Source organism: Balearica regulorum, chromosome 24, assembly GCF_011004875.1.
Source record: "Balearica regulorum gibbericeps isolate bBalReg1 chromosome 24, bBalReg1.pri, whole genome shotgun sequence".
NCBI classification, from domain to species: Eukaryota; Metazoa; Chordata; class Aves; order Gruiformes; family Gruidae; genus Balearica; species Balearica regulorum.
In genome coordinates, this window is record NC_046207.1 from 4,759,422 (window position 1) to 4,890,264 (window position 130,843).

Below are 130,843 nucleotides of genomic sequence, written 5' to 3' on the forward strand. Positions count from 1 at the left end.
GGAAGGGCAGAAAGTGGGTGCGCACGCCGCGCGACGGCAGAGGGCTCTTAAAGGGGCCGCGCACCCTCAGCATCGTTGCCCGTCTTTCCTCTCCACACCGCCCCCCCCCCCCACACACACACACGTTCACCGAGGGGGTTTTCCCTCTGTTGAGGGGTCACGCAAGGCCCAGGGTGGGGAAAGGGGGGGGGGGTATGGGTCCCCCATGCTGCACTGAGCTGTCCTATCCTCTTTGGGGGGGGGGGGGGCACCCAAGGAAAAAGACTTGGGGGGGGGGGGTGTCCATGGGATGCGAGGGGTAGAGCTGGACACCCCCGTGTCCCTCACACCGCACCAGGCCGCCCACCTGGAGCCCGCTGAGGGCACGTGAGGTGTTAAAGCAACTTTGCTGTGAAAAAGGGAAGAAAAAGGAGAACTGCAGCATTGGGGCAGCCCTGGCACAGCCCCACGCAGGACCCCCACGCCCCAGGGGAGGGGTCCGGACCCCCAAAGCAAAGCCCCCGTGAAAGCCCCCCCGGGGCCACCAGGACCTGGGTGAACACGGGCCGGGGCTGAGCAGACCCCCAGCTCTGCCGCTCCTCGCCCGTTAACGGGGGAAACTGAGGCAGGAGGGGAGCCGGGCCGGGCCGTCCGCTGCGGAGGGGAGGCCAGAAGCAGCCCCCAGGAGTCCCCCACCCGCTGGCAGAGCCCAGCCCCACAGCATGAGGGCTGGGGAGGGGGGACAGCGGGGCAGGAGCTGCCCTGTGAAGACACACGTGTGAGGAGTCTGGGCAGCCTCAGCACACGCCCCGTGGGGGTCCTGCTACCGCCCACACTGCCCGAGGCCCGTCAGGCCCCGCGGTGCCCAGGCCAGGAGGGCTGGGTGCCCCCCAGGCCGCTCTGAGCAGCGCTCCCGTGCCTCAGTTTCCCCCGTGTGCTCAGCAGAGCGAGGCGGGACAGCCCAGGCCAGGCGCAGGGCAGCGAGGCCTGGGCACCCGCGGCCCGGCATGGCCTCCAGCCCCCTCCCCAGCACGCCGGAGCTGCCGGCTGCGGTGAGGCCCAGCCACCGGCATGTGCTCAGCCCAGAGGAATGTGCCAAATCACTCCCAGATGTGCGCGGCGGCCAGCCCACCACCCCCTCCGTGGCCCACCGGGGCGGCCGCCGGGCACCGGGGACCCCACCGTGGGGCTGCCCTGGGGCTAAACCCACTGCCATCTGGATGCGCTGCCGTCCGGCTGCAGGGCCCGGCCTGTGCCGCGGCATCGAGGTGCCGAGGCCCGGCAGGGCACGGACAGCGGAGCGGGCAGGACAGCGGGGTGCTGGGGTGCAGACGGGCGGTGCCGGCGGGACAGGGCTGCGTCCCCGGTGTCCCCATCCCGCCGAGGCCACTCAGCCCTCACCCCGCACGGGGCCCAGTGCCGGCGCGGCGGGGTCGTGCGGGGTCCTGCCCTGCACCCCCGGCCCCGGTGCCTGGCAGGAACGCAGCTGAGCGGAAAGGGGCTGTCAGATGGAATCTGGGTGCCGGCGGTGACGGCGCGGCGGGAGGGGGCCGTGCCCGCCACGTGGCCGCTTATGTAAGGAGAGTGCAAGGGAGGACAGGGAGGCTGCCGGGGCGCCGGGGACACAGCCGAGGGGACACCGGGCCCCCACCGTGCACACGAGGGCGGGCGCGCGGCTGGACACGCACACCGCGGGCTGCTCGCGGTGCGGCCGGGCGCTGCCCAGCCCCGTGGGCACAGCACGTGTGTGCCGGAGCAAGGGGACACGGGCACATGTGTGCCGGAGCAGGGGGATGGACCCTCGCTGGCCCTTCAGCCTCCCGGTGCTGCCGCTGCACCGGCTGTCGGCCGCGGTGCCAGGTCGGGCATCCCGGGGTATCCCGAGGTGTCCTGCGGCCAGTGCAGCATCCTGGAGCCACGGTGTTCCCGCCACGGCGCTGCCAGCCCCTCACCAAACGGTGATGAACGGCTCCGGCGGGAGCTCCAGCACCCGCACGGCTGAATCCGTCTGCGCTATCGATTTTTCATCCACTGCGGCAGAGAGCGGAGCCGGGGCCGGCGTGGCCATGGGCACCCCGGAGGGCTGGCACGGCAAGGGGAGCCGCGTTCCCACACCGCGGGGCCATGTCCCCCCGTGCCACCCTGCTGTCCCCGTCCCCACTGCGCAGCCAGGCTGCCCTGGAGACACTGCCAGGACCGGGGACCCTCCGGCCTCACCGAAGGATGCCCGGCATGGCCGGTCAGACTCAGGGATGGGGGACCCCCCCGTGCCCTGCCTGCACCTGCCTGTGCAGGCAGCATCTTGCCCAGCACCACAGTGGGCATGGAGGGGGGGGTGGGTCAGGGACCGGAGCAGCGGAGGGATGTGGGGAGCAGGGGCACAACCGCGTCTGCCCGCGTCACCGCCGCGTCACTGCGGTCACACACACGCTGCCAGCCGCTTCCTTCCACCCACCGTCACCATGTGCCACGTCTCCATGCCGTGGCGCCGTGTCACAGGCGTGGGGCCGGCACAGGGCAGGATGAGGGGCGGGGGGCTGCAGGGACACCCCAGGCAGCCCGTGCCCGGCCCAGTGGGTCACAATGCCAGTTCCTGCTCAGCCCCGTGGCCCGGTGATGGGTGGCAGGGCCACGGTCCCCGCTCAGCCCCGTGGTGTGGAGAGGGGGGCAGGGACAGGGTCCCCCTCAGCCCCCCAGCACGGCGAGGGAGCAGGGACGTGGAGCGGAGCGGGCGCAGCCCGGCCTGAACCTGCCGCCCCCCCCCCGTGCCGCTGCACATGTCCGACACATGGCAGATCCGGCTATAAATAGCCCCGTGGCAGCGATCGGCTGAGCCGTGCTTGGGGCCTGGTGGGGGCCGCTGCCCGTCCCCCTGGTTTCCCCACAATGAACAGGGCTGGCCCTGTCCCCCGGGTGTCCTGGGGCAGTGCCACCACCTGCCAAAACTGGGGGTGGGCAGGTGGGGCTGCACCGGGACGCCCAGTGCGACGGTGGCATCCGGCGGCCTGGCCCGGCTCCGCTCTGGCGCTGGGTGCCCAGGGCAGGGGCACAGCCAACGTCCCCACGTCCTGCACCCCGCGGGGACCCCCCCAGCCACAGGGCCAGGGGAAACTGAGGCACGACGAGGACCCAGGCACACACCCCACACCCCATCCCCAGCTGGGAGATGCCGAGGGGGCAGCTGGGGGGCCTGGGGGTCAGGGGGCTGGAGGTGGGATGCGATGGCCGGACACGGGGCACCCACGGAGCCCCAGCCCCTCCCCGCTCCCCCGCCTGCCTGGGGCCCCCCCACCCGGGGAAGCTGCAAAATTAGGTCAAAGCGTCTATTATTTAACACAAGCTGAGGAGCAGGGGCCAGGAGCTGGGGGGGGGGAAGCTGCAGCCCAGGAGAGGAGCTGGGGGGGGGATGACAGGGGCAGACCCCCACAGGCCTGGGGGGGGGGGGGGGGGGGTGTCGGGGAGAGGCAGGAGCCAGCGCTGAACCAGAACAACTTTATTAATGCCAGGAGATAAAGGGGCCCCCCCGCCCCCCCACCAGGCACAGCCTGGAGCTGCGCATGCCATGCGCCCCCTCCTCTGCCGGCACCGGGACCCTCCTTCATGGAGCCGGGGGCTTGACGGGGACCCGGAAGGCTCCGAACAAGCCGGGAGCAAACGCGTCCGTGGCTCATTGCTGGGAGCAATGCCGGGTCCCCCCCCCTGTGCTGGGGTGGGAGCGGGGCTGGGAGCACCCACCGTCCACAGCCATTGCTGCAAAGGGGCTCTGGCAGGTGCCAGCCCCCCACCTCAGCTCAAAAAAACCCCAATAAAATAAAATAAAATTAAAATAATAAAACTGCCCCAGACGGAAGGCCCCAGGGCAGGACTCAACAAACGGCGGCAGAGGCCCCTGGGAGCATTTCCCTGCTCCCACCACGGCCTGGCCAAACCACGCACGTGCCGAAATCCCACTCGGGGCAGCGTCTGCCCGACCCGTGCCGAGGGGCCGGGGGGTGTGTGTGTGGGGGGGGGGCTAGCGCAGCCCTTGGGCCAGGATGCTGCCCACCAGTGCCGCATCCTGCAGCGCGTGCTCCACCGCCGCCTCCTCCATCTTCAGGGAGACCTAAGGGAGAGACGAGAGCAGCTCAGCACCGCGCTGCCGGATCCTGCCGCGCTGCCGGACTCTGCCGCGCTGCCGGACCTCGCGGTACCTTGGCCAGCCGGGCCTCCTTGGCCTTCTTCAGCTCGAGGATGCCGTGGGACTCGAGCAGGGCGATGAGGGACAGGCACTCAGCCTGGTCGACGGCAGGGAGCTGCTGCTGCCGGCAGACCTGGCTGTAGGTGTCGTGGAGCTGCGGAAGGCAGGGCGGGCGTTACACCGCAGCACTGCGCCCAAGGGAAACCCTGGGGACACCCGCCCGCTCCCCAAATCCACCCCCGAGAGGGTCCCACCGCCACTCACCTTCCCCAGAGTCACCTCCCGGGCGCGCAGGTGCCGGGCGAGCAGCAGCAGGGAGCAGAGCAGCACCTTCTGCTGCAGCGGGAAGGCGTCCCGGGTCCCCCGGCCCCCCGCTGCCAGCCGGTCCCCAAACACCTCCGAGATCACACGGGAGACGTGCAGGAGCCCCACGCGTTTGGGGACGGGGGATGCCGGGGAGTCACCTGTGGGACAGACAGGGCTGCAGGGGATCTTAGGAGGGGCGGGTGGCAGCACAGAGCAGGTGCCCCAGAAAGGGACCCCGGACCCCCCATCGAGGCCAGCCCGGAGGTGTCCCCCCCCCAGGATTTTGGCTTTGGTGTGGCAGCCGGCAGCAGGTACTCACCACCAGGCAGCGGCTTGAGCAGGGTCTGGCTCCGCACCTCCAGCTCCACCACCTCCACGGCACGCCTGGGGAGAGACAGCCCTGAGCGCCGGGCAGAGCGGCTGCCCCGGCACAGGGAAGCCACGTGGGGCTCGTGGGGCCCACGCTGGCCCCGGTACCGCTGGGTTTCGGGGCAGGCGCTGACCTGCAGATGTCCAGGGCCTTGCGAGCATCACCGGAGACCGCAGAGACCTTGCGGGCGCAGAACTGGAGCGCGGCAGCATCCAGGACAGGGTCACCGGCCACCTGCAGAGGCACCATGCGCCATCAGCGCTGCCACCTGCGTGAGCAGAGACACCCCCACACACCCCCCGTGTCCCCCCCATGTCCCCACCTGCCCCAGCCGCTCCTGCAGGATGGTGGTGAGCTGATCCCTGGTGTAGGGCGGGAAGTGCAGCAGCCGGGGGCTGCCGGCCGGCCGGGCACCGAGCCTGGCCAGGCTGCGGTCTGTCAGGTCCAGCGCGTTGGCCAAGCCTGCGGGCACAGCGGGGTGAGGAGCGGAGGGAGGACCAGGCTGCGCCCCAAGTAGGGAGCAGGTGGGCAGGAGGGGGGTGCAAGGGCAAACCCCCATCTGCCCCCCAAAAATAGGGAGGGTCCCCGGGGTGGGCAGTGCCACCGCACTTACCCACGAGGACAAGCCTGGAGCCGGGCAGCCGCGGCCACTCGAAGAGGGTGTAGAGCACGTCCTGCCCCTTGCTCTCCAGCTGGTCCAGCTCATCCAGCACCAGCAGGCTGCGGGGGGGCAGGGGGGAAGCCTGGGTCAGCCCTGGTGCCGGGGAAGGGGAAACCTGCCCACCACCCCCGTAGCTCACTTGTGGCACGCCGAGCAGGGAGAGCCGCTGCCGGGGCCACCTCTCCCGGCTGGCCACGCTTGGGGTGTCAAGGGGGGACCCCCATGCCGCCCCCCTGCCCCCAGACAGGGAACTCACACCATGGGCCCCCGGGCCGTCAGCTGCTTCTCCAGCCTCCGCACACCCTCCCGGCCGGCGGCTGTGGGCAGGCCCAGCTGCTGCGCCACGGCAGGGAAGACGCCCTGCGGGCTGCTCAGCGACATGCAGTTCAGGACGATGGTTTTGCTCCCGGCGAGCTCATCCTGCCGGGGATGGGAGCATTAGACCGCTGGCCACCCACTGCCATCCCCCCCCCCCGCCAAGCTTGGCTCTTGCTTCTCCTGCCAGTCCCCCCACCTTTCCCTGCCACTCTGCTCCACCAGCACCCCCAAAACGGGAGCCCTGGCTGCAGCACACCTTGCAGTCGAGCAGGACGCGGCTCACACAGGCCGTTTTCCCCGTCCCGGGGGCTCCAGAGATGTAGAGGCTGCCGGGCCGGCGCCCGCAGACATGGTCCAGCAGGAACTGCCGGATGATGCCGGTCTCCTTCTCCCTGGCATGGAGGCGGTCGGGCACAGCCGCATGCAGCACCCGCTTTGCCTGCTGGTAGTGGGTACCTGCGCCGGGGAGGGAGAGGGCTCAGGGGGGGCTGCAGAGCCGACAGGAGCCCGTCCCCCTCCCCGACCGTGCTCACCTTCCTGCCGGAAGAGCCGGGTGCGGGCAGGCTGCCCGCCAAGCCCCGAGCTCCGGGGGGTCTCCTGCCTCTCGCGCCGCAGGGACGGCCCCGGGCTGCTGGGTTTCTCAGGGGAGGCTGGGGGGTCCCCGAAGAGCAAGCGGCGCCCCTGGTTCTCCTTGCTGCGTTTGGCCGGGGAGCAGGGCTGGGTGCGGGGGACGTTGCAGAGGTTGTCGTCACCTGCGGGGCAGACGTGTCAGCGGAGCGGCCGAACGCGCGGGCCAGACCCTGGGGATCTCGCGGTCCGTTTGTATGTGAGCAAGAGGCCGTTCGTAACACGGCGTCACTCTGCCCGGGGGGAGGCTTCGCCCTTCAGCCCCCCCCCCCCAGGGACCCACGGGAGCAGCTTTTCCTCCCGAAACCGGGGGAAGCCACAAACGCAGCTGCGTGAGGGACGGGACGGAGCGGGGTCCGTCCGCCTGCCCCAGCCCCGCCAGGGTGAGGTCTCGGCCCCGCAGCAGTTTTCGGGAAAGGGATGCCCCGGCCCCCCCCCCCTTTCCCGGGGGTTCCCAGAGAGGGGGCAGCTGGGGAAGGGGAGGGGGGGGGACGCTCACCCAGGCGCTTGCGGGGACTCAGGGGCAGCACGTTGGTGGAGGCTGAGCGTGTGACGGGGGCCGCCCGGCCGGGCTCGGCGGGGCCCGAGGCCCTGGGGCAGGGTGAGAGCCGCAGGGCGGTGGGGCCGTTCTTGGCCGGGGGGGCGGCGAGGCGGCGGGCGCTCCTCCTGCGGGGGAAGCCGATGGTGGGCTGGTGCTGCGAGCTGCTGCTGGCCATGGCGGGGTGGGGGGGTGTCTGCGGATGGAGGGGGGACACCGGTCAGGAGGGGGGACACCGGTCGGGAGGGGGGACCCCCAGCCCCGCGCCTCTCGGCCGCCCCTGCCCCCCCCCCCCGCCATATCACCCCTTCTCTGCCCCCCCAGCCCACATCTCCGCTCCCATTACCCCCCAACACCCACCGGCACGGCACAGCCCGGCTCCCCCGATCCCCCCCCGCGCCCCGTGTCCCCCCCCCCCCGGCCACCGACCTTCTCGCGCCAACTCAGCCCCAGCTCCGCACTTCCCGCCACCAGGCCGAGCAGGCCCCGCCCCCGTCGTCCCATTGGCTGCTTCGCCAGCCGCCTCCACCAATCGTAAGGTCCCGCGCCAAGCTCCGTGGCCGGAGGAGGGGGCCGCTGCCGAGCAGCCAATAAACGACGCCGCGCGGGGCCCGCCGGGAGATGTAGTGCGCGGGGCATTCTGGGAGTTGTAGTCTACGCTCCCAGTGCCCCCAATCCTGCCCCCCCCCCCCCCCCCCGGTTCCTCCCAGTACCAGCCTCAATGCAGGGAGAGCACCCTGGCCCCCAAAAAGAGGGGAGGGGGCCCTGGAAGGGCACAGAGCACCCCGGGTGGGGGGGGGGGCACAGAGCACCCCTAGGGACCCCCCTCTGCTTCCCCAGCCACCCCCCAGCCAGCGCCCGTGAAGAGACATGTATCTTTATTACTTTTATTTAAACGCGATTTCAAGCTCCTTGGTTTTTATCCCATTTGTTCCCTCTGAAAACAGCCCCTCACTCCCCGGGAGGGGCAGCCAGCGCTCAGGAGAACCTTTTTTCACCTTTATTTAAACCAAAAGGCAGCGCTGGGGAGGAGTCGGGGGGGGGGGGGGGCCCTCATCTTCCAGAGAAACCCACCCCACGCCTCCCTCACCCCAACCCCCACAGGAAAAGTTTCCATCTTGTAGAAAAAAAAAACAAAACTCAAAAAACCCAAAAAAAACCCAACCAACCAACCCAAAACACCCCAAAACAAACCCCAAAACAGTTAGAGGGGAGGGTTTAGTACAGCCGCAGCGAGCCCGCTGTCCTCCTGCAGTACAAGCTTTTTACAACGTACAAAATAGATCAGTAACTACGGTTAATGTCCAGCCCACCCCGGTACTGTGAGTAAATACAGAGAAACCAGCCCGGTACCAACAGTCGGACAGGGTAGTGCGTAAGGCAAAAACGTCAGGCGGAAGCGGGCGGTGCGGGGGACGCAGCCCCAGGTCCCTGCCCACGCTCCCCCCCTTCTGCAAGAAACAGAAGGCCCCCCCCCCCCCCGGTAACAACATTCCCCAGCTTCCTCCACGGATAATTAGTGTTTAAAATGGTCTAGTTTGGTAATTTAGCGTTAAAACCCAGGCTGCCACCACCGGGCACCTCCTCACCCCATCAAAACCCAGCGGTGTGAAAAGCTGTGGGCTGCAGTGATTTTGGGGTGCCATGGGGGATGAGGGCCCCCCCCGCTGCTGGGGTCCCCCTGGATGGTCCCGCTCACCTCCCCCTTCCCGCTCCTCCACTGGCTCCTGTGCAAAAAAAGCAAATCGGCTGTGCAGGGGTAACGAGGCTCTGCCGGCCCATCGCTGCTCCCCCTCGCTCCGCCGCCGGCACAGCCGGTGATGACGCAGCGTGTCCATCTCCCGCCGTACCCCAGCTCCTCTCCGAGTCCTCGTTCCACCCCGGCCCCCAGAAATCGGGCACTGAACCACCTCCGGTCCCCACAACCGGCCACACACGGCTCGGCATCCGCCCCAAGTCTTCGTGCCCAGCTCCCAAGGCTGCGGCTGGACGTGCGGTTCCCGGCCCGACCCGGGATTTACGACGAGCGAGGAGGAAAGGATCCATCCGGGTTTGCCAGCGAGGTCGGCGAGTCCCGGGGGAAGATGCATAGATGAGGGTGGGCTGGTGGACAGAGCTGGGCTGGGGGGGAATCTGCTCGTCCTGGTGCAGCTGGGAAAACCAAAGACGGTGGGAGATTCTCATGCAGGATCCTGGGGGGCAGGGAAGCAGGGAGGGTCCGTCTGAGGGAGGGGAAGGTCCGTGTCTCTGCTCAGGAACAATCTGCCTGCGCAGCCCGCTTTCACCTGGGGATGGGGGGCAGAGGGGGGGCCCCACGTGTAGCTGCAAGATAAGAAAGTCCATTGAAACCAGAACCCACGGGGAGACGGCTGACATGGCATGCCCCGTGCTGCTGGCACAGACCAGATCGGCTGCTTCCCGGCCACCAGCACCAGTTCAGAGGATCGCTGTACCGGTGCTCCGCAGAGCGGGATCCGGCACGGCAGCTTTCCCTCCTCTGTACCCCCACACCAGCTCCCGCTCCCCCCCCCCCGCCTCATATCCCTGCAGAGATCTGGAGCCTGGGATTTGCGACTCGAACCACCCGCTGCAGCACGCATGGAAAGCTCAGGGCTTTTCAAATCCACATTAAACATTCATTGCTCTAAAAATAAACGAGCATCCCATTCTCCCCGGAGTCTCCTCTGGGATCCGCAGGGCTGACGCGCAGCAGCGGTGCAGCAAGGGCACTTTGTGCTGTGCCAGCAGCGTCGGGTCCAAGTGCCGCCGCTCGGGGCCCCGCGGTTTGGCCCATCCCAGGACATGTGGGGGCTCTTTACTCCCCCCTGCCCAACACCAGCGTCAGCTGCAGGGCCGGCTGCTGCGGTCCTTTTGTAACTGCTCCAGCGCCAAAGGCCCCGAGCCGGGCAGGAACAAGCCCCGCGGCGTTTCTCTGCACGAGCTCAGCAGGCAAAAAGAGGGGACAGGCGGGATGGGGCACCCGCACAGCCCCAATCCTGAGGGCTGGAGGCCTTCGGCACACCAGAGAGTGCGTGCAGGCCCCGGGGCAACGCTGCTGCCCAGAGGAGGACATGGATCACAGCCTAGAGTGACTCACGCCAGCCCCTGCACACTCCACCCTGAGCCCCAGAGCTGCCCCGCTGCGACCTCCTGCCACCCTCGAGAGCGCAGGAGGGGGAGCCAGGCCATGCAGGGCCGCGGGACACCTCCTCCTCCTCCTCCCTTACCTCTGTTTGTTTTGCTGGGGTAGATCCTCTGGAAGTATTTATATTCTTCTGGGGCTGGGAAGTCTTCAACAGGATGAAAGGAGTATTTGGATTCAAAGTCATCTGCAGAGAAGAGGGAAAACCGGGCAGGTCAGGGAGGGTGGCTCTGGGCGAGCACAGCTAAAGCCGAAGGGCTCGGCTCCACACCGGGGCTCCCCCCCAGCTCCAGCCTCGCCCGGGGCCCCACTCACCCAGGAATGCTCTGACAGTGGAGATGGAGTCCCGGTGCCCGTTCCGCACCGGCGGGGGTGGCGGTGGTGGCCCAGCTGGCGTCCTTGTGGGCGGTGGCGGTGGTTTCCCTCTGCTCGGGGGCTCGGCGGAACCGTGCAGTCTGTAGGGGGGCGGAGGCGGAGGGGCATCGCGCCCCCCGTTTCGCAGCATCGGTGGAGGGGGCGGCGGGGCTGCAAGGAGAGCTGGGTCAGCACCGGCGCGGCCCACCGCAGCCTGCCAAGGCACGGCATCCCCAGGGCAAACCCTCCCTCCAGCAGCAGCGCCAAGGACATCCTCTGAAGTAGCTTTCCAGGCCAGCTGCTGAGCCAGACCGCGCCAGCGGCCAGCACGGCTGGCCCAGGGATGCTCCTACGCGCGCCCAGAGGAGATTTCCTGCTCGCTCCCGACATCTGCTTTTCTCCTGTAAGTCACGGCGGAGGGGACCGGCCAGCCCGCTCCCTCCCCAGCCCGGTGGGGCTGCTCTGCCCCCCCCATGCTCCCAGCCTGCGGCCAGACCCAGGCCACTCTCTGCACAAGAGGGGATTCGAGGGGCAGCTACGAGCACACACGTGTGAGGGTTTGAGGGCAGCGGCTCTACATGGAGGCAAGGTGCTGCCTGTTGGGGCTGGGAAGCCACGTCTGCACTGCCACCAAGGTGGTGACAGGACCCACAGCCCCTCCAATCCACCTCTGGTTCCTGCCCAGCCTCCCACGGATGCACACCGGCAGTTCGTGCCCCTCATTAGGCTAATTACACACAGACTAACAGAGCAGATCCCCAGCCATAACTGAAAGGAGAGATTCTGGCAGGGCCAGAAGGACAGAGCGGCTTGGCAAGAGACCAGGCAGGAGCTGCGGTCTGGATGCGGAGCCCAGGAGCACACGGAAGGGGGCACAGGGACAAAGCCATCACCGCTCCCGACAGCAGGGACACACTCGTGCCCGGCTGTGTGCACAGGGGGAACAGCAAGCGGTTTTCACCGAGCCACCCTTTTGAAGGGTGGCTGACATCAAAACCCCCGCACCAGCAGCAACAGAGCCTTTACCGCCAGCTGTGCTCTGAACCACGCAGCACCAAAACCAGCCCAGAGAGGGGCAGGATGGTTCCCGGGGGCTGAGCGAGCGTGTCCGGCTGCACCGCCGAGGGAAAGGCTGCTCCCTGCTCTGCTGCAGCTTTTTGTCACCACCCCAGTGACATTTAGGAAGCTCAGGGGAGCAGCTGCAGCGTACGCGGCTCTGGCTCTGCCACGTTCTCACCTCCCCCCCCCCAGGAGGACACACCAACCTCACGGGCAGGAGCTGCCCAGCCGCAACCCACCGGCAACATCAGGCGTGAAGGGAGGTGGGTAAAGAGAAGACAGGACCAGGGACATGCATTGGACGTGACAGTCCAGCTACCGCCCCTGGCTCAACCTCTACGCCAACTGCCACGTGCAGGAGAAGCCTCGCTGTGCCCTGGTGCTGACTCTTCCCCCGGCATCTCCCACCAGCCCCCAAACACCCCGCGGGCAGGTGGCCGCGGCCTGACCCACCACGGCTGCGCCCCGGCATGAAGGAGCCAGGCCTGGCAGAACAAACGGTTCTTACCTGCTCCCCGGCTGGGGGGGTCTCTGGCCGGCGGAGGGGGGCGACTGCTCTGGAGAGATGGGGAGGCTGAAGCGGGCGGTGGCGGTGCCAGACCCCGCAAAGGGCCCGGGGTCTTCCTGTGTAAGGAGTTGTGTCTCTGTGGCAGCTCCGGGGCGGACTCGTTGATGGGGCTGGAAGGGCCGTTGGGGACACCGGGGGGTTGCCGATAAGGGGGAGGCGGGGGTGCGAGAGACTGGCCTTGAGCCCCTGACCCCGTTCGGATACTGACTGGGGAGGGAGGGGGTTTGATGGGTGGTGGGGCGGGGGGTCCGTCCCTGCTCACGGGCAGTCGCTGTCCTGGGGTGGGCGGCAGGGGCTTCTCCCGGTTGTAGGAAGACACCTTGGCACCGTGTGCCGGAGGGGGGGCGGGAGGCGCGGTGGCGCGGCGTCCCGGTGGGGGAGGCGGCGGGGCAGATGAGCTGTGCTTCATGCCAGTGCTGCCAGCAGTGTTGGGCCGGGAGAGGTCCGGCAGGGAGGGCCTCTGCGTGCGCGGCAGCTCCGGCGGCGAAGCCCGGCTGTTGTCGGCATCATCTTGAGGTCGGCTGTTGCTGGCTGGCACCGGGGGCCTGGGGGCCGCTGCTCTGGAGCCGGGGACTTGCAGGGTTTGCTTACCGGAGCTGTCTGCGGTGAAGGAAAGCAGAGTGACTAGCCAGGCACAGCGCAGGCTGGGAGTCGGCGAGAGCGACGTGCGGTGCTTCATCCCCGTGCCTGCGCTGAGCGCGGGGCAGCCTGCCCGCTCGGCCGAGGAGGGCCAGACCACGGGGAGCGCTGTCTGGCACAGGCAGGGAGCTGGCACCGCGCTCAGCCACACACGGCTCCTCTCTCACCACTGCTATTCGCTCTCTGGCTTGCTGGAAGGCAGGTTGCCACAGAAAATAGCAGAGAGAAATGTTCGGCAACACGTGACTACCAGGCCCTCCAAGGAGGTTTGTGTTGTGGGACGCTGTGGCACGGTAAGAGCACAGTTTGACCACGGCCACACGTGGGGTGCTGATTTGGGGTCCCTCTGCCTCTAACCAGTTGAAATCCCCAGGGAAACACGGCAAGATCCTCAACTCCCCTCCTGCTCAGGGACCTTCCTGGGGAAACCCCACGCAAACCGCAGTCAGATGGCCATTACCTGAGCTCTCCTTTGTTCCCACGGGTCTGAGCTTGGGCACACCGCCTTGGAAGAGGCCGCCCTTCGGCTGGATCACAGCTGAGCTAGAGCCGTAGCTGCCACCACCGCTGCCCTTGGGCTCTGAAAGGAGAGAAGCAGAGAGATTAAGCCTGGTATTATCAGCTCCTCCAACGAGGAGCCACTGGAAACCAGACGGGTGAGAGCCCAGGAGCCATCCTGAAGGGCACAGCAGCACCCAGGGCGGGGCTGAGCACCTCCTGGGTACTCACTCTCTAGTATTGGTGCGCTCCGGTCATTGATTTGTGTGACCTTCTTTAGCTTGGTCCCTTTGCAGATGTCCTGCAGGAGGGCCCCACGGCCCCGCTGCTCCTCTCGGCTCAGTTTCGGTGGCTCCGTGTTCGCCTGGAGACAAGAAGCAGCTCAGCAGGAGCTCACCTGTGCGCAGGGACATCCCACAGAGCAGGCACAGCCTGACTCCACCTTCCCACCCCTCTGCTGAGCCCAGAGGCACCCCCACCCCTGCAGCAGCCTTCTCCAGGGGGTCTCCTCCAGAGGGAACAGAGGGGCTGCCCCAGGGCGTTACATTGCTGTTCTACAGGGCGAGGTTGAGACCCTGTCCTACCCAAGGCACAGCTCAGTTACAGCCACGTGCGAGATCCCCTGCTCTCCCCCTCAGCCATCGTGGAGCAGAAGACACTAACGCAAAGAAAAGCCACATGGCAGCCCCTTCCATGTACAAATTCTGCTGCGAGGGAAACTGAGGCACAGCCCATGGGTCGCTCAAGGCTCTCGTAGGTCCAGAGACAGCACAGGGACCCCTGGCAAGTAGCACCACATGGAGACAGGCCCCCTCCCCACCCCACAGCCAGCCAGGCCAGAGAGAAGACCTCTACCTGACTGAAGGTGGGAGGTGGCGGGGGGCCAGGCGGCGGCGGCGGGGGAGGAGGGATCGGCATCCTGGCCCGGTTCCCAGCGGCTCCGGCTGCTCAGTGCTGGGGGCAAGCCTGGTCACTCATGCCTGCGGGAAGGGAGGAAGCGGTCAGAGACAGGAGGGGAAAGGCAGCGAGCTGGCCGTGGAGAAACATGGCCCTGGGCTAGTGTGCTAGTGCCCTGCGCCTGGAGGTCCCGTACGGGGCAGAGGCTGGGGCTGTTCTCTCCCAGCTGGCTCTAAAGGGCCACCTGGTTCTCCCAACAAGCTGGGGCAGCCAGCATGACCCCCCCCACTCCAAATCGCCAGGGTCCCCACCCCAGTGCAGAGCCCGCAGCTGAAACCCAGGACATTTTTCACGCAACCGCCTTGCTCGGCAGAGAAAACCCGGCCAAGCTAATCCTGCACCAACAATCCAGCTCCTTTATCTGCAGCCGGAGGCTGCTCACGTGGAAGTGTGACAGGAGCCCAAAGCCTACAGCCCATCAGCAGGCACTGCGGCCAGCCCTGGCACGCATCCCCAGCAGGCCCCTCCAGCCACGAACGCCGTTAAATCTGCTAGACGGATCACCGAGCAGAAGGCAGACGAAGCGGCGCAGTGCTGTCCTGTGGCTCGCACAAGGAGAGACACTCCCATCCCTGAACAGCCCTGACAGATAAAGCAGATTTTTCCAAACCGCTCGGATCCTACATCAATAACCTCCCAACACTCCAAAAGCTGTCCGTGTCCCGCACCCCACGCCATTTCCACAACTCCAAAGCCTTCCTTGAAGCTGTCCAAGCAGGCAGCAAAACAAGCCTTCCCAGCATTATCTGATTACACTTCGATCCAGCTCATCACAAGCCCGAAACGAATCCATCCTTGCACCGCAGCTTACCCAGAATGGCTCCCAGCCCACGGAGTGCTTCGCCGGCAGAGCTCCGCAAAGCCCAGCGGCTCCGGTTGGCACCGAAGACTGAGCATGGAGGAAACGGGACAGGAAGAGGAGCCTGAATCACTGGGAGATCACAGGACAGGCCTCTGGTGAGCTCGTACCTCCGACAGCGGCGCATAGGTAGGGCTGTGCCGGCAGCACCGGCTCAGGGAATAGGAATGTGATGACTGGAGGCCTCACTCGCCACCCCGGGAGTTTCGGGTGCTCAGGGCAGACCGAGAGGCAGGGGATAAATGCCCCTCTCCAGGCCGCAGATGTCTTTGCCCCAGGAAAACCTGTTCCTTAACCACTGAAGGAGACCACAATGCCAACGCCAGGTAAGAACAGGAGTGTTTCACACCTGAAGTTTCCAACTTCTGATCCCTGACCTCCAGAGAGGTCACAGATAGATCCACCACAACAATGAAAGTTTCTTTACAACCCAGGTGCCCACGACCTTTGAAATGGTTTGTATCAGGTACTAAAACCCATCTCCCTTGAGACTCACCTTCGACTAGATAAACTACAATTTACTGATGTCACGGAGGCCAGAGTAAGACCAGGTCCATCCTCACGTGTCAGACATTCCCACTCCCTGTCACGGCAGAGGTCTGAGAACAGGAAAAACGGTCCAGCAGCATCGCTGCAATGCCAGCGGCTCCCCTGCCCTTGAGCAAACCACCAGCTCCCTGCGGTTCAGGAAAATAAATAAATAAACTGCCTTTTAATTAAAAGCAGCTCTTCTACCAAGTGAGAAACTCCCCGAGTCCAGACACCCTTCATTGGGAAGATGTTCCTTCCTCCATCTTCTGGTGTTTTCTAAGTCATTCGAGATCTCAAGTTCTCTGGCGGCACCGGCCACACCTCTGCAGAGCCGGAAACGGTGCGAGCTCGAACGTGCTGTGACTCAGTGGGTCCTCGTCCACCTCAACAGGGCAGCTGCCTTGCTCCTGACCCTCGGAAACGCACCTTCCCCTGACACGTACGGAGCTATTTTTCCTCCGGACAGAGCTCGAGACCTCGCAGAGAAGAGCCAACATCTGGCGATTCCTCCTTCAGCCTCACCAGTCCCACCAAGCCGGGACATTCAGCAGACTGGAACGAATCCCAGCAAACCCATTCGGCCTGCACCTTTCCCACCAAAGCAAGATCAGAGACGGCTCATAACGCGCTCGTCTGGGACCTGCCGGTGCTGCCAGGACGTGTTGCAACAGGAGCGCTTTTCCCCCGTGCTCCTTCCCACCCCGAAGCAGGATCGCAGGGCCGGGACGGCGCAAACTGCTGCCAGGGCAGAGCGTGACATCAGCGGGGGGACGGTGGGACGGTGTCGCGGCACGACCGGTGGGAGGGGACAGGCAGGAGAGCCCCGGCCTTGTTTGAACACCAGCAGCTGGAGGTAATTAGCAGAGATACAGCCGAGAAACGTGCCAGGTAATGAGACTCCTGACTCGGTCTCATGTGTCACAGGCCTGAGCCAGCACAGGAGCAGTGCCAGCACTGCGGGCCGTCACCTCCGCTCCCGACCCACGGGAACAGAAACACCCACATCACCTCCCCATTACACTCCTGCTCCAGCTGGTTACTCACAGTGTGACGTTTCCCACCCAGCTCTGCGCTTCGGGTCACAGGAGACCCTTCAGACGCCACCACAACAGGGACACACTGCCTCTCCGCAGGCGGACGGACGGACAGGGGTTTGTCGGCCGTCAGAAAACGAGTCAGCGCTACGTCTGCGAGGGAAGCACACCACTCCGGTCCCCCGCCGTTTGCCCTGCTGCCCACCACGTAAGCTCTGCATCAGGCAGAGCGACTAGGGACAATCCCACAGTGACATTACCTACCGTAAGCACAGCCGGGGAGGAGAGGGGTATTTCTACAAAGAAAACCATGAGTCATTATCTCCCCATATCTAATGTGCCCTTAAAACTAGCGTTGCACCGAAACCCGTGTTCAGATAAAGGCTCTGACCTAGAAGAGCGAGAGAGGAGGGGAGAGAAGAGTTTAAGCTAAAGCAGCTTGAGGATAAACTGGAGCTGAATTCCTGAGAAACAGGTCATTTTGTTTCAGCACACGGCCCCGTTCGGGTTGTGGATTAACAGCAAAGGTCACATTGAAAAACCAAAATCAAGAGGCATCGAACTCAGCACACGGCGGCTGCTGATCATTTCATACCATGAGAAAAGCCGAAATCTCTGGGTGGGAACACTGGAGCAATGTGTGTCTGTCTTTAAAAGAAAACCTAGATCTTTAATGTTCGTGAAGATAGACACAGCTGATAAAAGATTAGGGAGACACAAATTAAATCCTCCAGGGAAAAAAAGGGGGGGGGGGTTCTCCCAGCAATGCTTACCACCCCTTAATGTCTGGCGTATGCCTTACGGAAACCATGCCCTTTAAACAATGCCGCTCCGACAGCCGACTTCTCTGCATTTCTTCTCCTTTGTTCTTCGTTACCAGGGATCCTTTCACCAAGCCAGATCTGAGCCTTTGAGAGCTCCATATGCCACGGCGGCAGCTCACTGCGCTTGCAGGGAAAGTGGTTTGAAAGACCTGAATCGGGGCAGCGAGAGAGACACCCACTAGATCAAAGCGCAGAGGAGAGCTCATCTTCGGTTAAGCCAGGAGGGGCAGGTTTGCACGTTAGCTTTCCTTTTAAAATAAAAAACAAAAACCGAGAAAGCTGTGAGAAAACCAGGAGGAAGACGACGTGTGAAAAGCTGTCACTTTGGAGGAGAGAGAGTTCACCCAAATCGAGGTGACCCCATGGAAAGCAGCTTCCAGAGCTGCGGCTCGGCAGCCACGCTGGACCCCACCATCACCGCAGCACTGACGTCGGGGCAGTCCTCCGACGTTTCAAATCAGGCTTCCCCTGCCAACCTTGGGTTCAAAACACTATTAAAAACCAAGAATGTTACACTCGGTGGTGTCCCTCTCCTGTAAAACGGCCAAATTAGCCAGATCTGGCCTGGACAGGACTACATGCCGTGTTTTTCAGACATTTTTCAAGTCCCCATTTGCCATGAAGGGAAATGAAATGCCTTCTCCAGCAAGCAGCCCTGGATTCTGCTCATCCCTTGGGGGGGGGGGGGTGTTTGCTTTTTTAGCAGGACAGGCAGCAGTGACCTTCAGACGCCGTAAGCGCGTTTCCTCACTTTTCAGGGGGATTTGGGCGCCGTGGTGGATTTGTATTTCACAGCTAGGCTTGCTGCCGCGGCGAGCCTGCATTTGCAAACCCGAGATGAAGCGCTTCATCCTCAGGGAGGCACTGGCTTTGAACTGCAGATCAAGAGGAATTTCCAGCCCTCTGATGTCGGCTGCAGAATGCGGCTGCACCGGTTTGGGGACGATTTCCAAGGCTGGACCTCTCAAACACCCTCCCTCCCGCCCCCGCCTTGCAGGGAGCCTTTATCTTCCACCTCTTCCCATCCAAACCCTCAGTTCCTCATTAGCCTGAGCGCAGCCCTTCCAAATTCAGAGCTTGTCCTCCGAAGCCTGACATTTCTGCCCGTTCCTGAGGAGTGAGGGCTTCGGCAGCACTGAAGATGCGACATAAATAATTTATCCTGAAAGACAGCCATCACAGGATTTAAGGTCATTCAGGCTTTTAAAATCGTATCAGCATGCTTTAAGAGAGCGAGCTGCCATCTCGATTTGGAGCGTCTCAAAGAGCCGGTGCATCTCTGCGTGCAGACAGACAGACACACTCCAGCCCCGCGGGACTCAGACGTTCACTGTGAATTATTAACAACCCACGGTCACTGACAATGCATTTTTAACAAAACCCTGAACACAAAAAGTTTCTAATGCCTTGGGGCCAAATTCCGCAGACCTCGGTGGAGCCGCGGTGGCTTCCCCATCCCCAACCACGGGACCCCAGAGTCTGGCCGTCCTTTAGCAGCTTTCCACTGAGCTCAACTTGGTTCACTTGGCAGAGGAAACCTTTAATCAGGAGCAAGGAATTGTGTCCCGACATTGGGCTGCAGCAAAGGGAAGAGCAGGAAAAGCCCGTCCCAGGAGGGCCTGGAGACTTCCCTGCCTCTCCCCGTCCCATGTGCCAGGCGAGAAGGGAAAGGAAGCCGGGGAGGGAAAGGTGGCACATGAGGGGACCAGGCAGGAACCGCTCTGAACCGCTGCTCTCTCCGACGGACATCTCCGATTGTTCCAGGGGGAGGAAGCGGTGGGAGACACAGGGACTTCCCGACTGCTTTGACGGTGACCCGCGGCTGGGAATAGCGTGCTGCACAGCCCACACCTCACAGAGAACAATACACCACTGAATGGAAAGCAGCTCCTGAGCCTGCTGGTGTTAAGTGTTCAGATAAAAACACCTTTTTATCAACTGCCAACGATACACCGTCCCCTTCACCGTGGGTTCCAACACCGCCTGCGCATTTAGAGCAAACGAAGCCTGCATGCTGGAGCCAACAGAGCTGGGAGCTCCTCGAGGCACAAGAGGAAAAAGGAAAACATTGGTGGCCTCGGGAGCAGGACAGGGAGCAGAGAAGGGCTCCAGCCACCTCTGAGAGCCTTTAAAGCCCCCAGGCAGCACCAGGGCCCACTCAGGCCAGGCTCATTTAGAGGCAGACACTAACGAGCTCTATCTAAGGCTCTGCATGGCAGACCCGGCGCAGCATCAGTCTTTGGTCTCCACAGGCTGCAGCTGACACGCTACCAGCAAAGAGCAAGGAACGCCGAATGAACCCGCGGATCTTCCGACCATCACTCAAAATCGACAGCGTGCAAAGTTATCTGTAAAACAGCACCAGACGCTCCGCAGCGCAGAGCTTACGGCACCGGCAGCCTTACACGGGAGCAGGCAACAGTCTCCAGCTCCAGCCTGCCACCCTGAGTTGATGCCGTCAGCTGCCGCATTGTCTGCCGACGCAGGTCTGAGTCATGAGGCAGGGACAACAAAATGCCCAGATGAAACTCTGCCAAAAAAAGAACATTAATTGGACAGGACCCCGCTGAAGGCCACGCTTTCAAACCAAACCCCTGCACCAAGCTTTTCTCCCAGACTCACCCCAATATCTGAGCAGTTGGCAACAAGCCGACCCACCCTCTCGGCAGAAGCGATGCCAGGCTGACGTGAAGGTCTGACATTTCTGGGTCTTACTCCTCTGCTCCCCGAGAGAGGTGGCCCTGTCCCGGCACATGGGCCCAACGGGCAGCGTCCTCACAAGAGGTCACAGTGCCATGAGAGCGAACGGGCTGTGCTGGTGTTTTAGAGAAAAGCCAGTGGTCTGCCCAGTCCCCCAGCCCCTACCCGGAGAGTTCGGTTACAACCGTGGAAAAAAAAAAAAAAAATCCTGGTGAAAACCTGCGAGCTTTAAAATACCGTAGGACTGGCTCCAGCTTAAACCCCTGTACCAGCCTCCATCTGTGTTTAAATACTCAGCTTAAACACGCCTGAGACCCTGCAGCGGCCGCTCTCCCGCTCTCCCTGCAGTCCTTCGGCCCCTTCACTCAGCAACACAGCGCCCAGGGTGGGTTGGTCTCCCCTGGCCAGGGGCCTCCAGGACAGAAAGCCCCCCGTGCACCCCACCAGGGTCTCTCCCACCTCCCACCAGGCTTTGGGGAGGCTGAGGACAGAGATCTCCAGCTCTGGTGCCTTTTGCCACCCCTCTCCTGCAGGCCAGAGGCGCTGGGGCTCTGCCTGCTCACCAGCCTCCCGTGCCGACTCTTTTGCAAGAGCTGCTCCGAGCTCGGCTGTGGGAAGGAGCCCTGAAGGAGACGAGCTAGAGCCGGGCTGGATCGCGAGGTCTCCTGCTGTTCCACGAAACCTGGCCAAGTATTCTCAAGGTTTTCCTAGGCAAAGGCCAAGCAGAGATGCGCCGCTTCGCAATCCAGAATACATAGGGCAAGTAACCGAGGCAGAGTGCAAGTCGCTGGGTGCCGTCGGGAGGTGCCTGCTAGAAGGGCGCAGTCACTGCCGCAGAATAAAGTCACTCCGAACCACCCTAAAGCCGCAACGACTGTGCAGAAAGGAAGCAGCCACTTGGAAAACCATCACCGACTGCTTCTAAAAAATTTAATTGGCTAAAGAAATGCATCTTTCCTCTAACCAGGTTTGCACTCAGAGTCATTAGGAGAAAATTTACAAGCTACCATAGAATACCCAGCACTTAAGTGTTATTTTGGGACACGCGTATACACTTAATGTTTGTGCAAGACCCTAAAGCTACAGAAACCTTATAAACGGGGCTGATCCACGCTGCAGGATCGATAGGATGGCTTACGGCAAGCGGAGCCCTTGCTGGGACACGAGGCTGAAGGTGGCAAGGGCCCGGTGACAGCCGCAGCTGCGGGAGGTGTAAGAGCACGAAGGAAGCGCCTGTGTCAATGCCAAGGGGAAACCGAGCCAAGCCCCGTCAGAGCGAGTTCTCCGCGCAGTCAGATCCACACTCGGCCGCTTTTCAGGTCGGTAGGTGCCAAGAACACGCTGCAAATTTACAGCCGGCGCAGAGGGAGAAGAGGGCTTGGTTTGAGATGTGATCTAGTAACGGGGTGTGACAGACGGAGAGACTCAACGACGGGGTCAGATGGTCCTTGCAGGCGCAACCCCGTCACTCCCAGCTCCGGGCAAAGTCATCAGCACCCCCACGCCTGCAGGAGGAAACACCACTGGCCACACACAGAAGGTGCCCAGCTGCTTTGGCAAAAGCAGAGACAGGCCCTGGGCACAAGCAAGCGCCGTGTGCATTGCTGCGGGAGCACCATGGCAGCGGGTCAGACCTGACAAGGACACCGGAGTGCAGCAGCAGCACCGAATCCCAGCAGGCAGCATCCCGGGACGCAGGGCCCGGCACGACGCCCACATCTCCCCGTGGCCCAGACTGCCCGGGGGCCACGCTGTGAGCGAGCCCTGCCGAGCAGCATCTGCAACTTGCCTCACCTGCTCCCACTGGAAAGGGGAAAGTGGAGCTTCCTGCAAACCTCCGCACCCACTCGGCAGCTTCTCCCCTTTCCCCGTGAGCATCCCTCCAGAGCTGCCTCCGCCCCGGGGCTGCCAGAGGGAGAGTCTGCGCCCAGGGCACGGTGCTGCCGCGGCTCCAGCTGGTGCAGCCAGTCCTGTATAGCAGCAGGAATTTCTATGGTTGTGGTATTGCATGTGGGAGACACCAGAGGAAGGGAGTGGGGACAGGCCAAAGGAAACAAAGAGACGCCCAAGCCCCAGCACCACGCCAGGGCATGGAGCTCCATGGTGCTGCAAGAGACCCTGCAGCCGGTTTCAGCTCCCTGTACCGCAGCCCCCCGCCACCCTGAGGCCGGTGATGAAGAAGCCGGCGCAGCTCTAGAATAGACCGTTTTAATTTTTGAACCAACCTCATAACACCAAAGTGAGGGGCAAGCCCTGAGAGCAGTGCTCATTCCAGAGCTGCCCTGGCAAAGGCAGTGGGAGAAACCCAACACGCTCAGCCCCTCGTTAGAAGGGCACTTTCCGCCCCGCTCCCTCCTCCCACCTTTGCTTCCCAGCAGAAAGCTACTTCTTTGGCAGAGCAAACCTGCCTTCCTTCCAAGCAGCCAGATGTAAGTAAGTAGGTCAGACAAGGACCAGAGTGCCTCGACAACAGCACTTGAAAGCAAAGCAAAGCGGGAAGCGAGCCCTGACCTGGAACATGCCCCGTCACCTTGGCGCTGGCGGAGAGGGGGGGCCGGCCACGGAGGTAACACGTTAGGCAAGAGCAGAAAATCCCACAGCAGCAGAGCGGCACTCTGCACAGCGACTTTCGCGTCAGGGTCCAACACCCTGCGGCCGCAGCAGCTGAAAGCCTTGCACATCTGTGGCACCAGCCGGCCTGCCACGGTGCAGAACTGCAGACCTACATTTAGTGACAGAAACTAACTCAAACAGATCCAGTTCACTGGGAAGGGAGGGCAGCGGTGGTAAAGGTGGCACCGGTCAACTGCACTCCCTCTGTGCCACACTGACGTCTCGGCACCGGGCACGACGCGCGCTCCAGATGGCACCGGCTTGACACGGCAGGGCCAACAGTTCCCGTTTGTTCACGGCGGGACGAAGCCAAGCCCTCCCTCGCCACCCACGGCACAAAGAGGGGTCTGTGCTCCCACAGCCCCGGAGCGGCCATGGGAAACAGGCTCTGCCTTTGCATTCCAGCAACAGCGCGCAGCTGCAAGCAGCAGAGCTGCCATGCCGCTGCCTGGCAGCCCCCACCGGCGGGGAGCATGGCCACCGTCACATGAGGTGCAAAGAGGGGACGTCTCCCCAGGGGGGCTCAGCCGACGCAGCGGCGCCGAAACACTTTGGGGACATGACACACTCGATAAGCCGAGACAGGCTGGAATGAAGGCAGGCAGCCGAGCTGTGAAAAGCAGAGGACACGCTCGCCAGGTAGCTCTGCCCCGGCCAGCACGTCTGAGCCGGAGCCGGGCAGATTCACACCTCGTCTGCAAACCAAGCTGACTCCTTCGACAGCAGAGACAAGAGTCAGGTCAGAATAGATCCCCTCTGGCAGCCGACAGCAGGGCAGCGACACTCCACACAAGAGATCAGGCCAGAGCAACCCAGGCGGACACCCATCCGCAGCCAAGTCTGCCAAAGGTAAAACGAGGCCGATTTGGGATCACGGCACCTCTCCAAGGGCTCCTGCTCAGCCCAGCGTGCAGGCTGCGGTTCACTGAAATGACTTTCATGCAAAACCTCTGCCTCCACCTGGCCTGAGGACGCCGCTGCACCAGCTCCATTCCGCCTTCCCACTGGTCGGGGAGGGGCAGCAGCCCCCAGTCCATGTTTCGCCTGGACAGTAGGGTGGGGAAACCCAGAGCAGGGCAGTCACCGAGCGTTCAGTGCCCCACATCCACCCATTGGCCGAGGGTCAGGAGGCAGTTGGCATCTCCTCCCTCGACATCCCACCCCACAGGCCCCGGAAACACTGCCCAAGTCCAGGCAGGCGTGGGGGAGGACAGAGCCTGACCCCCTGCCCTTTCTCTACAGGGAGCAGCTGGAGCAGAGCCATGGTTAACAGCAACAGGGACTCAAGGTGAACCCCCCCAAAAAAAAATCCATCTCTGAGCAGTGCTTGGAGAATAAGTTGTTTCAGAGCACGCTGCGCAGCGGCGGGCTTGCTGGGCCTCTGCCCTGCACTGCCCCAAACGTACCCTGGCTGCTGCCTCCCCAGCTCTGGGCTCGCCGCAGCTTCTCCGTGACAGACCAAACACCAAAACAAGCACCATCTCAACGACAGCAGAGCCCTGGGGAGGGACAGCCTGGTGTCCAGGCACACCGGCGCACAGACACAGCCCACCTGCCGGGCTCATCCCTGTGCGGCACACGTACCCCGCAACCTGAACCCATCTGCGTCCCTCCCACATCATGGCCAAGGACATCAAGGCGCATCGGGAACCCTGTGAACAGAGAGCCGGGGTGGGTGAGAGCTGCTCTCTCAAGGGCAGGCAGGAGCCGGATCAATTCTGCTGAGTCTTCACGGGGGGAAAGGCTGCGGCTGCTCACACCACGGTGCCGCTGCTCTCCCTCTGTCCCAAAGGACACACAGAAAACAATCAGCTACTTATTTCGTTTGCTTACAACCAGGGCTCTGGAGGGGTCCGGCGTGTAAACCCGCAGCAGGAATTCAGTCCTCAAGGCCGGGGCACTGCCTGGGCAGGGACAGGCGCTACCGTACGGCTAAGTGGGTGGGGAGGGCCGGCGGACCGGGAGCACGCAGCCGCGGCCGTGTTTACCCGGAGCAGAAGGAAGAGCTCAGCCTCCACCGCGGCACTCACGGAACTTTGCTGCCCAGCCATATGTGCTCAGGTTTTCGTAGGCAGTGGCTGCTCGGGCCGCAGTTTGGTAGCGCCGGGCCCAGAGGAGCAACGCAGCCTCGGGGACCATGGGCCTGGCCTGGCCCCAGGAGCATCGTCCCCCCCAGGACGGCACAACCGGTCACCCGAACCTCCCATGGCAGCTGCCCGCACACGGACACGGAGCCCTCCCTGCTCCCCCAGGAGCATCGTTGGAGGGGGGCGAAGGGAGAAACGGGAACTTTCCCATCACACAGGGAGAAGCAGAGAGGGGAGAAGCTCTCCCCGGGATCCCCGCAGAGCCTCTTCTGCCAACACCCCTCTGGCACAGGGGCTCCCAGTTACACCAGTGCCTCCCTCGGGGACACACACACACACCCCCCAAACCTCCCGCGTCCCGGCGCAACCGTCCCTGCAGACGCCGCCGTGCCCATGCAGAGCCCAGCGTCCCCACGGCCACCCCCGTCTCACCGCGCCCCCACGGACCCACCGCAAGCCCCAAAGCGCCCACAGCACCCCCATCCTCCTGCACCCCGAAGGGCCCCATCGCACCCCCCCCCCCCCCCCCCCCCAAAACAGGCCCCACACAGCCCCCAGCCCCGCCGGCCCCGGGCTCCTCACAGGCCCAGCAAGCCCCTCTGCACCCCACACGCCCACCCCGAGCCACCGTACCCCACACAGAGACGCCACAGCCTCAGTCCCGGCTCCCGCAGGCCCCACGGCCCCCGGCCCGGTGCCCCCGCGCTCACCCGCGGCCTCCTCCCGCCGCACCCGGAAACGCGGCCCCGCGGCGCCGCCCGGCCTCCGGCCTCCAGCCGCCAAACAAAATGGCGGCCGCAGCCACTCTTGCGCCTGCGCTGCCTCGACCGGATGTGGGCGGGGCAGGGTGGGATGGCACGGCAGCGGAGCCATGTTAGGGAGGTCGGGCGGCCATGGTGGGAAGGGCTCTAGGAGCGAAGCGCTGCGCAGGGCCGCACGGAGCGCCATCTTGGGAAGGTCACCGCCGCGGCGGGAGAGCGTGGCTCCACGGGCGTCCAGAGGAGCGAGGGGGAGCGCGGCGGCGCCGGGGAGTGATTCTTTGCTACGGACCGAGGTGTCTCGGCGGGCCGGAGGTTCCGCGGCCGAGCCCGGCCATCTCTGCTATCTCCGCCCTCCCGCCATGTTGGGAAGGTCGGACGGAACACTGGCGGTTGCCATGTTGGGAAGGTCGCCCCCCGCGTGGCTCCGCGGTGCCGCCACCTTGGGAAGGTCGAGGGTCCGTCTCGGGGGGGGGCCCCCCCCGATCGGTAACGGGACACTGGGGGGGGGGGGGGGGGGCAACGCCCGTGACCTTCCGACCCCGGCGCTCCCAGCATGACCTCACCCAGCAGCACGGCTATGACATCACTCCCCAGCATGACATCAGAAGACAGGTGCCGGGACACTCTTTTATTGGGGCTCCGCACCCACCGCCCCCCCCGGGCTTGGTTGGTTGTTTTCCTTTTTTTTTTTTTTTTTCTCCTTTTTCTTAAAAAATAAATGTACAATTCCGGACGGCGGTTCGGTACAAAATATACACGTCTGGGGGGGGAGCAGGGCGGAGGGGCCGGCGGGGGCACGTACAAAAATAGAGGGGGGCCCGGCGGGGCACCCCAGGGGGGATGGGGGGGAATGGCCCCCCCCGAGGGGGTCCCTGCACCCCAGCCAGGGGGAGGGGCAGGGGGGCATTGGGGTGCCAGGGGGAATTGATGGGGGGGGGGGGGATGCGCCCGGGGTCCCCAAACCTGCCCCAGCCCACACCGAGGGCGGGGGGGTGGGGGGCAGCGCCCAGCTGCGGGGTCCCCCCGCTCCCCCCATCCCCATCCCCATCCCGTGCGAGGCCGGGACCCCTGGCCAAAAGTGCGTCAGTGCTGGGGCGGGGGGGCCGGGCCCCCCCCGCCGGGGTAGGGGGGGGTGGTCCCCGAGATGGGGGTGTCCCCCCCCCCCCCCACGGCCCTCACTGGCTGCCGGGCTCCAGCTTGTAGGAGAGCTCGAAGAGCAGGTTCTGGTTGTCGATGACCCGCAGCTGCCGCACGTACGCCTTGGTCTGCAGCTGGCTGGGGGAGGCCTCCAGCTCCAGGCCTGGGGGGGGGGGGTGTCAGTGCCGGGGGGGGGGGCAGGACCACGCAGCCCCCCAGGACAGGGCTGCAGGGACGGGGGGATGCAGGGACGGGGGGATGCAGGGATGGGGATGTGGGTCCAGACACATCCCTGCCCCAAGTGGGGCCATGCACACCCCCCCCCCATCCTCACCCCGCAGGGTCAGCCCCCTCCCACGGCGCTGGCCCCTCGCCCCCCACCCGGCCGGGGGTGCGGGGGTCCCGGCCCCCCCACTGTACTCACAGAGCGGGCGGCTCCGGTACTTCCGGACGGTCCTCACTTTCTCGGCGATGCAGTGCTGGGGCAGAGAACACGTCGTCCCTCCCGTCAGCCCCCAGCCCCACGGGACCCTGCCCAGCCCCCCCCCGGGGCCCACCTGCCCCCCAAGACCCTGGGGACTGTCCCCCCCCCCTCCCCAGGACCCTGCTGTGGACCCTGGGCCATCCCCATCACCACGAACCGTGCTCCCCCAGGGATCCTGTTCTGTACCCCCAGGGCCCCCCCACCCCACTGCAGGGACAGAAGGGTCCCGGCCCCTCGGTGGGCTCCCCCTCCCCTGGCCTCACCCCGGGGGTCCCTCGGCCACGTCCCCCCCAGCGAGGGGCACCCACCAGTTTCTCCACGTTGACCAGCCCATCCAGGAGGGTCTTGCTGCCTTCGTGCAGGAAGGTCAGATCTGGGGGCGAGCGGGGAGGGGGAGGTGAGGGGGGGCCCCATGGGGCAGCAGTGGGCCCCCAGCCCACCGTGGGGTGCAGGCAGCCCCCATGCCCCCCTCACCTTTAAGGATAAGCGGCACAAAGGGGATGAGGGGGGGTTTCATCTTGGCCAGCACCTCCCGGTAGGTCTTGTGGTTCCTGCAGGGGTCCTGGGGGGGGGGAACGGGGGGTCAGGGCTGGGGTTGGGGGGGGGGGGGCGCTGCCCATGGGTGCCAGCACCCTGCCCAGCCAGCCCCGGACCCCCCTGCCACGCTGGCTGCTGTGGCCATTACTGGTGGCCTGGGGGGGGTGGGTGGGGGTGGCAAGGACACCCTGGGACAGCACGAGAACGCCTCCTGCCCACCAGCTCCCCAAATACCCCGTGGGGGGCACGGGGGCTCCCCCAACACCCGCGGGGTGCCCAGGCACCTCTCACCGTCAGGTTCTCGAACTTCCGAAACAGGTTCTTGAATTTCCCGGGGAGCTTCTGCAAGACAAGCCCGGGGGGGGGGGGGATGAGCACCTGGGGGAGGGGGTCCAGGAGCACCCAGGGAAGGTCAGGGAGCACTCGGGGGGGGGGGGGGGGGGTCAGGGCACCCCATGGTCCCCTACCTCCCAGGTGAGGCGCAGGCGACTGATGGCAGCGTTGTTGAGCCCGATGACGATGGCGTAGAAGGACAGCATGTCCTGGTTCTGCTTGCATCTTTGGGGGGGGCAGAGGGTGAAGGGTGGACAGGGGACCCCCACCCTGCACACCCCCCCCCCCCGACTCCCCCACCCCCGGCTCCGCACTCACATGGCGGCGATCTTGATGAGCTTCTTGAGGAGGTGGGCGCGCTTGCCCAGCGACTCGCAGAGCAGCAGCTCGGTGCCCACCCAATGCTGCACCTCGCTGCACCGCTGCAGCAGCAGCTCCAGGTTGGCCGTCTCCCGCCGGCCCCGCTCCCCGTGGAACACGTAGTCCACGAATTCCAGCTGCCGGGGGGGGAAGGGGGGGCGGGGGGAGAACATGCACATCGTCAGGGTCCCCCCACCATGGCGCAGTCCGTCCCGTCCCGTCCCCCAGCCCCTCATCCCCCTTCGCACCTCGTGGATGCAGCGGAAGAGCTCCCAGTGGAAGGCGGTGAGGTGGTTGGCGATCTCCTCCGGCTCCGCGCGGTGGATCTCCGTGTCTCCCGGGACCACCTGGATCTCCTCGGGCAGCGGCACCTGTGACGGGACGTGGGGACGGGGATGCTCGGAGGGTGCTGGAGCAGGGGACTGGACCACGGGGGTCCCGCAGGAGGGTCCTTCCCCCCCTTCTTCTGCCCAGGGGGTCACCGCAGTGCTGGGGTTGGGCAGGCGGTGGGGGGTCCCCAGCGCGGCGCGGCGCTCACCAGGGAGTCGAAGGTGTCCCTGGTGCAGGCGAAGAGGTGGCTGTTGATGCCCAGGGTAGTGAAGACACATTCCTCGCTGGGCTGCAGCACCGCTTTCTCTGCAGGCAGAGGGGGTCAGCGCTGGATGGACCCCCCATCCCTGCCTGCAAATCCCCCCCCACCCCACCCCGGCCCCACGGGCACCTCCGGACGAGGCCATGGTGACGAGGATGAGGGCGTCCTCGCGGGCGCTCTGCTCCTCCGAGTACTGCAGCTTCTCGGTGACGGAGGCCAGGATGTCCTGCACCGAGGCCGAGAGGCGGCTGCGGATGGTGACGTACGAGTGGTCGGGCATGTACACGCGGCAGAAGACTGGGGAGAAGCCGGGGGGGGGGGACACGTCAGGGCCACGCCAGACCCCGCGCACCTCCCCGGGGGCACTCTGGAGCTCCGACTGGGGAAAGTGAGGCACGGAGCAGGCACGGCCCCTCGCAGCCGCCGGCAGGCCGGGGAAGGGACCCTGGCACCCAGCACCCATCCCGGCAGCCGGCCACGGTCACTCACTCTCGTCGGAGCCCCGGAAAGCCACCCGCGTCTGCAGGCACGAGTCGATGCGGCGGAAGTGCCTGAACAGCGGCTTCACCTGCTTGTTCGGGGGGGGCGTCTCGTCGGCCACCCTGCGGCACCGGCGCGGGGTCAGGCAGGGGTCCCGGCACGACCAGCACCCTTGGGTGCTGCACCCTGAGCCCTGCTGGGGTGCTCTGCCAGGGCGGGGGGCCAGAGCCCCCACTTGGGTCCTTCCTCATTACCGAAGGGCTGCTAATGACCCCCCCAGCTCCTGGCCACCCCCAAGGACCACAACTACTTGTCCCTCCCAGGGACACTCTGACCCACAGGGACCCCCTGACCCCCCAGAACCCCCTTGACCCCTCTGGTGCCCCCCTGGCCCCCCCCCCCCAGGGACCCCCTGCCTCGCTCACTTGAGCTCCACGGTCTCCACGAGCTGGTGCAGCTTGAGGATCTCGTCCTCCAGGTCGTGGTAGAGGGACGTGTCCTTCATGATGAGCAGGTAGAGCTCCTGCGGGGGGTGAGAGGGGCTCAGGGCAGGGGGCTGCGAGGGGCTGGGGGGGCTACGGGGTGGGGGGGGCACCCACCTTGATCACCTTCCCAGCACTCTCCTCCTCCTGCAGCAGCCCCTTGTAGGTCTCGAGGAAATGCAGCAGCACGGCCAGCACTGCCTGCTTGCGCCGCAGCCCGGCCCCCTCCTCCCAGCGCGGCGGGGGGCTGCCCACCGCCAGCACGAAGGTGACACCGTCAAGGATGCGCCACGGCAAGGAAGGACCCCGGCCTTGGGGCACCCGCCGCGCCCCAGGGCACCCCTCGTGAGGGTCTTCGTGCCCACCTTGGCGGCACCCCGCTGCCCGCCTTGTGCCCTGCCCTCCTGACGGCACCCACGTGCCCACCCTCATGGCACCCCAATTCCCTCCTCGCTGCTCCCACGTGCCCCCCCCATGGCACCCTGCCGCCCTCCTCCTTGCAACCCCATGCCCACCCTTGTGCCACCCTCACGCCCACCCTTTTGTCACCCTCGCGGCGCTCTCGTGCCCACCCTGACGCCCTCCTGGTTGCACCCTCACGTCCATCCTCCTGCCACCCTCATGCCCTCCCCGTGCCCGACCTCGGACCCCTCCCCATTGCAACCTTGTGCCCACCCTCTTGCCACCTTCTCAGCACCCTCGTGCCCATCCCCACTGCCCTCCCCCTGCCCCCCCACTCACCCCCCCCCCGTGCCCCCCAAGGATATTGCTGGTGCAGCTGCTGCAGGAAGCGCTCAGTGGGCAGGAAAAGCGAGTGTGTGAGCACGATGTCATCCAGCAGCGACTCTGGGGGAGACGAGGGGGGGGCAGGTGTGGGCACCCCACCCCACACAGCCCCCCCCCCGCCGACACCCTCCTAGGGCCACGTGCCCGGCGGAGCAGGCGGCCAACGGGAGCGATGCTAATTCCCCGGGCGACGCCGGGAGACACTGAACCCCACGCCGAGCCCCCCCCACGCCTCGCCTCGCGCCCGGCGCTGACTCACGGACCCGCTCCCAGCCCCGCGGGGCAGACGGGTCCCGGGAGGAGCGTGGCGCAGGGGCAGAGGCGCCAGCGGGGCAGGAGCCGAGCCGTGACGCCCCGGCACGCCTGCCAGCCCCGGTGAGAACCCGGCTGCCGGCAAACCGGGACACAGCTCAGGGCAATGGGGAAACTGAGGCAGGCAGCGAGGTCAGGGGGCTGCAGCGAATATTTGGGCAGTCGCACTCAGGGCACACGGTGCCGGTGGTGGTGCCAGCCTGGGGGAGCTGGTGGCCGCAGCCGGGCTCTCTGGGTCAGCACAGGCAGCACCGGTCCTGGGGAGGGTGTTTTGACGCGGCGTGGCTGACTGAGCCAAGGGGGCCGATATCGGCGGCGGTGCCCGTCAGCGCCAGCACCCAGCCGCCACTGCGACCTTTGGATGAGGCACCGCTCCCTCGCCCAGCCCCGGAGCAACCCTCAACCCTGAGCGGGTTCCCAGCCGGATGGGTGCCCAGGAGGCTGCGCCTGTGTGCCCCAAGGATGCTGTGGCAGGACCCCCTGCCCCCACAGGGCCCTTCCGAGGCCCAAGGACTTGTCCCCGTGGGAGGGGCCGTACAGAGCGTCCCCCCGGCTGCCCCCCGAGTCCCGGCCCATTAACCCGGCCATGGATCTGTGCCAAGCTGGGGCTGAGGATCCCCCGGCACCACTGTGCCAGGGCACAGCGCCCACAGGGGACGAGCTGCCGCCGAAAACTGCTGCCGAAAACAGGACGCGGCGGTCTGGGGCACAGGCTGGACCCCCCAGCCCGGCCCCCAGCGCTGCTGGGCCAGTGCTCCATGTCCAGCATCCCGCACCTGCGTCGGGGCCAGGGCGAACAGGGGCACCAGCGGCGTGGGGGGTGCAGGTACACGGCCCCCAGCCCCCCCCGCCCCACATGCAGCCCCCTCCCAGGCTCTGCCAAGGGGGGGCAGAAGGAGTCGAACACCAGCCCCTCTTCCCTGCAGGCTGCAGTCCTCTCCATCCCTGCCTCAGTTTCCCCAATCCCTCCGCAGCATCCACACCATCCCCCGGAGCCGCAGGGACGGCTTTCCCACGCTGCGAGACCGTGGCTGGCGGGAGCCTCCGGACCCCTGCGCTGACTCCTGCACCCACCCACCCCCCCCCCCGCCGCCAGCCTGAGCACCGCAAGGCCGGGCCTGGCAGCGTGTTGGTGCAGGCAGGGCCTGGCGCTGCCAGTCCTGTCTCGCTCCTACCCGAAGGGCTCCCTCGTGTCCGTGGGTGAGCCCCACCCTGGCCATCCCTGGAGCGTGGGGCTGGTGGTGGGCTGGGGCTCCCCGCTGCCCCCCGGGTGCCCCCCCCAGCCCCACGCACCAGCAGCCGAGTGGGGTCAGCCGGAGCGGGGATCCCCGTGGCGTGGGAATGCTCCCAGCCCGCCTGCACCCAGCCTGGCTCCCACGCAGCTCCGAGCACCCGAAACCACCCCAACACCTCGGTACGGGGAGCCGCGGTGGGACGGCACCGGGGAGCCTGTGCCGGAGGGAAGGGGTGTCCATTTGCTGCCCCCCCCCCCCCGTGCTGCGGCTCCCGTCGGGGCTAATTTTAGCACCGGGAAAATGTTAAAGATTAACCGGGAGGCTGATGGCTCTGCGCGGTGCGGCAGCACCCGGTGCCCGGCCAACCTCGGCCTCCACCGGGCCTGGCGCTGCCGCCGAGCTCACCGCCACGCCGAGCCCCCGCCGTGCCCCCCCCCCCCCCCCCCGCCGCGGCGTGGGGGCCCGTGGGACCCCTGCCCACCCCGCCGTGCCTCTGCCCACCCCGGGCCAGCGGGACCCAGCCTGACCTTACCACCCCAACCGGGCACCCGGTACCTCCCACCCCGGCACCCATCAGCGCATCCCCAGGGCAGCGCCCGGGCGGGCACCCATCACACACCCTCACCCCCCTCCCTCCCTCCCTCACCCCCCCCCCCCCGCCCGCCCCCGGTAAGCGCCGCCCGCTGCCGCATCGTCCCCCCAGCATCGCCCATCTCAGCGCCCGGCCGCGGCCCCCAGCGCTCCCCGCACCGGGGCACCCCCGCAGCCTCTCCCGCCGGTGCCCGCAGCCCCTCCAGACCCCGGCCCCGACCCCCCGGTACCTGCTCCGCAGCCGCGGCCGTGCGCGCCGCCCGCCGGTAGCCGCTCGAGGAGCGCGGCCAGGAGCCGTTCGGGGGGCGCGGGCGCGGCGGGGGCGCAGCCGCAGCAGCAACGGGCGGCGGGCGGCGGCTCGGGGCTCGGTAGCTCCCGGTCCCGATCGCCGCCCGGGGACGGTTCGTCAGGGGAACGGAGCGGCGCCTCGGGCGGCCGCAGCTCCAACCAGCGGCCCTCGCCCCCCGGCTGCGGCCCCGCCGGCCCCGCCGGTTCCTCGGGGGAGGCGGGCGAACGCGACAGGCTCTGCCGCCGCGGCCCCGGACCCGATCCCTGCCCCGGTCCCGGTACGGCGGCGGGGCGGGCGGGCAGGTGCGAGCCCGGCTTCTTCAGCAACTTCTCCAGCGGCTTCATGGCCGCCCGGGCGCGGCGGCGGCGGCGGCGGCTCAGGGGGCCATGGGCGGCGGCGGCGGCGGGTGGCGGCGGCGGGGCGGCTCCGCTCGGCTCCGGTCGGGCTCGGGCCCCGGCGCCGCTCCCCGCCCGCCCCGCGCCTGCTGCGCGCTGCGCCCCGCCGCGGCCCGCGGAACCGCCGCCAGCGCCCGCCCCGCCGCCCCGCCCCGCCACCGCCCCCGGCCCCGCCGCCGGCACCTGCCCGCCCCCGCCGCACCGGGAACCGCACCGGGAACCGCACCGGGAACCGCACCGGAGCGCGGGGACCGGGAGCGGACCCGTCCCGGGGATGCGGTGCCAACGGGTGCGGCCGCACCGGTGACAGGGACGCACCGGGACACGGTCGCGTGTGTCGCCCCCCCGCCCCCAGCAGCCCCGCACAGGTGATGCGTTGCACACCCCCGTACCCTCCCCCCGCAGCACCGTCACACCGGGGACACGGCCACACGCCCACACGCGATCAGTCACGCACAGGGGACACATTGGCGGAGCCTCCGCACCCCCCCACCGCTGTACAGCCCGGCCGGGGGGGGGGGGGGGGGGGCACACCCCACGCCCTGTCAACCCCCCCCACCCTCCATCACACCAGCGGCACCGTCACACGCCCCGATGGAGCGACACGGTCCAACCCCCCCACTCCCTGTGCGCTGTCTCACACCCGTGTCACACCCGTGTCACACCCCGACGCCCTGTTCCCTGGCACACCCACGCGGCTCCCCCGTGCCAGCCCAGCAGCCCTGGGGCACACGGGACCGTGTCCCCCCCCCCCCCCCCCCACGGTGTCCCTCTTCGGTCATGTCCCCTCCACAGGGGGCACGTCCCCGGGCACGGGGTGACACGTCCGCAGGCACGAGGTGACACGGCCCCAGGCACGAGGTGACACGTCCGCAGGCACGGGGTGACGCACCCCTGGCTCCCCCCAGCCCAGCTCTCTGCATCCCATCGCAGCGTGGGAAAGGGCCGGGGGTGGGTGCGGGACCCCCCACCCTGGCGCAGGCACCCCCTGGGGCCAGGGCCACCCTGCGGGCAGGGCCGGGCAGGTCGGGGCAGCTGCCTGCCCCTCGTGCTGCCTGCCAGGCCGGGAACAGGCCCTGCTGGGCTGGCAAGCCGGGGCAGGTGCCGGGGCAGGGCAGGGTGGGACGCGGCACCCGCCTGGGGCAGAGCCGTGCCCCCTGCCCGCTGGGTGCCGAGCACCCACCCTGCCCGGGCCCCGCTGCCTCTGGCCCCGCTCTGCACCCCCCCGGGCACAGCAATGCCCGAGAGGGCAGCGGGAAGGGGGGGCAGACCCCGTGTACCCCCACAATCGCCACCTCCCGGGGTTCATTCCCTGCAGACCCGCAGCCCTGTGACAGCCGCGGGCTGGGGGAGACACGGGGGGTGACCCTACCGTCCCCGCTGTGCCCCGGGGGGGGCCCTGGGGAGGGATGGAGGGACGGGGGTCCCGGCGGCTCCTGCTTTGTTCCCGCTTCTCCCCCACCCGGCAGTTGCTTGGCAACTCCATCCGTGCGGCCGTGGGAAAACGGCAAAACGTGTCCCGGTCCCTGGCTGCACGAGGCCCTGGCGGGGTGGCACGGCATGGCACGGCACGGCACGGCACGGCCCTCCACCGCCCCATGGCATCACCACCTGCCCCACCAGGCCCCAGCTCTCAGACCCCCACACCTCCCACTGGAGACCCCGAAACGCTCCCACCCAGCCGCTTCCTCCGTCCCCTCTGCCCGGGGCGGCCCTTGAGGGTGCCTGGCCCCGGGTGCAAGCAGTGCCCCTGGCCGGGCTGCGGCCACCGGCCGGGCTGTGGCTGCACGGAGAGGGGCTGCTCCCCACGGCAGAGCCTGGAGGAGGCAGGAGGGGAAACTGAGGCACAGAGAGGCTGTGGGAGCCAGTGGGGGGGGGGGGCTGCAGCCAGGCCACACGGGCAGGAAGGACCCGGAGCATCACGCCGTACAAAGTGCCGCGTTTGCCCCCAGAAAACACACCCCAGATCTGGGCCCAGCAACTCAGCCCAGCTCCTCTCCCCCGGCTTGGCACGGACGGGGGGCACTGCTGGCGCAGAGCGAGCTATTAGCTTAATTAATTTGCTGTTATTTCTCCTAACGAGCTGGGATCTGGAGCAGGCGCTTCCCTCCCAAAGCCTGCGCCTCCATTTGCAGCCGCGTTGCGTTCCCCCACCCCGGCAGCCGAGCGGGGGGTGCGAAGCCTCCAGGCACTGCTCAAAACAGACCTTGTGTAGGAGGGAAAAATTATACCGAGGGAAAAATCCCTCCTCGAGCCAGCGCCTTAACCCACTTCCCGGCTGCAGCACTGGGAGACGCGATCTCGGCATTCGGGGAAGGGGAGAGCCCCCGTCAAGGGGCTTCTCACTCAGCAGCTTCTCCACGAGGTCCCTGCAACGGTCTCACCTGGCCCCTGGACCAGGCTCAGCCCTGAGCCCTCTGCCAGGGAGGGAAACTGAGGCAGGGGTGCTGGTGAGGGAAGGGGCAGAACTGGGGGGGGGGGGGGGCAATGGCTCCCAGCTCTGCTGCTGGGTGGGCTCTGGGACCCCGACCCTGCCGCTGGTGGTGAGGGCAAGAGCCGGGGGGGGGGGGGGCGCAGGGAGCGGAAGAAAAGGGCGGGAGCAGGATGCGAATTGGGGAGCGAAGGTCCCCCTGCCCTCCCCAGCCACCCTCCACCGCAGCACTGGCAGGCCCTGCCCGCATCCTTCCCCCCCCCAGGCTCCCCCCAGCCAAGCCATGCCCCCCGCCCCAAGGCCAACTGCAGGACAGACCCCACGGCTGCACTCCCTCCATCCCCTTGTGATGGGGGCGCACCGGGAGGGCACAGGACGGGGGGGGGACGTACCACCCACCCGCCCGTTTGCCGTGGGAAGCCGGGCCACGGGCCAGGGGGAGGCTCTGGCAGCGGTGCCGAGGCGGAGGGAGGCAGCGCGGCACAGAAGCACGCAGGCGGCAGCTCCCACACCACCTACACACCAGTTGTTCTCCCCCCCCCCCCCGCCCCCCGTGAGCGAGCGAGGCTGCGGGGAGAGGAAAGGAGAGGAGGGGGCTCGGTTCTGCTGGGGGCAGAGTCAGGCTTGGGGACGGGCTGCAGCTGCTCCCTGGGGATGCCGGCACGGGGGGGGGGTGAGGGCGGCTGGCGCCGGCCACAGAGGAGCCACTTTTCCAGTCCCACCACGAGCTCCCAGAAAGGGGAGAGCAGCTCCTGGCACGCAGCCGAGTATTCCGGCAGCGTAGTGGAAGGGATACCGGTCCTGCCGGGGAAGCGCACATGTCCCTCAGTCCGAGGAAAGAGAGACAGAGAGCTGGCTACTTTCTAAAACGTATTCTCATCTGCGTGCCGATACAATGCTGGTTACAAATGTGCACTGCTAAGGGACAGGAATCCAAACAAACAAAACCAAAAATCCATCACAGTGTTATAAGGTCCAGGACTTCAGTCATGCGACCGATATGTTAACGATACATTTCAGCCTTAAGGCAGAGGAACAGTTACATTTAAAACATAAGGGATTTCTGCTTTTAAAACGTCGCTTTGACATCCGAAATTAGGTACAAAAGGTCATCGAGTGACAAACAACGGACAAAGAAGGGAGGTCTGCTGGAGAGCCAGGCATGCGTGAGAAGATCTCGACCAGAGAGCGGGCAGGTGGGCTGCTGGGCACCCCTCCCTCACCACAGATGGGGACTCAGAGGCCAAGATGCCGCTTGCTTGGAGCGGCGACGTTCCCCCTCTCGCCGAGTGGCCTGCGCCAGCAGCTGGCACTTCCCCACGCTGCCCCAGCACGTGCTCGGGACGAGCGGCAGGAATCGACAGCCGGCCTTGCCAAGTTTCCTAATGCAATTTGCAAACGGCTGCGAGGACGCGGCCAAACCCGAGCGTGACTGGGAGCCGGAGCCGCTCTGCCTGCCGCGGTGCCGGCGGGATGCTTGCTGCAGAGAGACGGCGCAGCGCTGCGGCGCGGGTGAGCCAGCCGGGTCCAGCTTGGCACACCTGGCGCTGCGGTGACACTCGCCCCGGCAGATCGGCCTTCGAATCCCAACGAGGGAAACAAAGCTGCCGAGGTCCCGGGGGAAGCGCCGGTGGCAGGCGCAGAGCTGAGGTGCTTCCTCCTGGGGCCAGGAGCCCAGGCTGGACACGTCGGGGCGGGTTACAACACCCCCTTCCACTTCCACAGCAGCAACACCCAAGCGCTAGGAGGGAATCACTCCTCTGCCTGCCCCGTCTAGCTGGTTTGGCTGCTGGCAGGGCTGTTCTGGCAGCGTCGAGGTGCCCGGACACCCATAAACCTCCCCCTCTGCCTCTGATTTCACAGAGGGAGGCGGGTGGAAATCACGCCCTGCTCTGCAAGGGGGGGGAAGAAGGTCGCCCCATGCTCGTGCAGACAGATTCCCATCTGACAGCTTGCACACACACGGACAGGAGCTGCCAAAGACACGAGTTACCTCGTTCGGAAAAAGAAACGGGAGGAGCTTCTAAATTAAGTGGTGACTGCACGGCCAGCACGTTCCTGACAGACTCCTGTCGCTCGGCTGCCCTTCCTATGCTTAAACAACGGCAGAAATAAACTTGTTCACTTAAAACCATAATTGAAATGAAGAATTAACTTATCGTCTGTCTCCGGGGGGGGGGGGGGGGGGCAGGGGATGTTACGTTCCGGTTAGCCAGACAAACAAATTCAAAATACCCAAAAGAAACAAATCAGCTTTACTGAAGGAGCTGGTTCATTTCTTAAATAAAAACAGAGACCACAATCAAGCCAGTTGAGTTTAACATCCTAGAGAGGGAAAAGGGCAGACGTTTAGTAAAAGAGAGAAGTCGCGAGAACTTGTGGCCAAGGATCGACTCCGGGGGTTGATTCTTCGGTGACCTCTGTGCCCCAGTGAGGGAGAGGGAAGGAGGGCAGATCAGCGGCGAGATGGTTTTTGGGAGGGCACCGGTAAAACCAGAGAGGGAAGGTGCCTGGCCCTGAGCACAAGACGGTGCAGCTGATTTCATCCCGCTGCCTCACCTACGCACAGGGAAGGAGCCTTTCCCGAGAAGGAGCTTCCTCCTCGCCAAGGTGCCGGGTCTGGCATTGGGATTCCCACGGCCGCATCCCTACGTGTTGCTCCTCTCCTTTGATTTTTCACCTTTGCTGTCCTGGTGGGGAAGAGGAAAGAGAAGCAGAGGATTAGGCTGCCCCACCGCAAACGCCGCGCAGGGGTTGCGGTGCTATTGCCAGGGTCCTGCAAACAAACACCCTCCACATCTGGGTGCCAAAACGCAACTGCCACCCGCCCACGCTTCCAGCTTCCTCCGTGCCCGCTCTGGGCACAACCAGCTCCCTTCAGCCAAGCTCTCCTCGTGGTTAAACATTTTCCCATCGTGAGGTCTTTCAAAGGGAACCTTGATCAGATGATCTCAGGGCGGATTTACAAACACCGCCTGGTTTCCCAGCCCTCTACCACGCCGCACGCCGCCTCCCTGCGTACGGAGAAACAACCAGCACATGCCTGCCCGGGTCTGGGCTTGCCATGATTCAGGCTTGCTCAGCTCCCATACGCTAAGCAAGGTATTAAAAAGGAAACTGAACACACACACAGAGCACACTAGCACGTGCACACACACGCACAGCTCACAGCGCTGAAGCAAGGAAACCATTCCCAGCACGGAGAAACGGCTCTCATCTCTGGAAAGCCTTCAAGTCTACTGCCTGAATTAGCTGCTAAGGTCTCGACATTTATTCTTTCAGAGAAGTCACTGCCTCCTAGCTTAGGACTGGATTTTCCTCTCTATAAAGTGTTTTGTTTCTACCCTGAGCAAATTTAAAAAAAAAAAAAAAAAAACAAGAGTCAACTTTGGACTTACTTTTTACGTGGGTTTAGTTTTAAAGTATTTAGAAACTCAAATTAACTGGAGCCCTGCTTACCACCTGCAACGAGAAGCTGAGGTTTGGGACATGTCAAAGATCAGACAGTTTAAGATTTCCTTGGAACAACGTATTTTTTGGATGGGAGAGGGAGACTGCAGCATCGCGCGCACCCCAACGGTACAGCATCACGCGCAGACCCACACCGAGGGGACAGTACCTCAGGAGGTGGTGGCTTGATAGTCACAGGCTGGGACGTCCTTCGAGGTGGAGAAGGCTTGGGCTGCACTTGCTGCTGGACAGTGTTGTAGTACGTGACCCCTCCGTACACCTGGGACTGGGCCTGCGTTCCCCAGAGAGCAGAAGGGTCAGTGCTCTGCGCTATGGGGGGGGCACGGAAAGCCGCATCCCCTGTGAGAGCACCCCGTGTCTCAGACGGCCTTTAGGGCACACAGCTGGGCTGCGAAAAGACGCCACCAGCCAGCATCAAAGGTGAGCAGCCACAGGGGGACGGGGGTTGGTTGGTGCTGTGCTCCCCAAGGCTACACGGAACAGCAGCACTTTCAGCTCTGGAGGACCTTCGCCTACCCCTGCCCCTCACCGGGGCCTCTCCGCTCTCGGCAGGGTGGGCAGGTCCAGGCTGCGGCGACCCGCAGACACGCCAGAATGAAGTTCATGGCAGATGGGTTTCCTTTGCCCTGCAATTTCCCAACTGCCATATAACGTCTGCGCTTTGCAACAGCAGCAGCTACCATTCTTTTACACAGACAAGGCAGGTAACAATTCCCTTTCGCACTGAGATCCCCACCAGCTGCCCGGGGTCTGTCCCAAAACCAGACCGATTCCCCGCTGGGGCAGCTGGGATCAGCCCAGGGCAGCAGGGAAGGTCACAGAGGTTGCAGCACTCGGGGAACATGCAAATCTCTCGCTTGCCACTGCGTGTCAGCCGTGTGCCGCTCACATGGCAGCCACGGGTTCGTCATCATCATCACAATGCCCACAGAGATCTGTCTCCTCGCTGCCCAGCAGCTACTGCGGACACAGAGGTCGGACACTGAGCAGGAAAAGCCAGACCCGTGCTGGTCACACCAAGGGCTCCCCCAGCCAGTGCCAAAGAACAGCACCGGCCAGTTTCCAGCCTCCTGCCTCCATCTCAAACAGAAAGGATGTTCAAAGCAATTTTCAAGATGTCCTTGGCTTAGCAAGGACCTGGAGGGGACATGATGGTTCACAGGCTCCTGCTGGGCTGTTTCCCTGTTCTGTAGAGGAAGACCTCGATTCTCAGATCCACCAATACAGGCATGTCATCCACTAGATCCCAAATCCAGGGTAGCTGCACAGCAGACATGGGAGTAGTGCTTTTCCCACCCCAAGCAGAGAGAGGGATGAGAGTAAACAACTTCCCACCACGGAGCAGCCCAGCTGCTCCACATCCTCTCCCAGGAAGCCTCAGAGAATACATCCACACGCAATGGGATCCCATCTGCTCTCGAGGGCTCCTGCTCAGGAAGGAGAGACACAGCGCAGCTGGCTTACCTGCGTGTTGGAATAGAGATGAGGAGGGGGTGGAGGGGGCAGAGCTCCTGGGGGGTAGGGGTAGCCAGGATTCCCAAAATTCATGACTCCAGGAGGGGAGAAGTAAGTCGGTGCAAGCAGCTGCTGTGGCGGGGGCTGTCCTGGGGGCATGGAGACTGGCGGAGGGTACAGCCCAGGGTTTGCCATGGGCGCTGGCGTCTGGTGGGGATGTAAACCTGGGGAGGACAAAAATAAGCTGAATGTGACGTCATGTGTCAAGCCAGCATGTCCCGTGGAGGGCCAGGGCTGCTAAGATGCCAGCAGGTCCGTACGGCTGTGCCTTCCCCACTGCAGCTGGAAGGAGAAGCACTTTGCTCAAAGGCCCTGCCTGCAGCCACGAGACCTCAGTTCCTGCGCTGGGGAGGGAAAAAGGGAAGCGCTTCTCCACACAGCAGAGCACGGCCCCCCTCCCCGATGCCAGGGTCCTGATTTACCGGAACCGGACACAGCCCCGGTCAGCACATCCACTTCAGGAAACAGTTTTTGTGGGCAAGATAGAGAACATGCCAATTCAACAGCTCTCATTTCTGCTTTTCTGATCTACAAGCAGCAGGGACTGAAGAACCAGCCTTCGCACAACAGCTGGCAGAGCCAAACGCCCCACTGAAGGGGAAGAGTCTCAGCCAGGAGAGTCTGCACAGAACCTGCAGCCGTCCAGCTAGAGGCTGCCAAAACATTCAGATCATCTCGGTCCTGCACTGGCTGCAAGAGCCAGAAACGTCTGGTTTTCTTCCCTTAAAATTTATATTTATTACACTTCACTGCATGAGGGAAGCAGGTCTCTTCCATGTTGTAGAAATAGTGAAAATGGATTCCTCCAGTGACAGAGGCTGTGCGAAACCAGAGTTATCTGCTCCCCAGCACAGGCTGAGCCTCCCCAGGGCGCAGCCGCAATGTCAGTACCAGCTGCCCTGTGCCCCGCTGGGGAGCTGGTTCCTCACCTGGATGAGGGAGGTGCATTTCCGGCTGTACGATCATCCCTTGGGGCGGCAGCGGGGCCGGGTTCTCACTGTGGGTGTAGATTGGTCCCTGGAATTGTACTGCAACACAAAACAGTTGGTAAGGAAAAGCTCCACCAAATTTTATTCTACTGCAGCAAGTCACACGCACACGGCAGCCAGCCGCGGTTACAAGACTTGAACGCAGTGCTGCAAGATACACTCCCACCGGCACACGCAGTCTACCAGGCTCACAGATGCTATATACTCCCAACGGAAAAGGCTCCTACTCCCTTTGCAAAGCAGGAGAATACTTGGGGAATTTCTTCTCCGACACTTTAAGTGCTGGAGTGAATTCCTAATCCATCCTCAGTCTTGTTCTGTAATTCTCCCTGCTCTTAAGTGTCAAAGACATTGCTCTGATTTCAAGTTAATTTTAAATCCTAGATCTTGTGAAGAAAAGCAGTGTCCTAGAGAGCCCTTCCACAGGGAGGGGAGGCGGTAACACCGATTATATTTCAGCGGGTTTAAACACTGACCAGGGAGGCTCAGAGCAGCTTTTTAGTTACTGTACGAGATGATGCAGCAGGGAAGACAGAGCCCCCGATCTGCCTGACCCTAGCAGGAGTGGGGGGACTCCTGCTCCAGCTGCTCGGGCACCTCGGGAGAGGGAGGAAAATACTCACGTGGGTCGTAGTAGTGCCCTTCCATGATGCTGATGTGCATTGGGGGAGCAGGCTCCGGCACCGGTGGTCTCTGCCGCTGCGACGAGTAGCGTTTCACACGGCCCCCCTGCACTGCCTGAAAGAGGCCAAAGGTGTCGGCAAGGGGCAGCAGCCCTCCCTTCAGCGAGGGAGCACCCACCCACTTCCCCCCCCCAGCCCCTGCAAACCTCTATTTGGGTCACACAGTAAAAAAACACCCAGAAAAGAGAAAGGCTGAGTCGTCCCAGGCAAGCCTCTAATTACTACGACCCAGAAACAAATAAACGCTCGGCTTCCGCGCTTCTAAAAGCAAGAGTCACGCTCCACGCAACATGCTTTACCATTTCCTCCATCCTGTTAAACTGAGGCGGTGGCCCAGTTCCCACGTGCATATGGTTAGGAATACCTGAGGAAGAAACAGGCTGGTTATTATGGTTTGCATTTGCTCCCAGTGAACAGCCACCTCACCCGGCGAGGGCGCTGCCGGGAGGCACCGGTCGTTATTGTACTACAAACAGGCACAGCTCTGGCTTTCACAATGAGAAACCTTTTCTAACAACTTCATCTCTTGGGTTACAATTTCAAATGTTTCAGTGCAAATGAGCAGCTGTTGTGCCACTGTACAATCACTCATGCTGCTCAACACCTTTTAAATCGTGCTAAAAAAAAAAAAAGTAATCCTCAGCTTGAAATCTGGGTCCTGATCTAAGCTCAGTTACTGCTGAGACAAGGACCTCTTCAGAGCAGGAACAAGGATCCACGTGGGACTGGGTAAGCTGCAGTTTAAACCCTCTGCAGGGCGTAACCACTTTTATCATGGGCTCCTTTTAATCCAAACAACAAAGTTGCGGCACACATTTAAAAACACGGTGCCAAACTGATCACAGGCAATTCCAGGGGAGCAAAAGTGGACAAAACACACACTGAAAGCGCCTGCGGATCACCGATATTGTAAATATACGCGCAGGCACGCACGCTGTACCTACAGAATGACCTGATGGCTGGCTCATCTAACCAAGTGCCTCCCAGAATTAACTCCTACCTTCTCTGCTAGGAAGAAGCACGGGGACAGTAGAGTAATATGTCCTTCTTACAGACAGAAAGTGGTCTCCTACCTGCAGTTGAGAGCTATCTCACAGTAAATTTGTTAAAATGCTTCATTTTTAAGCATCAACAAAAAGGAGTACATAATCTCAGCTGCAAGTCACAGCACTTTTGAACTCTCATTCTACTGGCACGTTTAAAGCCTGTCTACTCACATCCGCAATTGAGACCAAGAGTCTGTTCACACAAAGATTTTACCAGTCACATCAGTGCAAGACTTATGGTTTCACGACCTAAACCTCAAAAGATGCTTATGAAAGCTGCAAGTCGCCGCCTTCTCCTTGCTCCAGTTTTATTTCCCTCGGGAAGGACTCTAACACTCCCCAGAAAAGACTCGAATTCTGCAAAGAGATAATTATACCTGAACGACCTCTCGCATGGATGCTCAACTAGAACTCAGTCCTTCGCTCGCGTGGGGGTAACTCTGCCCCACATCCCTCCCTCAGCCAGCCTGCCCGCTGCTGCGAACAGAGAGGCTTCCTCCTACCAGGCACAAATGAATTTGCCAATCCCAGTCAGGCCTTAGCTAGTGGCAACCAAACCTCAACGCTAGGAAATAAGCTGATGAACAGAGGAAAGCTCCCTCCTGCTCCTAGCAGGACGTTACAGGAGCCTGATTATTCATTACCCTTACCTGCCAACCCAGCACAACGCTCCTTATCTCCTGAACCCTGACTCCTGCTGCAGCAGCCGGTCCCACTGTGATTCACACTGCACAAAGTCCCTGTTGCCTGTTCTGCACACAGGCATTCAGCTTCAATGAAGGTTCCCCATCCTCAACACAAAAAAAAGGCAGAGAGAGGGAAAGGATCTACTCTTATGTCCTTCCCAGCCCTAATTCAATCAACCTACACCAGAGTGTTTAATTTCCCCTTTTTCTCTTCTGTTTTGTCCTCTCTAACCACCTCCACCGCGCTTTCTCAGCGGCATGCATCGCCATCACGTACATACCCTGAGACTGGACTAAGGCAGAGACAATTCAGCTCTGACCGACTATGCGAACGCAGAACTGCGTTTGGCTGGGGCTGCAGTGGAAAACCGACAGGCTGCACCCACTTACCCCTCAGTTCCCGGGGCTGTAGGAACTGAGACTGCCCCGGAGTCCAGTTCTGCTCAGCGAGATTCATTTGGGTCATCTCCTGCTCCAGTCCATCCAAACTGGATTCTACCGGCGACTCCCAGTTACTGCTTTTGGCTGGTGGGGAGGATGTCTCGGCTTGCACAGGTTTTGGAGGCACGGGAGTCAGCCCTTCCGAAGCGGGCACTTCGTCTGCCAGCTTTCCCGCATCCCCAGCTTTGATTCTGGTCCTTCTTGCCCGGGAATAAGACTTCTTTTCAATTGGTCTGTCTGGTGGTGGCTGTGCAGCATCAGCAGCCGTGGCTTGGTTTTCCAAAGCCACCTCCTCCTTCACAGGGCTGCTGTGGACGTGTGCCGCTTCCATCTCAGGTGACTTGTCTCTCGGTGGGGATTGCTCTGTACGCTTCGCTCGATAGCTGCTCTCCTGTTTCACTTGCTCGCCGTTTCGAGGCAGATGTTGGACGTTTGCTTCCGAAACTCGGTAGCTCGGACGGGTCTCTTTGTAGCCCCCCATCCTCGGGTAGTTCCTAGGTGGGGGCATCCTCCCTGTACCTGCGGAGCTCCTGTTGGTGAAGGTTCGCGGAGGAGCCGAAGTGCTGTCTGCGGCTTGGTGCCTTGGGGGCTTACTCGGCCTCTCATTGGACCAGTTTGGGTCTCGCTGAGGAGGACTCCCAAACCTGAGGAAGAAAAATAGTACAAACAACTGGAAATAAAACCCTGGGTGAGAGATGCTGCGGTGCCAGGGAACCGCTCTCCTGTATGCAGAGCCCCCAGGACCAAGGTTCCACCCCGGGGCCAGGGCTTTCCCTCTTGGAGGCTTCAGACCTGTTGTTTGAAGCGCCGGGCACAAAGGCTGAGGTTTCCCTCTGGGATAAGCCAGACTACAGTTTGACTTTGCTGCTCACCTTGGTTTGCGCATTCTCCTCGGCTTGATGTCATCAGGGTTGTGAGCCGACCTGATGTCATAGCCATAAAGCGCAATCAGCTCCTGCCTGGTCTTGGGGGCCTGCTCGTCCTCCCGGAATTTGTCGTGCTCCCAGCGGCCCTCGTCCTTCCACAGCTTCCGCTGACGACCCTTCGGCCTGGAGCAGTTACACAGGGAGAACCAAGCAGTTGTTGCAAAGCCAAGGAGACATGGCAGCTTCAACCAGCCCCATGCACAGAGACTGAGCATTTCTAGGGCAGGGCGTGCACAGGAGATAGTGTCTCTTCCTCCTCCCACTCTTCCTGCCCTGCAGCAGCTAGTCTACCCGCTGCTATTTCTGAAAAGCAGCAAGAAGGGTCACTGCTCATTGGCAAAAGGCTTTCCTTGTGGTTTGTTGGGTTGGGTTTTTTTGCACCACCCTCGGTACCTCCTTCAAAACAAAGAGCCAAAATGTCTTGGCAGGACACTGCAAGCTGGCAACCGAAGCACAGACAAATCCTCCTTGCTGATGCCTTCCCAGCTCTTCACGCGGAAGCAAGGAGCCGCGGTGCCAAACACTGGCCTGGGAGCTGGCCTCAGTCTCCCAGAGGTGGGCAGATACATGGGGGATGCTCACATACCTGACCTCCTCCTCCTGCGTCTGCCCTCGGAGGTCGTGCTCAAAGAAGAGCCCTTTGCGCGGGATGTAAGCCGGGTTCTTCCGATCCTCGTCGTCATCCAGGTGCTTGGGAACTTTTTTTCCAACTTTATTCTCAACAGGTTCAGTGCTCTCCTGTCAAAATCAGACAGCTCTTACCACTGCAGCAGTCCCTCTGTGAGAAGCTCCCCCTCCAGCCCCGAGAACGCATGTTTAACACCTACCTGCCCGTCCCCGCTTTGCCTCTCGCCAGTTACAGCACCTTTGGAGTCAGGTTTCTCATCCCCTTTCTCTGCTTTTGCTGCTGACTCACAGGAATCATTACTGTCCTGCTTCAGTTCCACTTTGGCACTTTCTTCCTCACTGTAATCCTCTTCCTCTGCCTGAAAGAGCCCCGGTTACTCAAACACACACCTTTAGCGGCAGGTTCCCCAGGAATCTCCCCACACAAGTCCCCCAGTCTGGAGTTAGATCCCTGTTCCAGTTGCTAGAGACCCGACTCTCTCATAGCAGGGACCTGGCTCTCAAGCTCCTTCCTATCCCTGTATTTTTACAGAAAAAGCAAAGACTAAACCCAACACCTCTCCCCACCAACTCCCACCAGCAGCATCAGATCCAACAGTCGGGCTTTCTAGAACAGAGCCAGAAACAGCTCCCCTGTAAAGTCGCAGCCTCTCGCTGCTCTGAAAGAGCTCGTGCAAGCCTGGGAGACCAGGGAACAAGGACCCTCAGACCATCCCTTCCTTCCCACACTGAGGGCCCAGATCCAGGCAGCGCCGTGTTTCCAAATTCCCTAGAGTTACTCAGCTGACTCACTCCAAGCACTCTGCTCGCAGGAGCGTGACCTCGTTTCACCCTCCAGGAGCCTGCAAGCCTTGCTTAGGCTGGAACTGACACTAAAAATAGCTCTGCGTGATTAACAAAAAGACTGCTCTATTTTTCTCTTTCAACACAGAGTATTTGCACATCAACTGCTCCTTTTGTTTACGTTGGGGAAACCCAGCCGTGGCATTATTTTTAGGCACAGGAACAGAGTCATCCTGGCATGTCAGTGATGCAATACCCCTGCTGCTCCAACAGCCCAGCGTGCATCAGCGCTGCTCCACTTCTACGTGCGGGGAGCCTCCGCACAGGTTTCCAGGCTTGAAGAGCTGCTGTGCGGTGAGCACGGGGAGCTGCCCCTCCACGCGCCGCCTCTACAGCCCGCCGCACTCCCTCCTCACTAACGGCAGAGATTAATTCGCAAATTAACAGCCCCTACGAGCTTCAAGTTCATCCACCTTGTTGTTTTGTTTTCTCTAACTGCTGCCCCCCCTCAATACCCCCAAAACAGCTGTCTCACAAGAAGTTTTCACTAGAACAACTTTCATTGTAATTGTTCAAAACCAGAACTCCCTTAAACTTCCTGAAGATGTTAAACTTACAGTTCTGAACCAAAAAATTCCAGGGAACCCTACGGCCGGCCACAGGCCACTGCCCAGGCTGCCTTCCTGGCACGTGAGGGGGGATTTTCTCAGCACGCACCCAGCGCAGAGCTGCCAGCACTCACGGGGCGCGTTACCCCTCCAGCTGCTGTACGCAGAAGACAGGGATGCTGCCTAGGATGCTTCCAATCCAGCACTTAGCTTTTTAATTTCAACTAATTAAAACGCAACAAGCATCCTACGCTTCCTTCCACACCCTTCTTGGCCATGGAAAACCCCGCTCCCGGTATCCAACGTCTGAGGAGCCAGGCGGTTTTTCTCCTCCGCCCGTACTGCCCACATCCACGCCCTGGCTGCCCAGCACCATGGATTTTGTGCCAGAGAACTGCCCGGCGAGGGGCTCGGACCAGGAGAGACTGTTTTCCTCTGCAGCGGTGACAGCTACGCCGCAGCGCAGCTCGCTCCCAGTCTCTGCACGAGCTGGTATCTTGAGACAAAGGAAAATTGCTGCTGACGGGGTCAGTGGAAGAGAACGAAGGACACAAACTGGGTTTTGTGCTAAAATTACGCAAGATGCAGTCACTTGACAGAACCCTTTAAACACCAGGATAGAGACTCCTCTTACCTCCGAGTCTTCTGCGCTTTCGTAATCTGAGAGTACAGCTGCAGGGGAGAAAAAGGAGTTTGGTGTCAGGGCAGAAACAGAAACAACAGCTTCTCTCTGAGCGTAATACGCTGCGCTGTGGGCGACCGCTGGCAAACGTGCACCGAACGGTCCCTCCAAGGGGAAGTCGGGGGCCAGCACCAAGGCGTCCCCACGAACACCATTGCCAGCTCACACAGGAGGAAGCCAGGGCGAGTTTGGGGCACGCTGTCCCCACACCCCATGTTTGCCTGCTACTACGAATTAATATTTGGGATGACAACCACTGCAGGACTCTTGGAAAAGGCATTTTGTCCCGTTTTTACTTTTTATATGCAGACAGCACTTGCAATACCAGGGAGTTGTTACTCACCATCTCCTTCAATGCCATCCTCGCTTTCCTGCGGAAAGAGGGAGAGAAGGGTGCGTTAGCGGAGGGGAAGGTCAGCAGCCAGGTCCCTGCGGCATCCGATGATCCCAGGCGCAATTACAACAAGGTTTGGCCCCTGTCCTATCGCATCTGCCCTTGGAAGTTCAGTTTCAGTCACCGAGCAGGAAGAAAGAAATTTAGGGCTGCCAGCACCTTTCTCTAAGATCCTTCTCTGAGCGAGCTACGCTGGGGGAACGCAGCTCAAGAAAAGACCACCGAGTGCGTTAACTGCTGGGGGACTCTGGAGGGAAAATAGCGACATCAACAGACAAGTCAGGCTCGTCTCCCTCGATAACGGAGACCCAGGCAGCTAACTCGGGAAAGGACAAGAGCATTACTTAAAGCAGAAGCCGAGGAATAACGAACAGACGCTGAGCAGGACCGAGCTCAGACAGACATCTGCGAGAGACTCCGGCGACAGAAATACAACCCCGCACCCGAGAGAAGATGCTGGATGAAGCGGAACAGCTCAGATCAGGGAAAGTTTCTAGTAAAGGAACAGACTGATGGAGCTGCGCAGTAAAAACAACCCCAGATCAAAAATAAAACCAGCCAACGCGTTAACGAGATAAGCCCAAATGCCAAAACAACCGAGCAGAAATACACTGTGAGTTGTAGGAACTTGAAATAACCGGCACTACAAACCCCAGACAAGACAAAATCGCACCCGGCCACGAACAGCCAGAGAAGAACCACCCTGCAGGGTGGGGGAGCGCAGCACTGCGAACGCCCCGTAAGAAGTTCTTAATGTCCTCGCTTGAAGAAAGGCCGGTGGGAGCAGATGAAGGATGGAAGAGGCCTGACCGGGCAGCAAACCCACCCGCCCGCCCCCCGGGCCGGGACCCCGCCGTGTGGAGCCAGTCACGGGGCGCAGGGACAGGCCCCGGGCTGGTGTGGGGGGGCCGCAGAACCCGGTTCTCCCCCGCGGGGCTGCCCCCTTCTCCCTCCCCCAAGCTTCGCCGCACACACCCAGCCCGGTTCCCCCAATTCCCTCAGCCCCCACACCCCCCGTGTGCCCCCGACCCCCCCGGTCCCAACGCCGCCCCGGCTCCGTGTCCCCCGGCCCCTCTGACACTACAGCCCCCCCCGACCCCCCGACCCCGATCCCCGCACTCTCCAGGCCGCCCCCCCGTTCCCGGGGCTCCACACCCGCACTCACACACTCGGACTCGGGCGCGCTCTTGGCCGCCCCCCCGGCAGCGCTCTCGGCCCCACGGCCCCGCGGCCCAGCGCTGAGGGCCCCGGCGGCGCCCCGCGGCGGGCGATGAGGCGGTCGGGGTGAACCGGATCTCGAACCGGAGCCGGATCCCGAACGGGAACGTGCGGCGCTAGCGGCCGAGTCCGCGCTGTCGGAGGCGGCCGAATCCGAGTCGTCCTCGCTGTCCTGCGAGGCGCGCTGCCGCCGCCGGTCCGCCATCTTGGGCAGCCGCAGGGGCGGGCGGCGGCGCGGGGCACCACGGGACGGACTACAGCTCCCGGCGGCCCTAGCGGCCCGTGACGTCACGAGCACCGCCACCGTCCCGACAGCCCTTGCGGCGGCCGGCGCGCCTTCCCCTCCGGGCCGCCTCCTCTCTCCCCAGCAGGGGGCAGGCGCGAGCCGGAGGAAGGGCGTCAACGTCACGGCGCGGGTGGTGTCCCGGCGGCGGAAATGACGTCACGCACGGCGACGAGGGGGGAGGCAGACACTAGCACGCAGCGTCCGTTTTCCTCGTTTATTGTAAAAAAAAAAAAAAAAAAAAAAATAAAGCAAGAGAGGGTGCCCACGCGTGACCCCCCCCCCCAGGCAGTGCCCACCGCCAACGTGTTTATAACTTTATTTAATTAAACACATTTCCTTTTTTTAAACTTTTTTTTTTTTTCTTCTCTCCTTTAAAACAAAGTTTCCTTCCGCTAATTAACCTCGGTGCCAGAGAGCAGCTGCCGGGGGTGACGCAGCCCCGGGGACCCACGCAGGGACAGCACGGGGAGGGAGACGAGAAAAGCTCTGGTGGCCTTTTTTCCTGTTTAATCTCTGCTGAAGGGAAGGCCAGGGCGAGCCTGGCCAGAGCTGGGGCCACCCAGAGCCCCCCCACCCTGCGGAGCCCCCCCTCCCACCCATCCGGCACCGAGGGGCTCAGCCAGGGCAGGGGACGCTGCGGGGGGAGCAGACATAGCACCAGGTCTCCCCCCAACCCGATTCCTCGCAGCACGCTTTGCCAACCTCAAAACATTTAAATTATATATATAAAAAAATTAAAAAACCCAAAATTGTGCGTATAGGATTTCTATTTCACAAAAAAAAAAAAAAAAAAGTTTTGTTTTTAAACTCTCCCCTCCAACCCCATTACAGCCACTCAAGAGGGGGAAAAACAAAACAAAAACAAAAACCAACCCCAAAACCCAAAGAGGGTTCCTGGCACGTTCCGGCACCCCGCTCCTCGCCACGGCAGGGCACCGGGCTGGCAGCGCCGGGACCCCACGGCAGCACCCGCTGCCGCTTCTCGCACCACTCAGACACAAACTGGTGTTCATCCCGTTTTCTAACTAAACGTAACAAGGCGGCAGCAGCAGGCAGAGTCCCGGCAGGACGCGACCCGCCCGGCTGGCGAACGTGGCATCCCCCCCACCCCCGACGCCGGGGTCTGGTCCCGGTGGTCTCCACACTCCTGCCCGCTGCTCGAAGCCAAATGTCCAAAATAAACCGAATATCGGCTGCGGGAGGGCAGGGGCAGCGTGCGGAGCCGCAGCGGGCGGCGAGGACGGGCAGGACAGGCAGGGTCTGGGGTCCACCCACGGCAGCCGGCAGGAAGCCTCGGCCGGCAGCCGGCTGGTGCCGCAGCGGGTACGGCTGCCGGCGCGGGGGAACGAGTCCGAGGAACATGTTGCAAAACCCAAGAGAACAAAACTGGGGTCACGGAGGAACGAAACCATCCGTCAACGAGAATGCAGGGGAGGGCAGCAGCCGTCGGCGCGACCCGGTGACGTACAGAGCTCCCGGTGTGGCTCCGCTATTTCCGGCAGGTCCGGTGCGGCGTCTGCTTCTTCTGCATCTCCAGCCGGCAGCGGCTGCGCTCGTCCAGCCAGGGCAGCTCAAAGTTCCTGCGGGTAGAGCTGGCGTCCGTGCACCGCGGGCGACACCGAGGATGCCAGCCTAACCCGCGGTGCCCGGCACAGCCCAGCCCAGCCCCGTCCCCGCCGGTGATGCTGGTACTCACTGTGGGGTCAGTTTTGGTAAGGGCCGGCCAAAGGCGACGACAGGCAGGTAGGGGGTGATGAGCAAGCTTTCGACTGCGGGAGAGACACCGGAGCGTTACGCACCCCCTGCCTGCACACCCCCCCTGCTGCAGGCAGCACCCCCTGCCTGCCCCCCAACACACCTGCCTGCCCCCCAACACCCCAGCCAGGCACTCACCGTCATCTGGCTCAGGGAAAAATGAGGTAACTTCAGGCTCCGACTCCTGAATCCCTTTTCTTTTGTACATTCGGAGCTGCAGCCGCTGTAGAATTCTCTGTTCCCTGATCCGCTGAATGTCCCATCTGGAAAACGCGATGCCTCGGGCACTGAGAATCCGCAGGCAGCGAGCGGGCAGCGGCCTCGGCAGCACCAGACCCTCCCGGGGAGCAGCCCTTCTCCAGCAGGGTTTCTCGTTCCCATCCCAGCTGTGCCCTGGGTGGCTGGGTCCCATCCCCGTCCCCCCCCCCCCCGGGTGACACCCCGGGGCCCTTCCCTGCGGGAGGGGGCACAGACCCCCCGCTCTGCAGGGCCCCCCATCGCCCTCTTTGCTCCCACCTTTTCCTTCGTTTCTCATCCAGCTCCAGCTTTGCGTGCCGTTTGGAAAAGACGCTGTCATCCAGGTTCTGCAATGACAAGACGGGGATGAGCGTGTCGTCGTCGTCCCCCCAGCACCGGTGGCGCCGGCACAGCCCCGAGCCGGCAGCCAGAGTTACGGCAGCACAGAGGGGGCCGGCCCTTCGCCCCCACCCCAGCCCTCCAACTGCAGCCGGGATTTGCCACCCTGTTTACACCGGACAAGGGGACGAGATGCCGCCGGCCCTGCAGCGAACACCCCGAGCCGCTCTCCTGGAAAGGTGCAACAGCCAGGAAAGCGCCTGCGGCAATGCCGGCTCCGGCCGCAGCACCTGCCAGAGTAGCGTACGTACCTCCAGGAAGTCCGAGGGGTTGGGGTCTCTCAGGGGCTCCACGACATGGTCCCTCCAAGACGGAACTGCAGGGCGAGAGGCCAGGCCATTAGCCCCATCCTGGAACCCCCCCCCACGGCCCGCTGCCATCCCCTCGGGGAGCGCGGCTCGGCAGCCCCAAACCCCCATCCTGAGCCGGGCTGGGGGGAGGCAGAGACGGGCGGGCGAGCTCATCGCCATTCCCCCCCCCCACCCCGGCCAAGCGCACCAGCAAACCTGAGCCGCTCCGAGGGGAGACGTGCCAAGCTCCCCCCACGCCAGGGCGCTCGGCCATCCAGCGCAGCCACGCCGGCAGCATCGGTGACTGCCGCGGCACGGCCCAGCGCTCCCCATTGCCAGCACTCGCCGCGCTGCAGGACCCGTAGATCGGCTGGGAAGGAGCGGCCAGCGGGACAGGACCGGATTCGGGGGCAGCAGGTGACCCCGTGGAGGAACCCACGCCGTGCCGTGGTGGCACAAGCCAGAGACAGTTTCCCAACCGTAAACGGGAAGTTGCATCACTCAAGCGGGCGTGCGGGCTGCTCGGCAAACCGGGAGGCTAAAGCGCAGCGGGGCTGGCAGCCCTGCCCGGCGTGCTGCCCTCAGCTCGGCCGCAAAAGCAACGGCAGCCCGGCGCGGCGGCAGTCCAGCGTGTGCCAGAGCATGGCGAGCTGGAGATGTGGCTCGCAAGAGCCCATCACAGGCCGCTACTGGCCACCGCGGCACATCGGGCTGCACCCCTCCCACCGCGTCTGGGACTCTGCCCTTTGCCGGCTTCGCGGTGAGGTTGCCAAACCCCGTTTCCCATCCGCCGTGCTGGCCCCAAGGCGGACAAACCCCTCTCTGGTCACCGGCTCTGCCCCAATGCCCGGCACGCCGCCGCCTACACCACGACCAGCTCTCCATCGCTTACTTGCTACAGTCTCCTCCTTCTTTGGGGAGGGCTCCCGCAACGGCAGCGGCGACGGGGGCGGCTGGTGCCAGCGGCACAAGTACATTTCCGTGGTTGAGAGATAGGGCAGGTCGTCTGTCTCGCTGCTGAAGAAGCCCTTCTCCTTGGGGTGGGCACCGGGGCCTTTCGGCAGGGCCGAGGCTCGGAGCGGGGTCTCCAGGAGCGACCTGGGTTTTTCTGGAGTCTCTTGGCTCCGCAGTTCTCGTTTACAAACAGTTTCGGACAAGGAGCCGCCCGATTCTTCCTTCCCCGGGGAGTGCTTTGGAGTTTTACTCTTCACTTTTGAGAACTCGGACACCAGTTTTTTAACGGGCGTCTTCCTCTCCGCGCTCCCGAACGTTGGCTTCCTGCGGGAGGAAGAGGAGCTGAGCCGGGCGCGCAGATCCGAGCCCCGCACCGGGGCTGCCGTGGGGGGCTACCAGCACCCCCAAACCAGGGCTGCTGCACCAGGGCCGGCTAGAGGCAGGTTTCCAGAGGTGAGAGGGGCTTCCCCAGCATTTCGGGACCCTCTCCCCACTCAGGCTTTCACGAGGTTTCCCCCGGCCGGTGCCGGTGCTCGATGGGATGCACTCCCAGTGCCAGGCAGCCTCCGAACAGCTGGAGGGTCGCTGGGCTGCACCTCCGTGCCCGGGTGGTGCCAGCCCCATGGATGAAGGGTGAAGTCATGGGGAAGGTCCCCCCATTCCCTCCCCCCCCCCGCTCCCTTCCCCCCCCCCCAGGCACTCTCTACCTTTTGTGCCCCTTCCCGTTCCTGCCGTAGGGGAAGTGCTTGGGCTGCAGGGTCGGGGGGGGCTCCAGCAGGTCCTGAGGACACTCCAGCGGCAGCTTCTCACACGCCTCCGCCTCCGGCTTCTCGTCCACCTCAAAGCCCTGGAAGATGCGGTGCTTCTCCCGCTCGCTGTCCTTCTTCACCAGCTGCACCCGCCTTTCCATGCGCTCGATCCGCGCAAGGAGCTGCAACGCAGGGGAGGGCTCAGCTCGCGGGTGCGCTCCGGGGGGGGGGGGGGAGTACCCCAGCGTACCCCCTGCGTACCCCAGCTCCCCCAGCCCAGGAGCACATTCACAAGACCCCAAACAGCACCTGCCCGGTGGAGACGTCCCCGCTCTGGTGACACCGCGGGCTTCCCGGCATGCCGGCAGTGACACGGCTCACATCTGCCCTTGCAGAGGGGACAGGAGGATGAGGGCAGCGTCCGAAACCGGGCAGGGGCTAAGACGTCCAAACGGCACAAAATGGCCACTTGCTCTCCGGCTGCTTCTCCCCGTCCCCGTGGCAGGAGGGCCACGGCCGGCTGCAAACCCCCCTTGTTTTGAGGAGCAATTTGGGGGGGGTCTCCACCTCTGCCACATCCTCCCCAAGCACCCAGGGAGGGAGAGGGTGGTTTGTAATTAGATGTGGGCTTGATGAGAAAGCAAGCACCCGACTCAGTGACACCTGCCCTTGGTCACCCGTCCCCCACCCTCGCCTGGTCCCACCAGCCGGGACCTGCAGCCATTCAGAGGGGTCTGTTCGGCAAAGTGCAGCACGGGGGGGTCCCGGCACACCCCCCCCCGGGGATGTGGCTGCAGGGGGACCCGGCCTCAGGGAGAGGAGCTGGGAGCAGCCCCCACTCCCCGTCCCTGCCTGCCCGGTGCACCCGGGGTTTGCCTGCGCCCTCTCCCCCCATGGAAGGATGGCTCCACGGTGAAGCCCTGTAGCGACCTCGCCGCAGCGGCTCCTCCATGTTGGAGGATTCGGCACAGGCTGCAGGGACGCGGCATCGCCGTGCGGCCACACCGGCTGCACCACGTGGGGTGGCCCTTCCCTCTGCAACCGGGGCCACCGCAACCACCGCCACTGCAGTCGGGCTGAGCCAGCGCGGTCTTCCGGCACACGGCACGTGCCGCCCCGCCGGGGTTGGCTGGGGTGGGCGATGCGGGTGTGAGCGTGTGGCGAGGCACAGCCGCATGCGTGGGGCAATGCAGGCAGGGCACCCGTGGGGGGGCAATGCACAGCATCCATAGGGTAATGCAGGCAGGGCACCCGTGGGGGGGCAATGCACAGCATCCATAGGGTAATGCAGGCAGGGCACCCGTGGGGGGGCAATGCACAGCATCCATAGGGCAATGCGGGCAGGGCACCCGTGGGGGGGCAATGCACAGCATCCATAGGGCAATGCAGGCAGGGCACCCGTGGGGGGGCAATGCACAGCATCCATAGGGTAATGCGGGCAGGACATGCCCAGAAAAGGGGGGGGGAAGCTCAGCCAAGCCGTGCGGTGGGGTGCACACAGCAAGGCAGCACGTAGCGTAGGCAATGCCTAGCAGCCCCCCCCCCCCCCCGCGGGAGTGGGGCAATGCAGACAGTCTTGCGCGGCCGTGGGGGGCCACCCACGACCGAGACGGGGGCAGCCCCACCTCGGGGGAGGGGCAGGGCAGGCAGACATACCCGGCAGGGCCGGCCCTGCCGCAGGGGGCGATCGCCCACGGGCCCACGCGGGACCGTGCCCCGCCGCAAACCACCCCCCCCCCACCCGGCCCCGTGACCACGGTGACGCGGCCCCTTTAAGTTAACCCCCGCGCGGCGGGGCGGGAAGGCGCCGCGGGCCCTTTAAGGCCCCCCCGCGGGCCCGCTGCCATGGCGACGGGCGGCGGCCCGTTAACCCCCGCCGGCCCGCCCCGCCCCGGCCCTTTGTGCCCCCGCCGGTCACCCCGCCCCCCGCCGGCCTTTGTCTGGGGGGGGGGGGGGCACCGACCCCCGGGGGGGGGGGTCATCAATACCTGGGGGGGTACCGAGCCTCGGGGGGTATGACCGCCCCCGGGGGCCTGGGGGGCAATAACCCCGGGGGGGCACTACTGCCCTGGGGAGACGTTAGTCGCGGGGGGGGACACACGTTAACCCCTGGGGATCCGGGGGGGGGGGGGCTGATGCCCCCCCCCGGGGGTAGAACTCCCCGAAATTGGGGGGGGGGGGGGAGCATTAACCCCCTGGGTGGGCATTAACCCCTGGGGTGCCACGGGGGGGGGCGTTAACCCCTTGAGTGCCACGGGGGGGGGGCACTTACCTGTTGGTGGGCGGAAGCTCCGGGGGACCCCTGGGTGCTTGGAGGGGGGGACCCATTAACCCTTGGGGGGGGGTAACCCCGCGGGTGGGGGGGGGTTTAACCCCTGCTGTGCCGCGTTCCCGCCCCACCCCCCCCCACCCCCCCGTCGTACCGTGTCCCGTTCGGCCTTGAGCTCCTCGATCTGCCGCTCCTTGGCCTGCAGCTGCTGCTGCTGCTGCTCGATGAGGTCCAGCTGGAGCAGCAGGATCTGCCGCAGGCAGGCCGCCTGCCCCGGGGAGCCCCCGCCGGCCCCCATCCCGCCGCGCCGCGGACCGCTCTTCCACTTGCCCTCGGCGGGCGGCGGCGGCGGAGGAGGAGGAGGAGGGCCCGGCTCAGCGGGTCCCGCTCCCGGCCCCGGCCCCGCTCCCGGCCCCGCCGCGCCCTCCCCGGCGCCGCGCCCGGGCAGCACCGCCTGGTAGCGCGGCCGGGCGCCGGCATCCCCCGCGCCGGCCTGCTTGCCGCCGGCCAGCGGCACCAGCCCGGCCCAGCGCTGCTGCTGCTGCTCCGCCGCCGCCGCCACCACCACCCCGCCGCCGCGGCCCTTGTGTGCCCCCAGCGGCGGCGGCGGCGGCTCCCGGGGCCGGCGGGGCGGCGGGCGGTGCGGTGCGGCGCCCTCCTCCTCCTCCTCCTCCTCCTCCTGCCCCCCCCCGCCCCGCGGCGGCTCGGCCGCCCGGAAAGCGGTGGACCTCATGGCCGGGGCCCGCCGCTCCGCGCCGCCCCGCTACCGCCCGCCGATACGGCGCAGCGGCCGCCGCCACCGGCTGCGCGGCCCGGGGGGCGGCGGGGCCCCGCCGCCATCAGCGCGGCGCATCCCCCCGCCCCGGGTGGCGGGGGCCGCGGGACACGGGCAGGGGCTGCCCCGCCGCCCCCCTCCCCGCGCGGGGCAGGGATGGGGCCGAGCCGGCGCCCACCCGGGAGCGCTCCACGGGGGGCTGCTCCACGTGGAGGGAGGAAGGGGGAGGGGGGGGAAAGTCGGGGGGCGCGGGCCGGTACCGGGGGCGGGTCGAAGCCGGGACCGCGCGGCGGCACCCCGGTTACCTTTAAACCGGGCTCGGTGCGCATGCGCCGGCGGCGGCCCCGGCCGGGGCGGGGGCGCGGGGGGGGGGGGTGTGGGAGCCGGGACCCCGGGGGCGAGGAGCCGGGGTAGGGACGGACCGGGGGCACCCCCGGGGATAGCCCCCCCCACCCACCGCCACCGCCTCCCCGGGACGTGGGGCGGTGTCCACGCGCGGAAGCGCCGGTCCCGCGTGGGGCGCTGCCAGGTAGTGCCGGGGCCAGGCGGGGGTCCCGGGCCGGCAGTACCGGACCGCGGCCGCCCGGTGGCTCCCGAGCGCGGCGGCTCCGCCCGGAGCGCGCCGGGGTCCCGCTCCCGCCCTCGGGCCCCGTCCCACCGCCCACCGTGTCGGGTCTGAGCCCGGCCCCACGGCGAGGGGACTCGGAGGAACGCGGGGAGCCCCCGCCCCAGGGGAGGGAGGGGGGGCCCGGGCTGTGGCTGCGGGGGGGGGCTGGGACCCACCGCCACGATCCCCCACGCGGGGAGGGGGGCGAGGAGGGGGGAGGTCCCGCTCTGCGGGGACGGGTGTGTCCTGCGTGAGCCGGGCTCCGCCAGTGCCCCCGCGGGTCTGCAGCCCCCCGCCCCCGTGTGCACACACACACACACACACACACACACACCCCCCCGTGCACACACCCCCGCGGGTCTTGCCCCCCCGCGTGCATAGACACACGCAGCCCTGCAGAGGCTGCAGTTCCTGGTGTACATGTACAAGTGCATGCACGCACCCACACCCGCTCCCCCCGCGAGACTGCAGCCCCAGCACACGCAGGCACACGCATGCACACATACAGGCACACGCACGCACACCCCCCCCCCCCCCCCCGCGGTGAGGGACTGCAGCCCCCACTGCAGGCACACGCGCACCCTGCAGGCACTGCAGCCCCACTGCACACACACACGCACACACACACGCACACACACACACACACACGCACACACAGCCCCCCCCCCCCCCCCCCCCCCCGTACTGCAGCCCCAGCGTGCACACGTGTGCACACACACACACACACACACAGAGCATTTCCCCCCTCCCCCCCGCGCTGAACTCCCACGCACACGCACACACACCCCCCCCGCAGCACACGGGGCCGCAGTACCGGGAACACGCAGGGGACACACGGGGCACACGCAGGGGACGTGTGGGGGACGTGTCTCTGCAGAGCTGCATTCACGGGAGGGGGCGCGGGGGGGGGGTCTCCCTACACCCAACACCCCCTGCACAGCACCCCCCCCATGAGTCGCGGGGTCCCCCTCCGCTCCAGTGACCGGGCCACGCTGGCGGTGTCACCACGGCCGCGGTGCGGGGGGGACCCCCTCCGCTCTCCCGTGCCGCGTGTCGCGCCGAGCCCTACGGACGGCCGTGCCTTCCCGTCGCGCGCGCACGCGTGGCCGTGCTCGTACACGCGTCCGGCCACGCTCGCCCACGCGCGGCCATGCTGGCCGGGACCGGGGGGTTCCCGGTGCCCCGTCCCCGCTGCGGCAGGCCCACGTGCCGGCCGGGCGCCCGCCCGCACATGGCTCTGCAGCAGGGCCGCCGTGCAGGGAGGCTGCTGGGGCTAAAAATGGAGCAGGGCTCACATGCCAGCGCCACGTGACGCCGCAACCAGCTCGCTGGGATGGAGAGGGCTCCCCGCACCCGAGGAAGAGGAGGAGGAGGAGGAGGAGGAGGAGGGGAGGGCCCGCTCACATGGGCTGGTACAGATGCCAACCGGCCCGGTGCCCCGAAGCCTGCGGCCGCCGTGTTCCCCACGGGGTCAAGGGCTGCTGGGGGGGCTGCCCCACATCCCCACCGAGCCGCGTTTTGGGAAGGGCAAATATGGAGCCATGGAGGCATGGGAAAGGGGAGCGGGGTCCCCACCCTGCGTTCCCCGGGGTGGGGGGGGTCATGAGGCCGAAAGAGCCCCCGCGGCCCCCGGCGCTGCCTCTGCCCTCCCCTCCCTCCGGCAGCTCCGGGATCCGGGGCCGTGGCGCTGCAACGAGAACACAAACATCAGCACATGAGATTTATGGGGCTGCGGCCAGGAGGGGTGCGGGCGAGGGGGGGCAGCGCTGCCGCAGCCCCACCCTGCAGGCGGGGGCAGTGGGTGTCCCCCCCACCCGTCCCAGCTGCTCCCCATGTGGGGGCTTCCCGGACCACCCCACATGGTGAACACACTGGGGTCCCCCCCTCCCCTGGGGCCTCTGCACCCCCGTATCCCAGCATCCCCCTGATCTCTGGGTGCCTGCACCCTCCTGGGGTCCCTGCACCCCCAGACCCTGCACCCCTGAACCCTCCTGGGCACTTTGCACCCTCCCTGGATCCCTGGGTCCGTGCACCCTCCCAGGATGCATTCACCCCTAAATCTTGCACCTCCACAGATCTGTGCCCCCCTGCACCCCCAGATCCTGCCCCGGGGTCTCTGCCCCCCCCCAGATCCTGCCCCTCCCTGCCCCCCTGCATCCCCAGACCCTGCACCTCCCGGGGTCTCTGCCCCCCAACCCAGGTCTGCCCCATCCTGCAATGCCGGGGTGCTGTGGGGTGCCCCCGCCCGCTGTGGGGTGTCCCCCCCCCCCTTGCCCCACCCGGGCCGGGCCTGCCTTGTTTACCTGATTTTTTTCCCTTTCCACAGGGAGGGAAGAGGCGAGTCCTGGCAGCGCGGAGCCGTCAGCCCCGGCCAAGAGCCATGGGGACGAGCCAGGGCTGCTCTCTGCTTTTCAGCCACGAATCTGCTGCTGCACGGCAGGAAAATACCCCAAAACCCGAGCACCCAGCCCTGCCCGGCACCCTGGAGCAGGACCGGGGCTCCTGTCCTCCCACCCACCACCATCAGTGGGATCCCATGGGGACAAAAGAGGGGCTCAGGGGTGCAGGACCCCCCAAGTGAAGTGAGACCCAGCGTCTCTGGTAGCTCCCCTCCACTCCCGCACCCCACCCCGCAGCATCGCACCTACAGCTGGGGAAACTGAGGCACGATGTGCCCCATGGTGGCACGGGAACCCAGCCAAACCCAGAGTCCTCAACCCCACGGGGATGCTGCAGCCCCACAGTGGGTTTGGAAGGGTGTTCAAGCACGGGGGGTGCTGGGGCTGCAGCGCTGGGGGGGGGGGTCTGCACCCTGTCGGACCCCCAGTGCCCAGCCCAGAGGGGAGTGCAACAGGCAGGAGCAACCCCCAGTCCCTGGCAGAGACACCCCCTCTTTCCTGGAAAAGGTACAACAAGGTAAACAACCCGGCCAGCCCGGAGTAAAAATAAATCCCTCTGCACGCAGGCGTTCGCCGGCAAGCGGAGCACACAGTCACGTGGCACGGCCGCACGGCACAACCGGCAACCCGGGCACCAGGGCACGCGGCTGTCGGCCCTCGCGCCCACTCCACGGCACCGGGAGACGATTCTTCAGCTGCTTCCTTGTCCCTGGGGGGTGGCGGGGTCCCCTCTGCAGGGGAGGGAGCCGGGGCCAGTCCCTCCTGGGGGGATGTGGAAGTGGGGGGACAGGGGCTGGGGCGGTGCAGAGGGTGCGGTTGGGGGGGGGGCACGGCGTGGGAGGGGGCACGGTGTGGGAGGGGGCACAGGCACAGCTGGCTGCTGCCCTCAAGCAGGGCCAGGGCTGGTGGCAGGAGTTGGGGTGACACGTGTGTCCCCTGCCGCTCCCAGGTAGGTCTACCTGGCACCTGAGCGCGGCGGCACATGATGACCTTGGGGGGGGTTGAGGTGCCCCATCCACACCCTGGAGTGACTGACACGGGCACAGCCATGTCGGGGTGCACGAGGACCCGCAGGGAGCCCCCCGGGGGCACACCCCCGGTCTCCGGGAGGGTCCCGGGGACGGCTCAGCCACGGGGGTCCCACGCAGAGCACAGCGGGCGCATGCTTGGCTGCAGCACCCCACCATCCCGGTGGCTTTGGTGGCCCCCCCGACCCCAGCCCTGCTCCCCAGCCGGTATCCCCATCCTGCTGCCGGGTGTCCTGGCTGCACCCAGCCTAGGGCCCCTGCTCACAGCACCCTCGCACCAACCTGCTCTGCTGGGGTCCCAGCCCCACGACGGGACCCCAATAGTGGAACCCCCCTGGGGTTTCTCTCATCCCTCCCGGCCCCACTCCCATCCCGGGGACCCCTGGGGGAGCCGGGCAGCCGGGTGCAGCCGAGCATCCCTGTGCAGGTCCGGCCCCGCGCTGTGTGCCGTGTGCCGCTGCGCCGTGCGCAGGGTTGTTTTCCGAACGGAGACGAGCGGCTGAGTCACGGCTAATTGCTACGGCCCAGGAACGTGCCGGGAGGGGAATGAGGCACCACGCGGGGCCGGTGGCACCTGCACGCTCGGGACAGCCCGGGCATGGCTGGGAACGGCTGCACTGCTGGGAGTGCGGATGGCATAGCGAGGGCCCCCCCACCCCAGGGCCAGTGTCCCCCCAGGTCCCCTGCCCCTGTGCCAGCCTGGCCCCACACATCCTTCCAGGAGCTGCCGGGGTTTCTCCCTGCCGGAGGTGCCCGTTGCAGTGTGGCCACGGCGCTGTGCCACTGCCTGGTGACTCAGGGCGAGGGCGCTTCCTGCGGGGTGACAGGGTGTCCCCATCATCCCCAGTGCTGTGGGGCACCCCACGAGCTGGGAGCAGCCCCAGCACCCAGCAAGGGTCCGGGGGGGCCCCCAGACCCACACACCCACCAGGACTGGTGCCAGGGGCTCCTCGGGGTGCAGAGCTTTGGTATCCCCACAAGGACCCCGCAGACCCCTGGCACAGCCCTGCCTGCAGCTCCCGGCACGGCCAGGGTGCCCGAGGCCTCCCCTGCCGTGGGATTAGCTCCGAGGATTTCCCGGTGCTGGCACGTCTGTGCTCTGTACCTTCTCCTCCTGGCCGGGGGCCAAGGCAGCACCCGGCACGTGGCACCCAGGAGGGGGCTGGCACCCCCAAAACCCTCCCGCCCGGGGCCACGAGCACCCACAGAGCCCCTAATGCTGCTGGGCTGGGCCGGCCTCGGTGCCGCGACCCAGATCTGCTCGGCAGCTCTGCCCTGGCACGGCGGCGCTGGGCACAGCACGTCGCTGCAGCCCCTGCGGCAGCTGGGAGCGGGGCCAGGCTGGATCGCGGCTGCCAGGCACGTGCCATGCCGGGCACCCGCCACGGGCAGCGCATCGCCCCGGTGGCGCTGGGGACAGGCAGGGGGACATGGGGGGAGCGCGGGGGGGGGGGGCTGGGCCGGGCAGGTTGGGCTGGGGTCTGGCTGGGCCGGGGTCTGGCTGTGCCGCGCTGTGGTGTGTGCTGGGGCTGTGCCAGGGGCCGTGCCGCTGCTGTGCCCTGCACGGGCACCCCTGGTGCAGCGCGTCCTGCGGTGCTGTTGCTGCACCGTGCCTGGGTGTCCCCAGTGCAGGGGACAACACCGTGCGGGGTGACAGGGGTACCTGGGTGTCCCCAGTGCAGGGGACAGCGCCGTGCGGGGTGACAGGGGTACCTGGGTGTCCCCAGGGGACAGTGCTGTGCAGGGTGCCAGGGGTGCCAGTGCTGTGCCGGGGTGCCCCCAGTGCAGGGGACAGTGCCGTGCTTGGGTGCTGCCAGCACAGGGACCATGCCGTGCAGGGTGGCAGGGGTGCCCGGGTATCCCCGGTACCGGAGCCGGTCTGGGTGCAGGGGATGGTCCCGGTACCGGTGCAGGAGCCAGTCTGGGTGCAGGGGACGGTCCCGGTACCGGAGCCGGTCTGGGTGCAGGGGATGGTCCCGGTACCGGTGCAGGAGCCGGTCCGGGTGCAGGGGATGGTCCCGGTACCGGTGCAGGAGCCAGTCTGGGTGCAGGGGATGGTCCCGGTACCGGTCCGGGTGGCGGTGCCGGTCCCTGCGAGCTGGGAGGTGGCCCCGGTGCGGGGGTCCCCGTTGTGCCCGGGCTCCCCGGCGGCGGCGCGGGGCCGGGGCCGCCGGCGGAAAGTGTGTCACTGGGGCACGAGGCTCTCCCCGGGAATCACATGGGGGAGGCGGCGGCGCCGCGTGCGGCCCAGTGCGCAGCCGCGGCCGGTGCCGGGCGGGCGGCGGGGCGGGCGGCGGGCGCACAACAGCCCTCGCCGGGCGGCGGCGCGGCACGGCTCGGCGCGGCTCCCCTCGCCTCGGCCCCTTTCGGCGCGGTTCCGGCTGCGGGAGCGCTCGGCGGAGCCGGGATCAGCCGCTTCCCCCCCCGTCCCCACCCCCCCTTGTCCCCCCAGCCCCAGGATGGCCGCCCCCGAGGCCGGCAGCACAGGTCAGTGCCCCACCGGAGCGGCCCCCCCCCCCCCCCTCCATCCCCCCCCCCCCCCCCCTCGATCCGCCCGCGGGCGTGCGCGCCGGGACCGGGCGGGCACCGGCACCGGGAGCGATCGCGAGCACCGGACCGGAGTCAGGGGTCAGTGCACCGGGACCGCAGCGAGGGGCTGCGCGCTGAGACCGCGAATCGGAGGGGTCCGGACACGGGGACCGGAGGGTCCTGCGCACCCCACCGGGCAGGATGCGCACCGGGACCGCATCCCGGAACGGGGCTCCTTCCTACCGGGACCGGGCGGTCCTGCATAGCGGGGTAAGGATCGGGCAGCGGGGCCGGGAAGGAGGGAGGGAGGGATGCGCGCCGGTACCGGGGCGTCTTGCACACCGGGGCGACCTGAACGCCGGCACCGGCGGGCTGGAGACCGGGACCGGGGAGTCCTGAACCACGGGGAGCGCTGGACGCGGGGGCAGGACGGCTGAGGACCGCGATCGGTGCACCGGGGCGTCCCGGGCAGCGGAACCGGAGGGACGTGCGAGCGACACCGGGGCGTCCCGGGTACCGGGATCGGAGGGACAGATGCACCGGGACCGGGGCAGCGGGGACCGGGCATTCCGTGGGCGGCGGAGGCGATGTCCCGCGTTCCGGGACGCCCCCCGCGGGGACGCGCACCGGGAGAGGCGGGTTTGGGGTGGGGGGGGGGTGGGGTGGGTGGGAAACGGAGGCGGTGCCCCCCCCCCACCCGGCACGTGTCCCCCTCCCCGCCGCTGCCACGTGCGGAGTTTGTTTTCCCCGCAGCCCCGCCCCTCCCCCGCCCATTGGTCGTCTCATGACATCATCGCTGCCCCCCCTCGTGACGTCACACCCGGAAGCGGGGACGCCGCGTTCCACTCGCCCTTTCCAATGCGGGGTGGGGGGGTGGGGGGTGGGGGGAAGGGAGGGCGGGTTGTCTCCGGGGCAACGAAAAGGGGCGGAGCGTCGCTATTAGACCAATAGGGAGGAGAGGGCGGGGCAAAGCGTGAAGGGGCGGGACCGCGGGAGGCCACGTGCGGCTCGAGCACGTGGGGTGGCGGCGTGAGGCCGCCTGAGCTTGGGGGGGGGGGGGGGGGGGGGAGCTGCGGGGCTGCTGCTTGGGGGGGGGGGGGGGTGTTGTCTTTAGGGGGTGCTGCGGAATCGGGAATGCCCCCTGCGTCATGGTGCACCCCCTTAGGGGGGGTTCCCCCCACCCCAAAGCTCCGGGACCCCCCCTTTAGGGGGGGTCCCGGAGCTTTGGGGTGGGGGGAACCCCCCCAAATATTTTGCTGTCCCAGGAGCTGCAGTGCTGGATTGGGGGGGGGGGTGGCATGGGACCCACTGTCCCCAATTCAGTGACCCCCTTTGGAGGTGGCTCGGTGCGTGTGCCGGGAGGGGGGGGGGACGGGGGGACGGACACGGTGGTGACTGACGGTGGTAGGTTGGCTCCGACGCGCGGCATCCGTGCCAGCGGCACCGTGTGCGGCGGGAGACACATGGCCCCGGCGATTCCCCTTGTGTCCCCCAACGTCGCCTTCCACGTGTGCCGGTACCGTGTCCTGGTGTCGCTGCTCCGTGCGTGGTGAGGTGTGTGGGTGTGTGTGTGGGGGGACTGTGACCTCTGCCGGAGCTGGCCGTAGGCACAACGCTGGGGCTGAGCGTGTGCCCCCCCACTCCCCCCCAACGCTGGTCCCCACCTTCGTGGGGTTCCCCCACGCGGAGCTCCCCCAGCCTCTGCCCTTTGCTGCACCCTGCAATGGGGCTGCGTCCTCCCAGCTGAGGGGGCTGCGCTATGCCGGGGGGAGGGGGCTGCGCCATGGGGTTCTGTCTGAGAGCCGGGCCGCGCCACGGGCACGGGGTCAGAGCCGGCGGGTGTAACTGCCGTGACCTCCCGGTTACGCCTCCGGTGGGTTCCCAGCCCGCGTTCTTCCCGCGGGCACTTCCGGGGCACCGTGCCCATGTCCCCGGCCAGCGTGCACCCGGGCAACCTGGCGGTCCTCGTCCCACGTGGGGCCGGCACCCGTGGCAGCCGCTGGGCGCGGTGCCTGACTCAGGGCAGGCGGCGCACGTGCCGTCGCGGTGCGGCGGGATGCCTGTTGGTCCGGGATGCATCCGAGGTGCTTCCCTGGGGACCCCCCCCGCCCCATCCCGGGGTTGCGATCCATCTCTTGGGGTCCCCCCTCAGCCGGGGGAAGCTGAGCCCGGCACAGCTCAGTGCATGTGTGGCCCTGCTGCTCTGCCCGCAGGCGGCGTGATCAGCTACGTGGGCTCCAGCGGCGCCTCGCCCAACCGCACCAGCCCCGTCTCGCTCTGCAGCGACAGCTCCAACAGCAGCTCCCAGTCGGGCTCCCAGCCCTTCCCCACCTACTTTCCCCCGTCGCCCACCGGCTCCCTCCAGGACTCCCGCGCCTACGGTGGGGGCTCGCTGGCTCCCCGTGAGGATGGCTCTCCTTCGTCCTCTTCCTCCTCTTCCTCCTCGTCGTACGGCTCCTCGGTGAACTTCCCCGGGGTGCAGCAGGTCCCCGCGGACGAGCGGCGCCGCAGCTCGCCCAGCAAAGCCGGCAGCACCGTCACCAGTGAGTGGGGCGGGCAGGGGGGGCGGCGGACGTTCCCCCCCCCGTGGTGGGCACCCCGGGACCCCGCTCACCCACGTCCCTCCGCAGAGCTGAATGGGATGGTGCTGCTCTGCAAGGTCTGCGGGGACGTCGCCTCCGGCTTCCACTACGGCGTCCACGCCTGCGAGGGCTGCAAGGTACCGGGGCTGGGGCTGGGGCGATGCGGAGCCCCGACCGTGCTGGGGGGGGCCCCTGAGTGACACTTCCCCCCCCCACCCCCCCGACCCCGCAGGGCTTCTTCCGCCGCAGCATCCAGCAGAACATCCAGTACAAGAAGTGCCTCAAGAACGAGAACTGCTCCATCGTCCGCATCAACCGCAACCGCTGCCAGCAGTGCCGCTTCAAGAAGTGCCTGCTGGTCGGCATGTCCCGTGACGGTGAGCTTGGCCCCAGCACCCATCATCCCCCCCCGGACCCCCCCTAGAACCAGGGACCCCACGTTCAGTGCTGTACATCCCCTCTGGGAGCGGGATCCCCCATGGTCAGGGCTCTATGTCCCCTCCAGAGTTGGGTTCCCCTGCCTGCACCGGGTGCCATGGATGCCCCGCAGGATGCGTCCCCCCCCTTCCACGTGCTCGGGGAGGTGGGGGGTGGGTAAAGGATGCAGCCACGTTCCTGGCAGCTCCCGAGCCCCCATCGTGCAGGGCTGGGGGGGGGTCGATGTGCCCAGGCTGCCCAGTAACGCCGGTGTTTGTTCCCCGCAGCGGTGCGCTTCGGGCGCATTCCCAAGCGGGAGAAGCAGCGGATGCTGGCGGAGATGCAGAGCGCCATGAGCAGCATGGGCACCGTCCCGCCGGGGATGCCCGGCCCCGGCGAAGGTCCAGCGCCGGGCGGGGGCCGCGCGCCGCCCCCCGGCCCCCCGCCGCTCGTCCCCCCCGCCTGCTTCTCCCAGTTCCCCCAGCAGCTGACGCCCCCCCGCTCGCCCAGCCCCGGGGGGGCCACCGAGGACGTCATCGCGCAGGTGGCCAAGGCCCACAAGGAGATCTTCGTCTATGCGCACGACAAGCTGGGACCCCCCCCGGCCTGCGAGAGCGGCCTCCTGCGCTGGGACGTGCCCCCCGCCTGGGCCCCCGGCCCCCCCGATTCCCGGCTCTGCCCCCCCGCCTACCCCGAGCCCCCGGTGCGGGGCTGCCCCTGGCCCCGCGGCACCAAGGACGTCCTGCCGGTGAGCGCCCGGGGGCTCCCGCTCCCTCTCCCCGGGTATTTTTAGCCACTAATCGCACTAATCGCCTTGTCCACGCCGTGGCGGCGACGGCGGGGCCGGGGGAGCCCCGTGGCGCCGGGCTGAGCCGTGCCGTCGCCCGCAGGCTTGCCCCATGAACAGCCACCCGCCCGGCCGCAGCGGGCGCTCGGTGCAGGAGATCTGGGAGGATTTCTCCCTCAGCTTCACCCCCGCCGTCCGCGAAGTGGTCGAATTCGCCAAGCACATTCCCGGCTTCCAGGCCCTCTCCCAGCACGACCAGGTCACCCTGCTCAAGGCCGGCACCTTTGAGGTACGTCCCGGGACGGCGAGGGTTCAATGGATTGCGTGCTTCCCCACGGCGTTGCGCGGCGTGGAGCCCCGTGGCGTGGGGCCAGTGCCCCGACAGCATTGCACCGTTCCCCGTGGCATTGCGCGATGCCCCACAGCCCGGCGTGGTGCCCCGTGGCACGGAGCCCTAGCGCAGAGCACGGCATTGCGCGGTAGCCCACGGCATTGCGCGGTAGCCCACAGCGTTGCAGGATGCCCCATCGACTATCACCGTGCCCCTTGGCATTGCGCAGCACCCCTCGGCGCAGCACATTGCCCCGTGGCATTGCATGGTAGCCCACGACGGTGCGGGATGGTCCGTCGTCGTCCCCCCTGCCCCAGCATGGCACGGTTCCCCCGTCCCGCTGACGCCGCGTGTGCTGCAGGTGCTGATGGTTCGCTTCGCCTCGCTGTTCGACGTGAAGGAGCAGACGGTGACGTTCATGAGCCGGACGAAGTACAGCCTGGAGGAACTGTGGGGCATGGGCATGGGCGACCTGCTCAGCTCCATGTTCGAGTTCAGCGAGAAGCTCAGCGCCCTCGACCTCACCGACGAGGAGCTGGGGCTCTTCACTGCCGTCGTCCTGGTCTCGGCAGGTGGGAGCCGGGGCGATGCGGGGTGCGGGAGGGAGCTGGGGGTGGGGGGTGTCGCTGCCCCGTCTGCTGACACCCCGTCCCTGCAGACCGCTCGGGCATGGAGGACACGGCGTCGGTGGAGCAACTGCAGGAGACGCTGATCCGCGCCCTGCGTGCCCTCGTGCTGAAGACGCACCCGGCGGAGACGTCGCGGTTCACCAAGCTGCTGCTGAAGCTGCCGGACCTGCGCACCCTCAACAACCTCCACTCCGAGAAGCTGCTCTCCTTCCGCATCGACGCCCAGTAGGGCCCCCATGGACCCCGGGACCCCCCCACCCCCACCCCCCGCGCACCCGCCACCCCTGTACATAGCACCGCGGGTTTGGGGGGGGGGGACGACACACACGACCCCTCCGAGGGACAGCACAAACCCCACGGCACCCGCCGGACTTCTGGGGGGCTGCACCCCCCCCCCTCCAGGTGGGCGCCGGGATGCCAGGACCCCCCTCACCCCCCCCTCGAGCTGGGTGCCAGCCCCACGGCTCCGCTGGCAGCGCCGGGGGGGGTTCCCCCACCCTGGCACCCCCACTCCGGCAGCCAGCGGTGGAAAGCAGAGGCCGGATCCAGCCGAGCTGTGTGGGTGGGTTTGGTTGGGTTTGGTTGGATTTTTTTTTTTTTCATCATATATTTATTACATAAATATATAGTAAAATAGACCAGCAACAATTACCATAAAAATATCTTTCTTTAAAATCCTGACCAAAACACAAAAGGGTTTAAAATCGCACGTCACAGACTGTGATTGTCACGGAGCTTAGCGGCCCCCCCCCCCCCACCCCGTCCCCCGCCCTACATTCAGCGACGCCGGCCGCGGCCCCCGCTGCCACCGCGGCACCATGCATAGTAGGGGGACCCCGGGCCGGGCCGTGCCGAGCCATGCCGGGGCGTGCTGGGCCGTGCCGGCTGGGCTCGACGCGGCCCCGAGCAGGGGCAGCTCCGGGAGCCATGAGGTATGTGCTTGGGGGGGACGGGGGACGCGGGGACGGGGGACACGGGGACGGGGATGGCCCAGGGGAGGCAGCGGGGGGAGGGAGGGGGGGGCACCGGTCCTGCCCCCCTGGGCGAAGCCGGGGCCGACGCTGGACGTGCGATGGCGACGCGAGACGGAGACGAGAGGGAGCGGCCCGGGGGGCGCGGGGGGTGGGGGGGGGAGTGCGAGGGCGTGCTGGCCAGCGGGGCGGGGGTCGGGCTGCACCCCCCCAGGACGAGCCGCCCCAGGGCACCGTGCTACCGCCCTGGGCGGGGGGGGGGGGTCCCCACACCCGACTGCGGGCGGGGGGGGTCACGTTTGCTGCTTAAGACACGTCCCGCGACAGCTCTGCCCTGCCGCGCGGGCGGGCAGCGAGCGTGGGCAGCGTGCAGGCAGCGCGCAGACAGCGCACGGCATCACATGGACTGCGCACCAGAACACACGGGCGTCGTGTGGCCATCGCGTGGCCACGGCACCGGCATCGCACCAGCATGCACGGCCACCGCAACGACGCGGCTCGGCCGCTGCACCGGCATTACACGGCACAGCGCGGCCATCACACCGGCACCGCTCCAGCACGCGCAGCCGTTGCACCGGCATCGCACGGCAGTGCCGTTGCTCTGGCGTCGCGCGGCACGGGCATTGCCCGGGTGCCGTGCCGTGGGGGCCGCGGCCCCTGCCCGCGCCCGAAGGCACGTGTTAAGGCCGGCGCTGGACAGCAGGCACGGAGCAGGGCTGCCGGGAGGAGGGGGGGGGTGCGTTGTGAATCCCCCAACCCTGCACCCCCCCCCAGCACGGGCGTTAGTGTTTCCTATTGCACAACCCGCAGCCAGTGCCGGTGCAGCCGTGCCTGGTGGGGGCCACGCCGGGACCCCCCTGCCCCGTGCCGGGCACCCGGGGTGAGAGTTTAAGACGTTTTGCACCAAGTGCAAAGCTGGCCCTGCTGCGAGGGGCCAAGGGCACCGCGACATCCCCCCCCGCCCCCCGCGAGGGCACCCATGGGTGCCACGGCCCTGCCATGCCATGGCCCCACTGCACCCCCCGACCCAGCTGCAGGGGGTCCGGCAGGGCCCCCAGACACGACCCCGGGGTGGTGGTGGTGGGGAAACCGGGGTGTGGTGGGGAGCCCGGCCCGGCCCCCTGTGCCCGGGGTGGGGGGGGTAAGTGTCTCGTGTTGGGATTTCTGCTTTTAAACGACCCGTAAAAAGATTTTTTTTTTTTAATTACAAAAATTATATATTTTATATATATTTATATATATATATATATTAGCTTAGGTGGGCCCCGGCAGGCTGCCTGCCTCGCCGGCCGCCCCCCGGCCCGCGCCCCCCCTCGGCCTCCGCCTGAGGTAAGAAAAAATTCACAAACCTAAATTGGGGGGGGGGGGGAAAAGGTGATAAAACCATTCCCGGGTGCCCCTGCCACAGCCCTGCCCCCCGCCGAGCCAGGACCCCCGGCCCCCCTTCCCCCCCCCCCCCCCCCCGGGCCCCCTGCCAGCCCCCGCCGCAGCCCGGCCCCCCCCCAGAGCACGGGGGGGGGGTGGTTGGGGGGGGGGTGCAGCCCCCCGAAGTGCTGCTGCTGGGGGGCTGGGGCAGTAGTGCAGTGGGGGCCGTGCGGGGTCCCGGGGCGGGGGGGGGGGCACTCACTGCCCCCCCACCCCCACCCCCCCGCTGGCACCTCCGGGGCCATTGCAACTTCTGACGGACACAACAAATAAACCCACGAGGATTGGGGGGGGGGGGGGACACACCAACAAAAAAAGGACAACAGAAAAGGTGGGGGTATGGGGGGGCAGCCGCAGCAGGTCCCCAGGGCCCCCCCCCCCTCGGCGTCCTGCAGCGCCCACCGTCCGCGGCGCTTGGCACAAAATTGTCTCCTCTCAGCCCAAAAAAAGACAGAGAAAACCAAAGCCCCAAATCTGGCCCCAAATTTTTGGGGAGGGGTGTGCTGGGGAAGGGGGGGGGGGGCCACCCCAGCCGGGGCAGACCCAGAGGCCAGCGGGCTGAGGGCGGGGGGGGGGGTCCACCAGCCCTGCACCCCCATGGGCTGGGGTCCCCCTCGCCGCTGCTGTGCCCCCCTGTGTGCCCCCCGTCCTGCTATGGGGGGGGGGTCCTGGCCCCCCCCCCCCCGGCCCCCGCGCCGCTGCCCGGCCAAAAGTGCATGTGGCCGCGGCCCCCCCGGCCGGGGCAGCCTCTCCCTGTGCAGCCCAGAGCCCCCTCCTCTCCTCTGCTCTTCCTCCTCCTCCTCCTCCTCCTCCTCCTCTCTCCTTCCAAAGTGCAGTTAGTTTAATATTTTAGCCTCTCAGGGAGGGAAATAAATGCTTAAAAAATAATAATCTAAGAAGAGAAGGACAATAAAGGAAACGCTCGACCGTCGGGGCCCTTCCCTGTGCAAACAAACAAAATTCGTCAAGTCCTGGGGCGCGGGGGGGCGTCGGGGAGGGGGGGCAGCCGCGGGGGGCACAGCCGGACCCCCACCCTGGGCGCAGCATCCCCCCGCCCTCACCCCTGGGTGGGGGGGATGTGCAGGGATAAGAAAAATTTGGGGGGGGTTGGAGGGAGGGGGAGGGGGGGCAGAGCGGGGCGGGGGTGGGGGGGGCCATGAGGAGGGGGTGGCAGCCCTACACCTCCTGGTCCTCGAAGACCTCGAGGAAGAGGGGGGGGAAGAGCTCGGTGGGACACTCCACCTTCATGTGCAGGAAGCGGCTGGCGTGGCAGGCGCCGATCATCCGCAGATCCGTCACCTTCATCAGCAGCTTGGGCCAGAAGTGGGGAATGTTGTGTTTGCGGTAGTTGATGTAGTGCTCGAAGGCCAGCAGGTACGTCTCCTGGCACTTCTCGATCTTCTCCACGCAGATCAGCCCCGTCCGGTCTGCGGGCACAGGGAATCGGGCATCCGAGGAGTGTGGGGGGGGGCGGTTCGTCCTCCCGAAAGGCTGCGTGCCACAGATCCCCCCCCCCTCAACCCGGGTGTTGGGGTCCCTGCCCTGTGGAGCCCCTTCAGCCCAGCACGGCTCCCCAGGACAGGGAGGTGCTCGTCCCGTGCACCCCGTGTTCCTGGGCACTGGGGATTGGGGTGCCCACCCCTTGCACCCCTTCAGCCCGCCACGGCTCCCCAGGACAGGGAGGTGCTCGTCCCGTGCACCCCGTGTTCCTGGGCACTGGGGATTAGGGTGCCCACCCCTTGCACCCCTTCAGCCTGGCACGGCTCTCTGGGGCACTTGGAATTAGGGTGCTCACCCCCCATTCTCCCAGCACAGCCTGGCACAGCTCCCCAGGGGCATTCGGGTGCCCACCCCATGCCCCCCCCCAGCTCCCCAGGGGCATTCAGGTGCCCACCCCGGGAGCTCCCAGCCATGCCCACCTCCGAGGGCTCGCAGCACCAGGGTGCCCAACCCCGTGCACCCCGTGGCACTGGGGTGGTGCCCACCTCATATCCCCCAAAGCCAGTGGGGCACAGTTTCCGCAGGGTGCCCACCTCAAGCACCCCCACAATGTTGGGGGCTCAGGGCATCAGGGTGCCCACCCAACACACCCCCAAGATGCTGGGGGCTCTGGCATTGGGGTGCCCACGCCATGCGCCCTTATGGCTCCCCAGGCACCAGGCACTGGGGTGCCCACCCCATTCCCCCCCCCCGGCAGCCCTGGGGGCGGATGCCGTTGCCGCTACCTGAGGACATGAGCAGCACGGCCTGGAGCAGGGCCACCTCGGTGTCGTCCAGGTTGAAGGCAGAGAGGGACTTGCCCAGGTCGAAGATGGCGTCGGAGACGACGCCGAGGCCGCCGTTCTTGAGCTGCTCCCGCTTGACGGCCATCTCCCCGCTGAGCGTCAGCGTCTCGCTCTCGGGGTCGTAGCGCACGGCCGCCCGCAGCGACATGATCTCCATGCAGCAGCCCTTCAGCAGGATGATCTGGTCTTCGCAAGGCAGCTGGTGGGGGGAGACGACGTCAGCGGGGGGGGGACACGACACACTGCTGTGGCCGCAGCCCCCGCCGCCCACCCCCCGGACCCCCCCTTACCTCCGAAAACATGGGCAGTTTTTTGGCAAAGTCGACCACGCGGGTGATGGCCGGGGTGATGATTTTTGTAAACTCGCTGAATGCCTCCAGGTCAACTTTGTCCCCATCGGGCATGGAGGCCATGGGCGACTGGCCGATGTCCTCGGGCTGCGGGGACGGACGGCAGGGTTGGGGGGTGCGGTGTGAATGTGTGTGGTGCCCCCCCCCCGCTCCCAGGGACCCTCATCATGGTGGGGGAAACCGAGGCAGGGCTTGGAGCGGGGCAGCAGCCAGGAGAGGGAGCTGTGTGCCAGCGCTGCCATGGGGCCAGGGACGGGGCCACCCCGCAGGGCACAGCTGTCCCCTTCGGTCACCGCTCACCCCTTAACCCTTCCGGGGGTGACAGGCTCAAGGACACCGGGTGACGTCCCAAACCCCCCGCTCCAACCGCCCAGCTGGTGCAGGAGCACCATGAGTACTGCCTGCCACGCATGCACCGAGTGTGCGGGTGCTCAGCCGGCGCCAGCCAGGGCAGGGGTCCGGAGGCGGGGGTGATGGGCTCCCCCCCGCCCCGTGCCCTCACCAGGAATTTCCGCTTCTGCTTCCAGTGGCTGCCCTGGGCGTTAGTGCTGCGGTGGGCTTCCGTCACCACGTGGATCAGCTCCCACTCCTCCGCGCTGGGGTTGGGGCGATGCTGCAGCGACTTGATCATTTCCTCCTTCCGCCGCCGCTCCCGGTTCTCCTCGATCAGCTTCCGCTTCGCTACCCGCTTCGAGTCGTCCAGCACCACTGCCGGGAGCCCCCCCCCAACCCCATCAGCTGGCACCTCCCCGACCCCCCTGCCGCGCCAGACATCCCAACCCACGGCTCCAGCACGGCGTTCCACACCCGACACCCCAACCTGCTCCTGCGGCTGCACCGGGCACCCCGACCCACCCCATGGCACCGCCAGCCGTTCCGGGACCCCAACCCGCCCCCACGGCAGGAGCGGGCGTTCCCCCGCGCCGCCCGCACTCACGGTCCATGGCCATGCCCACGGAGATGCACTTCTTGAAGCGGCAGAGCTGGCACTGGTTGCGGGTGATCTTGTCGATGACACAGCAGCCATCGTACTTGCAGGAGTAGGTGGGGTGCAGGTTCTTCTGGATGGTCCGACGGAAAAAGCCCTGGGGACAGCGGGGGGGGTGGGGGGGGTGGGATGACGCGGCGAGCCCCGGTGAGCCCCCCCCTGCCCGCACCCTGCCCGCACCCTGCCCTCTCACCTTGCAGCCCTCGCAGGTGATGCAGCGGTAGTGGTAGCCGGTGGCTTTGTCCCCGCACACCACGCACTGTTCATCTTTGTCCAGGTAACTAGGGATGTACCCTGCGGGGCGCCACGCGTCAGGGACCCCCCCCCCCCCCCGGCACGCTCCGCCGATGCCACCGCGCCTCCTCCCGTCCCGTGCCTCGGTTTCCCCCTGCGGCAGCAGCTGCCCCCAGCCCCACCGCTGCCCCCCGCCCCACTGCGGGCAGCCCCGGCACGGGAAGGGTTAAAGGCTGGGGGAGCTGCCCGAGCCCCCCCGCAGCAATAAAGCTTCCATTATCCAGCTCCCCAGCCGGCTGCGGGGGGGTGTCCCCGGCGTCCCCCCCAAGCACACAATGGCCCACTGTCCCCGCTATTGTCCGGGGTCCCCCAGCCTGGCAGCCTGGGGACCAGCCCCCCGAGCCCCCCCATCACCGGCCTCACAAGGAAACTGAGGCACGGAGCACCCATGATGCATGGGGGGGGTGGGGGGGTTGATGGTCCCCAGCACCCCGGGATCCCCGCACCCCCCCGGGACGGGGCGAACCCAGGCGTGGGGGGGTCTGGGAGCCCACCCTGGTGCCCTGTGGGTGCCGGATGTGGGGGGGCCCCGGGTCCTCCCCCCGTCCCCGAGAGCAGGGAGGGGTACAGGGGTTGGGCTGGGAGCCGGATGCCCGGGTCCCTCCACCGGCCCCTCCCGCCAGCAGGATCCCGCCGGCGCCGGCCGCTCCCCGCTGGGGAATGGGGCTGGGCTTGGGGGGCAGCGCCCGGCCGGGCCCCCCTTATCTCCCACCCCAGGGTGCTGCCGGCCCCGATAGCGCCGGCCCGGACCGACCCACGGCCACGGGGCGTGGAGGGGGACGAGCACCCCACGGGGATGTGGGGTTCCGGGGACACTGCGGGACTCAACAGGGATGTGGGGTGCTGGAGAGTGGGGTGTCCAGGGGACCCCGGGGTGCCCGGCAGGGATGTGGGGTGCCCGTGGGATGCAGGCAGGACGCGCGGCGCCTGCAGAACCTGGTGAGAACGTGAGGTGTCCGGCAGAAACATGGGGTGCCCTGGGGACCCCGGGGTGCCCAGCAGGGGTGCGGGATCCCCAGCAGACCCCGGGTCACCCACCAGGGACATGGGGTGCCCGCGGGACCCCGGGGTGCCCGGCAGGGACGCGGGATGCCCGTGGGATGCAGGCAGGACACGCGGTGCCTGCGGGACCCGGTGAGACTGTGGGGTGCCCAGGGGACCCCAGGGTGCCCAGCAGGGACATGGGGTGCCCAGGGGACCCCGGGGTGCCCGTACCTGACATGCTGCTCTTCACCAAACATTGGCTGCTCTTTCTTTTGCGTTTGCCATCCAGCCACCTGCGGGAGGGGGCCAGGCTGGGACGGTGCCCCACGGCCCCCCACGGCCCCCCACGGCCCAGCACCCCCCCCCGCCCCCCCGTGCACCCTCCCCACCCGCAGCTGGGACGTGGGCACCCCTCACCCGGGGTGGGGGACTGAGCAGGGGCGATGCCACACGTGGGGTCTGGCCCCCCTGGGGTGCCAGGGCGTGGACCCATGGGTGCAGGGTGAGGTGGGGACCCTGGGGACCCCCGACCCGGCATCGCTGGGGGGGAGCGGGGGGGGTGGGGGGGGGCTGAGCTGGGGCTGGGGGGGGGGAAGGGGGGGAGAGGAGTGGGGGGAGGGGGGGAGGGGAGGGGAAGGGGGAGGGGAAGGGGAGGGGGAGGGGAGGGGGAGGGGAAGGGAAAGGGTGGCGGGTGGGGGAGGAGAAGGGAAGGGGTGGGGGAGGGGCAGGGAAGGGCTGGGGGAGGGGAGGGTGGGGGAGGGGCTCATTTACAGTCAAAGACAAAATGTCCTTTTGGCTCAGCGGGGAAGTGACATCAGAGGGGCTCAGCCAATGGCTGGCGGCGGGGGTCCGCGCCTCGCCCGCACGGCACCAGCCCATTGGCGGAGGCGCCTGGCACGGCTGGGGCGGGGGGGGCCCGACGCCACGGGGATGGGCACCTGCGGCTGGGGGGGGGTCCCGGGCTCCAGCCCAAGGTGACCCCAGGCCTGGCTCCCCCGGGGCACGTGAGCGCGGGCGGCCCTCCCGAAATAGCCCCGGGACAGGGTGGCCCGAGGGGCCCCGGCCGGGGGGGGGGGGGGGGGGGGGGCACTGGGAGAGGCCCCCGCGGGGGCACGGGCACGAGTGGGGGACACACGGGCATGGGGACGCATCGGGCACGGACGTGTACAGCACCACGCTGGGATGCCCGGGGACACACGGGGCACGGGGACACACGGGGCACGGGGACACACAGGGACACATGGGGACACATGGGGCACAGGGATGCACTAGGCACGGGGACACACGGGGCACGGGGACACACGGGGACACATGGGGCACAGGGATGCACTAGGCACAGGGACACACGGGGCACGGGGATGCACGGGGCCACACAGGGACACACGGGGCATGGGGACACACTAGGCATTAGGATGCACAGGGCACGGGGACACACAGGGATACACGGGGCACGGGGACACACTAGGCACGGGGACACACGGGGCACGGGGACACACTAGGCATTACAATGCACAGGGCACGGGGACACACAGGGCACGGCCACCACGGCCACGCAGGGATGTGCAGGGACACGCAGGGCACTAGTGCGCACAGGGCACGGGGACGCACGGTGACACGGGGGCAGAAGGGGCTGCAGCGGCAGTGCCAGCGTGCGCACAGGGCGGGGGCTCACCGGGTGTCCTCTGGCTCCGACAGCGGGTCCAGGGTGCTGGGCTTCTGTTCCATTCACCGCAATTCCATCAAGGAGCGCTCAGCACCGACCGAGTGGGCTCCGCCACCGGTGCCACGCGCGGGGGGGCCACGGCGGGGGGCTACGACGCGCGCCCCATGGCGCCCACCTCAGTGCTCAGCTCCACGCAGCATCCCGGGCCGGACCCTGCCGAGACAAACTGCATCTGAGCCCGGACCCCCCCCCCCGGGTGAAGGGGGGGTGAGGGCTTCAGCCGTGGGCGGCCCCCCCGGGAGCTCATGCCACGGTGCCGGGCTGGGCGAGAGCGAGCGGGGCGTGCAAGAACGCGTGGAGCGTGCAAGAGCGTGCAAGAGCGTGCAGGAATGAGCGGGGCTGGGTGAAAGCGCGCAGGGTGTGCTAGGCTGTATGGAGCGTGCAACGGCGCGCAGAGCGCGTAGGGCTGGGCAAGAGCACGAGGGACGTGCAAGAACACGTGGAGCGAGCGAGGGCCTGCAGGGTGCGTGCAACAGCACGCGGGGCTGGGTGAGAGCGTGCGGGGGGGGGGGGAGAGCGTGCAAAGATGCGCGAGAGCGTGCACGGGTGTGCAAGGCTGTGTGAGAGTGCGTGGGACGTGCGAGAGCGTGCAGAGGTGTGCGAGGCTGCGTGAGAACACATGGAGCGTGCGAGAGCACGCAGGTGTGCAGGCTGTGCGAGAGCATGCACGGGGCGTGCAAGGCTGTGCGAGAGCAAGCGGGGACGCACAAGCACACGCAGGGGTGGCAGCGGGTGCTGCACCCAGCCATGGGGTGGGGCAGGGCTGGGGAGCCCCCCACAGCCCCCCAAAGTGGTGGGGGGAGCCCGAGTGGGTGGGGGGGGGTCCAGGGGAGCCCCCATGGACACCACACCCGGGGGGGCAGGGCCAAGCCCCGATGCATTTGCCCCACGCACGCCCCCCCCCCACGTACCGGGGGGCAGGGGGAGACTTACGGGGTGGGGGGGTGCCGGGGGTGCCGGGGCGATCCCTCCTCTGCGAGCTCTCCTGCAGCAAAGACATGGCGCAGTGGGGCCGGGGCAGCACCGGGGGGCCCCCACCGCCCCCCCCCCCTCGCTGCAAACCCCCGTGATGGGGAAACCGAGGCACGACCCTGGCGGACACCCCCGCACACACCCCCACACACACACCTCCGGGCTCCACATCCCAACGGGTGCCCAGCACCCACCCTGCCCGCCTGCAGCATCCCACCGGGACGGGGGGGGGGGGTGACGGGGTGGGGTGGGGGGAAGGCTGCTTACAACCGCCCCCCATGAACCCCTGGCGACCCGTCCCGGCACGGGGGTGCGTGGGGGGTGCGTGGGGCCCCCAGCCTGTGCCGGGCGCCGTGCCCGGCCCTCGGGCTCCTCCGCTCCGTGCGGGGACAGGCAGAAAGTAGGTCACGTTTGTCTTGGCCGCGGCAGAAATTCCTCCGGCGGATTTAAAACGCAGCGGCCGGGGCTCGGCTGCGCCCGGTCCCGTCCTGTCCGTCCGTCCGTCGTCCCCCCCCCCGCTCCCGGCACCCCCACGCCGTGGGGCTCCCCGGCCCGGCCCCCTGGCCCCCCTCCAGCTGGGGATGCCCGGGCAGCGCTGGGGTGGGGGCGAGGGATGCTGCACCCAGGGGTGCATGGCGGCACCCCACGCGGGGTGAGCGCACACGTGCGACACACGGGGGGGGGGAGTTTCGCACGAGGGGTCCCCGCCACCCCCAGGCATGTGCCCCGTTTGGGGGGTGTGTGTGTGTGTGGAATCGCCTGACTCGGCCTCTGCAGGGAAACCAAGGCACCGCAGGACACCCCAACACCCCCGGACCCCCTCCCCACCTCGGGGGGCCGGGGGGTGAGGGTGGGGGGTGGCAAGGCCCCCTCACCGCAGCTCCAGGCCGGGCTTTGGTGCCGGCCGCCAGCGGTACCTATAGAGCTGGGGCGGCGTGGCCGGGGGCTGCAGCAAATGTTTGTTCCATATGGGAACGGCGTGCGGAGACTTCCAAGTATAGGCACTGGCAGCGCGCCAGGGCTGCACGGCCCCGCCGGGCACCGGCCCCCCCCGCCGCCCCCCACCCCCCTTCCCCCGGGACCCCATGCGCCAGCAGAGCCCCAACCCCGCTCGGTGCACGCGTGGTGCTGGGGTGCATCACCGCTGCGGCGAAACTGGCACAGGCCGGAGTACCGGGCGCTCCGAAACCCAGCGCGGGGTGGGCTCAGCCGCCGCTGCCTCAGTTTCCCCACCGGGGCGGCTCAGCCGGCGAGCAGTGTCGAATTAGAGGGGCTTAGGGCTAAAGCCGGGGCTCAGCGCCGCTACGTCGGGGCTCACCCGCGTCAGCGAGTGTCCCCGTCAGCCCCCGCTGACACCCCCGGGATCGCCGGCACCCAGCACCCGGCCAAGCCCCCGGTGCCACTCCAGGAACTGTCGCTCGAGGAATCCCAGCCGTGCTGGGGCGGCCCAGACAGACAGACAGACAGACACGGGAGGCGGCTCTCTTCCTCCTCCTCCTCCTCCTCCTCCTGCGGGACACATGCAATGAGTGCAGTTGGGTCTCAGCTGCCCGTGCTGCTTCCAGTGCCGGGTTAGTACCCCAAACCGTGCGTCCCCACCCTGCGGGACCAGGTGTGGGGCTGGGTGGGAACGAGGTGGCAGCCGGTGGGGGCTCCCACCCAGCACCCCCCCCAGCCCAGACCCACGCCCAGGGGAGCGTTTCTGCTGAGTCGGGTGGTTGCAAGCGACGGAAAACAACCTGGGGGCAAAGTCCAGGGCTGGGCCGGTGGCGGGAGCCACGTCGCCCCATGGGGGGCACCCAGCACCCCGCTCCCCAGGGACGCAACCTGCGGGGTCCCCCTGGGATGGGGACCACAGCCCGAGGGACACCCCTCCACGAAGGCACCAGCCGCCTCGGTACAGCCAGATGCTGGCGCCAGGTACCACGGACGCCCCATGAGGACGCCCCGTTGGTGTCCCTGCCCCCCCCAGGACAGATGGGCTCCGGGGGTCCTGGGCACCCCCTCCCCCCGCCCAGCTGCCATCTGGGTCAGGGAGGTGAGGGCCTAAGCGCTTTAGCCAGGGTGCCAATTAGCATGATTAGCACGGGCTGGGGGCAGGGCGCCGTGGGCAGACCCGCCAGCCCCACGCCCGCCAGACACCGGCACGCGATGCCCGGTTGTGCAGGCGGCTGCAGGCAGCGGCGCGGCAGCACCAGGGCAGCGCTGCTCTGCCCCCAGCCAGAGAAACCCTGGCCGTGCCGGCTGGCAGGACCGTGCCGTGGGAGCGCAGCCAGGCCCGGGGGCACCTGCCGTGGCACGGCTGGCAGCACCCGGCACATGCCGGTGCCCACATGTGCAGCTGTGCCCGGTGCCACATGCCTGTCCTTGCCCGGTGCCGTGTGCTCACCCCACAACTCTGCCAGCCCATGGCATCCCACGGCCAGTGCCACGCGGTGCCCGGTGCCACGGGGTGCCCGGTGCCGTGGGGCACGCATGGCAGCGCGCAGCGGGGCCAGCGTGCCGGGAGCCTGCAGGAATCCCAGGCATGTGCAGCAGCTGGGCAGCCCGAGCACAGGGGATGCCATGGGCCTGACATCAGGGCAGCCCACCCCGTGCCACGGGGGACCCTCATGGTGCCCCCCTCCCCGCGCACGCAGGGTCCAGGCCGTGCCCCGTCCACCTCATGGCTGAGCGGCTCAGGGAAGCCACCGCCCGAGGGAGGGTGGGTGGCCGCAGGGACGGTGACCTGGCCTGGTGCTGACCGGGCACCCCCGCCTGCCGCGGCCTCGCGCCTCCAAAGAGTCCCGAACTGCCGCGATGGGGACCTGCGCCACGACACCGACCCCCTCCTGGCGCCGCAACCACCACGAACCCCAAGGACTCCTGGTGCCATTACGTCCAACCGAAGCTGTGACGACCGCTCCTTCCCGCAGCGCCCGAGCGTGTGGCCAGCACGAGGCGGCAGCCCCGGCTCTGCTCCCTCTGCCCTGCTCGGCGGCTTTTGGCCGTACCTCGGTTTCCCCATCCCACCGGGGCCACCGGTGGGGACCTGCTCGGCAGAGGAAGAGCCACGGTGCCACCTCCCCGAGCACCACATGCCCCCCCCCCGTGCCAGCGCGGCAGGACGTGGCCGGCCCCCTGTGCACCCTCTTCCTCTGGCCACGAAGGACGCCCAAAGGAGACCCTTGGGTGCCCGGCATGTGCCAAGCGCCCACGGTCTCAGCTTGCCGGGGCAGCTGCGGGTCCCCAGCCCCGTGGGGTGCCCCCGTCCCCGAGGAGGCTGTGCCGGGACGCCGGGGAGCTATTCTCAGCACTTGGAGCTTGGCACGGGGATGGGGACGTTTCTAAATCGGGGGCTCCGGTTCACGTGCACCCGGGTGGGGGTGGTTCCTGGGTTCCCTCCCTGGGGGGCCCCCACTCGCAGGGGGGACGGAGCCACCACCTCGTCATGAGGCTCCCGGGGTCGGCACCGCCGGTGGGGTGCAGGAACCAGCACCGAGCCCATCCGGGGGTGCTCACCCCACCCGGGAAGGGGACACGGGGAACGGTCCCCACAGCGTCCCCGTGGCCACGCGACCCCTGCCCGATCGGGCCAGGTCGAGGATCCGCAGTACCGGGGCCACCTCCGTGCGACACCGCCCCGGGGGGGGGGGGGTCCCGGCCCCGCCGCGCCCCCCCCGGCCGCATCCAGCCTGCGCGGGGCCCCGGGCGTCCTGCCCGCGCCCGCCTTCGCCTTCACCGCATCCCCCCTCCTCCTCCTCCTCCTCCTCCTCCTCCTCCTGCTCCCCCCCCCCCCGCCTGGAAGGGGACCCAGGCGTCCGGCCCCGCCCCCGCGCTCCACCGCGCACCGGCGGCTGCGCGGGGTCCGGCGGGGCCGGGGGGCGGGGGGGGGCCCGCGGGCTGAGACCCCCGGAACGGCCCGGCCCGGCCCGGCGGCTGCTCCAGGCTTTGCCGCGCTCGCTGCCCCGGGAAAGAGCGCGGCGGGGCGGGGAGCGGGGGAGGGGGGGGGGGGGGCCGCTTCCTGGAGCAGCCGCCCCCCGGGAGAGGATGGGGGGTGCGGGCGGAGCCCCCCCCCCCCACCCCCCAGCGCCCGCCGGGGTGCGGGGCCCCGGGGGTACACGGCCCTTAGCGCCCGGACCGCCGCCCGTGGGGCTGCCACGCCGCGGCCCCGCGAAGGTCACGGCCGCGGCGGGGCGGGGGGTGTCAGGCGGAGACCCCCGCCCGGGGACACCCCCCCCCCCCCCCGCTGCCGGTCCGGGGGGTGCGGGGCTGCACCGACGTGTGCGAACAGTTGCGGGGGGGGGGGGGGCACACGCAGCCGCACGGCAGCGCCGGGGGAACGGGGGGGGGGGGGAGGTAAGCGCCGCGCCCCCACCCTGCGCCAAGACCCCCGGGCGGGGGAGCCCCCCCAAACCGGTTCCACCGGGGCCTGCCCGCACCCCACGGTGGCCCCGGCCCCTCCCGCCCCGTCAGAGCCCCGGGGGTCACCAGCGCCGGCGGGGGTCAGGCGGGGTGAGGCGCAGCCCGGGCCCCCCCCGTGGCCGGTGCCCGGCGGTGTCAGCCCCGCGGCGCGGGGGTCACGGCGGCCGCCGCGGCTGAAGGTCGACGCGGGGCCGCCGGCTCTGCCGGGCCGGCGGGGAGGTCGAGCCGGAGGCCCGGGCAAGGCCGGCCGGTCCCGGGGTGACCTTGGCCGCGGCGCCCGGCTGCCCTGCCTCAGTTTCCCCGGTTCGCACGGGGAGACGCACCGGAGCCCGGACGGGACCCCAGCCTGCGCCCCGCCGGTGGCATCGGGACTGCCGCACCCCGGGCAGGATCTGGCCCCGCTGGGGTTGGGGTGGGGGGACGCGACGCTCAGCGGGGCCCCCCCCCACCTTCCCCCCGCGGGACCGCGGGGCAGCGTGGGGAGGAAAGCCCTCGCCACGCCCCGCGCCCCGCTCGGCAGGGGCAGCCGGCGGGTGCGGAGCCGGAGCCCCCCCCCCCCTCCCGCCGGGGACGCCCCCCGCTGCCCCCGCCCCAGCCGGGAGCGGCCGAACCGCCCCCCCCCCCCCCCCCCCCCCCGCCCCGCGCTCTGCTCCCGGCGCAGAAAAAAATAATAAAAAAAAAATTAAAAAAAAAAATCGCAGGCATTCCTGCCGCCGCTGCCAGGAGCGGGAGCGGGCGGGGACGGCCACGGGGCACTGCCACGGCCCCCCCCACGGCCCGGCCACGGCCTCCCTGCGGCGCCGTCACGGCCCGGCCGGGCCACGGCCACCCCCCCCTCCGCGACACGGTCACGGCCTGCCCACGGCACGGCCCGCGACCTGCCCACGGCACGGCCCCGCCGCGGCTCGGCCCCGCACCCGTCACCGCAGAGCCACGCCGTCGCCACGGCCCGGGCCCACGGGCCCCCGCCACGCCACGCCACGGCCACGCAGCCGACGCGGGGCCGGGGGGGGGCCACGGCCCTGCAGGCGGGCGGGGGAGCTGCTCGCCGTGCACGACCCCCCCCCCCCCCCCACCGCGGCCTCCCCCCCCCCCCCCGGCCGTGGCGTGGCGTGGCGGGCGGTGGGCAGCGGCCGTGCCCCGCGGGCAGCCCCGCGCCGCAGCAGCGGCGTGGGGCGCGCCCCCACCCCCCCCCCCGGCCCCACGGGGGAACGTGTCCCCCCCTCCCCCGAGCCCCCCCCCCGCCCCACGCCAAACGCTCGGATTTTTTCAAGAAAAATATTTACCCGTGTTTTTCCTCCCGGTGCGCGCTCGGGCCGGGCCCCCCCCCCCTCTCCCCGCTGCTCCCCGCGGCTCCGGGTCCCCCCCCGCCCCGATACCCGCCACCCCCCCGCCATTGCACGCACCGAACTGCGCCCGGGCTCAGCCGGGGGCGCCCGGAGGGGGGGGGGGGAGCCCCGCGGCCGGCGGTAAACAACCGGGCTGCGGCGGGGCCGGGCGGGAGGCGACGGCGGGGCCCGGTCGGGCCGTACCTGGGCGGCGGCGGTGGCGGCGGCGACGGGCGCGGGGCGGGCGGCGGGCGCGGAGCGGGGCGCGGAGCGGAGCGGGGCGCAGCGGCGGCGGCGGCGGCCGACGGCGCCTGGCTCCTCCCCCGGCCCCGCCGCGCCGCCCGCCCGCCCGCTCCGCCGCGGCCGCAGCCCCCTCCGCCGGCCGCAGCCGCTCCCTGCACCCGCCGCGCCCGCCCCACGGACCCCGCGCGGGAACCCACGGGGGAACGGCGGAGAAGGGGATGGAGGGTGGTCCCCGGGAACGGGCCCCAAGGGACGGGGAGCGAGAGGGACGGGGATCACGGGGGTGGAGACTGTGCCCGTGGACGGGTGGAGATGGTGCGTGTGGGGAGCCCCGGACCGTGCCCGCAGGGAGCTGGGGACGGTGCCCGCAGGGATGCCGTGACAGTGACAACGGGGACAGGGGACGGTGCCCACAGGGTTGGGGTCTGAACCCAAGGGGGGCTGGGGACGGTGCCCACAGAGGCCCAGGGATGATGCCCGTGCCAGGGTGCAGATGGTTCCCACGGGGACTGGGGACAGCGCCCACGGGGGTGCCGTGACAGCGACAACGGGGTGTCCACAAGGGTCGGGGACAGCACCCAGGGGGACCTGAGGAAGGTGCCCCCAGGGGTTGGGGACAATGCCCGGGGTAGCTGGGGAAGGTGCCCACTGGGCCCCAGGGATGGTGCCTGTGGTGGAGGGGAGATGGTGCCCACAGGGGCTGGGGATGGTGCCCACAGGGATGCAGTGACAGTGACAATGGGGAGCGGGGACACTGCCCATGGGGTCTGGGGACGGTACCTAAGTAGAACTGGAGACGGTGCCCACAGAGGCCCAGGGACGGTGCCCATCACAGGGTGGGGATGGTGCCCACAGGGAGCTGGGGACAGCGTCCACGGGGAGCTGGGGACAGTGCCCACGGGGGATGCAGTGACAGTGCCGATGGCGACGGGGGACGGTGCCCACAGGGGCTGGGGACAGCACCCAGGGGGGAGCTGGGGACGGTGCCCACCGGATCCCAGGGACGGTGCCCGCGGTGAGGTGGAGATGGCGCTCGTGGGGAGCTGGGGACGGTGCCCACGGGAGGTGAGGACGGTGCCCACGGGGCGGGGGCCAGCTCTGCACCCCGTGTGCCCAGCCCGGCCCCGGTGCGGCAGCACACATCCGGCATGGGGGGCTCACCCGGCCCCGCACCGCCCCGGGGCAGGATCTGGCCCGGGCCCCGCCGGCCCCACGGAGCACTCGCACGGCGGGTGGGCCCTACCCTTGCACCCCCCGGGAGGTGTGGGGCTGAGGGGGCTGTGCTGTGGGGCAGGGATCCGCTGTGGGGCTGGGGCCGGTTCCCGCCGTGGGGCGGGTCATGGGGCCGAGGGTGGCGGCGTGCACTGGGGAGCGCGGGGGGCTCGCTGGGGACGGTTCTGGGGGTCCCCCCCCCGCAGCACCCCAACCCGCCCGTCCCACCCCACCTCCTTCCCAGCCGCCCCTGCGCCCAGCCCCCCCCCCCCCGGACTACACATCCCATCATGCCCGGCCTTAAAGGGCCGCCGGTGTGTGTGGGGGGGTGTGTGTCCCCCCGCCCCCGTCCGCCCCCCCTCGCCAGGGACAACGCGGCTCGGCCCTGGGACCCCCGGGGGGCTCGGTCTGACCGTCCCCCCCAGCCCCGTAAGCCGCCCCTCCGTGCACTGCACACACAGTGCGATGGCACCCAGGGGACGAGGGTACCCAGGAGACAAGGGGATGACGAGGGCGATGGGGGTCCCCAGGGGATGAAGGTTTCCAGGGGAGGGTGGTACCCCGGGGGATGGGGATAACCGGGGCACGGCAGCACCCAGGGGAGGAGGGTGCTCAGGGGACAGCGGCTCCGAGGGCACGGTGGTGCCCAGGGGATGGGGACACCAAGGACAGTGCTACCCAGGGGATGGATGGTGGTACCCAGAGGATGGTGCTGCCCAGGGGATGGTGTGGTGGTACCCAGAGGATGGGGGTACCCAGGGGATGGGGGTACCCAAGGGATGGGGGTACCCAGAGGATGGGGGTCCTGTAGCACCGCGGTGCCCAGAGCAGCCCCCAGCCTCCGCCCCAGGGCTGGGGACAGAGTGACAGCCTGGGCTGCCGGTGGGTGTCCCGCACCCACGGCCCTGTGGTCCCTATGGTCCCCCTGGTCCCCTGGTCCCCCTGGTCCCCCGGTCCCCGTGCTGCCCCTGGTCCCCATAGCCCTGCACTCCCTGCGGCCCCCCTGGCCCCCCTGGTCCCCGCGGCACCCCGGGTCCCCCATCCCCAGGGCTGGCTGCAGCTGGGGCGCCAGCGTGGCAGGGGCAGGGGCAGGGTGGCGGCACCCCCGACCCGGCCCCCGCCTGTACCGTACACTTTATCCTCAGCAAACACGGCGCGTCTGTGGCCGTCCGTCCCCCCCCCGCAATGCCGTCTGCCCGCGATAAGGCCGGGCCTGAGCTCGTCTGCCCCCGGCCCGCTGGACTCGGCCACCTCAGCACAGCACCGTGTCCCCAGATCCCCCCGCCCGCAGCCACCCAGCACCTTCTGTCCCAACGGGGAAACTGAGGCACGGCTGGGGTTCGCTGCAACCCCCTCGGGGAGTGAATGGGTGCCTCTCCCACCCATCGCCAAGCCCACCACCCCTCGTCCCTGGTGATGAGCCCACGAGTTGCCCCCGGTACCACCCCCCCAGACCCCTCTGTCCCCCACTCCGGGCAGCGCGGGGACCCCACACCCTGCGGCAGACCCCCAGCTTGGGGGGACGAGGGACATGGAGGGGCCGCGTCGCTCTCGGGGCACGATGCAGTCGGCCGGAACAAGCTCATTAAAATTCATCCCGCTGCTCTGCAGCGCGGAGCCGCTATATATAGCCTGAGCCCGGCGGCACAGCAGAGCTGGGGCCCCCCCCGGGCCCCCCGGGAATGGGGTGATGCTGGGCGCAGCCTGGGCGCCTCCATCCCCATCCCTGGAGGCCCCCGTGGGGCAGCACCCACCGCTGCCTGGGGGTCCGGGTGACCCTGTGGGGGTGTCCCCCATCCCGTCCCCCCTCTGGCTGGGAGCCCCCCCCCCGGCAATCAGACCCCTCACACCCCATCAAACACCGGTGCAGGCGGGTGGGAACCGGCCATGTGCCCCCCCTCCCCCCCAAAGGGCAGGGACCGGCACCTGGAGGTCCCGGCTGTCCCGGTTACCCCGCGGGAAGGGGAAACCCCCCGCGCCGGCCCCCGCTCGTCCCCCGCCTGCCCCCGGCGCTTGGGAACGGCCCCGGCCCCTTCCGGCCCCCCCCCCCCCCGGGGCTGGAGGCAGCTGGGCCGGGGCGCCCTGCCAAGGCCGGGGCGCTGGGCCGAGGGCTCGACACCCTCCCCCCCCAGCCCCGGCCACCCCCGCGCTGGGCCGGGGGGCTGGGACCCCCTTAGCGCATCCCACACCCCCCCACACCCCCCCCCCCCCGCAGACCCAGCGTGGTTTCGGGGTGTTTTGCCACGGCGGGGGGGGGTGTGCGTGTGTGTGTCCAAGGGGGCTCCTCTGGTGTGTGTGTGTGTCCCCCCCTCCGGGGACAGGGACTGGCCCCCTTGGTCACCGGTGTCGTGTGTCCCCCCCCCCCCCCCCCCCGCCAGCTGCGGGGAGCGGGACCCCCCCGGCACAGGAAATCCCTCCTCATGAATAGGGGCCGCCCCCCCCCCGGTGCTGGGGCCCCTCGCCGCCTGGGCAGCCGCTCGCCCGTCTAATCCCGGCCCCGGCGCGGGGGGATTTGCAGCGCCCCGGCCCCATGAATGATTAACCGGGGAATTAAGGGGCCGCCGAGCCCCCCCCGCCCCCCCCCCCCCCCCAGCCCAGCCGGGAGGGCTGGGGGGGGGGAAGGGGGGGGGCAGCGGGTGCCCCCCGGGACCCCCAACCCCACAGAGGCACCTCCGGGCACCTCCGCACCCCAGGGTGGGGGAGGGCTTCATCCCACTCGTGAGCCACGCAGGGGTCCCCTGCCCGTGGGTGGGGGGTGCTGGGGGGATCTCCCCCCCCCCCCCCAGGCCCTGCTCCCCATCCTCCCGTTGCCGTGGCGATGGCTCGAGGCAGCCACGCGGGATATTTTTAGCTGCTGGTACCGCACCGGGGAGGGGGCGGCCCAGCCCCACGGCTGCCTGCACGTGTGCACGCACACGCGTGTCCGGGGGCACACCTGTGCACGCCTGGGTGCGTGTGCCCACCCACGCACAGGTATCTGCGCACACCTGGCCGTAGGTGTCTGTGTCTGTGCACACACGCACACACAAGCACACGCGTGTCTGCACGCACACCTGCGCTCACACGTGTGCAGGCATGCACGCACACCTGGGCATCTACACACGCACACCCCCAGGCACGTGTGTCCACACACTCGCCTGTGTGCACACCTGTTTATGAACACCTGCACGTGCACATCCCCGTGCGTACGTACACACATGTGCCAGTGTGCACGCCTGCGCTCATGAGCGTGCATGCACATATGCACTTGCGTGCGTCTATGCACACACACGCGCTCTAGCACACGCGTGCACGCACCCATCTGCCTGCATAACCGTTCCCATCTGCACACCCAGATGAGCACACTCCCACGCTCACACGCACATGCCCGTATGCACACCTGTGCTCACACACGTGCATGTACGTACGCACACCTAGGCATCTACACACACGCGTGCACCCCAGCACGTGCGCGCACATCCGTCTGCATGCACACCCGTTCCCGTCTGCACACCCACGTCTGCACACCCACATGCACACATCCTTGTGCTCACACACACGTGTCTGTACGCACACCCGCGCTCACAGATGTGCACGCGCATACACCTGTGCGTCTTTGCACACGCGTGCACCCCAGCACGTGCGTGCATACCCGTTCCCACACGCGCAAACACGCTTGCACATTCAAAAATGCACACCTCTCTGCTCGCACCCGCACCCACGCTTGCGCTTACACGCGTGCACGCACCGTGTTTGCACACTCACGCCTTTTTGCGCGCGCACCCCTCCTCCCCGGCTCGCCTCCCTTTAAATTTTTTTTTCCCCGAACTACATTTCCCAGAAGCCCCCGCGCCCCCCCGCTCTCCTCCTACCAATCAGCGAGCTCCTTGCTAGCAGGTGCCACCATGGCGGTATCCAGGCGCTGAGGGAAGCGTTTGCCGGCCGCTGCGGTGCGGGGCGAAGGTGAGGGACAGCGGGGACGGGGGGTACCGGCGACGGGGGGGGGGTTTGCTCCGGGGTCGGCCTCCGCACCTCTGGTGCGGAGGCCGACCCCGGAGCAACCCCCCCCCCCGCTCGGGGGGGGCTCCAGGCCCCGAGCTGCGGCCTCCCCTTCCCCTCAGGGAGCCGCTGGGCCCTGCTCACCACCGGGCCCTGCTGCTCCCACCTCAGACCCCTCAGCCTTTCCCCGGGGGGGGGGGGGCGTAGGAATCCTTCTTCCCCTCCGCTCCCCCCCCCCCCCAAAATCCTGTCAGCCTTGCCTTAACACTCTCCCTTTGCAGAGGGCGGCCATGAAGGTGGTGAACCTGAAGCAGGCCATCCTGCAGGCCTGGAAGGAGCGATGGAGCGACTATCAGTGGGCCATAAATATGAAGCGTTTTTTTCCCCGTGGAGCTACCTGGGACATTCTCAACCTGGCAGGTCTGGGGAATTGGGGCTGGGGGAGCTGCAGGGGGTGGAGGTGGTTGGGGGTAGAGTAGGGGTGCAGGAGTTAGGGGGGGATGGGGGTTTCTGCTTTGAGGGTCTGCTCTGGTGCTGCCCAGGGTGGTCCTCTTGCCTGGCCCAGAGATGGACCCGTGGTTAAGCTGGCCTAAAGATCAGCCTGTGGTGGAGGGCTGGCTTGGTAGGACACCCAGGCAGTGCTGGGATCACCACTGACTGCAACAACACGTGTCCAAATGCTGCTGACGCAGAGCTCCGGGATCCCCAACACCGCTCACCGTCCGGCTGCACACAGGTTCCCACTGGCTGCCTCAGTTTCCCCCATTGCGAGGGGATAATGACCCTGTCTGCCTCATCAATGTGTCTAGCTGAGGGAGGGAAAAGCTATGCGAAGGAGCCAGGTGCTGCTCCGAAGTCCGCTTCCCACCCCCGGTTATTAAGGTTTCTTTTCCCGTCCCTATTCAAGGGCGTTTGACACAAATCCTGCCAAACGCTGGTACCTGCTGAGCTCCACGGTTTAAAGATTTGCCAGGCTTTTATGCCAATTATAGAAACATGTTGCTAGGTTTTTTTTTTTTCCTGTGCAGCAAGCGCGTGTTTGCAAGCCTTGGATAAATAAACAGAGCGCTGCTCGAGGATTGCTGCACCGGGGGATTTAAAGGGAAATAGCCCCTGCACAGGCAGCAGTGCTGCTCACCCCACCGAGGGGGGACCTGTTCTCCGATGGGTCTTTTTTAACTCCCTCTGTCCTTCCAGTGTTTTTTCTGGCAGCGTCTGGCCCGTGATGGTGGGTTTTGTCAAACCACATCCTTACAGCCAGGTTTATCCCCCTCCCGCTGAGGCCTGTGGTGGGGTCAGCACACGGATGTGCCCAGTCCTGTGGTGAGGTGGGGCTGGAGGAGCTGAGCTGGAGCTGTGGGGCTTGGCTGCGGTGTGGGGCAGCCAGATTTGCTCAGGGGGAGTGGGGGCTGCGAGCGCAGCGCTGGGGGATGTGGGGGGCGGTGGGCTTGAGGGCCAGCCCTGCCGCTGGCCAGCTGGTCCCTGGTGCTCCCTGGTGCCTGTTCCCGGCCTGGTGGGACTGGCTCCTGCTCCGCTTGCTGAGGCGGTGAGGCCTGTGGATGTGGGCCTGTCTGTGTACCCCCGAAAGCAGGGCCAGAGATAATCAGTCCCTACGATTTCTGTAGAAACAGATTTCTCCTGGCCAGCTCTTAGTCCCTTTGCCGGGAACAGGCTCGTTAGCCTGGGCTTCGTTGGAGGGCAGCCCCTCTGCAAGGAGGGGGAAGGAGCCAGGTCCCTTTTTTCCCCCACCGCAAAAGTGAGCATGCTGACACCAACGCCGTCCCAGGCAGCACGAGCGTAGTGGCGACGCAAGGAGGCTGTTCCCGAGGTCTCGATAGCTGTAACAACTGCTGCCTCCTTCGCTGCAGCCTTACAGTTGTCCTTTCCCAAGCTCGTGCCTTTCAGATTTAAACTACAAAGGAGGAAAAGCTGGCACGAGCTGCCAGGATCACGGCGGTGCCCAGCAAATCTATGCTGACACGTCTGCAGTGGGTAACAGCATGTGGCGGGCTCGTGTTGACACTCCCTGATTAGATGGGGAGGGGAAGCCTGCCATTAGCCTTCTGTCCTCGAGCTGAGATGCTTTTGGCTGAGGCCTCAGCCTTCGAGCGAGACTCAGGGAGTCTCCTGCTCCCGCGGTCAGGATCCGATGACGGCTGCTGCTCCTCCTCGTCTTTGGGGCGACGACTTCCCAAACGGCTGTTGCCCCCTCTTGCATCTGGGTGCTTTGACCTACTTTACAGCCCATGTCGCAGCCCGGGGCTTGCTTTCGGGAGGTGGTTCCTGTGCTCTGCCATAGTTCAAATGGTCAATTAAAGGCTTGACTGAGCAGATAGGACGGGCAGAGCCCCTCCAGCATCCGCGGGCCGGTGCTGGCAGGCAGCCGGCGACAGGGAGGGCCAGACGTGCAGGGCTGGTCCCAGCTGAGAGGGGCTGTCTGCCCAGAGTTCAGCCCCAGGTGCCGGAGCAAAAGTCACTCGGTGAAGGATGCGAGAGCCTCCTGGGCAGGATGTGGGAGGGAGGGGAACGTGTTCGGAGAGCAGCAGGCGCTGTTTTGGGGCCAGGGTGCCTGGGGAGAGCTAAGTTAGCAGGAGGCTGCTTGCACTGCCTGAATTATTTACCGGCTTTTGCTGTCGGGGATTAGAAAGTTGTGGGATTCAGTTAATTTTGGAGAAGAGCGGTGCAGAGTTGCTGTGGTTAGCACAATTTGTCTTTGCCACCTTGCCCGTGGGATGAGCGCAGAGCGTGTGTGTGTCTGCGCGTCCCCACGCCATGTGCGCGCTGACCTGGGACCTCCTGGCCCCTCTCCTTTGCTTGCAGAGGCTCTTCTGGAGCAAGCCATGATCGGGCCATCACCGAACCCACTCATCTTGTCCTACCTGAAATACGCTATCAGCTCCCAGGTAATGACTCTCCCCGCTCTGCCTCGCGCTGCGGACGCTGCTGGGTGTCGCCTCGCGGCCCCACTTAGCAGGTGGGCAAAGAAACCGGGGTGCAGAGTCGGTGGTGGGGCAGACACCCTGAATTTCCCATTTATGCCTCTCCTGGGCTTGGGTGGGTGGTGGAGGGCCCAGCACGTGCCCGAAGCTGGGATGTTTCTGTAAATAGCCTCTGCCCGTCGCCTGGCTGCACGCGGGGTGGGAATCCTTGCCCTCCGAGACCCTCCGTGCTCGCTGTAAGCTGTGCGCTTTCTTAGTGCGGCATTTAATTTTGTCTAAAGTTTGTGTGAAACAAATCAGCGATCACCTAAAAATGTCTGTTTGGATTTGTGCCGGGTCAGCGCCCCGGCCCCGTCTGCAGTGACAGGCAGCGGGGCCGTGCCCTGACCTTGCCGTTCCTCAGCAACGAGCACCGCACTGGCAAACATCACCCGCTAACACGCCGCCGCACCGGGTTTGTTTTGGTTTTGTTTTTCATTCATAGATGGTGTCTTATTCCACGGTCCTGACAGCCATCAGCAAGGTACGGCTCTGACAGGTGCTGTCTGAGGATTTTCTCTTTACCTATGACCCACGTATCCATTTCCCTCCCCACAACTCTCACCAAATATAGGTCAAGTGGAAAATGACATCCTCTGCTGAGTCAGCAGTGGTCAGACAGTGCAGATTAGCGCCCAAGTCCTTCCATGTTCCACTGGGGACAGGCTGTTGCCACGCCTGGCAGGTCCCGCTCTGGTTTTGGGGATGGCTGCGGGTGTGAAAGCCTCGTCCCTACGTCATGTGGGGCCTGGCAGGCTCCTGCCCCGCAGCACCCTGCGTGTAAACCACACCCCGGCTGCCGGAAACCACATCCTTCTGCGGCCGGTGGCGCTGGCAGCGTCGTGGGGATCCGGAGCTGGCGATGGAAAAACAGTGCCGCTCAGGAGGGAGTGCTGCCAGCACCTGAGCCACACGGCTGCAGCCACCTGCCCTGCTTGGCCGGCTGGCTTCCCACGGGTGCTCGGTATCCTTGTGTTGCTTTGATGGGGATGAGCCCTCTGCGTGCGGCTACCTCCGCTCAGCGTTTGGTGCCGCTCCATGGGGAACGATAGCCCCTTGCAGGCTGCTTCAGGCCCCCCGCCCTCCCCGGGCACTAGCCTTGTCAGGGCGACCTCTGATCCGAAGGAAGAATAATTTAAGGGAGAATAATTTATTTCCTCCCATCTCCTTGTGTTTACTAGAGGGCAGGAGGAGAAAGGCACTGGTAGCCACATGATGCTGCCTTGTTTTGGGGTGGCACAGGCTGAGCTTGGAGCTGTGCTGTAAATGTGCTGCAAAGCCCCAGCAAGGGGGTGGGGACCCCTCCAGCGGGGCTTAGCACCGATCTGGGGCGGTGGGCGCGCTCCCAGGGGAGGGTAGAGCCAGCGTACAGCCGGCTGACACCGAGCACAGCGGCGGGTCTGCTCCAAATGGTGCAGGCTCATCACTGTTCCCCTGGTTGTGCATTGCTGCCCGTTCCGGCAGGGCGGGCAGAGAGCTGACCTTGACAGCCGAGGCTTCCTCCTTCAGATCAGCGTGGGCCGAGAGCAGACCTGCGGGCTAGCTCCGGCCCGGCGGGGTGGCCCCATCTGCTCTGCGAGGAGGCGGGGAGCCACGCTTCTGCTGCCCGCCGCCCTCCCGGCCCTGCGGCCAGCCGGGCTGTTGGCGTACGCTGCCAGCCCCACCGAACCGGGGGTGGGCACGCGGGCTGGCACCGAGCCACTGCCGCGTCAAGGCAGCCGGCAGGGAGCGGAGCTCAGGCCCCCACCGCTGTCTCGGGGATGCTGCTGAGAAAACCCAGCCTCATCCCCGCTGCCGTGGCCCGGTTTGCCTCCCGTGACCCTGGGAGGGCACGACCCAGTCATCAGACAGCTCTGACCTAGTTCTCATTCGAGTAGCTGCTGGGCAGCTGCCAGGGCGAGCATCCTGCGGCCAGCAGCGCCCAGCCCAGCCCGTGGAGGAAGGGGTTGAGTTTGGTTTTGGAGCTGCTGGAGCCCAGCAGCCCCCATTTGAAATTCCTTCTTGTTCCCCTGCTCTAGTTTGATGACTTCTCCCGGGACCTGTGTGTCCAGTCACTCTTGGAGATCATGGACATGTTCTGTGACCGCCTCAGGTACGGTGTGGCCCTTCCAGCTCTGCTGCCTCGGCCCCGGGCTGTACCGCGGGCAGTACCGGGAGCCGGTGCGGCCTTGCTGAGCCCAGGATGCTTATCCTGGCAGAGACAGGCAGGTTCCCCCTCCAGCTCCGGGTCTGTTCCCAAGTTACTGTCCCTCTCTGGCTGCCCTGGGCTGGGCTGCCACATGGATGCCAGCATGGGGAGAGCAGAGGGAGCCCAAAACCCCACCAGCTTTGTGGGAAGCTGCAAGAAACCCACCTATTCACATCTCTGCCGGGATATTCCTGCCCGGCTCAGGTCGATAGGGATGGGCATTAGCCCTGTGGCCTGAGGGCGTCTGTCCCCTCAGAGCATTTCATTTCTCGTGTGACCTCTGTGGCTTCCCAGGGCCCCGGCTACGTGTCCCCGTCTGCCAGTGCTCACAGTCCTGCCTGCGCCGCCCCAGGCACTCCAGGCAGCTGCCTTGTTTTGCTTCGTGCTCTTCCGTTGGTGTTGCAGGACCCAGGGGAGTCCAGACAATTCAGGCCACAAAAACTTTTTTAGAAAGCTCAGAAATCTTCCTGTTAACCCCTGACAGCCTCTTCTGGGAGGCCAGAGCAGAGAGCGGCGGGAGGAGGAGGAGGAAGGCTGAAGGTAGCAGCTTTTCAATTACATGAAATGAAGCAGCAGCAATGAATATGCATCAGTCACGGATGTTGACAAGGAGCTGTTGCTGGCCAACTGCAGAGCCGGCCACTTAATCCAGTCCCTGTCTAATCTGATCCTCTGCTTAATTTGATCAAAACTTCTGGCCCCAATGATTTGTGCATCAGGAGGGGAAAGCGTTCACCTCGCGCAGCATGTTGATCAATGCTGAGCCTCTCTTAGTAAGATAATTTGATTAAAGGCTTGGAAAGTTTCCCTGTAGTAGAGTGGCCAGAGGGGAGGCTGCACTGGGGAGACTTTATTTCCCCTGGCACAGCGGGGATGCTGGTGGGCTGAGTGGGTTGGGATCTGTGGCAGAGGAGCCGGTGGGCAGGCTGGGCTGGGAGCACGGGATGTGGGTTTGGATTCCCCAGCCTGCCCTGTTTCTGTGCCTCGATTTCTCTGGGGGCAGTTGCCTGGCCCATGGTGAGCACAGTTCCGTTTCTCTTCCCCTTCCCAGCTGCCACGGCAAAGCAGAGGAGTGCATTGGTCTCTGCCGGGCGCTGATGAGTGCCCTCAACTGGCTCCTGCGCTGCGCGGCCTTCTACGCCGAGAAGGTGAAGGAGACGCTGGAGCAGGCAGCAGCTGAGAGCCAGCTGAAGATGTGTCTGGAGCGGCTGGAGAAGATGCTCAGCAGCACCAAGAACCGCGCCCTGATCCACATTGCGAAGCTGGAGGAGACGTGTATGTTGCTGCCCCTGCCCTGCCCTGCGGCACGCTGTGCCCGTGCCCGCTGCCAGGGCTTCCTCCTCGTCGCGACTGGCCCTGGGGAGATGTCATTGCCACCTCTCCCTTCCCCCTGCCCGGCTCCTGCCGCATTGTCCCTGTGGCTCCAAGCCCATCCATCTTCCAGCCCTGTTGCTGTAACCGTCTCCTCCCTGGCTCTGTGCCACTCTCTGCCCCCTCCCCTCTGTGCTGCCTTTGGAAGAGGAGCAGAATTAATGTGAAGGCTGCGTGAGCTGTTCCTGGGCGCGCAGCGGGTTCTGTGCTCCGCCAGCACGCCTGGCACAGCTCTGCACCTTCAGTTGGTGTCTGCGTCTGACTGGGAGGCTCTGCCAGGCTGAGCCCAGAGCAGGAGCTGCTGGGTGGCACACAGACCCTTGGCTTGGGTTCGCAGAGGTGTGCTGACTTCTGCTCACTGCAGGGCCCGGTGGGGAGCCTCAGCCTCCACAGACCCTCTGTGCTGCTGCGGGCCTTGGAGCCAGCCTGCCCGGCTTCTCGGTGTGTCACTGTCCCCCCCACTGAATGCTTGCCCTCCCTCCCCAGCTTCCTGGACCGCCGTGGAGCAGTCCCTTGTCAAGCTGGGGGAGAACCTGAACAACCTCAGCAACTCCCCGCTGCGAAGCCAGGCTGATGACTGCGTCTCACTCATCAAGAGGTATCTTTGTAGGCTTGGAGGGTAAAATGGGGCTGAGCCCTGCTCTGGGGGCTGAGAGCCTCCTGCCTCCCTCCACGGTGGCTCCCTGCTTTTCTGTCCCTTCCCAGCTTGGAGCCCTGCACCGGCAGTGGGCCGGGGCTGGTGAGAGGCCCTGGGGTAGGAGAGGGGACAGGGCTAGTGGTGACTTGCCCAGAAGGAGTCTTACCCAGGGGTTGCTCCTCTGGTGGTCCTGGGGCCTCTCGCCATCCCTCAGCTGCTCTGGCCACACTAGAGCTGCCCTCCCTGCTCTGGATCCCCCTGGAGCTGCTCTCAGGGCCTGGGCTGTGACGTGGGGGCTTGGCTGTGCCCAAGGGCTTCTCTGCAGGGTACAGGAGCTACAAGCTGTCCTGCCCCGGAGAGATGCAGGACAGGAAATGTCAAGGGTTTGGCCGGGAAGGGAGGGTGGGACAGGAGGAGCAAGGATCTGTCCCTGCGAGGCTCCAGTGACCCTGTGCTATCGTCTCCCACCCAGCATCCCCACCATGCTCTCGGTCCACTCTGAGCAGCTGAACAAGACCGGCTTCCCCACTGTGCATGCTGTGGTGCTGCTGGAAGGCACCATGAACCTCACGGGAGAGACCCAGCCGCTGGTGGAGCAGCTGATGATGGTGAAGAGGATGCAGGTACAGAAGTGGCATCTTGTTCTCCTGTTCAGGGTGGCCAGGGGGGACCAGGGCCTTGCTGTGTACTGTGCTGCATACCTTTCTGTGCTGATCCCTGTCCAAGGGTATGGGCGCAGCTGCAGGGAGCAATGTGAGCCCATCGACACCTTTGCAGGGGGTTCAGGGTTTGGCTGTGATTGGGGGAGGCGCTTTATTGTCCTAACAGCACTGGGGGGGGTTTGTCTGTGTGCCCTGCAGCGCATTCCCTCCCCGCTCTTCGTGTTGGAGATCTGGAAGGCCTGTTTTGTGGGCCTCATTGAGTCTCCGGAGGGCACAGAGGAGCTGAAGTGGACAGCCTTCACCTTCCTGAAGGTACCCTGCCCTGCTGCGAGCGCAGTGCTCCGAACCCTGGGCCTGCTGCTGCCTTTTCCCTGCACGCCTGGCCCCTGCTGAGCGCTGAACCCTGGTAGAGCAATTGATTCTCCTCTCCCGCAGCATGCCCCTTGCGGTCCCCCCACGCCCTGGCTGAGCCTGCAGCAGCCCTCCTGCAATCCACTGAGCATCAGCTTTGCTGTCCAGGGCCTCTTTCTTCAGCCCAGCCCCGCTTTGTTTTGCAGAGTGGCTTTCCTGGGGTGTTGTGGGGGGAATCGTGGCCTTTGAAGGATGCCACAGCAGCCTCAGGGCCTACGCTCCCACAGCTCGGCGGTGGGCAGCCCCGGAGCAGTCTGCTTCATCTCCTTCCTTTGTACCAGACAAAAGGGATCTGTGTGTAATTTCAGTCCTGACACAGGCTCTGGTTCCTCCGCAGCCTCAGTCCCCTGCCTGGCTGTCAAGAGGTGACCGTGCCCTGTGGCTCCCTGTGATGGCGGAGGGACCCTGCAGGGGGGAGGCAGGAGCACAGGGTCCCCTGGGTGCACGGGCTGCTCCAGAAATGTTCCTTTCCCTGGGTTTGGGAGAGCAGCTGCTTGCAGGCGTGTTTCGCGTGGGCCTCTGCTGCCTGGGAGGTCCTGACTGCAGAACGGGGTCTGCCCTGGTCAGTCACGTCTGTCCCCTGTGTCTTTCAGATCCCCCAGGTCCTGGTTAAACTTAAGAAGTATCCCCAAGGGGAGAAGGTGAGTCTCAGGGGCCGTCAGTTGGAGCTGTGGGCATGTTGTGTGCAGAAGTGAGCTGTGTTTGTTGTGATGGTGCTGGTGCCTGGCCAAATGTGTGTGGGAGTGGCTGGGGTAGGAAATGGTCTGTGTCCCAACAACCTTCCTCTAATGGACAAGGGGGGCGTGGGAGGGGAAGGTGGGCTTGTGTTGGCAGCGCTCCGAGCTGAGTGCTTGGCTTTGTGCACGGCAGAACTTCACCGAGGACGTGAACTGTGCCTTCGAGTTCCTGCTGAAGCTCACCCCTCTGCTCGACAAAGCAGATCAGCGATGCAAGTGAGTGCTCGCCGTGTCTGGGGCTGACCTGCAGCACTGCAGCACTGCCACAATTAGTGTTGTGGCACTCTGATTCCAGTCCGTGCCACAACAACCCCATCCTCTCTGCGGGGAGTAGCGGTGCGGGGTGCTGGGGCAGCTCCTGGCAAGGGGTTTTTTTTAGTTTTTGATCCAATTCCTTCTTCTTGAAGACCTGATGCTGCCAAATGAGCAAGGCAATGAGTGTCTGACAGCTGATTCACGTGTTGGTGATGCTGTTTGATATCTGGAGCTGCTTTTGGCCCTGCAGCATCCTCAGAGGTGTGGGAGCAGGGCCAGGAGGGCAACCCAGGAGGCCCCCTGCCCTGTGGCACTGCCTGGAGCAGCAGGAATGCTGTCCTTCAGGCTAGTGCTCTCCTCTCTTTTCAGCTGTGATTGCACGAGTCTACTCCTGCAGGAGTGCAGCAAGCAGGGGCTGCTTTCTGAGGCCAACATGAACAACCTGATTGACAAACGGTACAGCCCCCTCAAAAGTCTGGGTAACCAAGTGGGGTTGGAGCACCTCGTCTTTCTGTCTTTCTTAAGGGGGGGTGTAAAGGACCAGCTGTGATGCCGCTGGCTGTCCTGCAGCTGGGGCACCATGGCCTGGAGGGACGAAGCTTTGCTTTTGGTGACAGATTGAGTACAGTCAAAGTCTGTCCTCTTGGAGTGGCAGCTGGTGGTGGCCTGAGGTGGTGGCCTTCCTTTGGGGTGCCGATGGTGGAGGTGGGTGGGAGGTGGCTGAGTGTGAGGAGGAGTGAGGCAGGGTGATGAATTCCTGCTCACTGGCCCTTCTTTGCGGATCCCCCAGGACGGCGGACAGAGAACACGCTCCGTGCTTGAAGTCGGCAGAGAATGCCAACATCCAGCCAAACCCGGGGCTCATCCTGAGGGCCGAGCCGACTGTCACCAACATCCTGAAGGTGAGTCCCCTCCTGTGCCCGTGCTGGGCCGGCTGGTCTCAGCCCTAGAGCCTGTTGTCAGCAGCACCGGTCTCACCAGGCAGCCGGAGTGGTTGGGAGGTGCCCGATCTCCCCCTGCACTGGGGTGGAGGAATCACTCCCAATCTTGCCGCTCTGTTGTGGAGACCAGGAGCTCCCCTCCTCCTTCCCAGGAAGCTGGAGGAGCTGTCAGGCACGTTGTCAGTGCCAGCAGCCTGAGCCCAGCCAGCTCTGCCCGTCCTGCTCTCAGCCGCCCACCTGCGTGCATCTCCCCCAGTCCTCAGGGACTCCCCCCGTCCCCATGTCACTCTGGTTGCCTCGTGGCTGATGCTGAGAACCAGAGGATGTTTTGTTGCCGGTCATACTGCCCTGGTGCGTTCCGGCTCTCCCCTGCACTGTGCCCTGCGGTACCTGGGGCACGGAGGGCTCTGTCCCCACCCCCCAGAGCCCTGCAGGTTCCTGCTCGTGGAGGCCTCATGGGACAACTCTGGCAGACGATCAACTCTGCCCCCGCAGTTGGAGTTTTACTGCTGCTCCATAGCACACATTCCCTGTGACTTCTTTCCTGAATTTTTTTTTTTTTTTTTTTTTTTGTAGACCATGGATGCGGATCACTCCAAGTCCCCTGAGGGCTTGCTGGGGGTCTTGGGTCACATGCTGTCTGGGAAGAGCCTGGACTTACTGCTGGCAGCGGCAGCAGCGACGGGCAAGCTGAAATCCTTTGCTCGGAAGTTCATCAAGTGAGTGTTCACCTGGACGACGCTGTTCCTGGTGACTGGCGGGTCTGGGGTGAGCGGGCAGCCCCCCAAACTCTCCCCCAGACAGGGCCAGATGTGCCTCTGGCCTGATGTCTGCGCAACACTGGATCCAGCAGAACCCTAGGGAGGGCTGGGGTCTCGCAGCATGCCGTCTCCTTTGCTTCTGCATGAACAGGGCAAAAAATTGAAGTCAGGTTGGTTTAAGGGTGTTAAGAGCTGAAAGCACTGGCGCAGCCTCGGATCCAGGGCGCTTGCTCTGTGTGTGTGTGCCTTCAGTCCCCAGACACCTGTGTCCTGGTTAAAGCACACGCACCAGCACGCGTGGGGCTGCGTGATGTGCTTCCTCGAGCAGGGAGGCCTGAGGCAGCTCCAACCACGCCAGCCCGCCTGGGTGCGTGGCCCCACCGTGTTCGTTCTGGGGGTTCGTGCCACTGCGGTACAGAAAGGGCCGTGCTCAGACATCCCCACGCAGCCGCGCAGAGCCGGCTCTGGTTAGAGGACGCGCTCAAATGCCGGGCCCGAGTGGGTGTGGGGAAAAGCAGCGTTGCTGGACCTGTTTTGCTGCAGGGGAGCAGAGGCAGAGGGAGGAGGCGGCTCATCCTTGCCCTGCTGGAGGGTGTCTGCGGAGCCCGGCCCTGCTTCGGTCCCTGCCCACCCCGTTCCCCCATGTGGGGCACAGAGCTGGGTGCTGGGATGGGGTGCAGGAGGGGGTCTGCAGGCAGGGGCAGCCCCCTGCCTGTCTCGGGGATGGGAAGAGGCCTGTTTCTTTCACGTGACAGTAACGCTTCACTGCGGCTCTCTCTGCCCCCTCTAGGCTGAATGAATTCACGAAGCACATCACCGGAGAAGGCTGTAAGTGCGTGCGCATCCGTGTGTGGGGTGGTTTGAGCTGTGCTCCCCCCGCTGCCACGTGCTGGGACACTGTGGGGCCTGGATGGATTAAGCCAAGACTGGCTGCGGCGCCAGAGCAAGCCGAATTGTTCTGGGCCCGGCTGGGGGCTGCCGGCAGGGAGCCCGGCACAGGGGCGTGTGGCTGGGTGCCAGTGGGGATCTGGGCTCCCGGGGACCCGCTGCCCTCATGTGTGGCGCACGCGTGTGCATCTTGAACGCGGGGTGCTACCCGCTTGCAGGGGTATTGCTCCTTCTCCCCAGCCCAGCCCACGGGGCCCCTTGGGGCCGGCCCTGCCCTGGCTCCCTCTCTGGAAGGGGTGATGTGTCAGCACAGAGCCCAAGATAAGGACTCTGACTGCATTTGCATGTGATGAAACTTGCTGAGTATTCTGACCTTCCGTGGTGCGGGGGGAGCCCGGGCATGGGCTGGGGCTGCTGAATGGGAGGCAAGAGCTGCTTTGGGGGCTCAAGCAGAGGCAGATGGGGGGGAGGGAGGCACTTGCCACATCCCCTGGAGCCCTCATTCGTACACAAGTGCTTGGGGGTTAGAAAAGCTGCCTGGAGGAAGCAGGGTCCTGGCCCCTGAGCTTGCAGAGCTCCTGCCTGCCTGCCTCCTTGTTGCCAAGGTCTTTGTTTCTTCTCCCTCAGCCAAAGGAGCCTCGGTTCGTGCCCTGCTCTTCGACATCTCTTTCCTCATGCTGTGCCACGTGGCCCAGACCTACGGCTCGGAGGTAAGCATCCTCTGAGGGGATGAGGCTCTGACCTTGCGAGCGCAGCCTGCGCGCTGCAGCCTGCCAGCCTCCTCTAGTGGCCAGCCTGCTGCCACCGCCACTGTCCCTGCAGCAGCCTCGCCATCTGGGGTAAAGCACCCAGTGCCTTTCACCTGGTGCGGGTAGAAATTCGTCCCTGCAGGGTCTGTCAGTGCCAGGTGACGGAGCAGGGCTGGCTGCGGCCTTCCTGAGGGCTTTGTTTGTGCTCCCTGTACGATACCGTGGTATCGGTGGGTACGCTGCCTCCGCACCCTCTCCGGGCCAGCTCTGATCTCACCGGACTTTTCCCAGCCTTGTCCCTCTGGTTTGGCGCTGGCTGACTGGGGGCTGTGTGTGCAGTCAGGCTGAGCATTAGCCCTCCCCAGTGAGAGAAGGAACTTGCAGCCCCACTCAGGAAACAGCATTTTGGTTGCATGAAAATTTTCCAGGTTTCGACATCTGCGTGTATTGGGAGGCGAAACGATACTGAAACACCGGGAAGGCAGAGAGGGAGCGAAAGGCAGGCGGGAGGGGGCCTGCCCAGCCAGCCCTGGGGAGCGGGGAAGGGGGAGTCCTGGCTGGAGGCAGCCAGAAGCGGACATGCCCGGGGCTGTCTGATGAGATCTCATTCCCCTGGCCCGACACAGAGCGACTTTCCTGACCAGCTGCTGCTGAACAGATGTGCAAAACTTTTTTTGACAAAAATAGTGTCCCTTGGGTGACGGCGGGCTGAAGGGAGGAAGCAGCATGCGGGATTCCCAGCTCGCATTCCCCCAGGGAGCCCTTCCAGCTGGCTGCCAGCTGGGCTGTGTGCCCCGACCCCGCCGAGCCATGGGCCAGCCAGCCCCGGTGCTGCAGACCCTGAGCACAGCTCGGCAGGAGGGTGACAAGTGGCGCTTTCTGGGCAGGATGCGGTGACCCTACTGCCACGCTTGCGGCCCCTTGGGACTGGTCCTGTTGTGGCATTTCCTCGAGGGAAGCCATTGGAGCGCTGGTCTGAGATGGGCCGTGGTCCCCTGGGGAGTCCTCTGGGGAAAACCACAGCCCACACACTGGAAACCAGTGCCTTACTGGGGGCTGACTGGTGCCTTACTGGGGGCTGAGCAGTGCCTGCCTCTCCGTGCAGGCCACAGGGCGGCGCTGTGCCCCCAGCCATGTCCCCCAGGGTCGGGGTCCCACCCCAGGGTGGGGGTCCCCACCCCAGGGTCCCTGCGGGATGCAGACCCTGTGCCGGTTCCCTTCCAGGTGATCCTGTCGGAGTCCAGCCCAGCGGGCGAGGTGCCCTTTTTTGAGACCTGGATGCTGACCTGCATGCCTGAGGAGGGCAAGATCCTCAACCCCGACCACCCCTGCTTCCGCCCCGACTCCACTAAGGTGGAGTCCCTGGTTGCTCTCCTCAACAACTCCTCCGAGATGAAGCTGGTGTAAGAGCTCAGCTTGCATGCCTGCTCTGCTGGGCCGGGGCAGACCGGGAGGGGAGCACCCACCCCATTTTCCCTGGCCCCGCAGCCGCTCTGAACAAGTGCCTGAAGCCTCTCTCTTCCTCGGCAGGCAGATGAAGTGGCATGAGGCGTGTCTGAGCATCTCGGCCGCCATCCTGGAGATCCTCAACGCCTGGGAGAACAGCGTCCTCACCTTTGAGTCGATCCAGGTGGGCCTGGTGGGAGGATGCTGTGGGGCAGAGCAGGGGCCTCGGCACTGCGCTGTGCCCTGAGGAGGGACCAGGGCTTGAGCAGGGCACGGATCCTCTGTCCTCCTGCCCTGAATGCTCGTGCAGCCACTCTAGAGCTTGCAGGCTCCTTCGTGACTTTTGTGGGGAACTGACGTGGCTCCAGCCCCTTGACGCTGCCCCAAACCACCCCGTTGGTGGCAGTGGGGCTGGCAGGGGCAGGTTCACCCCATGGAGGAGAGAAGGGCTCGGACCCTGCAATCGGGGCCCACAGCCCTGGGAGGTGTTGCTGAGGTAAAGCCTGTGCATCCACGCGTCTGTGCTCATCCGCTTCTGCTCCCATCTCCTCTCCTAGAAAATCACAGACAACATCAAGGGGAAGGTGTGCAGCATGGCGGTGTGCGCAGTGGCCTGGCTGGTGGCCCACGTCCGCATGCTGGGCTTGGATGAGCGGGAGAAGTCCCTGCAGATGATCCGGCAGCTGGCCACCCCCCTGTACGGCGAGAACACGCTGCAGTTCTACAATGAGCGGTGAGCTCCAATGCACCAGGCCCCATGCCATGCCGTCTCGTGCCCTTCTTCTACTTCCTGGGGCCTGCATGACCCCATCTCTCTCTGCTGCAGTGTGGTGATCATGAGCTCCATCCTGGAGCACATGTGCGCAGACGTCCTGCAGCAGACGGCCACGCAGATCAAGTTCCCCTCCACGGGCATGGACACCATCCCCTACTGGAACCTGCTGCCCCCTAAGAAGCCCATCAAGGAGGTGCTGACGAGCGTGTTCACCAAGGTGCTGGAGAAGGGCTGGGTTGACAGCCACTCCATCCACATCTTCGACACCCTGCTGCACATGGGGGGCGTCTACTGGTTCTGCAACAACCTGGTCAAGGTACGGGGGGGCAGGAGGGAGGTGGCTGCGACCCCCAGTGCTGTGGCTAAGCGTCGAGCCCAGGACTGCAGGCTCTAGCCCGTGCTCTTAGTGCCCAGGAGTCGTGATTGTGCCTGGGCTGGGTGCTGCGACAGTCCTGGGTGCTGGAGGTGAGTGGGGCAGGCCCAGCCGTGCCTGCGCCTCCCTCAGCCCTGCCTTCCGCCTCGCAGGAGCTGCTGAAAGAGACGCGGAAGGAGCACACGCTGCGGGCCGTGGAGCTACTCTATGCCATCTTCTGCCTGGACATGCAGCAGCTGACGCTGACCCTGCTGGGCCATATCCTGCCCAACCTGCTCACGGACTCCTCCAAGTGGCACACCCTCATGGACCCGCCGGGAAAAGCCCTGGCCAAGTAAGACCCCAGACCTGCGGGCACCATCTCCTTGGAGGTGGGTGGGCCTGTTTGTGTGGACGGGGAGATGCTTTGTGCTGGGATGGGGGTCCCAGCTGCCCGGTTCCCGCTCTGGTCCCAGCACAGCGCCAACAGGACCAGACATGCTGCTGTCCTGGCCCCGTTCCCTGCTGCCCCTCACCAAGGAGGGACCTGCTATGTCCTGTCCCAGCACACTCTCTGGGCTCTGTCATCTTCCCTTGCACACCATCATCCGTGTGGGCTGGCAGCACCTCGCAGTGTCCCTGCTCTCTCCCCAGGCTCTCCGTCTGGTGTGCCCTGAGCTCCTACTCCTCCCACAACAAGGGCCAGGCGTCCGCCAGGCAGAAGAAGAGGCATCGAGAGGATATTGAGGTGTGTCCGGAGTGGGATTTGGTTGGAGCCTCTCTGTGCCTAAGAGTGTCTGCGGGAGGTGATGGTGGCAGGACTGGGTAGCTGAGACCAGACTCCCTACCCAGGTTCTCTGGGCTGTCTGAGGTCCTTTGACCTTAAAATACAGAGTTTTCCCTTCTCTTTTTCTGGGGAAGAGGGACTGTGATGAGATGGTCCAGGCTGAGATGCTTTGGCTGACCAGAGATCATAGTCCTGGGCTATGGGGCTGTGCAGAGCCCAGGGTGGGTCATCAGTCCTGGGGAGGGGGGCCAGGATCCCCCCTCAGAGAGGGGCTGATGGGGCTGAACCCCTTCTATCCCCCCAGGATTACATCAGCCTGTTCCCACTGGATGACACGCAGCCTTCCAAGCTCATGCGCCTGCTGAGCTCCAACGAGGAAGACTCCAACATCCTCTCCAGCCCCAGTAAGTGCAGGCAGGGAGGGGACTCCTGGGGAAGGCACCAGCCTGCCTCGCTGCTCATTTCTGGGTGCAAAATGTGTATTGGCACAAAAGCGCTTCTCTTCACAAGCTGGCCAGGTGAAGATTCAGAGCACTCGAGTGTGTTTTGCTGTTACCCTGGAGCTTTTGCACTCAGAAAAGGTCAACCTCTTTATTTCTCTGATCAGAACAACATAGGAAAAGGGATGAGATTACACCTTCCTTCCATGACGTTGCCGCCCAAGCCAGTGCGTCACGCACAAGGGGCTCGGGGAGGTTTTGTTAGAGCCCTGTCACCCCCGGCCGGTCCACGTGGGACCAGAGAGCTGATGTGCTGCAGCTAGTGTGGCGGGAGGTGACATTCCTGATGTCTGTGGCTAAATCCTAAAATTCCACTGTTGTTAACAAGACAGGGAGCGGAGCTGATGAGTCCCTACAGTCACGTCTCTGTGTCCCCGCAGAGTGGTGCTGCGGGTTGCAACAGCTCCAGCAGGATGTGCTGGGGGGTGTCCGTGCCCTCACGCCACGGCAGGGTGCTGTCATGGCTCCCACATACGTTGTCTGGACTCCTGGACAATGAGTCAGAATGTTCCTTGGTCATTGTTTCTCTGCTGCTCTTATCCTAAGTTACTCTTTATTAGTTTTCAACAATGCATCCATCAACCTGTGGTTTTTGTTGGTTTCATTACTGTTGAAATACGGGGTTTTCCCTTTATTTCACTGTCTTTTTTTAACTTTGAGGCAGTTCTACCTCTTCCCAGTGACATTCAGGACTTTTTTTGACTGTTTGCTGCAGTGATGTGGAAATGCTGCTTCCTGCAGCCACGTAACTCATGTGATTCCATGAGAAAAGTGTGGGAGGGCTTTCTTTTTTTGGTGAGCATCCTCACAGCATCACAAGGTGGGTCCCGCTGAATTTGGCAGTATCTGTGTCCTGTGGGCTCTGCACGAGTCTTCCCAGTAAATTCCCGTCCTGTTGGACCGGAGATGGCCCTGTTCCTCTCCTGCAGGAGCACCCAGCACGTGCTTTGCAGTTTGGGTTGGATAAATCCCCTTGGTCTGTCCCAAGATTTGCTGCTAGTCCTTTTGACATGCCTCAGCTCTGGTAGCTAAATTGTATGCTGAGAGTGAGATTCGAGTGCTGCTGTGCAGCTGTTGAACATCTGGCTTGCTCCGCCCAGCCGGCTGTACTGCAGGCAGCGTGCACAGGATGTGTAGCATGCGCGTGTCGCTTCGCCTTGGCAGAGCGCTGTTCTTCTCCTCTCACGATCGTGACATTGCGTTACTATTGCTCGTGCCCTTGCGGAGCGTCAGGGACGAGTCACTGCTGCAATTAAAACTGAACAGGGAGCAGCAGGGAGGCACACTCACGCTCTCGCTCATGCTTACCCCCTCGGAGATGTCATTAAACTTGGTCAGACTCAGAATAAATCTGGCTTGTGCAAGAGTGAAGTCTCACACCCCAAGAGCAGCAGCGGCAGCGTGTGGAGCCCTCCCCGCGTTGCTGTGCTCCATCATGCCTGGGGCGTGTGTGGGCCCGTGCCGCTTGCCAGGGCTGCCCGCGCCCCGGCACAGAGGGACGGTGACAGCCTGCTGCCCGCCTGCTGCCTGGCTCTGGTGTGCCCGAGCAGCAAAGATTCTGCCTGTTTGGGTACGGAGGGCACCGCGGACCATGCTCCAAACCTCTCCCGCTCTGGGGTAGCTCGTGGAAAAGCCCCTCCTGGAGCTCAAGGGCTGGGCGAGCTCAAATGGCCAGAGCTGGCCAGGGTGGGCACGTTTGCATGGCCAAGGGGGGGCAAGAGGCTGTTCCAGCCTCCTCCCAGCCTGATGTGTGTTCTCCTCCCCAACAGATCGCTCGATGAGCAGCTCGCTCTCCGCCTCTCAGCTTCACACCGTCAGCATGAGGGACCCACTGAACAGGGTGCTAGGTAATGGGGGGCTGGATCCCAGCGGGGATACCTGGCAGTGAGGGTGGCATCAGATCCACACCAGCGAGGACCTGTCCCCTGTGCAGGAGGCTTGGACCACCCCAGCCTCCCTGAGCCAGCCTGCCTTTTGATATTTCCCTCTCTCCACAGCAAACCTCTTCCTGCTCATCTCTTCCATCCTGGGAGCCAAGACGGCCGGCACGCACACCCAGTTTGTGCAGTGGTTCATGGAGGAGTGTGTGGACTGCCTGGAGCAGGGCAGCCGCGGCAGCATCCTCCAGTTCATGCCCTTCACCATGGTGAGTCCCGTGGCCGAGAGATCCTTCTCCCTGGCCGCAGGGTGCCCTGGGGTGCTGGTCCAGGCACGTCCCGCTGCCCGGCTCTCGTGTCTCCCCCGCTGTTGTGAGTCAGCTGTGTTTCTCCTCTCTCCGGGCAGGTTTCGGAGCTGGTGAAAGTGTCCACCATGTCCAGTCCCAAAATTGTCCTGGCCATCACGGATCTCAGCCTGCCCCTGGGCCGCCGTGTTGCTGCCAAGGCCATCGCTGCGCTGTGAGCGGGGCACCTCCCTCCTGCCGTGCAGGAGAGGGCTGCCAGGCGGCCGCTGGGAAACCCATGGGACTCTGGGTGCTGGGCTGGGACTGGGATGACTGGGATGGCCTCTCTGTCACCGCAGGCTTGACCTGGCCCTGGCCAGGGGCCGCTTCTCTCCGTGTTCGGCCTCCCAGAGGCATCCCCTTGCTGCCTCATGATGGCCTTTCAGAGACGGACAAACCCCCCCTGCTTTTCTTTTTTTTCTCTAAATAATTTGGTCCTTTTGTAGAGCCAGACTTTGCCTCGTTTCTCTCTGATTTCCTGACTGCAGCCCAGGGCCCTGGGGTTCCCCGCGGCCCTTGTCTTGGGGCAAGCTCGCTCGTGGGGGGCGATGGCAGAGTAAGACAGCCCTGTGGTGGGCAAGGGGGGGAAATCATCCTCCCTCGGTCCCTGACCTGCCCGCCCTGACCCCAGAGAAGCCCAGGCGGGCGGTGGGCTGCCCGTGCTGCTCCGCTTGGGGAGCGGGGTGCCTGTGGCTGGGTGGAACGGAGATATTTTCCTGCCGCGCTGTAAGCTGCAAGCAAATTCTTGTTGGAAATTCCTCCACGTGAGCGTGAGTTCACCCCCCGTTCCCAGCTGTGAGCACGGCACCCAGCGGCCAGTGAGTAACAGCGGCCTCGCCAGTACCATGTTGGCCTTGTGCTGGGTGGGAGAGGCTCCTCGGTGGGGCTGTCCCGGCACCCAGTCAGCTGCTTCGGCGGTGAATCTGCCTGTAACTGTCACGAAACCCTGACCCCGAGGGGGTGGCAGGACCGGGGTGGCTTCGCCTCTGCTCCTTTCATTTATGTTTTCTGCTTGACTCACAAGAAAGGGGGAAGCGGTGCCTGGAGTAGCCCGGTACCAGCCTTCCCCTCGGGGTGCTTCAGCTCTGAGCCGGGTCCCGGCCGCATCCCCGGGGCTGTGCTGTGCTTCCTACCCTCCCTCAGCATTAGCGGGGTTCGCAGCTCCTGGTTTGGGGGCTCCGAAGCGAGTGCTTTGGTGGTGTCAGGGGAGAGGTGGTGCAGGGGGGCCCCGGAGCGATGCCGCAGGATTTGGGTGAGTGCTGACCGGGAAAAAGGCAGCCGGATGGTGACTCAGGGCCTGCCTGACCCCTGCCTGCTCCCTGCCTGCTCCCCGAGATGATCTCAGCTCTTGGCTGCTCACAGTCTTTGCTGGAAGGAGAGACCCCGATGCGGTCTGCAGAGGAGCCTTGCCACGCTCGGGGTGGCTGTGGGTGATGGCCGGTCCTCGGCCATCGCACACCCGAGCATCCTGCCCCTTCCCGCTGCCTTCCGGGCATCCGGCCCTGAGCCGCCAGCAGCCTGATACCCACCGGCCCCCGGCGCGAGGGCAGACGGGGAGCGGGCCGCAGGGCTGGGTGGAGCGGCTAGCGGAGCTGCTGCGTGCACCGGGGCGGGACGCGGGGTGCAGGGCCAGGACTGCCCCGCCGGAGGGCTCGGTGCTGATGCCGTGCCACAGCCGGTGCTGCTCCCCAACCAGGCCTGACTCGGGCATGAGTCCTGTGCTGAGCTGGCACCGACTTGCCCGGGCACCTCTGCCCCGGGCCGGCGGCAGCACCCGCTCGCACAGGGGCGGCTCTTTACCGTTAGCTCAGAGCAAAGAGCAGGACCCGGCGCTCTCGGCCTTCCCAGCTCTGTCAATATTTGCCGGTGGCAGTCCCGCGCTCGCAGTTGGCGCCCGGCGCTTCGCCTTCCAGGAAGGGGCTGGAGCGGGAGAAGGGTTTTTCTGTAAGCGCTGATAAGCCGAGGGAGGAAGGAGCAATGGCTCCTGCCGTTTGCTCTCCTGGGAGCTGCTGCAGGAAGGGGGTGCGGACAAACAACCACAGGCAGCAGCGGCTTCCCATGGCGGGATGCAGCAATGGGACGGGATGGGGTGGTGGGCAGCAGCGGGGCTCCAGCCTCGTACGTGCCCCTTCCCGGGGCCAGGAAATTGGGGGAAGGCAGGAACAGGGACCCCCTGGCACCCTCTGTCTCTGCCGTGGCTGGGCTGAGCGTGGCGCGGGGATGCCAGTGGTCACAGGATGCGAGCACGGGACCGGTGGGAGGAAACAGGGCTGGTGCAAGCCTGGGAGTGCAGGGACAGCCCGGGGTGGCCAAACAGCCGTGGGGGAGCAGGGAGAGGCCGTGGGCCGGCTGAGGATGGCTGTGGGGGCTTGCCAGGGCAGGAGGAGACGCCCAGGTCCCCTGTTTCTGCCAGCTTCACTCGAGCATGTCCATTTGTTCATCCACTTTGTCTTTCTTGCTGCTCAAAGTCCCGTACCGTCGTGGCGGCTCTGAGAGGGCTCCAGGTACATCCCCGGGTGGCTCTGGGGCCAGTTCCCCTCGCGGCAGTAGCAAAAGAGAGATCGCTCCCCCCCACCCACCCCGCACTGCCACAGACCCCACAGCGCCCAGGTCGGTGTTGCTGCCGCCACTGCCGCAGAGCCCTGAGCATTCATCACACCTGTGCTCACCTTCCCAGGGCACGGGACGGGGATGCTCTGCGCTGCCGGGGTGGGGGTGAGCCCCTACGCTAGCTGCCGGCACATCCCGACGCGGTGCCGGTGCCAGGGCTGCTCCCCATGGCCCCCCCGGGTGCCGCGCAGGCGGCCTCCGGCGCTTTCTAGGAATCGGCTCTTGCCCAAGTGGCGCTGCTGGGTGCAGGGAGGAAGCTGACGCCCCCGGGCAACCGCACCCGGCCCCCCCCCCACGGGTGCTTCCCAGGCCTCGTGGGGCTTGTGCTGCGTTGCAGGAGGGTGGGGGGGTGCTGGTTTCCACCAGGGCTGGGCATCGCTGAGCCGATGCCAGCGGCCACGGTGAAAATGAGCCCGTTCCCCGTGCCCCGTCTCTCTGTCCCCGAGTCCCCGCACCCCGGCCACGCAGGCAGGAGACAGCAGGAAAGGCAGACAGCTCGGACTCTGGAGCAAAATAGTTTATTTCCATTTTTATCGCATATAAAAAAATAGCAGGTATTTCTCTGGGGCTGACCCAGCTGCAGCAATAAATACAGTACAAAACACACGGCTCGAGAGCCCCCGCCGGGGCGAGCTGTGAAATTTCCAATATGCAAATACAACCGCGTGGGCTGGTGGGACCTGCTGGCACAGCCACGAGACCGGGGGCTGTGCCTGGGATGTGCCGGGCTCAGGGAGGACAGGACCGTGTCCCACCGGGCCCACTTGCTGTGGCAGCTCTATCCTCCCTTCCCTCCTTCTTACCTAACAGCTAATAAATATTAATTAACAGAACTATGGCTAATAGAAGTACCACCTGTCAGATCTGTCCCTGCAGGCTGCAGCCCAGGCAGGGAGATGCTGCTCTCAAGTCTCTTCATCCACGGACGAAGACGGTTTCCCCTTGGCTGGGCAGGATGCTGCAGGGGTACCCGCAGCGCCCTGCGCAAGCTGTGGGGAAACTGAGGCACATGTGGTGCTCACGGCAGCTGCCGGGGCTCAGCCCAGCTCCCGAACCTCATAGCAGAGATACGCTTTTGTTTAAATATTAAACAAAGGTGATGCTGCGCACAGATACCCGTGCACGGATGCCACCACAGGGCCGGCTGCCCTGCTCGGGGGCTGATGGGGACAGGGGACCATCCCCAGCCAGATAAATATTAAATAGCAATAAATATTAAATAAGCAGAAAAGCTGGGTGCTCGTGGGGAAGATCGCTCAGGCTGGGACATAAATAAATAGTGTGCGGGGCCAGGGGTCAGAGGCGGGTGAGGTGCCGCAGCGCCCGGTACGCCGTCTCCAGGAACCGCTGGAAGTTGGCCAGGATGAAGAACCCGCCGACCTGGTGGTGGAAGTGGGAGGAGAAGGCGGGGAGGGGGCCCCGGCCCTCCGTGGGGTACGTCACCGTCGCCAAGCCCAGGTCCTCCATCTGCAGCAGGGCAGAGGCAGAGGCATCAGCTCCGCACCCAGAGATGCCCCGGGAGCGCGGCAGCGTCCCAGCAGTGCCCGCGGAGCCGGTGCGAGTGCGGGGATGCAGAGCCCCGTGTCCCTGCCGGGCCCGCCCCGTCCCCCCCCCGGGGGTGCAGACCCCACGCATGCCCACCCTGTCCCCCCCCTCACCTGCTGCTGGATGTTGGAGGAGAGGTTGGCAGCGTCCAGCTGCAGGGTCTCCACCAGGCTGGTGTGCTTGGGCAGCAGCTCCAGGATGGCGGCGAGGGAGCCATGGTAGGCGCGGAGCCCGTCGCGGATCTGGCTGAAGCAGGCTTCCTGCGGGCCGGCACGGTGTGGTTGGTGGGGCTCGGCACAGCCCCGACCACCGCGCCCCGAGCCACAGCGGGCTTTGGGCTGCCCCGAGCAGTGGTGAAGCTGGCGGGGCTGAGACCGGTCAGCTCATGGCAGGGGTGGGCTGCCTGCACTCACCGCCTGGAAGGTGCGGCTGTGGCACTGCTCCAGCGGCGCCTGCACGATGCCCAGGTCCTGCCGCACCAGCAGCAGCTCTTCCTCCTTGCACAGCTGGAAGGTGTCGCACTGCAGCCGAGGGAGACCGGGTCAGGGTGGCCAGAGGACCCCAACACCCCCTGACACCCCGTCTCTGGGGTGTGGGACCCCCCCCAGCCCAGTCAGGAGGAGGGAGGGGACTGGGAGAACCTGCCACCCGGTGAAATGGGGACGGGACAAGAGCGAACCCGTGGTGCTGCTGCCCCGGCCGGTGCGCACCCCAGGGAGGTGCCCGTGCAGCCCCGAGGGAGCAGCGGGGTTGTGCGTGGTGTCAGCCCCGCAGGTGCCCCAGGACCCTGAGGCTGAGCAGCGCGGCGGGAGGCCGAGGCACAGGGGACGCCGCTGGCTCCCGGCCTCGTGGTGCCGATAAAGCTGGGGAGGGGAAGGTCACCTTATCTGCGACCCCGCAGTGTCCATGGCCGCTGTCCCCCCACCTCCCCACGGCACCCGGGACTCACCACAATGCGCTGCAGCACGGCCACGTCCCCCTTGATCTTGCGGGTGAACTCGAGGTTCTTGTGCAGGAAGAGCTGGAAGTCCTGGTCCCCCGAGAGCTCGGCCAGCGGCGCCCCGTGCAGCACCAGCCACGGCGCCCACAGCATCGCGCCCAGCAGCAACGCCAGCACGCCTGCAGGCACAGCGGCTCAGTGCCCACCCTCGTCCCCAACCCAGCCCCAGGGTCTGGGCTCAGCAACCAGATGCCCCTCGGGGATGGTGGCACCAACGCAGCCCGGGGAAGGGGCAGGGACCCCCCGATCCCCCAAAGAAGGAGAGCGACCGGGGCGGTCCCTGCGTTCCCACCAGCCCCACGGTGCTGGGGCTACGGGGCAGCGGGCTGGGGGCTCTGGGTGTGCGGTCGCAGTGGGAGCAGCGAGTGCTGTGGGTGCTCGGGTGCAGTGGGTGCTACAGGTACGGTGGGTTTATGGGTGCTCTGGGTGCAGCGGGGGGGGGGGGGAGCGGGCACAGTGGGTGCTGTGGGTGCAGTGGGTGCTGGGGCTGCGGGTACTCACGGGTGAGGAAGCACATGTTGCCCGGGTCGGTGTCTTCTCCTTTCTGCAAGCACGGCCTGTCCCGGCACAGCTCGCTCCTGCCCCTGCTCTGCGCGGCCTCATCGATTAGGGCATATATAGCGGGCTCCGGGGATTCACACTGATTGCAACAGTGACGATTGCCTCATTGTCTTAATCACCAACATGCAAATCCTGGGAGCCGGGTGCTCCTGGCCGCTGCCCACACCTCGCTGCCTGCGGGGCTTTCCCGGGGCGGCGGGCAGCGGTGCCCCTTGGCGCAGCCGTGGGTGCCCGGTGGAGCCCCGGCAGCGGGGCAGGTGCCGGGTGCTGGGATGGTGCCGGTGGTGGCTCGGTGACTCATTAACCCGCTTGCAGGGCTCCTGCCTCGCCGGCTGGGCTGGCTGATGCCCAGCACCACAGGGTCACTCGTAGGTGACCGGGCGAGGGGACGGTGGCTTTTCACAGCCGGCGTCCCTCGGGGATCGCCGCCATCCCCAGCCCATGCGGATATCGCCCCCACCAGCTGCCCGAGCCCCTCGCCCCAACATCAGGGCGGTGTGACCTTCGTGGTGGTGGGACCAGCCGGAGGTGACCAAGGTGAGACACCCCCCCCCCACCCCCCCCAATCTGGGCACCTGCCCAGGGACGTGGCACTCCAGGTCAGCACCCTAGGGCCAGATCCTGCCCTGCTGGGTGCTGTGGGGCTGGGCTGTGCTCAGCGTCCCAGTGTGCAGTCCTGAGCGCCCGGCTGTGTTGGGGGCCCAACCTTCCCCGCCCCCCCCCCGCCGGTGAGGGGCCATCCCTGCCTGCCCCTTCGGGGAAGCGGCTGCCAGGGCAGCCCCAGGAGCGGGGCCGGCTGCTCCCTGCCCCGCCACGGCCCCGCTGGAGCTGATGTGGGAATTTTGGCTCGTGCTGGTTCCCGCAAGTGCTTCCAGGACGATCTGCTGGGTGGGTGCCAGCTGGCCTGGCTCCTTCCCGGCACGGGCCAGCCGGGGTGCTGGAGGCACCCGATCAACACACAGCCCCGGGACCTGGGAGGGGTCTGGGCAGGGTGACCCCCAGGGCAGAGCTGAACCGGGGTGGGGGGGGGTCTCACCCTGCGCCATCCACCCCTGGCCTGGGTCCCATCACTGCTCTCCTGCAGCCCATGGGAATGGGGACAAGGACCCCCGTCCTTACATGCCACAGACCTCAGTGTGCACCAGGACGGGCTGCACACCTGGTGGGGTACAGCCCATGGGGTACAGCCAGCCCCAAGCTCTGGGAGCTGCTCCCACTTCCAGCTGGGGAAAGGAACCCCCCGGCAGCTGCAGTCAATCCATGAGCTCCTCCCAGGGCCTTGCCTAGCACCAGACAGGTGTTAACTCTGAAACCTAATGATGACTTCCCTCCCCAGGACCTGGCAGCACTAAGTGTCCTTCCCTCAGGCTGCATGAAAGGACCTCAGCAGCAGATCCTGTTCATGGGATTTCCTGGGAGAAACTCCCCTCCAGCGCTGCCTTTGCCCTCCCCGGAGCCAGGGGAAGCCAGGATCCTTCCAGAGTGGGTGGCCATCGAGGGCTTAGTGTGGCGTGTCCGAGCGCCTGGGGGCTCACCCTATTCCCCAGAGTGGAGCTGCCATCTCAGCAGGTTGGTGCTTTCAGGAATTGGAGTATGTGGGGGGGTTGGGACATGAATCAGCGCCTGATGGGGCCCAAAGCCCCTGTCAGCTTTCCAAGGAAGGAAGTGGTGGCTGGACCCGAAACCCTGTGGGTGTTGGGGGGCGGGTGGCGGAGCTGGCCCAGCACAACCACACCCTGGGGCTGGCACTGGGGATTGTCCTGGGTGCCTACCCCACTGCGGTTCTACCTCGTGGCTGTTCTTCCTGTCCACAGGGCCTGACCCGGCCACCCTGGGCCCCTTCCTGGCACCTGCAAATACGAGCGCTCCCAGGGCGTCGCTGCGTCCCCCCGTGCTGGATCCGGCACCCCCCGGCACGGCCGGGCTCTCGCCTTCACTGCTTCGCCCTGGCTGCTGGGGTCTGGCCCAGGGACCCCAGGGGTGTGCCCAGAGCAGAGACAGGCCGCGTCCAGCACCATGGGGCAGCCCCACGCTTGACCCTTGGCAACCAGACTGTCATGAGCGTGCCGGGAGATTCCCAGATTTCCCCAGAGGATGAGCCCAGCTGGTCCCAGATGCTGGTGGGACCCAGCCAAGGGGGCTGCATGTCCCCGTCACTCCCCAGGGCCAGTGTCTGTGGGGTTGGGGGGCACAAGGAGGAACCAGCCTGTCCCCCGTGCGTTTCCCGGCAGGGTGAGGGGCTGCGCAGCCCCCGGTAATCCTGCTCCAGCCCCTGTCTGCGGCCATGGAACAAAGCAGCTTTTGAGAAGCAGGATCCCGGCCTGCAGCAGACCGTGTCTGGCCCTGTGGCCGCTTCCAAGCCACAGGTGCCCCCAGCCCCACTGGTCCCAGAGCCCCCAGCACCCCGAGCTCCCAGCACCCTGTCCCTGAGCTGCTGGGGCCAGTCCCAGCCCTGCTGGGGGTCAGCTCCAGCCCTGGAGGGGTCTGGGCCAGAGCCGGCCCCAGTGCCAGGGAGGGGAGCAGCTAACAGTCACAACAAACCCACGGCAGGAGCAGGCCAGGCTGGTGTTTTTCCAACTTTTATTTTAAAAGTCATAATTGAAGCTTAACAAAGTTTGACCCCATTATTGTTGCAAGAGCTGGGGGCACCCACGGTCCCTGCAGAGCCATGCTCCTGCCCCCCACCCCCGCCTGCCCTGGCCCCGCTTCCTTGGGAGCTCCCAATTCATGGGCTCGTCTGCACCTCCGCTGGGCTCAGCGACGACCTTGACCACAAGCAACCTTAAAAGAATGTTTGTTTATTGGGGAAGGGGGTCCTACCGTGGGTGGCAGGGGGGTGGCAGGGCCTGTGGCTGCGGGCCCAGGGAACCCCCGTGTCCCCCTCCCACAGTACGGACATGCAGATATTTATAAAAGAAAGGCAGACAGGGGACCGGGGCTGTGTGTGGGAGCTCCGCTCAGACAGCATCTTCCCTAGGGACAAATAAAAAAATACAGCCAGGCCAGAGGGTCACGGAAAACCGTCGTCATCGTCCTCTGCCATCTCCTTTGCGAACTCCAGGTCCTGCTGCTCGCGCTCCCGGCGCTCCTGGAAGGCAAAGGCAGAGGTTGGTGGCAGCTGGGGGACAGGAGCTGCGTCCTTCCCGTGGCCGCTGGGCTGCGGCACGGAGCGGTTTCCGGCAGCAGAGACCCGGATGAGATCTCACCTCTGCAGATTCCAAGTCCTTGTTGTAAGATTTGGGTGGGAACCTCATGGCCTGGAAGAGAAAAAAAAAAAAAAAAAAAAAAGAGAGGAGAAACTCTGAGCTGAGAAACGCCTCCACCCTGCGTCCCCTCGCCCGGGGCCCTGCCGCGCTCACCTTGACGGACATGTTGTGGATGTCGAGGCAGAAAGAGATGCGCTGGTGAAACGCCAGCTGGGGCTCTCGGGTGGAGTAGATGTCGATCATTTCCTTTGACTGGACGTAGCCCTTCTCGTGGTTAATGCTGGCCTCGATCACGCCGTCCCGAATGGCCTGCAAGCCGGAGGGCACGCGGTCAGGGCACCCGCTGTCTCCTCCGAGGGCTGAGGCAGCAGTTTAGGGTGAAGGGAGGAGCTGGCCGCTGTGACAGGAGCGGTGGGCTCAGGACACAGAGCATGGAGAAGGGACTTGGTGCCCTGAGCGTCCCCAGCAGCCCCAGAAGGGGCCTCAACCTAAAACCAGCGACCGCCCCGGGGAAGGGAGAGCTGCAGGGACGGGGCAGGAGAGCGAGGCCGGCTGTGAGAAACGGGGGCTGCGGGCGGCCCGGGGCCCAGAGGGACGGCATTTGGTAGGCAGCTACCTTGGCGACAATGAACTCCGCGTCCTCCGGACTGTCCAGCTGCAGCTTCTGGGCAATATCGGCCAGGGAGATGCGAGAGTAGGAGAGGCTGATCATACGGACGCCTGCAGGGCAGGAACGAGAGTGGAGCCCCCCAAACCAGGCAGCCCTGGGGGCCACCGAGCCCACGGCACCGGCCACCACCCGACCACCACAGCGTCAGTCTCCTACCCGTCTTGATGACGTTGTGCCTCAGACGAATGATGAGGGTGTAGGTGCCGTCGGCCTGGAATTTGTCCCCAAATTGATCAAGAACTTGGTTGAACTTGGCCAGGTTCCCGGTCCTGACGGCTGGAGGAGAGGACGTGTTAACGGGGAAGGAGCGAGGGCCAGGGCACAGTGGGGGAAGCACGGAGGGCTGGCTCCCACTGAGGACAGAGGAGAGAAACCTCCGCTGCTCCTCCCTCCAGGGCTTCCCGCTCCCTCGAAACACGGGACGTCGTGCCACGACACCAGAGAGGGACCAAGCGTGGGCAGGAGCGGCTTGTCGTACCCTGAGTCAGGAGGAAGTAGGGCATGAGCGAGCGCTTGAGGGAGGGTTGTCTGAATTGGAGCCTGTCCGGGATCTCACCAAGCAGCAGCTCCACCACGATGAGCAACTTGTGCACCTTAAAGAGAAAAGAGATTGCGAGTCGCCACGGGTCCCTTCCTGGGGAACCGGGAGGTACCGAACCCCAAAAACTTCCCATCCCCGCTCACCGTCTGCTTGAAGCCAACAGCCGTGTGCTGCGGCGCTTTCCGCAGGGCGTTCGTCATGGTCCTCCGCGCCTCCGAGTACTCCAGCTGGATGGCCTTGATGCGCCCTGCGTTCACACGGGGCAGAAGGCATTTGGAAAAGCCACCGAGCCAATCCAACCGGACCCGTCAAATCCTCAAACAGATTTTCTGGAGAACCAGAGCCCTCGATCTCGGGTGCAGCCTGAGCTGCTGGCGCCGTGCAGGACCCTCTGCATCTCACCTGTGTAATAGAGGTACCGAGCCCACTCGTTGTTGTTGGCCTGCTCGGGAAACACAGACTTAGAGACGAGCTTTTCTGCTTGGTCATAGAGGTTGTAGTGGAGATAGTTCCTCAGGAGCAGGTTCAGGAGGGTGGCCTGCCCATCTGCATCGTGGCGCAGTGTGGCTGTCCGTAGCCGGGCGTGCAAGAAGCTGCGGGAAAGGGAGAGAACATGTCAGGGAGGAGGAAAGAAAATGCCTGGCTCACTGGGGCGCGCGGGATCAAGCTGAGGGAGAGCTCGTGCCCAGGACCCGCCCTACCTCCTGACCACGTCGAGTTTATTCAGGAATTCGTAGATGCGGGAGTGGTAATAATAACATTTTGCCACCACCAGGTCAAGGGCCCGGCGGTTTTGGGAACTGATCTTCTGCATCAAGTCGTCAGACACTTTCTGAGCCTGCAGGAGGGGAACAGAGGTCAGAGCAGAGGAACCGCAACCTGGGAAGAGCAGAGAGACTGCCAGGGCTGGCCTGGGCCCAGAGCTGCGGGGCCGAACCTCCAAATACAGCTGAAACAAAGCAGAAAGTGCGAGGCCACAGACAGGCAGGTCCCCAAGGCTCTCCAGACCTTGCCCAGTGCAGGAGCACCACACGAAGAGCTCGGCTTCAGAGCCGGTGGCTCAGGAAATCTCACCTCTGGGTATCGCTTGCTGTTCATCAGGTAGATGACGAGCAGCAGTTGGAGGTAGGTCTCCACTTCTGGCAAGAGAGGGGCCGAGGCCGCCTTCCCTGTCCGCGGGCGAAACTGCAGCTCTGCTTCCGTGTCCATGGACTGAGGGGAGAGAGATGCAGCGCTACAGTCCCATCCCAAGAGCTGCAGCGACCCATCTCATCTCATACGAGCTCGCAAGCAGCCAGGCTGCCTGTCCCAAGCATCCCCAAGCTCTTGCTGTTTCTGGTGCCCTCCCGCCCCGCACAGCGGCGCTCCGGAGGCTCCTCGGTGCGGGAAAGGCGTCCCCACCGCAGGCGGTTGCCTCTCCCCATCCCCTGTTGCCGTACCTCCTCCAGGAAGCCGAGGAGGAATTCCCGCATGGTGCTGTTGGAGGTGAAAAAGCCATTGATGGCTTTGTGAAGCACGTTGGAGTTAAGTCGGCGGGAGGTGGAGGGCAGAGCCCGCAGGGCACGCAGGACGTAGCGCGGCTCCTTCCCCGACACGGCCTTCTCCAGCTGCTTCACGTGCTCTTTGATATCTGCAGGAGCACAAGGGACGTGCCGTCAGCCCGAGGGCTCTGCCGAAGGACACACCAGAGCGAAGCCGGTGCTGGGATCCCTCCAGGTACAAGGTGTCCCGTCCTGCTGTTGGGTCCCTCTGGCTGCTCGTGGGACCGGGGCTGCGTGGCCTCAGTGTCCTGCGTGACCTGACCCAACCCTGCGGCTGGAGAACACCCCTCCAGAGGTCCCTTCCCGCTCGTTCCCCCTGTGGGCTCCAGCTGCCCTCTGCAGCCCCGTGGGGTCCCACCGCAGCATCTCTGCGGCTCCCCTTGCCCTCACCTGCCCCTCACAGTCTGTCCTCACAGGGACCCCCCCAGGGGTTCCCCAAAACCACGCCTCCCACCTCCCTTTCCCTCACAGCCCTCCAGCTCCTTTTCCCCACTGTGAGCCCCCCGGTCCCCTCCTCCAACACACCTCACAGCACCTCTCCCCCGCGTACACCCCCCACCTTCCTTCCCCCGCAGCACCCCCACACTATTCCCTTGTTTACACCCCCCCCCCAGCCCCCCCCCAGCCGGCCCCGGTCCTTCTCTCCCCCGTGAGCCCCCAACCAACGCCCACACCGCGGATCCCCATTACAGGGACCCCTCTCAGCTACCTGCCCCCCCCCCCCCCGAGGTCCCCTCTCCGGTGGCGCACACACCCACCCACCCCCCCCCCGCACCCCGTTCCCCTCAGCCCGGGGCTCCCCGTACCCGCCCCCCCCCCCCCCCTTCCCCTCACCCTCCAACGTGATAGCGTCAAGCTCTCGCTGCGGTTGCCGCTCCCCGGCCGTTTCAGCCGCCGTCGCCTCCTCCTGCATCTCTACGTCGGGAGGGGCGGGCGGCGGCCCGTCGGGGGGGGCCTTGGCCTTGTCGCCGCGGCGGCGGGACGCGCCCTCCTGCTTCATGGCCGGGCGCGGCGGGCCGGCCGTGACACTGCAACAACCGCGGGGCACGCCGGGAGTCGCCAGGCCCGACTAGCAGCACCGACCTTACTGCCAGACCCGCTCGGTTGAGCACCGAGCACGGACAACGTTCGGCTTCTTCCGCTTCACCCGCTCGGGTGTTTCCGACAGGTGCTCGGGTATTTCCGGCAGGCCCTCGGGTATTTCCGGAAGGTGCTCGGGTATTTCCGTTCGCCGCTCGGCTGTTCCCGCCTGTTGCTCGGCGCATGCGCGGGCGCTCCTCGCCTGCCGCGCTGAGGTGAGGTGCGATGCCCGTGGTGCTGCCCGGGCTCGGCTGTGGCCTCTCTCCGGGGAGCGGCTGCTGTTCCCCCGCACGCCTTTGAAGGGCTCAGGGTTGGGCTCCCCTTGTGCTGGCAGTGCCCCTGGAACCATTGGTGACCACCCAGGTAAGCAGCGCTGCCCCTTGCTGAGGGCACCCCCTTCCCTCAGCAGCCTGAGGGACCTTCCCAGGCCTCAAGGCTGTGTGGAGCTGGGCCTCCAGGCAGGCAGCACTGCCAGGTGACTGAAAGTACCTGCAGATTAAAATGTCACTTTTAAGAATCTTCAGCTCTTCAGTAAGAAGTTATTCCCTTTATTGATAAAGCAGTAACCAAAGTATTCTTAACATTGTTCTAAAATGTTGTAATTTATTCCTTGCTGCTGCTGGTGGGGTGTTTGGTGGAGGTGCTGTTTTACCAGGTGTGTGTTGTTAAAATGCTCAGATCCCACAGCTTTCTAACACTTCACAGCTTACTGAGCCACACCTGAATCATGGGTGTAGACCAGGGTAAGTGAATTATTGCTGATTTATCCCTTTGTGCCTTATTGATCACACAAGCAGCTGTGTGCTAGCACTTTTTTAAGAAAACCAGGATCACATAAAGTGTAGCTGGCAGGCTTGTAATTATTTGGGCTAGTGGATTTTTCAGTTGGCACTTTGCATTCATATAGGGGAAGGAAAAATCAATTTTGGTATCCAGCTTGTGGCTTCTATAAGGAGTTTTCTTGCCTTAAGTTTGCTTTTCCTACTCACCTCAGTGCAGTACTGAGCATTAATAAGGAATACGTCATCTGCGTAGGGATGAAGTTTGGAGAGAGAAACTGGCTTGCAGTAAGAGACTTTCTGATATGTTAACAAGTAAATCATCCCTCATGGGGGACACACCTGTAACCTAATCTGAGTTACTCAAAAGATTGAGGACATACAGAGACACATACAGGGCTGCTATGGCTGGGAAGGCTTCTTCTGTATGGACAGCAGATCCGTCTTTCTGGAGCTTCACTCCACTCATTTCAACCATTGCAATGGTTAATTGTTGTTCCTCCTCTCGTGAGAAGGAGAGCAAGCTGGCATCCAGGCTGAAACACCCCTTCCTGTGTTCTATGTTGTGTTCCAAGATGCTCTCAACCTTTGCAACAGCACAAAAAAAAAAAAGCAAAATGGTATTTTAATGCTCCCATCTGTGAAAGTCATTAAGTAAGTAAATGATCACTTTAACTTGTGAGGTGCTTTACCATTTACAGGCACACTAAATAATCCACAGTTATATACGGGGCTTTTCACCCTGAAAAGACTATCATGCTTGTGTATTCAGTTCCCAGTTTCTTGTGAATTAGTTATGTTTAAGAGATCAAAATTGTAGTGTGTTTTTGTGGCTTTTTTTTAAATCTGCAGCTAAAGAAGCCAGAAAATTCTGACTACCCTTTCAAGCAAAATGGTAGTCAGCTGTGTCCAATATAATGTTTATTATCAGCAAAACAGTTGTTAGAAGTCTTAGGTCTTCATGTCTTGGGGTGATTTCTCTCAAAGTGAATATTTTGATCCCTGCCAAGTTTGAAGCAATTATTCCTTCCCTTCTTCCCAGTGTTACCTTAAGTTGTGATACTGCTACCTATATCACCATCTAAATGTTGCTTTACTTAAAATAACAGCCCCCTGCCCCTTCATTTTGAGCCAAATGTGATATATGTTCTCTCACCAGCTTAAGCTGTTGGGACACAATCTCCTCTTCCAAGGACTCCAGCAATACCAGCAGCTGATCCTCTGTTAGCTCTGCAGAATTAAAACAGATTTGTATCAAAACCCCACAACCGATGTTCCAGAGACAGCTGGCGAGATGTGAAGGGTGACCGGCAACTGTTTTGCAGGGCGTGCCCATTAGGTCAATTGTTCACACAATCTAAGAAATTGTTTTATGTAAATCCTCTGCAAGTCTCTCAGGCTCTATAAGTTTTCTATATGCTGCTAGTCTTGGTAGGAATATATTCTAGTGCTACTGGATTTTTCTATTTAAATGGCCAGAGAGCCTTACCATCTAATGCATCAAGAGTGTAGGTAATAGCTCCTGTCAGCTGAAGGAGATGATGCCTTGAAGAATCCTGTAAGCTGCTCAACAGGTCTTTTAAGTCCGGGCTTTCTGTTTTCAGCTCAGAACTACCAGTTTCATCAAGAACCGCTTCCATCTAGGGAGATAAGGAAAAGAAACATCAGGATTTAAGAGAAGAGGCTGCTGCTAGTCCCTTCAGTCTAACTACAGGAGCATGTGAACAGTCATGTAATGTGTCTCCCCTCCTTAAGCTATTTGTGAGGCTGCAGTTGAGGCTTTAGCATTCACACTGGCTCCAATTAAAGATGGAGTAAGAAATATAAATGGTTTGATACCATCAGGTAAATCTGCTAGGCTATATTCAGGACATATTTCAGCAGTTGGCTCTGTCCTGAGCACTTTTTTCTCTGTATGGTGATGGAGAGCAGACAGATGTGCTGGGTGAAGGATTTTTGGATTGACAGTAGTGGCACAGGAGAGATGACTTCTGGGGCAAGAGGGTATGATCATGGATGTCTCTGGATTTATAAATCCTGGCAGTAAGAAGAACTTTGCTTACTTTGTGGTTCAGCTCTTCAAAGAGGTTTCTGTCTCTCATCACAGCTTTGATGGCTTTTAAAAATATGACGAGCAGACTGGAAGACAATTTGGAGAGAATTTGACAGTTCTCTATAACTTCTACCTGCAGTGCTCCTAGTTTTCCTTGTGATAAACCTGAAAACCAGAAGGAGTCCAAATATGTTACTTGTAAACCAGGCAATCCCACCAGAAGTTCCCTGGCACCCTTAAACTTAGAATTTGAAACAGTTCTATGAATATTTTCAAAAGCATTATGTGATTGAGTTGGACAGTTGTCACATCTCAGATAATAGGCAGTAATCTACAGTAACACATCACTTTTGGTGGTTTGTGTTTATTCTGGGAGATTCCGTCTTACCCAAAGGGGGTAAAAATAGTGCAAGTGGAAGAAGCACAATATGTTGCTTACCATCAGATGCAAACGAGAGTACCTTCTCTTCTGGGAAGTAGTTAAGTTCTGCAACATGATAAAAAAGACATTGCTGACTTAAAATCTATCCAGCTTGAAGTGTTTTTCTTTTTTTTTTTTTTTTTAACCAGAGTTGTTGTTTAAGTCTGAAGACGCTGGTATCCCAGTCCTGAAATCTCACGTGCTAGTTGTAGGTCAGACTGGTGTTTGTACTCTTCTCCAGTGCATCTTGTCTTCTGCCTGTTTATTTAAAACTTGTTATTCCTGGGCCTCATTCCCTACTGTTGTGTGCCTTATGTTAGGGTCTGTACTGGCCAATGTGTATGTTAAAATACAGGTAAATTAAAATGACAACTTAGACTCAACAACGTCCATGTAGACGTGGGAAGCACAGGGCATAGGGGAAGCAAGCCAAATGCAGTCTCCAAAATCCTGGAGCAGGTTTTGTGGATCTCAGTCCTTCCTTTACCTATCTAGCATAAGCATCTTTTATGCCAGCGTTCCCACTGAAGGCTGTTACCTCCCTGGCTCTCTTCTTCTGAGTAGGAAAAGAAAAACAAACCTCTACCCTCCCTGTTGTTTTTCAACAGGAGCTCTGCAGTTCCTGAAATTTAAAGCTGGGACTTCCGGTGTCCCTCTTTTATTTCCTTACCAACCCCCCAAAGCTGCATCTCTTTCCCAAGTACCTCTTACGTACTACGTACACTTTTTCCAGGTGATTTGTCACTCGTGTGTGTTCATGCCCTTTGCAGATGAGCTAAGGGTTGCCATGAGGCCGAATGATACTTCAGAAAAATGTTTTTCCTCTTAGGAGTTGGTAGTTTCTGAAAGTTACTTACCCCATGATCCATCACTAATGTCCAGTTGGATTGCCCTGAATGCCAGGGTGCAGCCTTTGGGTATAATTATGCCTTGTTTGTTCTCTCTGGTGCCCTGGTTGGAGAAGAAAAAAATAATCTGTTACTAGTTCTGGATGGCATGCAGATGTTCAGGAAGGACTGAGTCCTGAGGCTGAAGAGAAATCAAACCTTTGCAGTGAGCTTGGCATAAAACTGGGTCTTGAAGCCCCCATCTGCCTCGGTGGATTCCTCGTAGATGGCCTCCTCCAAGGTTTCTACTGTTTCTTGAACCACGTATAAATTTTGTTTTGTTTTCTTTAGCTGTTGAATGAAGGCATGATTCATGTTCACTTTTCTGAAAGAGAAAAAGGGGTGTGATATCCTGGCTGTTCTTTCTGTGAGTTATGACAAAAGTACTGTAGTCTTCTCAGAGCCAGAAGCCCTATGCTTCCGGTCACACGAGTACATGGAAATACCACAATTTCAGGGGCTTCTTGGGGGGGAAAAGGTGGCAGAAAACAGGCTGCAATTCTCGCTGTCCTCAGCACGTTCCCCTTCTATGTCTGAGGGGGACCAGGGCAGTGAGGCCTGGCAGGTGATCTGTCCTGGTCTGTGCACTCCTCTCCAGGTCCAAACCCTGAGAGAAGATGGCTTGACTCGGTGTTGAGGTGTTCCTGCTTTCTGAATTACAAAGAAGCCTATAAGCATTACAAAGCTGTGTAAGGAATCTTTATTGCCTCTCTTTCCTGTCCTCCAGAAGTATGCATAGTTAGGGAGAATGCATGCTCTTGGGTCTTAATCTTGGTTTTTGGCTGTTGAAAAAACATAGTGTGACCTGGTGTGGGGTAGGGAGGAGGATGGCAACCAGAGGGTGTGTTCTCCCTTTGTGTCTGCCTTACCTTTCTTTTTTCAGTGCCTCAAGCTTTAATAGTGGTATGTCGTTCTTCTCCAGCTTAATGGACCACCCTTTGGAAAAGGAGGCAGCTCCTCTCAGCTCTATGATTGCATGGTCAACACAAAGGCTTAGATTCCCATCAACTCTGTCACTGATGGTTTTTTTGAGTGTAAATTGCCTTGAAACTTGACCACCTCCAGTGGGAGAGAGGGACTCTGAAATAATTTGATGCATTAGCTTAAGCACGATTACAGACTCAATATTATAACTGTTGTGCACACAAGAAAGATGAAATGTGGTAGAGTTCAGGCACAAATAATCCAAACAGTTTGTCTATGGAAACCATAAACTTAAAATTGATAAATGTGGGGTTTACCTGTACTTTTATTGTCTTCCCCAGGCAGCAGCACATCGTTGAGTCTGTACCCTGTCCGTTTGTAGCAGGGAGATGGTTGGAACATGGCTTTTCTTTTTCTTTTCACTAGACAGAGAGGTCTGAAATGTTCATGGTCTAAGATGCTGTGAACTGGGACCAGGTCTCCTTTTGGGTCCATTTGCTTTACTATGGATTTGGTGACTTTTTTAAACATTCTGCTGTGGCTGGCTGAATTTTTGAACCAAAGTGTATTTGTGCCTTAGGGAAGAGACAAGACAAGTTAAGCAAAATGACTTGAAATACAAGCAGAAGGCTGTAACAAAATACTGTTACTTTTAATTACTAAGAACTTTTAAAAAATGATAGCCCAAAAAAATCCTATACCAGTACAAGGACACACCTTTCCCAGGACTGCGTGTAGGGAAGCATTTGAAAAGGTCGAAGTACAAGCTGTAGCGCACGAATGAAGTGTGTTTAGACTCATCCCCCTTTCCTGTATAACTCCCAGACATCGTGTGGACTGAGAACACAGCTAGCAGTTTCTGAGGGCATTGATCTTCAGCGTTGGAGTCCATTACTGATCATTCAATTAAGATATTTTGTTGCATATACCATAATTACCATTACTAAACTAGGCATTTCTCCTTAACCTAAGACCTATCGTGGTCCTAAATGCTTTAATCTTTAATTAATGGGTTGCCCTGATGTAAGTTTAAAAAGAAAAAAGCTTGAGCAATTCGTTGCTGGTTCTTACTGCTTTGGTGTTTTCTGCTTGCATCTTGTTGCCTAGCAGATAGCAATGGTTTAGCATTGTTTCGAAATAGAGCATTAGAGAAATTGTTTCGTAAAAGTCTTACTGCAAGGAAATGAAAGTGCTGAGGGATGAATGCTGGGTTGAAGGAGGAAGTAGAGGAGCTTGTTCTATGGCAAATCTCCCCCAAAATATAAAAAAAATCATCCCAGCACAGCTATTTGGGTATGCCCTAGTGCTCTGCCTGTGTCCCCTGCAGGGGAGAGCTGGGTGTTTGAGGCAGAAACAAAATCACCTCTTGCAATGTGTTTTTGCTTGAAAGTTTCAGTTTTGCTTCTTGCTTCACCTGGTGTGTGTGAGATGTGATGAAGAATAACTTTCATTTGCAAATGAAAAAACTTTCTGTACTTACTGAGAAGAAAAGCGTGCAGGTCTCTTCCCTCTTCGGCACCCTACTTTATCAAGTCTTGTTAGAGAAGTTATGCTGATCCCTGTTTACAGTTCAGATGAGGGGGGTGTGTGGGATATCTTCCGTTTCTCTAATGTCCCGTGGGAGTCTGAAAAAAGAGACTGACTTAGTCCGATTCTTTCAGAAAGTGGAAAGACTGTCACATCACAAAAAATGGTGTGTTGTATGTGATGGAGCTGGGGAGGGGAAATAAACTTGTGTACTTAAAGTGGGATCATTTTTAATTCTAGTAGTACCTGCAGGACTCATTCCCTTGGGAGGCTTCAAAAAGATACAAAAACTACACAAGAACACTTAGCAGGGAGTTTGCTTCTTACCAAAAGCTCTTAAAAATGTACTTGCCTGTTTGTGGAGCGAATGGCTTCTCATCTGTGGGTGGGTGATGTCCAGAGCGGTGTGCTGTGCTTCTGAAGTGATAGGACCTCTTTAAAGCAGCAGGGCTGGGGAAATGTTTTTTCCCCTGCCTTACTTCCTTATGTCTAACAGAATCTGCCAAATGCCCGCTGCTTGCGTAATTCTTCCTCTGTCGTTGACCTGAGCTGCTGTTGTGATTTGTTACAGTGGCTGTGGATAACTTGTCCTACAGGTGTATGATTCCTCTAAAATTTAATTTCTAGCAGGGTTCTGGTTTTCATTTATACTTCTGATCTGTTAGGATGAGGAACAGTGTGTTCTGGGTTAGGATTTCACTAAACCTGTGAGAGAGCTAACTAGGTGTGGTGTAGACAAGGGGGCAATATTCTGTTTCTGGAGGCATTTTTATTGTGGGCTGCGAGCTCTGCTTTACTGCACTCTATCACTTGGTGGGCTTGGAATTGCCATGTAGTGTTCATTTGCTGTACTTGTTTAAAAGCAAAACCTGTCCGTGTGAAAATTCAAGGACTCAAACCCAAGTTTTTACATGAATACTTACTTTATTAGTTTCTCTTAGAATACTGTACAAAGGAGTAATAAAAATATTCACACTTTATTTTAGAAAGTTCTCTACATGAGACTTCTGTATACACAGCAAAAAAGAAGGGCTACTGGAAAAAAACCCTAAAACTTTGTACAATGTCAGAATGTTCCATTAAAAAAACAAACCAACTAATTTAGCTCACTTAAACTGATCCAAGGAGGATACGTATACACAAACACTTGCATGCTTAAAAGATATTATAGGCAATGATAAAGCAACTTAAGTCACAATGAGAAATATTAATGTGTTAACAATGGTAACCAGCTGCTGTCCTCTTTCCAAGGGCCAGTACCATGCTTCTATTAAAACAAACAAAATTAAACAGTGATTAAAAAAAAAAAAAGTCCTTGGGAATTAAATAGCCCCAGATATCTCTCTTTGGGTTTTTTTTTGTTGTTTTTGTAAAGGCTTTTTCCTGCAAAGGGTTGGACTGTGTGACATCCTGTTAGCTATGTTAAACGAATTGCCAGACAGGACCCCTAACTGAGAAACATCAGGCTGTTAGTACTTGATTGTTGTCTGACTGTCAGGTGCAGTGACTGCCATTCTGTGTGAATACACGTGTGGTCTTGACAGTGGCTTAGAAGAGGCTTTGCCTGGGACAAGATGGGGCAGAGGAATGGCTTGGCTTCTGCCAGTGCCTGTGAACGGTTCAAGTGGTGGTTTTCAAAAGCTTTTCTCCTTCCAGGCTCATGGCAGAAGAAAAAAGAAAAACATTTTAAGTACCTACTTATCCAGTAATTGTTTCTCAGTCACAGGACCAGCCATTCCCCCTAGTCACTACAGGAAGCCAGTACAAGTTGGAGAGGAAAAATCTGGCAAGTGTGATGTGATCAAAATACCATTTAAAAATCAGTAACAATCAATTATCTCCTTCACGCAGGTACTTGGAGAAGATTCTACAGTCTAAAAGAATGAATGGACAGTCTTTGCACTCACGTCCTGGTTCTCCACACAAAAGGTAGGCTTTGCTCTTGGATCACTGCTAAGCTAGCTGCAAGTACACATCTGAAAATCCCTCATCCTGCCCAATCTCCCTTTTCTCAGAAATCAGTTATCCCATGAGAGTGTTAGTGTTTTGGCTATGCTCCTTAACTTGTTTGCGTGCAACATTAGCCTTCCAGTTCTGAACTCACTTCTTTGTGAATTTAACAAATGGAAATAAACTAGAAGTGGGTTCAGTACAGAGTTCCAGGAGACCCAGAACTGTCGGTTACTTCCACACCACTGCGGTGGTGTGGTTCCAACTGGAAACTTAGTTGGGTACTGCTCGCCTCTGTGAGAACGACAGGATGGAGCCATGCAACTGGTGTACGAGGGTGGCTCAACAGGCAGTACCCGCAGCTTTCACTTAAAACTACCTCAGGTACACCTAACAATTAGCAACTGCAACTGTGGTTTAATTAACTTATGGTTTCTTTTCTATTTTTTATTTATTCTGATACCTACCCTTAAGATGGATCTTAAGGAAGATGCTATCAGATCTATAATTATTCAAGTAATTATTAATTTTATGTGATACTTCACACACCATGCTATTAGCATGAAATCTTTCTTCAGCTCTCTTGCTACTTTC

General features: G+C 64.3%; 12 protein-coding genes and 1 non-coding gene across 24 annotated transcripts in view; 3 read left to right on the top strand and 10 right to left on the bottom strand.

Moving 5' to 3' along the window:
• Positions 1-3,457: 3,457 nt before the first annotated feature.
• Positions 3,458-7,500, bottom strand: CDC6 (cell division cycle 6). Its single transcript, XM_075774927.1, has 12 exons — positions 7,406-7,500; positions 6,938-7,172; positions 6,345-6,563; positions 6,068-6,267; positions 5,750-5,913; positions 5,446-5,552; positions 5,155-5,294; positions 4,966-5,066; positions 4,782-4,846; positions 4,421-4,620; positions 4,170-4,310; positions 3,458-4,081 (listed from the first exon to the last, which is right to left on the bottom strand). Exons 1-12 carry the CDS (start codon positions 7,478-7,480, stop codon positions 3,992-3,994), a joined length of 1,737 nt encoding a protein of 578 aa, XP_075631042.1. The 5' UTR covers positions 7,481-7,500; the 3' UTR covers positions 3,458-3,991.
• A 349-nt stretch (positions 7,501-7,849) lies between these two features.
• Positions 7,850-25,653, bottom strand: WIPF2 (WAS/WASL interacting protein family member 2). Of its 5 annotated transcripts, none has more exons than XM_075774953.1 (8): positions 25,552-25,653; positions 14,092-14,216; positions 13,468-13,600; positions 13,199-13,318; positions 12,040-12,699; positions 10,434-10,643; positions 10,204-10,305; positions 7,850-9,298 (listed from the first exon to the last, which is right to left on the bottom strand). In XM_075774953.1, the coding sequence occupies exons 2-8, from the start codon at positions 14,152-14,154 to the stop codon at positions 9,258-9,260; spliced, it is 1,329 nt and encodes a 442-aa protein (XP_075631068.1). In that variant the 5' UTR covers positions 14,155-14,216; positions 25,552-25,653; the 3' UTR covers positions 7,850-9,257. The 5 variants fall into 5 exon arrangements, with proteins under 5 accessions (XP_075631068.1, XP_075631072.1, XP_075631073.1 ...); XM_075774957.1 differs by having other exon boundaries at positions 14,092-14,236; positions 25,501-25,608; XM_075774958.1 differs by lacking the exon at positions 25,552-25,653 and adding an exon at positions 23,445-23,594.
• An 885-nt stretch (positions 25,654-26,538) lies between these two features.
• RAPGEFL1 (Rap guanine nucleotide exchange factor like 1) lies at positions 26,539-33,745 on the bottom strand. The gene is made up of 15 exons (XM_075774932.1): positions 33,162-33,745; positions 30,775-30,853; positions 30,125-30,275; positions 29,951-30,048; positions 29,535-29,647; positions 29,175-29,342; positions 28,992-29,089; positions 28,702-28,824; positions 28,412-28,590; positions 28,228-28,318; positions 28,052-28,102; positions 27,698-27,785; positions 27,532-27,596; positions 27,164-27,218; positions 26,539-26,902 (listed from the first exon to the last, which is right to left on the bottom strand). The coding sequence occupies exons 1-15, from the start codon at positions 33,562-33,564 to the stop codon at positions 26,778-26,780; spliced, it is 1,887 nt and encodes a 628-aa protein (XP_075631047.1). The 5' UTR covers positions 33,565-33,745; the 3' UTR covers positions 26,539-26,777.
• Positions 33,746-38,278: 4,533 nt separating this feature from the next.
• Positions 38,279-50,356, bottom strand: CASC3 (CASC3 exon junction complex subunit). Of its 4 annotated transcripts, none has more exons than XM_075774893.1 (14): positions 50,063-50,356; positions 48,847-48,874; positions 48,456-48,493; positions 46,631-46,789; positions 46,390-46,541; positions 45,750-45,926; positions 44,827-45,521; positions 43,004-43,068; positions 42,645-42,759; positions 41,962-42,060; positions 40,982-41,196; positions 39,666-39,788; positions 39,445-39,508; positions 38,279-38,736 (listed from the first exon to the last, which is right to left on the bottom strand). In XM_075774893.1, exons 1-13 carry the CDS (start codon positions 50,318-50,320, stop codon positions 39,473-39,475), a joined length of 2,160 nt encoding a protein of 719 aa, XP_075631008.1. In that variant the 5' UTR covers positions 50,321-50,356; the 3' UTR covers positions 38,279-38,736; positions 39,445-39,472. The 4 variants fall into 4 exon arrangements, with proteins under 4 accessions (XP_075631008.1, XP_075631007.1, XP_075631009.1 ...); XM_075774892.1 differs by having other exon boundaries at positions 39,445-39,521; XM_075774894.1 differs by lacking the exon at positions 39,445-39,508 and having other exon boundaries at positions 39,650-39,788.
• A 794-nt stretch (positions 50,357-51,150) lies between these two features.
• Positions 51,151-58,159, bottom strand: MSL1 (MSL complex subunit 1). The gene is made up of 8 exons (XM_075774846.1): positions 57,209-58,159; positions 54,744-54,967; positions 53,975-54,360; positions 53,044-53,108; positions 52,673-52,740; positions 52,295-52,419; positions 52,098-52,170; positions 51,151-51,981 (listed from the first exon to the last, which is right to left on the bottom strand). Exons 1-8 carry the CDS (start codon positions 57,785-57,787, stop codon positions 51,891-51,893), a joined length of 1,611 nt encoding a protein of 536 aa, XP_075630961.1. The 5' UTR covers positions 57,788-58,159; the 3' UTR covers positions 51,151-51,890.
• Positions 58,160-64,128: 5,969 nt separating this feature from the next.
• Positions 64,129-69,789, top strand: NR1D1 (nuclear receptor subfamily 1 group D member 1). The gene is made up of 8 exons (XM_075774845.1): positions 64,129-64,350; positions 66,606-66,935; positions 67,023-67,111; positions 67,207-67,351; positions 67,679-68,139; positions 68,282-68,467; positions 68,871-69,081; positions 69,168-69,789. The coding sequence occupies exons 1-8, from the start codon at positions 64,323-64,325 to the stop codon at positions 69,365-69,367; spliced, it is 1,650 nt and encodes a 549-aa protein (XP_075630960.1). The 5' UTR covers positions 64,129-64,322; the 3' UTR covers positions 69,368-69,789.
• Positions 69,790-70,836: 1,047 nt separating this feature from the next.
• THRA (thyroid hormone receptor alpha) lies at positions 70,837-78,343 on the bottom strand. The gene is made up of 8 exons (XM_075774847.1): positions 78,108-78,343; positions 76,667-76,728; positions 75,351-75,451; positions 75,107-75,254; positions 74,672-74,877; positions 74,110-74,256; positions 73,760-74,018; positions 70,837-72,961 (listed from the first exon to the last, which is right to left on the bottom strand). Exons 1-8 carry the CDS (start codon positions 78,158-78,160, stop codon positions 72,711-72,713), a joined length of 1,227 nt encoding a protein of 408 aa, XP_075630962.1. The 5' UTR covers positions 78,161-78,343; the 3' UTR covers positions 70,837-72,710.
• Positions 78,344-90,166: 11,823 nt separating this feature from the next.
• On the top strand, positions 90,167-109,399 carry MED24 (mediator complex subunit 24). 3 transcript variants are annotated; one of them, XM_075775031.1, is made up of 26 exons: positions 90,167-90,259; positions 90,577-90,715; positions 93,116-93,198; positions 93,719-93,757; positions 95,292-95,365; positions 96,513-96,736; positions 97,319-97,430; positions 97,942-98,092; positions 98,330-98,443; positions 99,136-99,183; positions 99,413-99,495; positions 99,904-99,990; positions 100,325-100,436; positions 101,052-101,194; positions 102,027-102,064; positions 102,752-102,834; positions 104,098-104,276; positions 104,404-104,503; positions 104,877-105,052; positions 105,146-105,410; positions 105,620-105,801; positions 106,101-106,194; positions 106,538-106,637; positions 108,503-108,580; positions 108,731-108,879; positions 109,017-109,399. In XM_075775031.1, exons 2-26 carry the CDS (start codon positions 90,586-90,588, stop codon positions 109,131-109,133), a joined length of 2,961 nt encoding a protein of 986 aa, XP_075631146.1. In that variant the 5' UTR covers positions 90,167-90,259; positions 90,577-90,585; the 3' UTR covers positions 109,134-109,399. The 3 variants fall into 3 exon arrangements, with proteins under 3 accessions (XP_075631146.1, XP_075631147.1, XP_075631148.1); XM_075775033.1 differs by having other exon boundaries at positions 90,192-90,259; positions 93,719-93,772; XM_075775032.1 differs by lacking the exon at positions 99,904-99,990 and having other exon boundaries at positions 90,168-90,259.
• On the top strand, positions 102,405-102,512 carry LOC142605137 (small nucleolar RNA SNORD124). The gene has a single exon (XR_012838889.1). It is a non-coding gene; the product is annotated as a small nucleolar RNA SNORD124 (small nucleolar RNA).
• Positions 109,400-112,104: 2,705 nt separating the features above from the next.
• CSF3 (colony stimulating factor 3) lies at positions 112,105-114,940 on the bottom strand. Its single transcript, XM_075774848.1, has 5 exons — positions 114,611-114,940; positions 114,059-114,228; positions 113,523-113,630; positions 113,223-113,369; positions 112,105-113,031 (listed from the first exon to the last, which is right to left on the bottom strand). The coding sequence occupies exons 1-5, from the start codon at positions 114,624-114,626 to the stop codon at positions 112,861-112,863; spliced, it is 612 nt and encodes a 203-aa protein (XP_075630963.1). The 5' UTR covers positions 114,627-114,940; the 3' UTR covers positions 112,105-112,860.
• A 2,293-nt stretch (positions 114,941-117,233) lies between these two features.
• On the bottom strand, positions 117,234-121,712 carry PSMD3 (proteasome 26S subunit, non-ATPase 3). Its single transcript, XM_075774960.1, has 12 exons — positions 121,463-121,712; positions 120,527-120,717; positions 120,162-120,299; positions 119,789-119,925; positions 119,490-119,680; positions 119,231-119,334; positions 119,025-119,139; positions 118,703-118,822; positions 118,493-118,596; positions 118,030-118,185; positions 117,877-117,927; positions 117,234-117,758 (listed from the first exon to the last, which is right to left on the bottom strand). Exons 1-12 carry the CDS (start codon positions 121,626-121,628, stop codon positions 117,681-117,683), a joined length of 1,551 nt encoding a protein of 516 aa, XP_075631075.1. The 5' UTR covers positions 121,629-121,712; the 3' UTR covers positions 117,234-117,680.
• A 523-nt stretch (positions 121,713-122,235) lies between these two features.
• GSDMA (gasdermin A) lies at positions 122,236-128,397 on the bottom strand. 2 transcript variants are annotated; one of them, XM_075775226.1, is made up of 10 exons: positions 128,253-128,397; positions 127,090-127,347; positions 126,718-126,928; positions 126,008-126,173; positions 125,819-125,912; positions 124,980-125,027; positions 124,551-124,705; positions 123,977-124,127; positions 123,644-123,717; positions 122,236-123,073 (listed from the first exon to the last, which is right to left on the bottom strand). In XM_075775226.1, exons 2-10 carry the CDS (start codon positions 127,301-127,303, stop codon positions 122,837-122,839), a joined length of 1,350 nt encoding a protein of 449 aa, XP_075631341.1. In that variant the 5' UTR covers positions 127,304-127,347; positions 128,253-128,397; the 3' UTR covers positions 122,236-122,836. The 2 variants fall into 2 exon arrangements, with proteins under 2 accessions (XP_075631341.1, XP_075631340.1); XM_075775225.1 differs by lacking the exon at positions 128,253-128,397 and adding an exon at positions 127,490-127,679 and having other exon boundaries at positions 122,692-123,073.
• Positions 128,398-129,203: 806 nt separating this feature from the next.
• Positions 129,204-130,843, bottom strand: part of ORMDL3 (ORMDL sphingolipid biosynthesis regulator 3) — an 11,231-nt gene continuing 9,591 nt past the window's right edge. For both annotated transcript variants that reach the window (XM_075775546.1, XM_075775547.1), the window contains exon 4: positions 129,204-130,843. This exon is cut by the window's right edge and continues 2,817 nt beyond it. The gene's annotated coding sequence lies outside the window, so the exon portion shown is untranslated.

What these genes read in the sequence shown, in the direction of transcription:
- CDC6 (XM_075774927.1), bottom strand. Translation starts at nt 7,480, where the DNA reads ATGGGACGACGGGGGCGGGGCCTGCTCGGCCTGGTGGCGGGAAGTGCG. An exon ending in CCGGCTCTTCCGGCAGGAAG is followed by an intron (nt 6,268 to 6,344) that starts GTGAGCACGGTC and finishes TCCCCGGCGCAG; the next exon opens with GTACCCACTACCAGCAGGCA. An exon ending in CTCCAGGCTTGTCCTCGTGG is followed by an intron (nt 5,295 to 5,445) that starts GTAAGTGCGGTG and finishes CTGTGCCCGCAG; the next exon opens with GCTTGGCCAACGCGCTGGAC.
- GSDMA (XM_075775225.1), bottom strand. Translation starts at nt 127,664, where the DNA reads ATGGACTCCAACGCTGAAGATCAATGCCCTCAGAAACTGCTAGCTGTG. An exon ending in GGAAGACAATAAAAGTACAG is followed by an intron (nt 126,929 to 127,089) that starts GTAAACCCCACA and finishes AAATTATTTCAG; the next exon opens with AGTCCCTCTCTCCCACTGGA. An exon ending in ACTCTCGTTTGCATCTGATG is followed by an intron (nt 124,706 to 124,979) that starts GTAAGCAACATA and finishes TCTGGTTTTCAG; the next exon opens with GTTTATCACAAGGAAAACTA.
- CASC3 (XM_075774891.1), bottom strand. Translation starts at nt 50,320, where the DNA reads ATGGCGGACCGGCGGCGGCAGCGCGCCTCGCAGGACAGCGAGGACGAC. An exon ending in AAAGCGCAGAAGACTCGGAG is followed by an intron (nt 46,790 to 48,455) that starts GTAAGAGGAGTC and finishes GGGCTCTTTCAG; the next exon opens with GCAGAGGAAGAGGATTACAG. An exon ending in ACAGCCCCGGGAACTGAGGG is followed by an intron (nt 43,069 to 44,826) that starts GTAAGTGGGTGC and finishes TTTCTTCCTCAG; the next exon opens with GTATTCCTAACCATATGCAC.
- RAPGEFL1 (XM_075774932.1), bottom strand. Translation starts at nt 33,564, where the DNA reads ATGAAGCCGCTGGAGAAGTTGCTGAAGAAGCCGGGCTCGCACCTGCCC. An exon ending in GTGCTGGGAAGGTGATCAAG is followed by an intron (nt 30,049 to 30,124) that starts GTGGGTGCCCCC and finishes CACCCCCCGCAG; the next exon opens with GAGCTCTACCTGCTCATCAT. An exon ending in GTGGAGACCGTGGAGCTCAA is followed by an intron (nt 29,648 to 29,950) that starts GTGAGCGAGGCA and finishes CCGGTGCCGCAG; the next exon opens with GGTGGCCGACGAGACGCCCC.
- CSF3 (XM_075774848.1), bottom strand. An exon ending in CCGTGCTGCAGCGCATTGTG is followed by an intron (nt 113,631 to 114,058) that starts GTGAGTCCCGGG and finishes CCTCGGCTGCAG; the next exon opens with TGCGACACCTTCCAGCTGTG. An exon ending in CCTCCAACATCCAGCAGCAG is followed by an intron (nt 113,032 to 113,222) that starts GTGAGGGGGGGG and finishes GCCCTGCTGCAG; the next exon opens with ATGGAGGACCTGGGCTTGGC.
- WIPF2 (XM_075774953.1), bottom strand. Translation starts at nt 14,154, where the DNA reads ATGCCGATCCCTCCTCCCCCGCCGCCGCCGCCTGGCCCCCCGCCACCT. An exon ending in CCCCCCCAGCCGGGGAGCAG is followed by an intron (nt 10,644 to 12,039) that starts GTAAGAACCGTT and finishes CTCTCCTTGCAG; the next exon opens with CCCCGCCGCCCCCTCCACCG. An exon ending in CACTGTCAGAGCATTCCTGG is followed by an intron (nt 10,306 to 10,433) that starts GTGAGTGGGGCC and finishes TCTTCTCTGCAG; the next exon opens with ATGACTTTGAATCCAAATAC.
- NR1D1 (XM_075774845.1), top strand. Translation starts at nt 64,323, where the DNA reads ATGGCCGCCCCCGAGGCCGGCAGCACAG. An exon ending in GGTCGGCATGTCCCGTGACG is followed by an intron (nt 67,352 to 67,678) that starts GTGAGCTTGGCC and finishes TGTTCCCCGCAG; the next exon opens with CGGTGCGCTTCGGGCGCATT. An exon ending in CGTCGTCCTGGTCTCGGCAG is followed by an intron (nt 69,082 to 69,167) that starts GTGGGAGCCGGG and finishes CCGTCCCTGCAG; the next exon opens with ACCGCTCGGGCATGGAGGAC.
- THRA (XM_075774847.1), bottom strand. Translation starts at nt 78,160, where the DNA reads ATGGAACAGAAGCCCAGCACCCTGGACCCGCTGTCGGAGCCAGAGGAC. An exon ending in AACTGCCCATGTTTTCGGAG is followed by an intron (nt 74,019 to 74,109) that starts GTAAGGGGGGGT and finishes TCCCCCCACCAG; the next exon opens with CTGCCTTGCGAAGACCAGAT. An exon ending in CGTGCTGCTCATGTCCTCAG is followed by an intron (nt 72,962 to 73,759) that starts GTAGCGGCAACG and finishes CTGTGCCCGCAG; the next exon opens with ACCGGACGGGGCTGATCTGC.
- MED24 (XM_075775031.1), top strand. Translation starts at nt 90,586, where the DNA reads ATGAAGGTGGTGAACCTGAAGCAGGCCATCCTGCAGGCCTGGAAGGAG. An exon ending in TCCTGACAGCCATCAGCAAG is followed by an intron (nt 93,758 to 95,291) that starts GTACGGCTCTGA and finishes CCCCTGCTCTAG; the next exon opens with TTTGATGACTTCTCCCGGGA. An exon ending in CCCAGACCTACGGCTCGGAG is followed by an intron (nt 102,835 to 104,097) that starts GTAAGCATCCTC and finishes GTTCCCTTCCAG; the next exon opens with GTGATCCTGTCGGAGTCCAG.
- PSMD3 (XM_075774960.1), bottom strand. Translation starts at nt 121,628, where the DNA reads ATGAAGCAGGAGGGCGCGTCCCGCCGCCGCGGCGACAAGGCCAAGGCC. An exon ending in CGGAGTTCATTGTCGCCAAG is followed by an intron (nt 118,186 to 118,492) that starts GTAGCTGCCTAC and finishes TCCGGCTTGCAG; the next exon opens with GCCATTCGGGACGGCGTGAT. An exon ending in AGGACTTGGAATCTGCAGAG is followed by an intron (nt 117,759 to 117,876) that starts GTGAGATCTCAT and finishes TTTGCCTTCCAG; the next exon opens with GAGCGCCGGGAGCGCGAGCA.
- MSL1 (XM_075774846.1), bottom strand. Translation starts at nt 57,787, where the DNA reads ATGAGGTCCACCGCTTTCCGGGCGGCCGAGCCGCCGCGGGGCGGGGGG. An exon ending in AACGGGAAGGGGCACAAAAG is followed by an intron (nt 54,361 to 54,743) that starts GTAGAGAGTGCC and finishes TTCCTCCCGCAG; the next exon opens with GAAGCCAACGTTCGGGAGCG. An exon ending in TTTCCCTGAGCCAGATGACG is followed by an intron (nt 52,171 to 52,294) that starts GTGAGTGCCTGG and finishes TCTCTCCCGCAG; the next exon opens with TCGAAAGCTTGCTCATCACC.